We start from the raw sequence: 127683 nt of genomic DNA on the forward strand, positions 1-127683 counted from the left end.
TAGCAGACATTTACTCAACAAATTTGTGTTATGTCATAATCTACACAGCGCACTGGGCACACAAGGATGAAACCACCCAGAGGATTTTTAGGGCAGTGAAAATCTGTATGATACTATAATGTTGGCTACACGGCATTATACATTTTTCCAAACCCATAGAAGGTACAAAACCAACAGTGAACCCTAATGTACACAGTGGACTCTGGGGGATAATGATGTGTCAATATGATTCATCACTGTTCTTTGAGAGGAAGATGGTAGAAAACTCCTATTGTGCCATTGCTGACATCACTCTGTCCAGACTCCTGCAGGGCCCATTCTCAGCGTCCCTCTACAGCAACCAATATTTGAGCATCCTCTCTTTTGGAGTGAGCCTAGGAAACTGCATTTTAAGCAAATATCCCCATTCACTCTGAAGTAAACAGTCCGTGAGCCACACTGTAAAAAATATTTCCAATACAAAGACTTCAGCTCAGACCTGTCTCTTCATTTTCATGTTTTTGTTTTTGTGATAGGACAGTAATTCCCGAATTGAAGACAAACACTGAATAACAAAACTATTCTTTATCCAAAATACATTAGGACATCCTGTCTTTGTTTAAGCCAAGTGTACATCCTCTGTCATGAACTATCATTGCTAAAGTAGAGTGGCCTCAATTAACTGAGAACATGCCAAAGCCATTATCAACAGTAAATTGCTGAAATTGTTAATATCATTGAGAATAGGAAAGAGAAATAAATGGACCTTCTCAGGCAAGGAATTATCAAGGGAGATGGTTTCCCTTGTCAGGCAAATAAAAGCTATTTCTTATGTCAAAAGAGGCTCGGTGAAGAACCGTTGAAGCCAAAGCTCACCAGTGACAACCAGAAATTAGCAGCACTAACCACTATATTCTGTCCTCCAGTTAGTGATAGGGTATAGAGTGGGTCTTAAAAATGTCGTCTCCAGACCAACAACATCAGAGCATCAGCATCACCTGGGACCCTGTTAGAAAAATGTAACTTCTTGGACCCCTCCCAGACCTATTGAGTGAGAAGCTTTGGGGATTGAGCTCAGCAATCTGCATTTTAATAACCTTTAAGAAGAACCTCCTGGTAAAGACAATAAGTGTTGGCAAGGATGCAGAGAATCGTAACTTTTGTACACTGATAGTGGAATGTGAAATAGTGCACACTATGGAAAACAGTATGGAGGTCATTCAAAAAATTAAAAGTACAACTACTATATGAGCCAATAATCCCACTTCTGGGTATTTATCCAAAAAAAATTGAAATCAGGATTTCAAAAAGATATCTATCGGCACTCCCATGTTCATTGTAGTATTATTCGTAAGAGCCAAGATGTGGAAACAACCTAAATGTCCATGGACAGATGAATGGATAAAGAAAATGTGGAACGGATTACTATTTAGTCTTTAAAGATAAGGAAATTAAGCAATACGCAATAACATGGATGAAACTTGAGGACACTATGCTAAGTGAAATAAGCCAGTCACAGAAGGACAAACACTGCATGATTCCACTTACACGAAGTATCTAAAGCAGTCAAAGTCATAGCAGCACAGAGTAGAAAGGTGGTTTCCAGGAGCTGGAGGAGGGGGAAATGGAAAAGTACTAATCAACAGGCACAAAGTTTCAGTCCAGCAAAATGCATAAGCTTTAGAGGTCTGTAGTACGACACGGTACCCACCTATAGTCAACAATGTATTATATTGTACACTTAAAATTTTGTTGAGAGTAGATCTCATGTTGTATTCTTACTAAAATAAAATAAAAATCTCCTGGTGACCCTGATGCAGGCTAAAGTGTGAGAACCTCTGGTGTAGAGAGAATCGGAGCCAGCTATTTCTGTATCAGGCAATGATTGAAAGTAAGAAAAGCTAAACGGGAGTAGTTACAGGAAAGGAGGTAAGAAGCACAAGGCAAAAGTCTCCAACACAAATGAGATTTACATTAAGGAATCTGGTTATTTTCGGAGAGCTGAATCAGATGCTCTAACCTTTTATAGCATCCTACTCTCACCTCTGGCCTATGTGTTCTTCCCGCTGGAAAAATCCTTTGGTTCAATTTAATTAGCATTACGGTTTAAAAAGTGTGTTCATACATTATCCCATGTGATCCTCATAGTAATCCATGCAATAGGCAGGGATTATTCCCATTTTACAAACGAGACAACTGAAACGGGTAGATTGAGAGATTTACATGAAATTACGCAACTATTAATTAGCAGAGCCAGAACCTGAATGCTAGACCTTTGCTCAGTCCCTAAAACACGCTGCTTTTCTGTTGACTAATTTTAGCTACTTTCAGGAAATTCCTCCTAAATGGTTTAGTGCAGAATTTCTCAACGTCCACACTATTGGCACTTTGGGCTGGTAGTACTTTGTGATGGGGGCCGCATTGTAAGACATTGCAGCACCTCGGCCTCTACCCACTAGATGGCAAGGGCACCCTTCCCCCAAGTTGTGACAACCAAAAATGTCTCCAGACATTGCCAGGGGTTTCCAGGAGATGGGGCCAAAATCACCCCTATTGAGAGCAACTGATTTAGTTTAACTAAACCTCCATCAGAATCATCCGGAGAGCTTCTTAAACGTCAGATGGCTGGGCCCCACCCCAGAGTTTCTGATTCCATAGGTCTGGCATGCCACCTGAGTATCTGCATCTCTAACAAGTTCCCAGGTGATGCTGATGCTGCAGGTTCGGGGACCACACTTTGAGACCCACACGGCTAAACCATTTGTAAAGTCATAAAGTATATTCCTAAAAAGTATGTCTGCTATTTAAAATATTTCATTACCAAAAAAAGTGAATAATCAAAACGGGCAAAGATTGCCTTGATCCAGCATGGCGGTTCTGTATACAACCTCATCCCACGTACCCAGGCTGAAGCTGAAGCTCAAATGAGGTTTCCATTATCCATAACGTGACCCTCGAATATTATTTAAAAGAAAACCACTCTTACGCTGCTAAGTGGAAAATCCCTCATGATGCTTACTTCCTACATCTCTTTATGAAATTTTAAAATTTATTAGACCTTCCAATCTCTCTTGTAGAACAGGAAAGATGACATTTTAGTTCTTTTTTTGCTTACCACAGGACTAGAGTTAACAGGCCAGATCAAGAGTTAAAATGAATTACATTCTCCCTCCCAGAAATATGGAAAAGGTCATATTTTATAATGAATTTCAAAGGCTCTCTCTCTGAGAGAGAGAGAAAAATCTTGAAGTCCTGGGTGTAGGACTTTTTGATAGATGTTGATATTCAGAAGCTAAAACAAATTCATTTCTGGGGATAAAAGATTCTATTTTGTTACTTCCTGGATTTTAAGAAACTATTAATACATTTCATTCAAGATGTACAAATTCTACCTTCTTAGTTTCTTTTTAAAATAAATTTTACCTTATTTTAAAGAGTTTTTGTTTTATAACAGATCCAATTTTAGAATTTTAAAGTAAGGTTTTTTGGGGGTTTTTTTGTTTTTTTTTTTGAGGAAGATTAGCCCTGAGCTAACTACTACCAGTCCTCCTCTTTTTGCTGAGGAAGCCTGGCCCTGAGCTAACATCCATGCCCATCTTCCTCTACTTTCTATATGGGACACCTACCACAGCATGGCTTGCCAAGCGGTGCCGTGTCTGCACCTGGGATCCAAACCGGCGAACCCCAGGGCCTCCGAGAAGCAGAATGCGCGCACTTAACCGCTGGCCCACCGGGCCGGCCCCAAAAGTAACTAAGATTTTTTTAAAGCAAGATTATTTTTCTTTAAAAGAATAAGTTGGCTTTTATTCCAAGATTTTAAAGTTTATAATGCTAAGGAAATTGTCCAGAGTAAATCCTTTTAAAGCAGTCAAGATCGGGCAAGGGGAAGTATCCGTATGATTGCGTCCCACGGCTGGTCTACACAGGCAGGCCCCAGCTCTGTCCAGCGTGTCAGCTTTCAGGGAGTGCGGACAAACAAAAGGTTTAAAAATAAAGCATTTCTCTGTCTTTGATGCTTAAAGTATGTTCCTGGACCAGCAGCATCAGCATCACCCAGGAGCCTGTTAGAAATGCAGAGTCTCAGCCCCGCCCAGACCTGCTTGAATCAGAATCTGCATTTTAACAAGATGCCCAGGGGATTCACATGCCCCACCCCCCACCCAGGGGATTAAAGTCTGAGAAGAGCTGCCGGGATGGAGCTGGAAATTCTGCAAAATAGAGTTATCAACTAGAAAAAAAAACTTGGAGAACAGGAAAGACCAGAATCAATGCTTTCTATAAATTAAAGAAAACCAGACCTAATGTTCAGCTTTAAGTTACATGAGAACCATTTCACTGAAAATATATCATATATATATAACTTTTCTGAATTTTTAGAAACCAAATAATTGATAGGAGGGTTCTGTAAATAAAAGAATGTTCCTTTTTCTTTTCATATGTACTCTTTTTTAATAAAAAATATAAAGGCTATAGGTAAGATTCAAAGTAGACAATATCATAGTTAAGATAATTCTAAAGATCTAATCTTATTTCAAACAAAATTTGCTTTAGAATTCAAATCTAAATTATTTCCTGGCTCAATTTTGTCTGAACTAAACAACTAATTGACTACACTCATTCAGGTAGGCAAACTGGCAATCTAATTTTCATTTCCTTGCTGAAATATTTTTTCACAAGTTTTTTTTCCTTCCTCTACACTTTATTTTTAAAATGATATTCAGTAGGTCAGTCACGTAGATTTCAAAACATTTTGAAGTTACTATGAGGATAATTGATGAAGAAATAGTTCCTTTATTTCTTCTACCTTAATAGAGGGGAAAAAAGTGATGTTTGTGTAATGAGACTAGAAATTATTCTGGGGCCGGCCCCGTGGCCAAATGGTTAAGTTCACGTACTCCACTTCTGCAGCCCAGGGTTTCGCCGGTTCGGATCCTGGGTGCGGACATGGCACCACTCATCAGGCCATGTTGAGGCGGCATCCCACATGCCACAAATAGAAGGACCCACAACTAAAAGTATACAACTATCTACTGGGGGAGATTTGGGGAGAAAAAGCAAAAAAAACACAGATTGGCAAGTTGTTAGCTCAGGTGCCAATCCTTAAAAAAAAGAAATTATTTTACTTTGATGGTGCTAATGGAAATACAACAAATACATTTCTGTTGCATATCTTCCTTTTTGGATCTAATTTAACATTTTAAAAAGTAAGCATTCACATTTTAACAACCAATAATTATCTAATTACAGTCTGTGTATTTTTAAATGATTGAAAGGGTAATGGCCCAGGACAAATGTCTTACAATTAATTGAATGTTTCATATGAAAAAATAGCAAAATGACTCAAGGTTAAAGTAAGGAAAATTTGCAAGATTTTTTCTTTTAAATAAACTCACTATGTATTTCATTTAACTAGGATATAAACGTAAAATGGATAATTCAATCAAATGTTTTACAGTTTATTTATTTGATAGAGCTATCTTTTCCATTCTGGGTAATAAACAAATTGATCTCAAGAATAAAAAAAAATTTCAGGCAAAATTTATTTTCAACACAATTCACAATTTCTCTTCTCCTTCAGAGTGTCCATCCCCAGATACTTAGTGATGCCAAGTGGCTACAGCAACCCTACCATCAGCTGGCTGACTCACCTGGGAGATCTGATATGCTGAGATGCCCCAGAGTGCAGGCTTCCCAACATAAGTGCATTTCCATGGCAGTCTTCCATGATCCACACTAAAGGAACTGCTTCAAGCCCCAGGTCCCCTGGCTCTTCCCTTGAGTAGTCCTGGGGCCACTGTCAGTGCAGACCTGAGCTTCAGACCACTTTGGAGAACCAAAGAGATTCCCGAACCCCTGCTGTTATGAGGCTCCCAATAACAGCATGACCAGTCTCACAACCATTATTTCCACACAAATAGTTCAACTGCTTCTTTTTCTCCTGATATGCTGTTGTAGAGGTCTCCCCTTATCCCCTCATCAATTGACCAATTGGTTTCCTTATGACTATTGTTTTGTCATAGAAAGTGATCTAATCCCCTGAAACTTATCATTCAGGAAAGGGAAACTGGAGACAATCATCAGAGTAACTCAAACAAATGATTCGGTTGTATCTGTCTGATAGGAAAGAAACCAGTCTTGGTGATTATTTGGTAACAAAATAAATAAGTAAAAAATCAGGGCATTGCAATACCCAAAGTGGATTTTATCATAAATTAGCCATTTGTGCCATCCATTCAACCTAAATTAAACAAATAATGCTTACTCTATATCTCCCCACAGCAGCTTGAATAGACTCAGACTCCATTGTCTGAATATTTGAGGGAAAATCATTTCAGTCTTAAACCATCTATACAATTCCCTTGCTTGTCTACTTCCCACTGGGACCGTAGAGCACCTGGGAGAGGCACTGCATCCCATCAGTCTCCTTTCCAACACTGGAATCCAACCAGAAGGAGCCAGCCACATCGTTAGCCCCTACTAAAGTGAAATACACATATTTCAGAGACAATCATGGAAATTTTTAAAAGGAAAACTCAGTTGAAAAAAGTACATCACACCGTCTTTATTTAGTTTCATCAATACAAATATTGAACGTCATGTGTCACAAACTGTGCTCATGATTGTGGACACAAAAATGAGTGAGGGATAGCCTTTGCCTTCAGATATTTCAGGCTCTAGTAGGAAAGCACCAATCATTGTAGATGTTGACTACAACTATACACAAAATGCCCAGTTGGCTTTAAGAGTAGAGTTGGAGGTCCCTAAAGTACTCTGGGCAGAGGGTGGTGAGGTAGGTTTGAGTAGAGAAGTGGGGAAAGATCTAGAAGATTAGTGGCATGCTATAGAAACTGTATAATTAGCCTTCAGGCTTCCACAGTAGTGATTATAAAGGGGTGTCATTTGTGTATTGACATGGCTAATTCATATTTTAAGGCGGCAAAGTACACGGAAAGTGATTTAAAGACAGCCTTGAACCTGAGGGGTGTTTAAACATATTAATTTTACCCTTTTAATATTTAAAGCCCAAGTCAGCCTTGTTCTGTGTCAAGCTTCTGTGTTTATGAACCTCCCAAGTCTGTTTGCGTTAAATGCCTCACTTTTGAAAAAGCTGAGACTCTCCTCCGTGTAAGTCTCTCACCCTCTAAGGACCTCCCTCCCTATACACATTGTTTCTCTACATTTCTCTGCTCCCTGAGGTTAATAATAATAAGCCAATGTGGAACCTTCACAAAACACTTTAAATTGCCCTAGAAATGAAAATCTCAATTATTGTGATTAAATAATCCTTGTACAGAAAAATGGAGAATAATTTGTGACTGCTAACAATTTAAGCAAAACAATATCCCAAAACTTGGTTTTCTTTTACATCTCTTCAATTCCCATTAATATTTCCTGGCATTTTAACCTTATTTTTCTGAGTAAAATGTAGCCACCTCCTTTGTCTCCTTTTATAATAAATAGAGCAACAAGGACCATAACAGCCTTAGGAAATAGTCCAAAGGGAGCAAGCCTTGGGAGAGAGGCAAATAAGACCAAAAGCAACAGGAGGAACAATTCTGGAAAAATTCACAAAGTAGAAAACTAAAACTTACCAAGTATAGGAGAGCTTTATGAGAGAATAAGTACTATTTTATCAACATGAGAATATAGAGTCCTATTGACATTCTAATGGAACTATAGTGATATATACATACACACACAAACACATTACATACATGCACTATAATATATATATACATAGATAACTATATATGTACATAGATAACTAAATATATATACATAGATAGCTATATATATATATACACAATGTACATTATATACATATGCTATACATAATATAATGTATATATCTCTATATATTTATATAGATATAAATCTATATATATATAATATATCATATACATATAGTGTATTATATATCATATAATATATAGTATAATGTAGTATATATAATATACACACCATACATATACATTATATACACACACGTGCTATTTATAATATATATACACACTATACATAATGTTTGTGTGTATATGTATATAATGTATATGTACATGTGTATATGTATATATAATATATAAGGATATCACTATCAAGTCACTTACAGTTGCACAGCGAAAATTTTACAGATTTTTTAATTGACAGTGGGGTTCTTTTATGCAATGGCTATCAAAGCTTTGTGACTACAGTAATAAGATATTGCTTCAATAAGCTCTTGGGTATTTTTAAATCACCTTCTTACATGAAATTTTCTACAGTCTATCTCAATCCAAAGAATTTATTTAAACTTTTAGAAAATATGGTTGTCTTTTTCCATTAAAAAAACCTTGATTAAAAATTTGACCAGAAGTTGTGTACTTAGCTATTTGTAGATGTCTAAATAGAATATTTCGTTTCTGACACGTGGATGATATCCTGAGAAAAGCTTGAAGCAGTTTTAAGAGGCATTCAATGTGAAAAAGAAAATCAACTTCATAATGATCATTGTTGCCTGGCCAGCAGTCATTCCCACATTCTTCCTCCCCAATAGATGACCAAAGTAATTCCTATGCATGCCCTCCCCGGGGAGCCAGAGGCCACAGGGGCTGCTGATTCCACCCCTATCCTAGGATGATGTCATTCTCTTTGCTAGCAATTGGCTCAGGATTCTGAGCTTTGGGGAACTGGGGAGAAGTCTGCAGCAACCATCATGCCACCAGTCTGGTGATGAAGCCAACACCAAGGATTTCAGAGCCACTGACCCAAACCCTGAAAGCCACCTTGCCTCTGGATGTTCTGCTATGGTCAGATCACACATTTCTGTGTTGTCTGAGTCGCGATTTCTGTTACTTGAAGCTGAGAGAGTCCTAAAAGATACAGAAATTATTAGGGTTTCATTTAAATTAAGTTCAAACTATTCTGTTTCATTAAATGTTTTTGTTTTCTAAATAAGGGATTTTGTAGGTTAAACTACTATCTTAAGCCATTAATAAAGAGATATTAGGGAGGTGCTATATACTAAATGTTTTTATTCCGCCAAAATTCATATGTTGAGACCCAGTCCCAATGTGATGGTTTTAGGAGGTGGGGTCTGTGGGAAGTAATTAGGTCACGAGGGTGGAGCCCTCAAGAATGGGCTTATTGCCCTTATGAAAGAGACCCCAGAGAGCTCCCTTGCCACTTCTGCCGTGTGAGGAGGACACAGCAAAAAGACATCCATCTATAAACCAGGAAGTGGGCCCTCACCAGACACGAAATCTGCTGGCAACTTGATCTTAGATTTCCCAGCCTCCAAAACTATGAGAAAATAAATGTTTGTCGTTTACACCACCCAGTCTAGGGTATTTTGTCACAACAGTCTGAACGGATTGAGACAGGAGCGTACAGCTTCCCCAAAATAATTTGTAACTTTTCTATTGATCCAGAAGTTTAAAATGTTCTATTTTCATAATTAATGCAAGGAGAAAAGAAGAAAGCCCAAAGTGACAGTTGGAAAACCTTCTACAGTTGCAGGTTATTCGAGTTCCTGAAAAGAGAGATCTAAATGGAATTTTAATGTCTTAAACCCTATTCTGAATGCATGGCAGGGAGAAGGCCACGCAGTGAACTCAGTGGATGCTCCTCCACTGCCTGTATTTGAACATTTAGTGAAAACCGCCTCTACACTAGACAGGCTTACCTACTTTTACGTGTGTTGCAATCTTAAGCCAATACCTGTCGGGTAAGAATAATTATGCCCATCTTGTAGATGAGGAAAGTGAAGCTTGGTGGGATCTAATAACCTGGATAAGTACACAGAGAGTAAGCAATACAGCCAGCGGCCTCATGCTCAAGCCCTGCCCTTGATCACCAGACTGTCCCTCCTGAGGTGGATAATAATAAAAGATGTTTTTAATAGTTACTATTGTCCCATTGCTACTAATAGAAATTCCCACAAATGTAGGCTTAAAATAGCACACGTTGATTAGATTACATTCTGGAGGCCAGAAGTCTAAAGTCAGTTTCACTGAACTGAAATCAAGGTGTCAGTAGGACTGATTCCTTCTGGAGATTTCCAGGGGAAATTGTCTTTTCCAGTTTCCAGAGGCTGCCTGAGTTCCTTGGCTCATGGACCCTTCCTCATCAGAGTGTACCATTCCCATCTCTGCTTCTGTGGTCACATCACTGTCTGTCTGACTCTGACTCTCCCTTCAACCATTTCATAAGAACCCTATGATTTCTACATAGAAAAATAGACACAATCTCATACATTGTTGATGGGAATCCAAACGGCATGACCCCTATGGGGGGAAATTTGCAATATTTCTATAATTGCAAGGGTACTTTCACTTTAAACCAGCAATCCCATGGCTGGTAATTTATATCCTGCACACTTACCAAACAGCACATGTACAACAAGATTATTCATTACTGCATTGTTTATGATAATAAAAGATCAGAAGCAACTCAAGCGTTCCTTATTAGAGGGTTGCTTAAACCAAGAGTTCTCAACCAGGGGTAATCTATTTTTGGTTGTCACAATTGGGGAGAGGATGCTCCTGGCATCTAGAAAATAAAATCAGGGATGCTGCTAAGCATTCTACTTTGCAAAGGACAATCTCAACAACTAAAAATTATCCTACCCAAAATTTCAATAGTGCCAAGGGTGAGAAATCCTGGGTTAAACATTCATACACATAAGGAATATTATGCAGCCATTTAAAAAATAGGATAAAAACATTCTCTATGTACAGGAAAAAAAAGATTTGTAGAGTACATTAAGCAGAAATAACAAGGTCAGAATGGTTTATTTACTAACTTTTCATAAGAAAAGAAAGAAGATAAGAAAAAATATATATGTGTGTATTTGCTTATGTCTACATAAAGAAACACTAAAAGGACACATGGAATTAATGACGATGATTACCAATTGGAGATTGATTAGACTTGGAGGAGGGATGGGGGAAGACAAAAGTAGGAGCTGCATTGCTCAACGTAAATCTCAAAATATTGTTTTAATTTGGAACCACGTATCTCTATTACCTAATCAAAACAATACATAAAGACTTAGGACACAAAGATTAAAAAAAGACATGTGAGGTCCTTGACAATAAAGGAATTATATCTTATTTATCTTTGTGTCCTAATTATCTGGCATTATGCCTTCTCTAAAATGGACACAAATATCCATGAAAGAGCTTAATTCAGTTCAAGCCAATGGCTTTCACACTATCAAGTACCCACTTAAATACATTCATAGTACTGGGCTAGTTAAAAAACAAATGAAAAGTATAACTTGTAGCCTTTGACCTCACGGAGGTTACAGTCAGATATGGAAACAAATACACAAAACACTTAAAAAACAATCCAATCCTTTAGATGACTTAATGGGGAAAAAGATGAATTTTTCACTGTAGATTTTCAGGAATGAAAGTGAGCTAAATTAAGCTGTGAGCCAATTTATCAACTGCTTCTTTCATTGAACATGCAAATTTGTCCTCTGTTAATTTACAAAAACATCTGACTTTGATTCATAGGTTTACTATTTTCATTAATGGAATGAAGCATAGAATTAATACAGTGACATCATAACAAACTGCAATAGAGAAGACAAAACAAATAAGCCGACGCTGATTCACATGAAATTTAACATCTCATCTGGGAAAAATGGCGTTAAGTACTGAGGGATTGCTGCCCCCAAGAGGTTAATCAAAAAACTCCAAAATATAGAAAGGATGACTCATTTAACTCCAAGAGCCAAGCAACTGAGAAGGGAAAACATGGAATGGAGCCTGGTTTTATAAGGGAGTGAGACCCAAGCCCACTAATTCTAGAAGGGAAAAGGGAGAGAATGCTGTCTGGGGCTTCTAAGAGCGGAGAAGCCTTTGTCGCAAAGAGAAGGGAGTGAATTCTTGCTCATTGTGTCCAATGAGCATCGGGAGGGCTTTTGTGGGGGAGACATATTAACTTCTCAGAGTTCACATTTTTATTGTTTCTATCTCATCTTTATCCATAGATGCTAATTGTTAAAAACCATTAAACATACCTAAAGGGCTTTGTGCTTATTCCAATTACTTGGAAAAAACTGTGAGGTCTTGTTCTACTCATCAGAAGGCCAGAGGGGAGAACTCCCATCAGAACCAACTGTTGAATGCAGTGGAAATGAAAGCCTGCTGACCAGCCCGCTCTGCACCACAGAACTCTTCGTAAAGTGACAGGCAGAAGGAAGAGAGTCTGGGGCCCAGAGGAGTCCAGTCAGTGTCTTATCTAACAAAAGACCATAAAGGGACCCTCCCAAGCATGTTACTCCCTAAACCCTTTGGATCTTTTTCATGACCTTAAGTCCCTGCCTCATCAGAAATTTTGCCAAGCCAAGGGGAACTCAGTTGCTTTCCGGTAATCTGGAATTTAAGTTCCCAAATTCTGCTGCCCAAACTAGGAGGGATATACTCAAAGTAAATCAAAGTGGAATTCATACGTGAACATTTATCTATGGCTGTATGTATTGTTGTACAGGTACACTGTAGGTGAAATAAACACATGGGAGGTATGGTTCCTCTGAAAAACATTTAAAATTACTGACTTACAGAATTTTTTTAAGAAGCAAGATAGCCCAGCAGAAAGGCTTTAGACTTTGAAGTCAAAGAGACAATATTTCAGTTATTATTCTGCCCCATATTGGCTGTCAGTTCACTTCTCTGAACCTCAGTTTCCTCGTCATAAAAATATGCATACTACTTACCTTGGAGCGTTGCTGAAGGGTTAAGAAATGACATATGTTAAGAACACATAAACACTATATGCTCAACAAATGGTAGCTATTATTATACAATCATGATCAACCTGTATTATAAAAATTATGATGTAGGATCAAATTTAATTGATATGTCAAAATATGTAGTACAGACACTGAAGGACTAAAGGCCATTAGGAAGGGGAGATCAATGTTGGCAGGAAAATTGAGTGGACTTTATGAATAAATGAGATGAAACCTGATCAAAACTATGTAGCTCATTTGAAAAAATGTCATTACCGCCTTGAAATATTTGCAGAGATCAAAGATTAAAACATATAATGTGCACTCAGACTTGGTTAAATATTAGACCGTCACGATAGACTTGTTAATCATATCAAGAAGATCACTTTACTTATGAGATTATACCTTCTAAATATGGCCATGATGATATAAGTCTACATAATTCTGAAGATAGTACTCTATTTTAAAACAGATGTATGATTATGGGTAAGACTCCATTCCTATTCAATTAAAGGCTATATAGTAGTTTCCTGGGGCTGCTGTAACAAATTACCACAAAATTAGTGGCTTAAAATAAAAGAAATGTATTTTCTCGCATCTCTGAGGGCCGGAAGTCTAAAATCAAGAGATCAGGAGGCAACACATCCTCCAAAGACTCTAGAGGAGCATTGGTTCTTGCATATTCTGGTTTCTAGTGGTTGCCAGCACTCCTTAGCTTTAGCTGCCTAACTCGCATGTCTTTCTCTGTCTTCACATGGCATGCCCCCTGTGTCTGTGTCGGATCTCCGTCTGTTTTCTCTTATAAAGACACCAACTATTTGATTTAGGGCCCACTCTAAATCCAGGATGACCTCATCCTGAGATCCTTTTTTGGTTTGTTTGTTTGTTTTTTGAGGAAGATTAGCCCTGAGCTAACTACTGTCAATCCTCCTCTTTTTGCTGAGGAAGCCTGGCCCTGAGCTAACATCCATGCCCATCTTCCTCTACTTTATACATGGGACGCCTACCACAGCATGGCTTTTGCCAAGCAGTGCCATGTCCACACCTGGGATCCAAACCAGCGAACCCCAGACTGCTGAGAAGCGGAACATGCGAACTTAACCACTCCGCCACCGGGCCAGCCCCATGAGATCCTTAACTAAGTTGCATTTACAAAGGTCATTTTCTAAGTAAGGTCAAATTCAAGTTCACAGATGCCAGGGGTTAGTACTTGGACCTATCTTTTAGGGGGACACTGTTCAATCCTCTACAGGCCATTTCTAGTGAACACGGCATATTGCTTTTATTGACATACATCCTCGTAAAACATTGAGTAGTTTATTTTTCAGAAGTCTCTAAACAATAGCAAACTATTATCTGTGTAGGATTCAGAAACACCTAGTATCAACTAGACCTTCTAATGTTCAGTGAAAAAAGCACGTGTAAACACAGGTAGGGAGGAGGAGGGCGCAACAGAGGCAGCGAGCGCTGGAGATAACCTTCATCAGCACGACCAAATGTAGGTGGAATTTGTGCTTAGAGATCACATCCCTGCCAACTTGGGAGCTTTGTTACGTATGACTGACCCTAGTGGTTTACCTATGGCTCTTTCTGCCTGCCCTGACACCGCCGCCCATAATCTCACAGCGTGGGCTCTGGTCACGCTGAATCCTTTGCCTTTCCCAGACTATAGCAATGCTCTCTTAGTTCATGCTCCTCCAGACAAACTATGTGCCATCCAAGCTCAGGACTGTATCCTAACTTACAACATCCACCAGCCTAGCCCAGTGCCAAGCAAACCACATCTACTCCTACAAGGTGTCTTCTTTCACTCAAAAGCTAGAGGGAGGGGCTGGTCAGACTGACTGTGACAGGAGAGCTGAAATATCAGAGTTGCAAAAGCAGAGCAAAGCCAAGGAAGGGAGCAGGGATGGAATCAATGGCAAACAGATGGGTGCCTATGACGAAGAGATGAGGATGGGATCCAAGAAATCCAGAAGCGATGTGAACTGATTTTAAGGCAGATGAATAGGTGGTAAAGATGGAGCCAAGACAGTCAGAAGCAACAGCTGAGGACTCTCTAGGGAAAAAGCCCAAAATGAGTTTAAGAAAAAATGTAGCATTTTTAAATGAATAGCTTAGAACTCACTGGTTCTTAACATTGTTGTTTGGTCCTAACTTCATCTTCATCTGATGGAAGGGACCAACAGAGAATACAGAGTTGATATGTTCTTGCTTTTACTTAGTTATTAAATTTTTTCCTCACTGCATGAGGAACTTAGCAAGGATGGTATGTATAGTGGTGTATATGATGCAGATATCCACGCGAAACAGACACCGTGTCTTCAGCTCAGTCTTCCTGAGCCTCATAGTGATATTCACAATATCTTACACAGTTATTGAGAAAAAAAGTAAAGGATACAATTTATGGAAATGTCTAACATAGTATTAGACTTATAGCTGGGCTTCAATCAATGTTAATTTTTTTTCTTCTTGGTTTACAGTAGAAGTTCAAATTATTAAATATGAATAAAAAGTTAAAAATCAGAACCAAAGAAATTTTAATTTGGAAAAGAATTTTAAGACCGGGGGAAAGCTGAATACAGATTTGGAAGCCATAAATGTTGTGGTGGACACGGCGATGTGCCACCACCATCTCATTTCAATGCGGAACCTGTAGCCCAGCTGCTGGCGGTGCTGTCACAGGCAGCCTCCAGGTGTCAGCCCCCTCCCGGAGCAGTTATCACCATAGGCAACAGGGCAAGTTCAGGGGGGATGTACTGGAAATCAGAGAGAATAGCTATAATAAAAGAGTGACAACCAACAAGAGCTGTGGCCTTTGGCAGAGGGATAAAGCTAACTCACAGAAAGGGTGAAGCTATGGAAATAGATACCCCTGCTTTCCTCTCCTCTCTTCATCCCATCCCTGCCAGGCCTCCCATTGGCCAAAAACTAAGAAGAAAGGGAGTGCAGTGACAATAAAAATCAGTTTCCTGGAGCACAGAGAAGGGCGAAGAAGAATGGAAAGTGGATCTGGAGGAGTAAATGGAAAATATCCAGTGCACGTTGATTTCTCAGTTTAAAAGCAATCTTTCTCTTCTGTACCCTTACATCCCCCAACCCTGCAAAATGGCTGTAAGGGTAAAGAGCTAGTTTGAACAAGCAGCATGGGTTCCCTCTTTCTTCCAGCAGGAAGGGCTATTTCTGAGTTCATCTTTCCATAGTTCTACTGGCCTTTTTCCCCCATGTCCCCCAAAGTCACCAGGTTCTGAGCAACTTGTTTCCTCACATAACTCCTATGACAGCTGGCACCCAAATCCAGACTGCCTGGCTCCCAGGAGTGTTCCTCATTGACACAGTCGCTGTCACTTTCATCCCATAAGACAGAAAATCCCTAGCACGATGGTCTTTCCACTGAACCTCAACCCATATTGTGTGTCCAATGTACTCTGGTACATCTCTCTTGGGATAATGAGAGAAATAATAATGGGAGACTCATGACTTCTCTTCTTGATGACTCTGCCTTGTTTCCCTTTCTCTTATAAGGCCTGTGCCGTAGGAAGAGGCATAATTCATTCTGAGCCCTGTCGTATGACACTGACACTCAATGTGGAACACCATATGGCCTAAGAGTAAATAATAGAAAAATAGCCACCTTGTATTTTGTATAGCCACCTCACTGTAGATTTCAAAAAGAAAGTAGGTAGGTCCTCTCCTTAATCTCTGAACTTCAGTGATGTGCATAAAGCAAGTACAAAGGGTAGTGACCATGGCTCCTTACAAAATAAAATTTTGTGACAGATGTGCAAAGGAAATTTAGAATATTCATTTCCATAATTCTCAACTATGTATTTTAAAATTGTAAAATACATTTGCATGTCATAATTGACATGAAAACAAATCCCATTCAATATAGCAAAGATCTTTTTAGCATCTCTTATTCACTGTGACTTTTGGTAAGAATAAGAGAAACAGAAAAATAGAGCTTAGAGTTCAGTTAAAATAAAATTGGGATCATACAGAAAGAACTAACAAAAGGAACTGACTTCCTGCCTAGATGCGTGACTCAACGGAATGATCCTCCTCCTGTAGTCAAAATCCATGATATGTCTTTCACACACATCTCTGTCTTTTTGGGAGCTGCTCTGCTCCATCAACCCAGCTGGAGTGGCAGCTCCATGTTCTCATTGACTCCACCCCTCTGATCGTAGCTGATTCATACAAGGATGAGTTTGTGAGCTAAGGTGGTCCAATGGGATTTCCTTGGGATTTTTTACTATCTGACCCAGAAGTCCAAATTAGCCATCCCTCTCAGACATTAAAATCCAAAAGATTTTGGGGCCGGCCTGGTGGCGCAGTGGTTAAGTTTGCACATTCCGATTCTTGGCGGCCCGGGGTTCACCCGTTCGGATCCCGGGTGCGGACATGGCACTGCTTGGTACGTCATGCTGTGGTAGGTGTCCCACGTATACAGCAGAGGAAGATGGTCACGGCTGTTAGCTCAGGGCCAGTCTTCCTCAGCAAAACGAGGAGGATTGGCAGATGTTAGCTCAGGGCTAATCTTCCTCAAAAAAAAAAAAAAAAAAAAAACCAAAAGACTTTGACTTGATACTGGAGAGAGCCAAAGACTAGTCTTTATCTAGTGGCTGAAACCATGAGACATAAAGCTCAAGTCAGTGGCCAAGTGTCCCATCAAGTGCAGGAAGTGTATGAAATAAGAGAGAATGAAGCCAACATACTGAGTAAAGCAGAGTCAAGAACTGGAAAAAAGGCCCCTGATGGCATTTGTGTCCCTGGTTCAGTCAGTCCTCAGACTCTGCTGCATCTCTTCTCTTCCAGAGTTTTGTATAGTCAACACTTCTTTAGACTCCCCTGGGGCCTGCAGTTCTCAACTAATCAACAGAAGGCCACCGCATCTTTAATCTAATAGATTTCCTCAGTAACTCAGAGTCTTGTTGTGCCCATTTCAGGGAACAGAGGCATTTCCTGGGAATGTTAACGTCCTTGTGACATCCCCAAGGTGGCTGGGGAAATAGGAATCGTTGAGGACACCACAAGTTGCAGAGGTTGTCTGTGCTCTAGTGCAGCGCCAGCAGACACGTTAACCTGTCTCTTCTGGTTTCTCCCCCACAGACTCCAGTCACTGCTTCCCTCCCCTTGACACACTCTCCCTCCCCAACAGAGAACATTCTGCTTCTCATCTGGGGCTCTTCCTTTACAGCTACAAATGGTCCCCACATCTCCATTCTGATAAGTATGATGCTCATCCTGGTATGGAGGGAATGTAGCTTCCCAGTGAGGGACGATCATAACTGGCCCAAATCTAGCAGAAACACCGAAAGTCCATGAAATCACTTACCACATTATGCAATGTAAGTCACAGTTCTATGTCAATGAGTATTTTCTCAGAAGAGCAAACAAACAAAAATAGAGGATTGCCAGTGCTCTCTTGGAGAGAGACTTTCCACCACCAATGTATCTATTTTTCCAACAATATTATTTTAGCCACCATTTACAACCAGGATGTCACCAGTTACTAGCTCATGTACCCTCTTTTTGTCACCTAGAATGGCTCTCATCTAGCACTAAACTCCAGCATCATTATTACAGGTTAGGAGCAAATTCTCGTCTATCACCAAAGCATTAAAAGCGACCTATTAATGTTCCCTTATCATAACAGTGTTTCATATTCTAACTAAATAAGTGAATTAGTTAATTTATGAAGACCTGAAGAGCTTGAACCATTCTCCATTGCTTAGAAGTAAAATTTCAGCTTATTTTTGAAAACCAACTATGAAAATCCTCCTTCTGGGATCAATTTTGTTAGACGGCATATTTTTGGCTTAGGGTAGGAGGTGATTTTTCTGCTAAAATAATATATCCACGTGTCCTCATAATTTTTATCTCAGGAGTAAATTTTTTCGAATGTTTAGTTAAGAAACTCTCCTCTCTGATCACTTTACATTATAATTTTAAAAATTGCTATTTTTAGTTGGCAAAAAACACGTCCTCACCTTTGCATTCAGGTTCAATGCAATGTGTAAAGTCACGGGATCCTCCAGAAATAGATTATAAATGTGAAATATCTCACTAAAAAGAGAAGTAAGAAATGCCTAGTTTGAAGTGTACACTGTTCCAATAAACTGATTTAATGCCAAATTGAAGACATTTTTAGCATGTTTTTCCAACTGAGACCAAACAGATGCCTTCCCACTTGAGGGGGTCTCACAGGGAACTGTCTAAGCAGTTGCCACATATGTATGTTCAACAGAATTCAGCATGAACAATTGGGAAATTTCAGTCTGGTAGGACATTTATATTAGATTGTTTCCTTAGGTATATTTATGCTTAGAAATACATGGCTGGCTTGTTTTCTCAGAATTTCCATTTCCCCAGACAGAATGGTGGGCAGCAAAGATGGCATCAATAACACAAGCCCTAGAAATCATTAGTCATAAATATTTTGGAAGTATCTATTGTGCTCAAGGCACTTTGCTCAGAAAATCTAAGAGTCTGTTATATCAAAGACTTCTTGCAACACACAGTAGCTCTTACTACAGTGCATGGCTTTGCCTAACAGCCAAGAAGAGCCTTTACTGTGTATGACATCTGCCATAGAAGGCATGCTCCCGGGCTTGGGAGCTTTCCTCGATCCTCAACTAAGGAGGCTATACTTCCTGGAGAACTGGGTGAAATGGTCCAACTTAGGGGAGAGAGAGGGCAATCCCTCAGCAATGAAGGGTTATAAAAAATGGAAGAGACATAGGAACTATGGAAGACAGTCTACAAAGGAGCATGTGCAAAAGTTGCACATGCAAATCTCATTGCGTGGTGGTCCTTCTGTGGTTCAAGGACTATTCCATTCCAGCTGTTCCTGACACTGAGCGCCTCCCCTCTGCTCAGTGCGTGGACCACACTGCAGCCTTCTGATGACGGCCTCACATCCAGTGCAATCACCCCCAGGCAGCGTCATACTTGTTAAATTCTGGGATGAAAATAAAGTTGCTCTATTTCCTACTTTCATAACTTCTCTCCCACCTCTCACCCCCTCCAACCTATGTACCAGCTTCACAAGTGTCTGAGTGTCTTATTTTTTAAAGGAAAAAAAGTCCCTGCAAATAACACTTTTCCAGCCTACTTACTGTATCAGAAGAAAGTACCTCCTCCAATCTTCACCCCCATTGAGGCATGGAGCTAATTTCTCCAGAAATATTACACATTCCTTTTTCCTTGACAGTCATGCAAAAGAATCACTATACACATATGGTATTTTTTTTCAATCTAAAGATATTGAATAGTATTCATAGTAGGGAACTGTTCCTGTCTACTGCATGGATGCCTCTATTCCACGAGATCCTACCATTGGGGATCTTAAGATGGCGTATGGGAAGCCTTTTCTAAATTGAACCCCTTATTGGAATTACATTTGCAGGAGACTTTTAAATGCCAAATTTGTGGCATATTTGTTGATTGGCAGAATGAGTACAAATGTAAGTAGTAACTTTTGAGAACATTTTAAGTAGGTTAACATAGAAATTAAGTTAAGGCAAATCCCACGGCTGGCTGCAAAGTGGAATTAGAGTACAGGTGTAGATATCAAAATTGGTTATTTCTCTGATGCTGTCTTTGGCTGATAAGAGAGAAAGGATCCCGAAAGGAATCTGCTGGGGAAAGGATTGGGGAGAGAAGGGGGGCAAGACAAGATGACATTGCTACAGACAGGGCCAGAGACCAGGACGCAACAGCCAGAGGTGGAGATGGAAACCAACCAACAGAAGCCACGATGGCCTGGGAGTCCCGGGAGAACTCAGCAAAGAACCACAGGTGGGATGGTTCACTTCACTCGTGAAGAAATTGTGGATCACATAATTTGCACCATTTATTGGTAGGAAATAGTGAAGAAAATACTGGAAAAGGTAATATTTGAGGATAACAATGCAACGTGGGGAAACCAGATTTGCAATTACAGAAAAGGAATCCAATTTAATGGCATGGAGCAACAAACCAGAGTCACCTGGAAGCCCAGGGAATACTCAATAGTTCATTCTTAGGATAAAGTTTATAGAGAAATTTTATTTTAAGAAGAAACACAATTATATTAAATATAGCTCTTTGTTTTACAGTAAATTAGAGTTTAGCACAAAATCTCTCCTCCTGTATAAATGCTTTATTTAGCTGAACAAATCAAATTGTAGTTATCCTCAGTTTAAAAATACAGAGCTCACAGATTTTTCAAAAGGTTCAGGGAAATCATAGTGAGTTCAAAAGCCTAAACCTGTTAATACTTTCCCCTCACTCCTATTTTATCATGCTATGCTGTGCTGTAGATATTTCTAGAGAGTTTCAAAGAAAGTCTCCTTAAGTCTCTCTGTTATTCATTTTTAATAGCCACGTGAATTCAGGTCATCGAAATGGTTAAAGGAAGGCAAATAAGGAGCTGGGGTTTCTTTTCTTTTTACTTGACATATAACATTGTGTAAGTTTAAGGTACACACCGTTTGATGTGATACACTTATATCCTGCACAGTGATTACTACCCGTTAGCCAACACCTGCATCACGTCACATAATTACCATTCCTTTATTTGTAGTAAGAACATTTAAGATCTACTTTCTTAGCAACTTTCAAGTATATAATACAGTATTATTGACTATACTCAAGGAACTCATTTTTCTTAAGCTGGGAAGCTATAAGTTGAGAGTAATGAAGATTGATCAACCTTAGCAGGAGAAAACTCCTACATACCTTGAAATACTTTTTTGTAGGAGATAAATAATGCAGCTGACTGATGATCTCCCAAATATAGCAGGTGAAGCGGAGATGTCCATAGGCTCTTCCTTGTTTCGGACGGCTCAGATCCCAGTTCTTAGAGGGAAATTGATATTTACCAGTCATCAGATCTGGTCCATCAAATCTCCTTTCAGTTTTGGTGACTGACAGACATCCAGACAACATGAACAGCTTTTACAAATGAATATCTAAATATGTGGGTGTGATGTAAGAGCTTTGCTTGCCCTCAGATTTAGAGAAGGAATAAAAAGGAAGCAATCAAATCAATTTCTTAGTATTCACATATCAATTCAAGACTAGATTTTAGTTTGTGTGCCTCAGATGAGATCAACAGGCACTTTGCTTTATTTTCTGATGAGAAACTTAGCAACTTTGGAAACCAAACAAAAGTGCCAGTTAACTCTCTTAGGTGCTGATTTTTATCTCGGAAAAGACCCCTGTATTATTTTCCATGATTAAAAATTAGTATACGTTTCTTGCTTAAAAGTATCACAATATGACAAAGGAGTTCACGCATCCAGACGTTAATATAGTAAGCTATTAGTAGGTCTGGCTGTAGGAAGGTTTTGCTTTATGTACATTTTGAAAGGTTGAATAAATGAGAGTAAATAGTGCACCTATGGTCACTGAATTGGAGACATTTAGATGGGAAGTTCTCCACGTGAGAGCCTCAGTTCACCTTGTCTTCCTCCTTTGTGAGGTTTGTCTCAATCAGATTGCCACTTTTGTGTTAACCAGGAGGTGAGGATTTTCTTATCCTTATCCTGAGGCGGGATCCAAGAAGCAGTAGTGGAAAAGTCCCTGAACTTTATACATCGGAGGGAATTCGCGAGTTTTTCTGAACAGAGACACTAACTCCTGTCGACAAGCTTCTCTGAGTGAGAAAGCGAACGCTGGAGCTGGGGAACAGGACATATCCACCCTAATCAAAATTGCAGTAAGTAAATCTTTACTATGGAATCTGAACAGTTGTGCTGCATACAAGTTACCGTAACGCATTATTTTTACCAAAATAAAAAAGGGAGGAGCTTTTGTAAAAACCTGGGTATGCCGACAGCAGCTGTCTCAAATTTTCACTTCATACTTAAAAAGGGAAAAAGGTGAGGGGGCGAGGTTTAAGAACTATCTCTTTAGATGAACTCAAATGCTACGTTCAAATGCTTATATGAAAGCTTAGCAGGTACCCTAGTGGCCCTGAGCGACCCATCTTGGGCGGTTCCTGACCTATTTACACTCCAGGGTTTGAGAGACAGAGAGAGAGAGATCAGTTCCGCTGAATCTTTCTAAAGGAGAATCGGTCAATCAGAAGCAAAGAAACATTCCAAGTTTAGATACACTATTGATTTGTTTATACGCTTGGCATAACTTCTTAGTTCTTTTTTCTTTGTGTTTCGTGCATCCTGTACGCTTTTTAATCCTCTAGCACCTATCAGGCCAGCATCTTTAGGGGGTAGTCTGCTGAGATTGATTTCCCACGGTTCACTGAAGCATCCCCTGGAGCAAAATCACAGTTTACCAAGCAGGGGTGGGATGAATCTAACAAGCTAGCTTGTAAAGGCAAACTCCAACCAGAAGGTGGCACTATTGCAAAACCAGTGCTGAGTGAAAAACCTAAATGCAATGCTTTTGATATAGGTACATCTTCTAGGATTTACTCACACGCACACACAAATAGATAGTGAATCAAAGTTTATATGGTTAAAAGAATTGAGAAACTTTTCCTCTCGTTAAGGGTAATTATAATGAAATTATAATTGAAAACTGAACACAGATTTGAAGTTTGCGACCACAACAGCATGCTTTCCTACGATATGTAATTTGCAGTTTACTTTCCACTGCAGCCAATTTTCTGCTGTAAATATTACAACCATTTAAGCAAAGCAGCAAATGCTTTTACATCCCTCACCATGTGCCAGAAATAGTTCCAAGCATCTTACACAAAATCAACTAATCTTTAGACTGGACCGCTGGTGAAACCACTCTTCTTCAGAGGACTTGAGTGAGGACCCTCTCTGGCTGTTTTTACCCAGTGCTCCACTCTCTGCTGACCTACATTCTAGCATCTGAAAATGAGCTTGGTCCATTAGGCTTGAAATGCTCTCAAAAACCTGGCCGCCAAGGTTATTTGGGGAAGTCACCTAATTAGAATCCACTTTCTTACATGTTCATTTCTTGCAAATTCACGACCATTTATTTCCCAGAAGTTCAGGTTTTCAGAACTCAAATCTGAAAATTTTTCATGCATTTTGACTAAGAACCTTAAAAATGTTCACGGACTTTGAGAAATTCCCCAAAAGTCCTGGGAATTTTTCTAAGGAAGTAATCACAGACGCAATCAAGATTTTGGTTTTGTAAGGTTTGTTATAGCATTGCTTATAAAAGCAAACCTTAGAAGCAATTTAAATGTTCAAAAATTGGGAATGGTTCCAAAAGTTTGGGTATATTCATTGAACTACGTACAAATCTGTTTGTACATAAGTTTTAAACTCTGAAAATGTGAACACTATGATGTTAAACGGAAAGTTCATATATGAAATTCTAAATACTGAAGAAGTCTAATTTTAATTTTGGTCATTGGCCTCTATTTCAGCACAGTGAAATAAGAATGCTTTTAATTATAATCAAAATCACAATGAGCTATCACTTCATGTCTGTTACGATGGCTATTATTAAAAAAAAAAAGATAAGTGTTGGCAAGGATGTGGAGAAATTACAACCCTTGTAGAGTCTTGATGGGAATGTCAAATGGTGTAGCTGCTATGGGAACAGTATAGAGGTCATGCAAGAAATTAAAAATAGAACTATCATATGCTCCCGCAATCCCACTTCTAAATATATATCCACAAGAATTGAAATCAGGATCTCAGAGAGATATCTGCCCTCTCACGTTCACTGCAGCATTATTCATAATAGCCAAGATACGGAAATAACCCAAATGTCCATCAACAGATGAGTGGAAAAAGAAAATGTAGCATATACATACAATGATATATTATTCAGCCTGAAAAAAGAAGGAAATTCTATCATTTTCATCAACATGGATGGACCTGGAAGATATTATGCTAAGGGAAATAAATCAGTCACAGAAGGACAGATATTGCCTAAGTCTTCTTATATGAGGCATCTAAAATAGTCAAAGGTATAGAAGTAGACAATAGAATGGTGGTTGCCGGGGGATGGGGGGAGGAGGACATGAGGCGTTGTTGTTCAGTGGGTATAAAGTTACAGTTAGACAAGATGAGTAAGTTCCAGAGATCTACTGTACAACACAGTGCCTACAGTTAATAATAAAGTACTGTGTACTCATAAATTTGTTAAGAGGGTAGATCTCATGTTAAATGTTCTTACCACACACACACACAAAGGATACAAGGAAACTTTGGGAGGTGATGGATATGTTTATTTCCTGGATTGTAGTGATGGTAACATAAGTGTATACGTATGTCCAAACTCACTAAATTATATACATAATGTGCAGTTTTTTGAATACCAATTATACCTCATAAGAATTTAAGGTATTAGATACTCAATATAACTCATACAAGTGGTGTAATACCAGCCAGAGAGGGAATACAAAGATCCGCTCTTTTTTTTATTGAGGTATAATTGACATATAACATTATATTAGTTTCAGGTGTATAAATAATGATTTGATATTTATATATACTGCAAAATGATCACCACAATATGTCTAGTTAACATCTGTCAACATACATATTTACAAAATTTTTTCTTGTTATGAGAATTTTTAAGATCTACTCTCTCAGCAACTTCAAATATGTAATACAGTATTTTTTTAAAAATTTTTTAAGGTATACTTTTTGGTGAGCAAGACTGGCCCTGAGCTAATATCTGCTGTCAGTCTTCCCCTCTTTTTTTCTCTCCAAGGCCCCAGTACATAGTTGTATATCTTAGTCGTAAGTTTGTCTAGCTCTTCTATGTGGGATGCCACCACAGCGTGTCTTGACAAGTGGTGTGTAGGTTTGCACTCAGGATCCGAACTGGCAAACGCTGGGTCTCCAAAGTGGAGCACACGACCCACTATGCCACCGGGCAGGCCCCTATAATACGGTGCTATTAACAATAGTCACCATGCTGTACATTACATTCCTGTGACTTGTTTATTTTGTAACTGGAAATTTGTACCACAAGGATCTACTCTTAATTATTTGGTTAGGGAATGCCATTATTCCGTGAGTATTTTTTATTGTGAGAATATCATTTCTATTCCTAGTAAATTCTGTTGAAATTGAATTAAGCATATTCTATTGAGGAATAGAACAAGGATAAAATATATTTTACCAGTTTTTCACTTGGCCATCTATCCTCAAATAACCAATTTTTGGAGGAATTTGTGTAGTTAATCCTTAGAGTTTGGTAGAGGTAATGGACATTCTAAAATTTTTATATGGTTCTTTAAATATCTCGTATCCATAATTTGTTTGGCAATCAAAATTTTTGGTGGGATATATATTCTCAGTGAGCACAGTTACTTAACTTTTCTTCATGTGAGTTATCCTGCTATTAATTTCACTGACTGAGATTTTCTAAATGAGTTTTGTCCTAACCATATTGCTGATTGGTTAAATATTCCAGGTTATTTAAGTACTATTCTACCATTCAGCAGAATCCAATTTTCCCTTTGGCTACTGTGACATTGTTTTTCACTTCTTTCTTTACATTATTAATCAGTTTGCAAATTTAAGGGTGGACATATTTAATTCTTTCCATTTATGTCAATTTTCTTCTTGGAATAAGAAACATTGTCTTCAAGGGTCATTTCACCTGCAACTCAAAATTTTGCTATTTGAATTAAGTTGAAATTCTTATGATAAGCTTTATGCCTCTTTACTTATTTCTTCCTATGCTGTTTCTTGACTAACCGTGCTATTCACTATGCTTATGTTACAAGAAATTCTATCTCCAGCATGATTTTCCATTCCAGTAAACCTTTTTAGTCTAATTCAGAGTAATGTGAATGTGAATGGGTAGAACTGACACTTATTAAGCACCTTCTACATACCAGATTCTGTCTCATACCGCTCTCTTGACTAAAATATGACTACCATATTGTGAGGGAGGCAAGGCAATCACATCCTTACAAATGAAGAAATGAGACTCAGAAGATAAGGTAACTTAACCAAAGTTCCACAGCCAGTAAGCAGCAGACAGAATTTACACTAGGGCTATCTGAATTTAAGTTTTTTCAGTAAAACGTGTTGCTTTTCTATACTATTCACTGTAATTTTTTTCTTTTTACTGGTTTGTGGGTAAACAATTACTGCTTTCTAAATGACCAAAATAAATTAAAATGAAATTAGAAATTGAGAAAAAGTGGAATGGATAGAATTTAATTCAAACTGAGAGTCTTATGGAGTAAATTCAGGAGTTCCTCAGCCAGAAATTCAGAGGAACGAACAGTGAGTCCAGGATCTCTGGAGGTTGTTCAGAGCAGCTTCAGTTTGTTCTTAGAGTTGCTTCACAAAGAAAGAATCTTCTAGTGGCTGAGACAAAAGAAAAGAAGACTACTCTGCCTGGCTGAATAGTGTATTAAATTCACAGCCCTGGATTCCTCATACTGTATGACACTAAACATAAAAGTGAAGTTTCCTGAGAATAGGGATCATCTTTCTCTGCCTGATGGAACACTTGGCCCATGGTAGACACTCTGTCAATATTTGTTGAAAGGCCAGGGCTGGCCCTGTGGCCAAGTCGTTGAGTTTGCTCTGCTTCAGCGTGGTTAAGTTTGGCTGCCCAGGGTTTCACTAGTTTGGATCCTGGGTGCAGACTTAGCACCACTCATCAAGCCATGCTGAGGCGGCATCCCACATAGCAGAGCCAAAAGAACCTACAACTAGAATATACAACTAGGTACTGGGCGCCTTTGGGGAGAAGAAGAAGGAAAAAAAAAATATTGGCAACAGATGTTAGCTCAGGTGCCAACCTTTAAAAAAAACAAAACCAAAATTGAAAGGTCTGACACTGTGAACAGCTCTAAATGAGATGTTTAGGATGTCCCATTATGGGTGATAATAGAGAAAACTAGGGGTCTAGATTTCAATTCCAACTTTGTTGCTAATAATAACTACCATTTGCTGAACAGTTACCATGTACTGAGTAAAGTGCTCTTGCCTTATGTGCAGCCTCTTACTCAGGGTAAAGCATTTTCTGTGGACAGCTGGACTATCCGGTTAGAGGAGAATAACATTGGCAGTGGTGGCACATTCTCTTCTCTATGAACTCTAAGCATCAAATAAGTATGATATGACCCCTGTAGCTTTGAAACCATTGCCATTACAAAAGCCATCCCTTTGTCACCCAGCCTATGGTATTTTGTTAATAGCATCCTGAACAGACTAAGACAAAGTTCCTTTTGACAACAACATAACCTAGCCCATCATGCTAGAGCAGTCTACTGTATAATCCACACAAAACATCCTGTTGGCTTGGACAAAAGAGTTAGCAGTGGAGGTAATGAGAAATTGTCAGCTTCTGGGTGTATTTTGAAGACAGAGTCAACATGTTTTGCTAATGAATTGGATGCACGATAAAAGAGTGAGGAGACAGGGAAGATTTCAAGAGTTTTGGTCTCAGCAACTAGAAGCATGAAGTTTCCAATAACTGAGAAGGGGATCACTGGAAGAAGAAGGTTTGGAGAAGATCAGCAATTATGCTTCAGAGCATGTGAAGTTTGATATTCCTATTAGATAACCAAGTCAATATCAGAATTGGATACCAAACAGACAGATGGAATTTAGGAGAGAAAGCCAGGTTGGCAATTCAAATTTTGGAATCTTCAGCAGGTAGACAACACTGAAAGTCATGCAAGAAGTTCTCATCATCAAAGGAGGTAAGTGTAGATAGAAGAGAGAAGTTCGAGGACTGGGTCCCAGGGCAAGTGCCAGTTCAGAGGTCCGGAGAAAGGGAGGAACCAGCAAAGAAGACTGAAGCCCTGAAACAGGAAAACAAGAAGGAGAAAACCAAACAAAGTTCTTGCTTTGAAATGAAACAAAGAAAGTCTATCAGAGGAAGCAGCATTCAGCTAGGTCAAATATGGCTGATAATTGTCTAGTAAAAAGATGAGAATCAACTTTCCCATTTACCAGTGTGGAGGTCCTTGAATGAGCAGTTTCAAAGGTAGGTAAAAAACCCTACTCCAGGTGGATTCTTAAAAAAATGGGAGGAATTGAGAGAGAGTGATGTCAGCATCAAGGCAGAGAGAGCTGTTCCCTTAGTATCTCTCCCCTAAGATACAACAATAAAAGGACATTCATTAACCAGCAGAGGACATCACACAACACAATGGACATCTGAGAGACCCCACAGCCATGTATCTGAAGGTAGGGGTACTGGATCACCCAGGAAGCAGTGGGAGGAGGGAAGCAGATCTCCCCCTCCCCAGGGGCAGCAATCTAGGGTGTGGGACCTCTTGTAGCAGCCAGCATGCAGCTCTGAGAGGACACAAGGGAAAAGACAGCCCTCAGTGGGAATGCTTCTGCTCTCGGAGTTTCTTCCCAGCCCATGGGAATGCTCCACACAGAGGCAGCTCAGTCAGTGTGGGGGCGCACCCACCAAGATGAGCAGCCCAGGTGGGCCACCATTAAATGCAGAGAGGGAGCGTAGGTGGGAAAGAAAGAGCTCCCTCTCCCCAATCTTGCCTGGCACATGAGCTCAGCTGGTCAGCCAGGACAGGGCATCCCTGCCAGAATGCCTGCACCTTTGTGCATGAAGCAGCAGCTGCCAGACTCTGAGAGCCTATCGGCACAACTCCCAATGGATAGGTACAATGCCAGGGGACATGGCAGGCTCAAAAAACACAGCTCCTGCCCTCCAAGTGGTGGCAGGTGGAACCTGCAACCAGATACTACCACTATGCTCTGGCAAAGGTCCATCCTGTCAAACAGCATGAAGAAATACATTAACACTCCAGACCAGGAGGAACATGACAGGTGCCCAGAAATCAACCCTGAAGTTACAGAAATTTACAATTGAAATGACAGAGCATTCAAAATAGCTATAATAAAGAAATTCAATGAGTTACAAGCCAACTCAGAAAGACAGTTCAATGAACTCAGGAATGAAATTAATGAGAAGAGGGAATTCTTCACAAAAGAGATTGAAACTATAAAACAAACATCCAAACAGAAATGCTGGAGATGAAGAAAACAATGAATGAGACAAAAAAACTATCTAGAAGCCTTAAAAAACAGAGCTGACATTATGGCAGGCAGAATTAGTAATTTAGAAGATAGTAATATAGAAATGCTTCAGGTAGAGGAAGAAAGAGAACTAAGACTAAAAAGAAATGAAGAAATTCTCTGAGAAATATCCAACTCAATTAGGAAATGAAACATGAGGATTATAGGTATTTCAGAGGGAGGAGAGAGAAAGGAGCAGAGAGCTTGGTCGAAGAAATAATAGTTGCAAACTTCCCAGAACTTCTCCCCCACAAACCTGGGGAAGAAGCTGGAATTATAGGTAAATGAAGCTAATAGAACTCCTAATTACATCAGTGTAAAAAGACCTTCTCCAAGGCATATATTAATAAAACTGGCAAAAATCAATGACAAAGAAAAAATATTAAGGGCAGCAAGGGAGAAGAAATTAACCTACAAGGGAACCCCTGTGAGGCTTTCAGCATATTTCTCACCAGAAACCTTATAGGCTAGGAGAGAGTGGAATGATAGATTCAAAATTCTGAAAGACAAAAACCCTCAGCCAAGAATACTCTATCCAGTGAAACTATCCTTCAGATACAATGGAGAAATAAAAAACTTTCCCAGATAAACAAAAGCTGAGGAGTATATCACCACAAGACATCCCCTTGGGAGATGATCAAGAAGGTCCTCATACCTGAAATAAAAAAAAGAAAAGGTTTAAAAAGCCTTGAGAAAGGATACAGATAAGCAGACAAAATCAGAAAATTGCAGCTCTCTATCAGAACAGGTTAGCAAAAAATTATAACATTAAAGATAAAGGGAAGGAAAGCATCAAAAATAACTATAATCAGTTCATTTTAATCACAAACTCACAACACAAAACAGAATAACTTGTAACAACAATAACTTAGGCAGGGAAGAGGAAAGGGATGGAACGTGCTTAGGCTAAGGAGAGAAGAGGCTATCAGAAAATGGACTATCTCATCTACAAGATCTTTTATATAAACCTCATGGTAACCATTAAACAAAAAATCAGAACAGAGACACAAATGATAAATAAAGAGAAAACTGAGGGACTGGCCCCATGGCCAAGTGGTTAAGTTCACTTGCTCTGCTTTGGCAGCCCAGGGTTTCACCAGTTCAGATCCTTGGCATGGACCTAGCATTGCTCATCAAGCCATGCTGAAGCAGTGTCCCACACAGCAGAACCAGAAGGACCTACAACTAGAATATACAACCATGTCCTGTGGGGCTTTGGGGAGAAGAAGAGAAAGAAAATTGGCAACAATGTTAGCTCAGTTACCAATCTTTAAAAAAAAAAGTCAAGTAACTTTAAGAAAAAAAAAAGAGAGAGAAAACCATCAAAGAAAATCACCGAACTGTACCGGCAGTCAGAAATACACATGATAAGAAACAAGGGAAATACAGAACAACCAGCAAACAAGAGGTAAAATGGCATTATTAAGCCCTCATATGTTAACAATCACTCTAACTGTAAATGGATTGAATTCTCAAATCAAAAGATACAGTGTGGCTGGATGGTTTAAAAACAAGACCCAACAATATGCTGCCTCCAGGAAACATGTCTCAGCTCTAAAACAAACATGACCTCAGAGTGAAGGGATGGAAAATGATACTCCAAGTAAATGGCAAACAAAAGAAAGCAAGTGTTGCCATACTTGTATCAGACAAAGTAGACTTCAAGATAAAAAAGACTATGAGAGACAAAGAGAGGCAGTATATAATGATAAAAGGGACATTCCACCAAGCAGACATAACACTTATAAATATATATGCACCCAACACAGGAGCACCAAAGTGCATAAAGCAACTATTAACAGACCTAAAGGGAGAAATTAACAGCAACACGAAAATAATAGGGGCCCTCAACACCCAACTTACACCAAAGGACAGATCATCCAGACAGAAAGTCAACTAGGAAATAGTGAAATTAAATGAAAAACTAGGCCAGATGGACTTACTGGATATATATAGAACACTCTATCCAAAAACAGCAGAATACCAATTCTTCTCAAGTGCCCATGGAACATTCTCGAAGATAGACCATATTATGGGAAACAAGGTAAGCCTCAGTAAATTTAAGAAGATTGAATAATATCAAGCATGTTTTCTGACCATAATGCTATGAAACTAAAAATCAACTACAAGAGAAAAGCTGGGAAAGTGACAAATACATGGAGACTAAACAACATACTCCTGAAAAACAAATGAATCAATGAAGAAATTAAAGGAGAAATCAGAAAATATCTGGAGACAAATGAAAATGAAAATACACCATACCAACTCATATGGGATGTAGCAAAATCATCATAAGAGGGAAATTCATAGCAATATAGGCCCACCTCAACAAATAAGAAAAATCTCAAATAAGTAATCTTAAACTAAACCTAACAGAATTAGTAAAAGAACAAACAAAGCCCAAAGCCAGCAGAAGGAGGGAAATAATAAAAATTAGAGCAGAAATAAATCAAATAGAAACTAAAAAAACAGAAAGGATCAATGAAACTAAGAGCTGATTCTTTGAGAATATAAACAAAATTGACAAACCCTTAGCCAAACTCAGTAAGAAAAAAGAGAGAAGGCGCTAATAAATAAAATTAGAAATGAGCAAGGAGAACTTACAATAGATATCACAGAAATACAAAAGATTATAATAGAATACTATGAAGAACTAAATGCCAACAAATTGGACAATCTAGAATAAATGGATAAAATTCTTAGACTCAAACACATTCGCAAAACTGAATCAAGAAGAAATAGAGAATCCAGAAGAGAATCTGAATAGACAAATCACAATTAAAGAGATGGAAATAGTAATCAAAAACCTCCCAAAAATTAAAGTCTAGTACCAGACAGCTTCTCTGAAGAATTCTACCAAACACTCAAAGAAGATTTAATACCTATCCTTCTCAAACTATTGCAAAAAATTGAAGAAGATGGAAAATTTCCTAACTCAATCTATGAGGCCAACATCATGGTAATCCCAAAACCAGACAAAGTTAACACAAAGAAAGGAAATTACAGGCCAATGTTGCTGATGAACATAGATGCAAAAATCCTCAAAAAAATATTGGCAAACCAAATACAGCAATACATTAAAAGGATCATACACCATGATCAAGTGGGATTTATACAAGGGACTCAGGGATGGTTCAGCATCCACAAATCAATCAATGTGATACACCACATTAACAAAATGAGGAATAACAATCGTGCTTATCTCAGTAGATGCAGAGAAAGCATTTGACAAGATTCAACATCCATTTATGACCAAAAAAACTCTCAATAAAATGGGCGTAGAAGGAAAGTACCTCAATATAATCAAGGCCATATATGACAAACTCACAGGCAACATCATACTCAATGGTGAAAAACTAAAAGCCACGCCTCTGAGAACAGGAACAAGACAACAGTCGCCACTCTTACTCTACATAGTACTGGAGGTTTTGGCCAGAGTAATTAGGCAAGAAAAATAAATAAAAGCTATCCAGATTGGCAAGGAAGAAGTGAAACACTCGCTGTTTGTAGATGACATGATTCTATATATGGAAAACCCTAAAGAATCCATGAGAAAACTGTTAGAAATAATGAACAAGTACAGCAAAGTTGCAAGGTATAAAATCAACTTGCAAAAATCAGTTGCATTTCTATACTCTAATAATGAACTAACAGAAAGAGAACTCAAGAAGACAATCTTGTTTACAATTGCAAGAAAAAGAATAAAATATCTTGGAATAAAGAGGTGAAAGACCTATGCACTGAAAACTATAAGACATTATTGAAAGAAATCAATGATGATACAAAGAAATGGAAAGATATTCCATGCACGTTGATTGGAAGAATAAACATAGTTAAAATGCCCATATTATCCAAAGCAATCTACAGATTCAATGCAATCCAAATCAGAATCCCAACGACATTCTTCATGGAAATAGGACAAAGAACCTAAAATTTGCATGGAGCAACAAAAGATCCTGAATAGCTAAAGCAATCTTGAGAAAAAATAACAAAGCTGGAGGCATCACAATTCCAGACTTCAAAATATGCTACAAAGCTATAATAATCAAAACGGCATAGTACTGGTACAAAAACAGACACACAGATCAATGGAACCAAATTGAAAGCCCAGAAATAAAACCACACATCTATAGACAGCTAATCTGCGACAAAGGAGCTAAGAACATACAGTGGAGAAAGGAAAGTCTCTTCAATAAACAGTGTTGGGAAAACTGGACAGCCAAGAGCAAAAGAATGAAAGTACACCATCATCTTTTGCCATACACAAAAATGAACTCAGAATGGATTAAAGGCTTAAAGGTAAGGCATGAAACCATGAAACTCCTAGAAGAAAATATAGGCAGAACACTCTTTGATGTCAGTCTTAGAAACATCTTTTCAAATACCATGTCTACTCAGGCAAGGGGAACAAAAGAAAAAATAAACAAATGGGACTACATCAGACTAAAAAGCTTCTGCAAGGCAAAAGAAACTTGGAACAAAATGAAAAGTCAACTCACCAACTGGGAGAAAATATTTGCAAATCATATATCCAACAAGGGGTTAATCTCCAAAATACATAAAGAATTCATGCAACTCAACAACAAAAAAACAAACAAGCTGATCAAAAGATGGGCAGAGGATATGAACACACATTTTTCCAAAGAAGATATACAAATGGCCAACGGGCACATGAAAAGATGTTCAACATCACTAATTTTAGGGAAATGCAAATCAAAACTACATTTAGATAGCATCTCATACCTGTCAAAATGGCTATAATTACCAAGACAAAAAACAACAAATGTTGGAGAGGATGTGGAGAAAAAGGAACCTTCATACACTGCTGGTGGGAATGCAAACTGGTGTAGCCACTATGGAAAACAGTATGGAGAGTTCTCAAAAAATTCAAAAATCAAAATACCATACAACCCAGCTATTCCACTACTTGGGTGGAATACTTCGATATTTATCCAAATAACTTGAAATCAACGATTCAAAGAGCACCCTTACACACCCCTATGTTCATTGCAGCATTATTCACAATAGCCAAGACATGGAAGCAACCCAAGTGCCTGTCGACTGATGAATGGATAAAGAAGATGTGCTATACATATATACAATGGAATACTACTCAGCCATAAAAAAAGACAAAATCATCCCATTTGCAACAACATGAATGGACCTTGAGGGTATTATGTTAAGTGAAATAAGCCAGACAGAGAAAGACAAACACCGCATGATTTCACTCATATGTAGAAGATAAACAAACACATGGATAAAGATAACAGATTAGTGGTTACTAGAGGGGAAGGGGGTTGGGGGCTGGGCATAAGGGGTAAAGGGGTACATATATATGGTGGCTGACAAATAATAATGTATACCTGAAATTTCACAATGTTATAAACTATTATGACATCAATAAAAATAATTTTTAAAACTGCAGCAGAAAACAAAATGGGAGAAATTAAATTGGAGACAAGAAATAGAGAAAAGTGGCAAAGCTTAAAATTGTGTCCATGGCAAAGGACATATCTACGGGGTGCAGCTCCCATAACACAGAGCAGGCAGAGAAGGGTGGATTTGAACCTGAGAGGCAGTACGTTGATAACTGGCACACTACCCAGTGGAATAAAAAATCTTAAACAAACTTTTCAGTGTTAATTCCCTGCACTGCAGAGATGTCTTAGAACCACAGCAAATCAGTACAGTTGAGCACAGTTCCCCAAACTTCTTCCTCATGAGAAGAATCACTTGGATCTTTGTTAAAAATGCAGATTCTCATGGACCTCCCCTAAAGGTGCTGATTCAGTAGGTCTGAGGCAGAACACCTGTAATCTGTATTTTTAACAAGAATGCGGGATAATTCAGATCAAGACTTAAGAGAATTCTCACTTTGTCACCCCAAATGCTACCACCCCGGTGTATGTGGCTGTGTGTGCAAATGCACACAGAGTGATTTTTATCATTTGTCCTCCATTTGTCATTCTTTTATTAAAGGAAAAAAGAATATTTCCGTAAGATTGGAGACATATTTTGTTAAAAAAAACTAAATTCTGGAAAGAGTAAAAACTTATCTCTCTATATTATGTTTCGCAGGCTGTGGGGTAAATTGTTTGATCTATTCACCTCAAGGAAACAGGCTTATAAGGTCTCTTTACCATATGCCTTAAATTGACTTTTAAAACAATTTCTTGAAACTAAATAATCCTTTAAAAAAAGGAAGTTTCCTACTTTGTCTAAGCCTTAACTTTAGGTATTGAGGTGCCAAATGATATGACCAGCCCAGTGCATTTGGTCTCTACTACATACCGGCTATGCTATAATAATAGCAATTATTTATGGCCCCTGTGGAAGTTACTTGCCCTTATTTGACACTGTTAAAACACTCCGATTTGTGACTGAGGACACTGAGGTCTTATTAAATGTCCTGAAGCCAATTAATGGCAGAACTAGTCCTGGAAGGCAAGATACTTCAACTTCTAAGTGCTTTTACTAGCATATTCTCTGCCTCTCTTGTTCAACGCAGGATACTCTGGGTCATCATTAGGATTCACCTATAACTAGAATCTTAAGCATAACATGTTTGTCTGGCACTGCAAGTTTGGGCAGATGAATGGGACTTATAAAATCCCACTCAGGTGCTGCAGGTGATGACAGACACAGTTAGGCAGATGCAGGCCTGCACCCATCGAGAGACCCAGAACTCTGAGGTACCTCCTGAAGTGAACCAATAGAGGGTAGGAACCACCCTTGAACAATTCCCGCATTGCACCACTTAGTTCGTGTCTGTCAACACAAGCATGATTTACTTTCATAGAATTCAGTGGGAGGATGTTTTTGCTAACTACCATGTATCAGGAATTGGGGCGAAACAAAATAAGTACCATACGCTCTGTTCTAGTTAAAGCTCTTTTGATTAAGTAAGAGAAAATTCCACAGAATATCAAGCAAGAATGGTTTATATAAGATATGGGGGAATCACAAATCAACCCCAAAAGCTCAGCGGTTTGGGCTTTTCTGAGAATAGAACGGTCAAGTTGTTCTGGATTAAAGCGGGCTCTTAGGTCCCCAGCAGCGGGCCCTGGGAATCCAGCTTTCAAGAGCCTCGCTCTAATGCTCCACTGCACACTGCCTGCCCACCTGCTTCTTTCATCCTCCTCAGGTCAGGAGTCCACGCCTTGTCCCATCATCAACAGCTGGAAAGGAGGTGGGTTACATCCCGGCTGCCCACTGAGCGGGGACTGTGGGCTGAATCCCTCCAGGTATGGGAGGGAGACTAATAGAAGCTAGACTTAGAAATCTGACTTATCAGAACTAAAGTAAATGAAGATTCTTATGGACTGAGAGGTTTATGTTTTGGAAACAACGGTATGAGCAAGGAAGTACCCATTTCCAACTTCACAAACAAGAGATTTTAAAACAAGCTCACATGGTTAAATAAATGATGGTACAACCAAAGAAATAAATAGCATGCAGGTATTAAAAATTCTACTTACTAATACTCATCAGGAAAAAGAGTAAAGTAAAAAAACGAGGTGCAGGACAGTGCAGTATATTACCTTTGTGTAAAAAAGGAGAGAGGAATTATACATATATACACACATACATGTGCACGTGTGTGTACATATATATATATACATAGAGAGAGAACCGTAGCGTACATATACAAATACACACACATGCGTGTATATACACACATATACACACACACACATGTTCTTTTTACATGTACAACATTTCTGGAAGGATGTACAATTCAAAGAAGTCTAGAGATTTTTACACACTTCCAGATGAGATGTTTCTATGTACCTATGGTAATAGAAAGTATAATGTTACTCTATTTTCCTATTATTTTTCTTTTGTCACCTATAAGAACACTAAAGAAATAAAGCTGGAGAGACTATGCAATCAGTAATAACCAAATAGTGTGCAAACTTGAAGGTTAAAATAAATTAGGCTAATGCACAAAGATTTGAGAACTTATTCTGTGTTTGTGAGAAACAATTGGCCATTTTAGAACACAATTCTTTACTCAAGGAGGACACAGTGTAGCTCAACTATTTATTGAGCACATACATGCTGGGTGGTATGGAGTAGACAGAACTGTCAGAGCTTAGCAGTCACAAGCTGCCCCTTCTCTTTCTAAACCACAAGATGTATGTATTTCTAGCTCCTCTCAGGCGACCTGGAGTATTTGCTGTCCTGTTTCTCCCCCTAGGTGGTCACTCAGGAGTAGATGCCCCTCACCGTCCATCCAGCAGTTCATACAAGGATACTGACCATGGAGGAGGAGAACATTTCTGTTCTGGATGTCACATTACCAATCTTTCACCAGAGTGAAACATACTGAACATCAAAGGCGTTGTAGTAGTAATTAAGACTATTCAAATATCCTGGTTATTGTTCCCTGGGACACATGACAGAACTGTGTTTCTCTGCCCCCTTGAAGGTGGGCACGCCCCTGGGACTTGCTGCAGGCAATGAATTGTGTGAGCAGAAGTGATGGAAGCTCTACGAGCCGGTGCATGCTTCCCCACGTTCTCATTTCCCTGCAGTTGTGACCAGCAACATTTCAGATAGTGCCTGCTCCTTCAACCCAGATTCAGGAATGAGAAGAACTTGGAGTAGAGCCTCCAGCTGACCTGGAATGGAGATGAAGCATGAGGGAAAAATGTCTTTTATATCACTGAAATTTGGGCTTGCATGTTGCCATAGTGTAGCCTGGACTATTCTGATTGACAATCGGGTTCTAAGAAGTTCTCTACAGAAAATTCAGTGAATGTAGCTGGAGAAGGCTATGGAGAGGGGCGCAGAATTGGGCCTTGTGCCGGTGACTGAGCTCCCTCATCTGTTTGTGCTCTGCACAGAGGGAAGCCTCACCGCCTACGCCCTCCCCACCCGCTTCCCAGGACATACCATCCCGCCTGCACAAATCAATCCCAATCCGCCTCAGGCTTTTTATCCTTCTCTAAGTCTACAGGATCCAATGTCCTCTGGAAGTCAATGGATTTACTGTTCTGCCCAGTTTCTACTGATTCTGCAGAGGGAAGTTGTGGCCCTCTGGTCCCAATGGCAGCTGGTCAGAGCTGTCAGGAAGGGAGAAAGGGCAGCTCTAGTCCCATAGATGAGAGGAAAATGGTGAGAGACTTTCACTATGGCTTGTGGCTTCTTCACCTCCACCAAATACCTGAAATTAAACACATCTCACCATTTCAGGCATTAATTTCCTTCAAAGGCACCTATCTTTCCTATATAAGAAATTCCTATTTCTCCTATTTATATAACTGACTCAATTTCTTCTCAAATGACAACCCCAGCTTTATTATGCTAAGAGCACATGTCCCCTCTCTGCCCCGGGGGACATTTAAAAAACTTTCTTCTATTAACTGACAATAAAATGCACCATTTTGAAATTGATTCGCATTTCCCCCTCTCTAACTACAAAGAAAGGGAGCTCCTCTCTTTCCCATGCAAACCAGGAAACTGAAGTCCAGAGAAGTTCATTGTCTTGTCTAAAATGGCAAGCCAAGACAGAGTGAGGACTAAATCTCAGATCTCCAGATTCCTAAAGACAGCTCTCATCTAGCTCCCAACACAGACTTCTACACGGGCTTAGACGCAAGGCCTCCTGACATTGCCCATGGCCGTCACAGTTTTAATTTTTCAGGATTTTTCCCACTTCCCTTGTAATTCTGTATAGCTGTCTGGCCTCTCATTAGCAAACTCTCTCAAAACAAAGAATGTATCAGTGATGTTTCTCATACATACTAATTCTGGATGTTCATACAGCTCATATATACTAGTTTATAGATATACTGATGAGCAAGGATTGGCTCAGAACCCAAGGGATAAGTGGAAACTTAGCTATGAAAAGATAATAGAGGGACCCTGGATGGGATATTTATTAGGTAAATTTGCCCAAAAGTGATAGATTTTTAAAAATATGTTTATTTATTTTTTTTAGGAAGATTAGCCCCGATCAAACATCCACCACCAATCCTCCTCTTTTTGCTGAGGAAGACTGGACCTGGAAACTGAGTGCTGCTCAAATCTTCTATAGATTTACTGATTTGTCTTTGGTCTGCAGGTTTTATCAGTTTTTAGGAAAGCATGATAAATTTCCATTACAATTGCAGATCTTTTTCCTCATTTAGTACTACCTACTTTTGCTTTACATATTTTGGTTCACATTAATTTAGAACCATTTTATTAATTATTATAAATATTTCATTATTAAATGCCAATTTTTAGCTCTATTAATGCTTTCTGCCCCAACATTTACTTTAAGATTGGTAAGCCTCTCCAGCTTTCCCTTGGTTAGAGTTTGTTTGCTGTATCTTCTTCTACTGTCTTCTCAGTGGTCACAAATATGCACCCTTGACTTATCAGAGTCTGAGCTTTTACTTTCATCCACTTTCCAGACAATGACATTTACTTAATTTTAATTCCATTTATCATCTCTCTCAATTATTTGCTATTACTGTTAGGTATTTTACTTCTAAATTTAATTCTAAATTTTAAAGCTCACAATACATTAATATTATGGTTGTTTCTGAAGTCAATATTAATGTAGATTTACCCACATATTTACATTTTCTTTGCTCTTCATTCTTTCTTGCATTTCCAACATTGCATCTGGATCATTTTTATTTTGCCTTGGAATTTCCTTTTTCCCTCTACTGGTGACACATTCTCTCACTTTTGTGTCTCTGTAAGTGTGTTTAAAACATCTTCATTCTTGAAGGATGCTTTTGTTACCCACAGAATTCTGGGTTGGCAATTATTTTCTTTCAGCACTATTTCACACTATTATGTGCCTAGATGTGAACTTCTTTTTATTTATACTGCATATAGGGGTCATAGGACTTCTTGTGTGTGTGTGTGTGTGTGTATACATATATATATAAATATAGCTTGATGCCTTTGATCACTTTTGGCAAATTCTCATAAATTACTTCTTCAAATATTTCTTCTACCCCATTCTCTCTCTCATTTCCTAAAAGCTTGTTGGAACTTCTATTAGTTCTTTGACTCTTTTCCTCTCTTCTGTGTTTTTATTCTTTTATCTCTGTAGGTATTTTCAAGTGTTTTCTTCCAACCTGCTTGCCAGCACAATAACTCTCCCTGTGGCTATATCAAATAAGCTATTAAATTCATTCACTGAGGTCTTGTTTTGTTTCTGTATTTCTAAGTTCTGGAATTTCTGTTTGGCTATTTTTCCAAATCTGCTGTAGTCTTTATTTTTACACTTAGTCGTTCGCTGCCAAAATTCTCTACCTTATCTTCTTAAATATAGTGAACATAGGTATTTTAAAGTATTTTGCTTCTGCCAGGCACCACTAGCAGAGTAAGTCTCAACCTTGGCTGCCCATTACAATAAAGTGAAGAGATATAAAGCATCCTAATGCCTTGGCTAAATCCCAGATTGATGAAATAAGAATCTCTGGAAATTTCTAGGCGCAGATAGCAATATTTTTAAAGTTCCCCAGGGGATTCCAACCAACAGCCAAAACTGAGAATCTTTGCCTTAGTCCAAGTTCAGAAATTAATATTACTTACAATGGGGCTGTCCTTGCAAGGGCTAGTCTCAGTCTACTTTCAATTCATTCCTTCTTCTAGGGTGCAGTACTTTGTGGTCTCAACCCAAAACATGCGAAGTTTACCGTGGCTGCCCTCTCCTGACAGGCCCTGGACTCAACTTCTGCACTGATAGCCCTGGAGGTCTGGGGGGAAAAAGACCTCTCAGCCTCTCCACTACATCTTTAAGAACTGGCAAATCCCCGAAAGGCAAAGCTGTCCCAAATGGTAGCATCAAGTCTCTGAGTTTGCATCTGCTCCAGAAATTCTTCACCACACTGTTAGCTCTCTACAAGAAGATATTTTTCAAGAAGATATTTATCCTTTTTTTTTGGTGAGGAAGATTGGCCCTGAGCTAACATCTGTTGCCAATCTTCATCTTTTTGCTTGAGGAAGATTGTCACTGAGGTAACATCTGTGCCAATCTTTCTCTATTTTGTATGTGGAATGCTGCCACAGCACGGCTTGATGAGCAGTGTGTAGGTCCGCACCCAGGATCTGAACCTTTTGAACTCCCAGCTGCTAAAGCAGAGTGTGCCAACTTAACCACTATGCCACTGGCCAGCCCCCAAGTGGATATATTTCTATGTTGTTCAGTTTTTCTCATTATTCTTACCAGGAGTCTTCGTCCAAATTGCCTAGTTTGTCATTTTATTACTGAAAGTTCAAGTACCTGGAACTTGGTGTTATATAGCTTAATTTGGTTTGAAGGTAGAAAGAATAGAAAGTGGGAGGATAGCAAGGATAACTTCAAGTATTCAGAGTCATAGAAGTCTTAAGGCTAAATGGATATATATGTATTTATATAAATTGGCAGAGTGGATATTTATCATGATTTGTTGGCATCTTTTGAAAAGCCTTCCTATGATTATAGAATTTCCCACATTATCCTGCCTGTCCATGTAAGAAGTCAGAACTTAATCTTCCTCCTTCACAGCTAGGCATAGACATGTCACTTAAGCTTTGCCAAATCCCCTCGCCCATCTGCCTTTGCCCTGTAAAAACGGCTAAGGAAGCAGTCGTATTTGGTAGGAATGGCAATGACGGCTTTTGCCTTTAGGGGGCAGCAGTGGTGAATGTTTAAGCATCTGGACCGCAGTTTCTTTGGTGTGAGCTATTTTAGTCCTGGTCCTTTGAGAAGCAGCAGACGCCAAGACTGGCTAAACAATCAAGGATTCTATAGGGAGAAATGCTTGTGCAAAGTGAAATAGTCAAGAGTCCACATAAGGCTGGGAGAGTCATCAGGCCGCGATGCAAGTCTGACCCTGAGTAAAGAAGAGAGAAACGAAGGTTGGATGGAAGCGTCCTAGATTACCATGCCGTCTAGGAAAGTCTTGGCAAGCCCCTTGCTCGGGAGTCCTCGAGTCTAAATCGGCTGTCAAAGGAGTTCCCCGTCTCGCAGGAACAGTTGGGCCCGGGCGTTCCTACTGCACTCAGTTATTGCCTAGTAGCCGCCCACGGGAGGAGGGGCCTCACTGCAAAAGCTGCGCAGGATTTCAAAGCCCAGCCCTTAGTTCACGCTGCTTTCACAGCCCCTACACAGATTTGGAAACTTGATTGAAAAATATTCTCTAAATAATATGGTGCTGCAATAGTTGCAAAAGAGGTGACTCACGGGAAGCTATTCAAAGCTGTTGCCTCTCACCGCCCCTCTGCGCTGGCCTCAAACCGGCCAGGTGATGGGAAAGCGGGGTGAGCATCAAGAACACCGGCTCTGCGCTTCCTGCTTTGAACAATGCTGTGTGGGAGGTTTCGTGAACCCGGCCTATTATTGTACCCCAGATAGGGTGACTGACGCCTTGGTCTAGTGACCCTGTTGTGTCCTCTCCTCCCTTTCCTCCTCCCATTCCTAAACCCTTGTTTTATTTATCTATATCGTCATTGTTTCTTCCAAGTATCCTCTACTTGTTTTCTTCCCACATCCAAAAGAACTGACAAGGTGTTTGCCCAGTTGCACAAACTGACTTAGCATTGAAAGGTTTCCCTTGGCTGAGACAGTCACTAAATCAAGGGAAGAAGAGATGTAAACACATAATGTGGAGAATACTATGACTTAAAGACAAAGAGTAAAGGACTTCATATTGACAAAGTGGTTTCAGGGCTTACATAAAATAGTGGTCTTCAAACCGGGGTACAAAGTCAGATAATTTCAACACAGTCAATTTCCAGACGCTCAAATGTCATTTCTACTCTTTTCTAAACTTATCTGCTTGACCACGTGCCTGTGGTGGAAGGACACACCTACTCTCCTCCGCTCCTATTTCGCAGCTAGGTCGTGCACTTCTCAGATAAAAAGGCATCTAATTATTGTGCACGTAGCTTCTAGGGCATCAAATAAAGGGACGATTTGAAATAGTCAGTAAAACCTTCTTTAACCAAAGTCCAATGACATGCATCTTTTTAAGTGCTGCATTTTCAATACAAATCTTTTTGTTCCGTAATTTCTAATCAAAATTTAAGATTTATTCATGTCGTTTTGATCAACTTTCCAGTCATTTAAAGATAACTTAATCCAAAAGAAAAACTTTACCACTTTGATTCCAGGAAAATTTTAAAAATTAAATATTAACATACATATTTTTGTTGCAGATGATCAATGATCAGTAAAACTTTCCATTATAAATGTAAACTACATTAGGATAAAATTCTGTGTAGAATGGAAATAAAATTTCAAGAAGAAATAGTGATGTAAAAGGTCTGACTGATTTTAAACGGAATATGTTCAAGTATTTTATAAATAGACAATGGTAGGTATCAGGGTAACATTCCACTAGCTATAATTAAATGAGTGATGTAAAAGTTTCATTAAAGAATGCCAATATTTATAATACGCCAGATACTAATCTTTTATATTTTCTTAAGCTTATGATGACAAATTTCAAATGTTATCTTAAAACTGTACAAGAGGATAATTTTTCTAAAACATTTTTATGGAATCTGTAAACAAAAAAAATTTTGAAGAACACTGTTACAGGAGTCTAATAAAATTAAAGCCCGCCACTTGGTTTCATAATGAACAGTTCATTCCGAACCCAATCATTGGATACTTTGGCAAGGGAGCACAATTGGCATGCTAGAAAATACTGGGAAAATACTGTGAGAACACAAATCCAGCTTTTTAACTAAGTGGTTTCGTGACCCACGGGAGTCAGTTAACCTGTCTACCTTTGTTTCTTCATCTGTAAAATGAAGTGATTGGACTAAGGTTCATTTGAAACTGGGAGCTATTCCATTCTGTCACTATAAGCTCTACATTGAGTATCTTCTGAGAGTTTGTCTTTCTCTTTTCTTCTCGTCAATTTGAAGTTCTTGTCTAGGGGTAACATAAACACAGTTGGGAATAGAAAGGAAAACAACTATTCTCCTTTTCCTCTCCACTAAAGGGAACAGGCTTCTCTAAGACTTATGACATGAATAAATGGCCAAGTAATCAATTAAAACCACTGCACAGCCATTATAGTAACATTTGAGACTTCACAGAGGATCTCTTAAATCCTGTGTATTGCAATCTGGTCGACATAGGACTTCCCTTTACATCAGGCATTCTTAACCTGGGGTCCATGAGAGAATCTGAGGGGTTCAAAACTTGTGTAGGAAAAAAAATACATCTTTATTTTCACTAACTTCTTAATTAAATGTTCCCTTCAATTAAGGATGTAGGCAATAACCAGACTAGTATTAGCAGTTAATGTTTGTTACTTTGTCACCAATAAAAATCAGGTACTATAATGTACAGCTGTTGCAGATATCTCAAAATATCATTTATGCTCTTCACTATTTTGAAATTATGGAAGCTGATTAGATTTAGTGCGAGCTCCTTTTAATACAAAAAGCACACATACTACTATATACACACAGAAATACAAAACTATTGCTATATAACAAAGTTGCTTTTAATATTTTGATAACCATATTTCAACATAATTTCCTTTATAATCATGTATTTCATTTTATGCGTTTAAAAGCATTGCTCTGAGAAGGGTTCCGTAAGCTTCACCAGATTGGCAAAGGGGTCTCTGGCACACACACAAAAAGACTAAGATTATCCTGGCATGAAATACAGACATCAAAATCACTAAAAGGCCACTAGTGCAGCATGCAGCAACTGATAGCCGCCACTGTAAATCTGAAAAACTGCAGCGTATGACTAGATAATTGAGCGGAGGCCCTCAAGGAGCAACCAGGAACTTCAATTTAAAGAAAAAAAACTTTTTCAGCAATCCGGGAAGCCAAGGGTAAGCAATGAGGATAGGAAGGGCCCACTTCAGGCTCATACTTTTTACTGGTTACAAGGCCGACTGAATCGTCAACAACCCACTTCCTGTTGACTGGAGCCCTGGCCCGTCCCAACCCTGTTCCTCTCCAGCCCCCATCAAAGGGGCACACTCGAGACCGGCAGGGGAACACAAACCCCACAGCATTGAATCAAAGAACGCTCTTTCGAAAATTTATGTCCGGGCGTTTCGCCAACATCCCACGACTCCTAGGCGGGTAGGGTGCGTGAGTCGGCCCCTTCCCTCGGGTCAGCTGGGGCTCCTGCAGCCGCGGACCGAAAAGTTTCGTCCACAACCTCATGTTAGGAAACCATCGCTTGCCAGCGGGGGTTGTTCCCGCTACTCCAGGTTGGCGGCCCATGCCTTCCCCGTCCCTCGGAGAGTTTCGGCCCGGGACACACTGACCCTTGGCTTGGAGGCCGGCTCTCTCCCGAAAAGCACAAGCGCGGGTCTCTTTAAGACCCCGGGTTCCCGAACCGAACCCTCGAGCAGTGTCTCAGACTCCGCCTCTTTCTCTGCGGCCCGGGCAACACTCCGGCTCGGCTCCTGAGAGCGGCGCCCAAGGCTTACGTAGCAGCACGCGATTGGCCGCCTCGCCATGGCGGGCCGGGATTGGCTGACGGCAGGCCCCGCCCCTCGCCCCCGCCCAGGCCCGCGGCCGCCGGGGTGTCCTCCCGCAGCTCGTCCGCGCGCAGCCTGGCAGTTTGCCTCTTCCTCGTCCTCCAGCCTGCGTCCATGGCCACCGCCGCGACTGAGGAGCCCTTCCCCTTCCACGGCCTGCTCCCGAAGAAAGAGACCGGGGCCGCCTCCTTCCTCTGTCGCTACCCGGAATATGACGGGCGAGGGGTGCTCATCGCCGTCCTGGACACGGGGGTCGACCCCGGGGCTCCGGGCATGCAGGTGCGGCAGCCGCTGAGGGCCCGGGCGCGGGGCGCGGGCGGCTGGCGGGCGGCCGGGGACACCGAAGGAACGCGGCTTCCGAGCCCTCAGGCCGAAGCCCGCTCTGTGGCCGAGCGGGAGCAGGGCACCGGGAGGCGGCGGAGGGCTGGGCGGGCGCGGGGCTCGTCTGGGCCGTGATCCCGGCCCAGACAAAGCGGCGTGCCTGGCGCGGCTGGCCGGGGCGCCTGGGTCCGCGTTTCGCCCGGGAAGCCCGTTCCTGCCCAGGCTCTGCCAGGCCTGGACCCTCGGGCGCTTTCCCTCCACACCGCCTTCCTCCGCAGGTCCCTCGTGTCTCGGGCACCGACCCGTGCCTGCTATTTTCAAATGAAGATTTTACAGTTTTTGGTATTTGTAGGGGGGGTGGGGTGGGGAGGAAATAGTGAGGGGACAAATGACCTATTAGGGCTTCATTTTTATGGCTGTCGTTCAAGAGATTTGGTTGGGGGAAGAATTCTTATATCTTTAAACACGAAAGCCGGGTTTCATGAAGATAACTCGGTCAACTTCCGGAATTGTTTCCTCTGGTAGTTTTATGCATTCTATTTTTAAACCGTCTTCTGCAGTGTACTTGTTTAGGGTCATTGAAACGCATGGCTTAGTCTTTGACATAAGAAGGACCCAATTTAGTTTTTTTGGCGAACTCTGCAGACTTTATTAAATTATGCTTCGGTATTTTTTTAGCCTCAAAGTATAAGACAACATACTTTACGATTTTTAAAAATTATTTAGTTTGCCTTAGGCACCTTTCAAATCATTTGGTCAGAAGGTAATACTGAAAGGTAATTTTTAAAAATCTCTCAAAGGTATTCCGCTTAAAATCTTCAAAGTTTGACTTTTGTAAATTTAGCCTTAGCCTTTTACTGAAATCCAGTAATAAAATTTCACCGTTGTTCAAGATCCATCTCCCAATGTCTAACCTGGCCAATCCTACTGTATGCTGATCTCTTCCTTGTATGAGTTCTTCATCTGTGTATCTTACCTGCCTTTCTATACTAAATGCTGAAGTTTAATAATTCTCTTCCTCTCCCCAAGCCTCTCCCTCTGGATTCCTTATTGTGCTCTCTAATGCTTGAGGTAGCATTTTGAAAGTTAGAGTGTAATGTGGGGGAGGAAGGGAACCAGTCTCCTGACTGTAGAATCTCTCGAAATCTTGCCGCCTCCTCTTCATTCTGCAACAGGACTCTGGAGTACAGCACCCCTTATGGTGGTCCTGCCAGGCAGCTGTGGTGAATCAAGAGGAGCTAGTGATGAGGTCCCTCCTGGTAGCTTAGTGGTACAGGTCTTGTATTAATAGCTCGGAAGACTTAGAACAGTGACAGCTATCACCTCATGGAGCCTTTATTACAGAGTAGTAATGGTTTCCGTTCTGTCGTGGTGTACGTTTACTTTTTATAGGGGTAAGTGGGAGGAGAACAGTAAGTGGTTCACTGGTTCTTTTGTCAGGATAATGAGAGGATCAGAAGAGTTTGGAGGAGTACTGTCTCAGTAAAAATGGTCTTGTGGAATTTCCCATATCTGCTTATCACGTTATTCCGTTACTTTCTGTAAAGTAACAGTAATTCTCATCCCACTGTGTTGCTATGAAAATTGATTGAGATCAGTTACATGTAACTTTTTAAAATGCTCAAGAAAAGTGTTAAATAGACACTAGTTTTTTAAAGCAGGCATGTTTAGTAGGAGTTTATGTTGCATCTTAAATCACTGGCTGAAGGATAAATATGAATATGCATTAGGTATTTGCATGTAACAACAAATGTTTGAGCAATAAAATATTGAAGCAAAATGAAAACAATTCTCGTAGCTGTAACTAGAGAGAGTGACCTAAACACAGCCAGCCAAAAGAAAATTCAGTAATGGTTTGCAAACATGAGTGAATTTTTAAGGTTTTTTTCCCCCCTTACCTTTAACAAATTTATTTTGTAGATCTATGCATACATTACCATAAGATTGTGGTGGTTAGAAATAAAAGGAAGGAAAGAATGAAATAGGAGGAAGAGGAGGCCGAACTGGACCTTTAGAAAGCCAGATGGGGTCTGAGTAGAGGACTAGAGGCACAAGTGGAAACTTTGAAGAACGCATTGGGTTGTCTCCTTCTTTGGTAACTGCCTTGGGCCCTATTCTCTTGTGACAGCTGTGTGGGTTTGTTAAAAGTGGAGGGTGGACAGCGTGAGAGGAGTAATAATTACATAAGTGATTAACTCTTTCCTCAGCAAATATTCAGGCACATGCCAGGTGCCTAATGTTGTATTAAAAGATGATGTAGTCCTGCAGACTGTCACTGTTACAGAGATTGATCAGGGGACCAGCCAGAGCTGGACCAGTCAGGCTTCACAGACCAGAGCTGGGGCTTGGACTGGACCTGGAAATAAATAGGCAGTAAGCCATGGGTCTCCCTGCCACCAGTCTTGCTTCACATTGATCCATCTGTCACATTGCCAAAGTTATTTTCCTTAAAAAAAAAAAAACCTTCCATTACAGCCTTGTTTAATATGAGACAAAACTATTTTAGCATCCCAGTTGCCTTTGCGTAAAAAATCCCAAAATTTGAACTTTGTATGGCCCTTCAGCATCCCCACTCCACCTCCTCATGTAGCCTTAGTTCTCTTCTCACTATTTCCTCTGTCCATATCCACTCCACCCCCACCCACCATTTGCCTGGTGCGTCTGCCTTCAACATTTCATTCTTTTCCACTCACCCAAATGATTCGGGTCTTTCCTCAACACCTGCCTTTGCACGTGGAGTTTATTCTGCCAGCAAGCTGCCTTCAATCACCTGTAAACTCCTGCTTAATCCTTTAAGTCCCAGCTGGGTCTTGACACCATTACCTTCTGGGATATCTACTGATTTAAGTTATCCCCCACCATGTATTGGTGTGTATGTCCCGGTTGTTGTGCGAGGACCTGGGGGTTCAATGGCGAAGAAGGCCCAACCCAGGCTAACAGTTCTTTTTTTTCCCCGCTTTGCTCTCATAGCAATTTGTTCATACCCCCTGTAGCACTTAAAATGTTTCATTTTAGTATTTCTGTTCACCTACATTTTTCCTGATTAAGTTAAAATTCCTTGAAAGCATATATCCAAATTTATTTTGTATAAAATGTGGTCACAATGTTAAATATTTTTGCTGAATGGAAAAAATGTATAGATGTGCATAATGTACATAATTTCCTCATAGAGAAAAAATGGTTTGGGGAAGGAGGTTACAAGTAGCCCTATAAAAATCTTTCTATTTTTACATTCACTAATATATAAAAGTTCACTAAGTATCACAGATATCTAATTGGTCGCTGATAGAGGGTACTATCAATTAATTTTACTTTTTCTTTCCTTTCCTTCAGTTACCTTCCCTGATTCTCCCAAGCTGGGTTTGTATTCTTCCATGCTTTCATAGATACTGTCCTTACCGTTAGTATTTATTGCATTATTTAGTATTTATACACTACAGTTATCTCTTTACTCGTCTCTCTTCCCAACTGGATTGTAAGCTTTCTGAAAGCAAAGCCTGTTTTATTCATTCATCGTTATGTTCTCAGAATGATAGTCATTTAACAGTGTTTATGAAATATCTACCTTTGCTTAAAAGAATAGTTCTGGTATCGTCCCTGAGATTTCAAGTTAAGTACTTATATCTTCCCTTTGTTTTGTTTAGGATAATTTGCTAACTTCCCTTCTTTTGTTCTGGTCCTCCACAAATGTTTAGTGGGTAGCTCCCAACCCTCACCAACTCCTCCACCATAACTGTTTCAGTAGAGACACAAAGTAACTTAGATTGCTGACCATGGGGGAGAACTGTGGGCAATTTTTGTTTTGTCCAGCCAGCATCGCCCGGTAAGCATTTCTCAGTCTCTCACCCAGTACGCAGGGCTTATTACCTTAGCTTTACTCATTGTAATTGTCCCTGCCTTCAGTCCCTCCCTGCATGTGATGCCTCCCCTCTTGAAAGGTGAGGGGTGTAGTTCTAATGGTAGCAGTTCAGTGTCCTCCTTTCCTTCTCTCAGAGTTCCATTCCACCATTCTCAGCTGGTTTGCATTTTTTAAAACCTCTCCTTCCTAACCCCAAATTCCCTCTTTTGTCTTATTATCTCCAGTGGAGTGGTTGCCTTTACCTAGTGCTGAAGTAAGAAGTGCATGGATAGAAAATTACACATAGAAGAATTTTTAACGAGAGGGAGAGAGAGATCCTAGTAATAAAGCTTGTGGCAATAGTAGACGGTAAATAAGCCACTAAATCTCATTAGGCTTTCTTCTTTGCTCACATACTGATAATGAGGCTTCTAATGAGAGGGATCTGTGTCTGACTTGTTAGTGATCTCTTGTGATTCTTGATCTCGATTCACTGAAGTTGCTCACTGAATGAGATGAAGATAATGGATCTGTGCTCTTAGCACTACGATGTCTCTTTCAAATTATGTACTTATTTGGAATACATTTACAAATAGATTATTTTCCTGTATTCTTAGTACATGATCTAGCTAGTTTTAACTAGGAGACTGTTAACGTCCTTTTAATTTTCATTTTTATCTTGGTAGATTTTCTTACATTTTCCTTCATTACTTTATTTTCATTTTATTTTATTCTTGAAGATACTTAGCCAGTCCCTTCAAAATCAGTATCTGATTTAAGTTTTACTATAATCTTATCAGGGTTTGGTATGATTTCCACTGTGATGTTTTTAAATTATGATTTTGAGCTTTCTGAGTATATTAGAATTACTTGTTCCTAGTGTAGACAGCCCCCAAGAAATAAACATGTACTTAAGAATTACCATACCTGAAAATAACAACTGTGCAGTGCCTGACAAAGCTGTCAGCCCTGGTCGTTTGATGGCAACGTGATGTGAGATTGGGGTCCACCAGCCACCCTCTTGCTTTTGCCTTCTAAAAAAAAATGTCTACCTGTGTTTCCTCCACACTGTGAGTTTCCCTCTCCTCCTTGCACGTTCACCTTAACTGCAGAGCTTTGAGGACACTGCAGTTGGCGTTGGGGACAAGGGCATGTGACTGGGAAGACTCAGAAGCAGACACTAAGCTTTATCTTAAAGAGTGAATTCTCCAGGTGGAAAAGGAGTCCGAAGGCTTTGTGCTCTTCTCACGCTGTTGGCATTTTTGCATTCCTATTTCTTTCTTGGGGTAGGGGGTCTGTGTCTCCGTGCCTGATTCCTCCTGGTAACTCAGTACATGTGTGCTGATTGCTACAAATTCCCTCTGCAAAGCTAGCCCAGAAATGATTTTTCCCCACAAAAGCAATAAGGAAATACGGTATTACTGTTAGCTGTAGCCGTCAGCATGGCCCAAATGAAAGTTTGTGGGCTGGCCAGAAACCGGACCTCAGGAAAGTCAGTCTTACTGCTACATAATTAGTGTCTGATCATTCGGTAGTTAAGTATGTATTGAGTACTTAACAGGCACTGCTGGGTTTGGGGTAATTTGGTGAATAAAATAGACACAGTCGCTGCCTTTACAGAGCTCATCTTTTCATAGTAGAAATAGGTACGGGGTCACCTAACTGTATAATTACAAATTCAGTTCTCTGACGGAAACGAGGTACAGTGAGACGATTAATCAGGGTTAGGATGGCCGCTTCTTAACAGAGGTCTTAAGGGAGGCCTCCTGAAGGGGTGCTGTTTTAATAGAAAACTGAAGGATGAGATTGGAACCCTTGTGGAACAACTGAAGGGACAGAGAAGTCCAAGAAAAAGGACCATGTGCAAAAAGTTGTGAGGCAGGAAAAAACGTGGCACGTTCCAGGAATTGAAAGGAGGCCAATGTGGTTAGAGCTGGGAGAGACTGGGAGTGGCCAGAGTCAGATCCGGCAAAGGCTTTTTATATCCAGTGCTGGGTGAATCCGCTGCAGGGTGTTAAGCGGAGGAGTGGCGTAATAACAGCTTGTTTTTCTGTTGATCTTGGTGTGGGGGCCAAGAATGGAGGCTGGGAGACCTGTACGGAAGTGTCCACATTATGAAAGCAAGAGATGGTGGTGCGCAGAGGATCAGGATACTGGGAGTCAAAATCAAGAGCAAATGGATTCGAACTCTGTTTTAAAGGTAGAATTAGGAGGACTTCCTGGCAGATTTGATGGGAGTAAACTGAAGAGTCAGGGAAGGGCTTTTAAGTTTCTGGCTTGAGCATCTGGGTGTGTGTTGATTTCCTGAGGCGGCAAAGCCTGCAGAGGAACAAGTTTGAGTGTTAAGTTTGAACTTTGGACTTAGTAAGTTTGAGTACTAGTGTGGCATCCAATAATGAAATGTTACTAAACGTTTTTCCCCTAAAGTTTTTCATTTGTCCAGCCCAAAGCTCCCCTTCTTCAGATCTTTTCTCAAATGTTACCTTCTCGGTGAGACCTTTGACCAGCCTAGTTACAGTTGAAAGCCCTGTACCACCTGTCTCCTTTCCCTGCTTAATTTTCCTCCATGGTAATGATCACCATCTGACATGTTATGTATTTCACTCATTTGTTTATTGCCTCCATATGACATAAGATCTCCAAGGTCAGGGATTTTTGTGTATCGATTATTGCTTAGCCCAGCACCTAAAGCAGAGTGTGGCCCATAGTAAATGCTCAGTAAGTATTTGTTCACTGAATATATGAAACCACTTGAAGGATTCTGTGGTGTTTTCCATGATTAAATTTTCTTGTTAGTATTTTTCAGGCTTTTGGTTTAAAACAATTCAATTCTCTTTTTAAAATGAATGCAGATTTTATAGAATATTTTACATTTGTGTACATATGCACACGTGCGGGTTGGTGTTGCTTTCTTTAAGGATAAAAAACTAAAATATCTAATTCATGTTTTAATTGTCTCTTAATTTTCAGGTTACAACTGATGGAAAACCAAAAATCATTGATATCATTGACACAACAGGAAGTGGTGATGTGAATACTGCCACAGTAGTAGAGCCAAAAGACGGGGAAATTATTGGTCTCTCAGGAAGAGTGCTTAAGGTTGGAGCTTTTATCTTTTTATTGAGTTTTTTCTTTTTTTTTTGTACTGTCACCTCAAAGCATCTAATCTTTTTAGCTTACATTTGGTGGTATGGTGAGTATTAGTTACCTGTTGCTGTATAACAAATTACCTCAGAACCTTGTGGTTTAAAACAACAAACATTTATTATCTCACAGTTTCTGTGAGGGCGGAATCGGGTTGTGACTTAGCTGGTGCCTCTCGTTCAGGGTCTCTCCTGAGCTTGCTAACTGTTGGCCAGCACTGTGGTTTCATCTGAAGGCTCAGAGTGAGTGGGAAAGAGTTGGGGTGGGGGAGTCTGTGGTTATGGGCAGGCTTGGTTCCTCCCCGCCCGGGTCTCTCCCACACCCTGCAGCTGTCTTCCCCAGGGTGAGCAATCCAAGAGAGCCTCCCCAGATGGAGGCCATGGTCTTTTTATAGATCAGTGTTAGCAGTGACAGCCCATCACTTCTGCCACGTTCTTTTCATTAGGAGGGAGTCTGTAAATCCCGCACACACTTATAGGGAGGAGGTTTTACAAGGGCGTGAATATCAGCAGGTCTGGATCATTAAGGGCCACGTTAGAAGTCATTGTTTTTGTTGTTTGATAGTGGGCTTAGAATTGGGATATCTTTTTCAGTATGGTTGCCAAATTCTAAAAATATTAAGTTTTGGATGACAAGGTGGGAAAAGTCATCAGATGTCAGTTTTGCCTTCATCTTTTTCTGTGCCTTCTGGGAAGTTAAATGTGAAATATGTGAGTATTAATATTTATGGACTTCGGTGGCTGGCTTTGTCTTATTCCACATAGTTGATAGAAAGGCTGGGGTAAGCTGACGTGAACAATGATTAGAAAACAAACATAAAGCAGTTCATGAGATATTAGCTAGTGAGTTTGTTAGATGGCAAGAATTTGATTATGATTCGGTACTCTTACCTTTAAAAACCAACAAGGAGGATTAGTTTGGAAGATAAATTTGTGATTATTTAGATTTCTAAAGAGTGGTATTTAACTATTTAACTCTTCTTATCTATAACTGTCTATGTGAATTATGTTTAAGCATTGTCTTTTGGATAAGATTGTCATGGCAGTATATTAGTTTTCTGTGCTGCATAACAAATTAACACAAATTTAGCAGCTTAAAACCACATAATCCTCCATTGATTATCTCACTGTTTCTATGGGTCAGGAGTCCAGGCAAGACTTTTTGTGGTTCTCTGCTCAGGGTCTCATAAGACTGCAATCAGGTATATTGATTTGAGACCATGGTCTCATCTGAGGCTCAGGATCATCTTCCAAGTTCATGTGGTTTTTGGGAGAATTCATTCCTTGCAGCTGTAGAATTCATAACACCTTGCTTTTTCAAGACCAGCAAGAGAATCTGTCTGACCTTGGGCATGGCACCAGTCTCTTTTTAAAGAGCTCACCTGATTAGGTCAGGCCCACCAGGGTAATCTCCCTTTTGATTAACTCAGTCACCTGATTAGGGACCTTAATTGCATCTGCAAAATCTCCTCAGCTTTGGAATATGCAATCACAGGAATGATATCTCATTATATTCAAAGGTCCTGCCTTTACTGAGGGGAGAGGACTTTACAAGGGCGTGGGTCATCTTAGAATCTACCTATCACAGGCAGATAGCAGACATTAATATCCAAGTTTTGCTTCCTTTTCCATGTGTTATGGACTGAATGTTTGTGTGACCCCAAAATTCATATTTTGAAGCCCTAACGCCCAATGTGAAGGTATTTGCAGATGGGAGCTTCGAGGGAGGATTAGGCTTAGATGAGGTCATGAGGCTGGGGCACTCATGATGGGATTAGCACCCTTGTAGGGGAGAACTTCCTTTCTATGTCTCTGCCTTTGAGGTCACAGTGAGAAAGCTGTGCCTGAAAGCCAGCAAGGGAGTCTCACCAGACTCCAGCCCTGATCATGTACTCCCACCTTCAGAACTGTGGGAAAATAAGTTTCTGTTGTTTAAACTGCCCAGTCTATGGTATTTTCTTATGGCAGGTCAAGATGACTAATACACCATGTGCTTTTTCTTCAAAAAAAAAAAAAGGATTGTGAACTGCAGGGCAGTGAGTTTCTGGGCACCTGAATTATTTTAGAGTTTTGCCTGTCTTCCCCTTGACTCACCCTTGTTATCTGGAGTAGGTTTCACAGAGAAATGTGAGGTTCCTGTGAGTTACAGTGCTCTGGGAAAGTGGAGAGCGCTCCTAGCAAGTCAGGCCGATTCACAATCTCATGGAGTGTTATCCTCGGTCATTTGTTTTTAAATGGTGGTACTAGCCCATGTTTTAGCTGAACCACATGCACTCCTGATGTCACTAGTGCTCGAAGGTAGACTCCTGTGGATCACATACATGGCTGTGGAATGAGAGCAGAAAATTAATAGAGTGCTGTTTATATCTTTTCTCAATCTGGTGACATATTTCTTTAGCTCTACTATTAGATATTCTCAGCCCATTAATATAGTGAGGGCTTTTAATTGTTAATAGTATTCAGCGTGTCTGTGTAGTTTAAAATACTTGTACAAAGCTTGTAGCAAGACAAGTTCAGTCCCCTATCGTGCTTGTCTTCCCTCCACCCCTAATTTCTGTTCCACCAGGGTTAAGTCTTTGATATATTATCTTCAGAGTTTTAAATAACATGCTCATACTTTTTGTTTCTTGAATTTTTTTTTTCTAGTGTTAGATTTTTGTCTGTAGAATTAATACTGGAAGAAGAGGGTTTAGCTCTCAGATCCTTCATGTCTGAGACGTTTTCTTATATTGTCTCTTGGGCTACTTCCTCCCACTGTTTTTGCTGTCTTTTATCTGGAACTCCTGTTAATTGGACCTTGGACCTCTTGAGTTGCTCCTCCAATTTTCTTATGTATTTATACCGTTTCTTCGTTGCTTTTGTTTGTGTTTTCCTTCCTGAGAGATTTCTAAGATTGTCTCAACATTTTCTTCTAACTCTTGTATTGAATTTTATTAAATTTTGCCTGTTATTTTTAATTGCAAAAGTCTGTTCGTATTCACTCAGAGCATATTTTTCTATCACGTCTACAACATTTTATCTGTGAGAGTATTGTCTTAAATTTTTTTCCTAGTTACGTCTTTGTTCTCTTCCTGCTCTTTGTACTCACCTTCCTACCATTCTCCTCCTGTCGTCTCTCCTTTTTTCTTCACCTACTGCTCCGTCCTCCCTCCTCCCCTTTCTTCCCCTCTTCCTCGTCTCCTCCCTCTGCTTCCTCTTCTTCCTGTGCTCTGCCTTTTGCTTGAGAGCTTTTCCTCAGCTATCTAGTCATCCCTGGCCGTCTCTTCTTTAGCAAAGCACATAAAAGGTGATTGAAGCTGCTTCTGCTTGTGCAGGGTGTTGCCATGTGGGTCTCACTGCAGGATAATGACACTGTCATGGAGGACCCCAAGATAGCAGTATACAGTATATTTTTTTTCCATTGAGATGCCCAGTTATCTCAAAGAGGACCCTAGCCTTTTTGGCCTGGGGTTTGTGGGGAAGAGTGAGAGATAAGCCTGGCTACCAGCATTCAGGGACTCACTCCTTGAAAGGTGCCTGGGGAGCTTTCTTAAGGACTCTCCACTACGTCTCCTCTCTCCCCTCTGCTGTGTAAACCTCTCCAGAAAGTTGACATCCCACCTTCTCTTGGGTTCAAGTTGGGGAAGTTGCCTGGTTGGTCAGCTTTGTGCAGGATGTGGGATGGGCAGCAGGAGTCTAATTGTTCCTCATACAAACTTTCCACCAGTCTTCTTGGTTCTAGCTCCCTTCTCCATCCATACAGAACATACCTATGCACATGTTCAAGTATGTGCAGGTGTTCAGGATTCTACAGGAGTTATTAAACAGAATAATGTTATTAGGCACTGGGATCCTGGCTAGTTGAATCTCTCAGAGTTCTTCAGTTTTCAGAAGGCAACACAGTAAAGTCTTCAAGTTTCTTTGACTTAACCATGCTTTAAAAATGAATTAAATATCTATATTCTGTTTCTCCTGCTTCCAAATAGCCCATAAACTGCTGATGGTTAATGTCTAATTCTTCTCCCTGTTTAAGATCTAGTTCTAGTTAAGTGCTTTGAACATTCCAGAAATCTCATTCTCTAAGGATGCTGGTCCTAGGCCTTCTTGAGAAACTGGTGGTCAGTTACTTATGTGTCATTTTACGTCTTCTCTTCCTGGGGGTTTGTGCGATTCGTGGGATTCAGCCGTGATGCTGCATATGGTGATGGTTTGCTCAGTCTCGTAGCTGTGCAGTAGCCATGGTGTGTATATACCACATTCTCTCCATTCTGCTCATCAACAGTTGAGTTGTTTCCAGTTTGGGACTGTCACTAACAATCCTTTAGAGAGCGTGCTTGTGCCCATATCCTGTGCACATGTGTCTAGATAGCCCCAGGATGTGTACCTAGGGGTGGAATTGCTGCGTCGTGGAGATGCTCCTTTACTAAGTGACGCCAAACAGTTTGTCCAGATGTTTGTACTAAAATGCATTTCCACTAGCAGTGTGTAAGTGCTTTAGCAGTTGCACTAGTACTTGGTGTTTTTAGGCTTTTTAATTTTTGCAAATATGCTAGGAATCTAAGTGTATCACATTATGGTTTTAGTTTGCATTTCTCTAATTACTGATCAGATTGAGCACCTTTTCATGTGTTGTTTAGACATTTGCATTTCCTCTTTGTGAAGTGCCTGTTCAAGTTATTTGCCCTTTTTTTTTTTTACGCTGAGTTGTCTGTTGTTTTCTTACTGATCCACAGAATTTGTTATAGGCTCTCTATGCCTGTCCTTTGAGTGCATGTGGTGTCTTCTCCCATTCTGCACTTATATTTTCACTTTCCAAACAATGTCATTTGATGAATAGAAGTTCTTAAGTTTGATGTAGTGTAGTATCAATCTTTGTTTCTTTGATTAGGGCTTTTCATGTCTTAAGAAATATTTTCTAACCCCAAGATTATGAAGATATTTGCCTATATTATTTTCTGAAAACTTTCACCATTTTTCTTTTCATTTTTCTATAATTCACCTGGAATTGATTTTATGCTTAGTTCAAAACAAGTGTCCTATATCTGTTTTTCCCATCTGAAGATCCAGTTGTCTCAACACCATGTATTAAAATTCTGTAATTTCCCCACTAATTTTTAGTGTCTTTTACTTTGCAACCTTCACAATGTGGTTTTTTTCTTTTTCCTTATTCTGATTTCCTTATTCTGATTTTAGCAGCATTTTGGAAGGGTGCACAGTGCTTCTTAAATTTTACCACTTTCAACTTGAAGTCATTTTTTTAAATCATCAATATTTAGCTTTGCATATTAAAAAATGGTTAAGTCTAGCCACAATGAATGACTTGGACAGATTTAGCACCCTAGATAGATGCAGTGACAGCTAAAGGAAAGTGTACATGTGAACTGGCAGTGCAGGAACCTGACAAATTGGAAATAGAATTTTCAGGCAGAAAAACTCTGGACAGGATTTTACCTCATGAAACATTAACACTTTTGATGACACTTGACTCATTAAGAAAATCTTTAATTTGTTAGCCATCTTTTCTTTGATAGAGTCAAGGAAATGAGGTGTAATTAGTAATTAAAGAGATTCTGTTTCTCGTATGAAAATCAGTCTTATTATATTGTAGTTCCATGTAATTAAAACTATTTTAAAGGGATCAACTTAAAATGGTCTAAATATAAAGCTTTGATTCTTAAAGAGACTAAAAATAACTTCATTTGTATAGAATATTCAAGTATGTAAAATGACATATTCCCTAATTGCCTCGTAGAGTAAAGTTAGCTTTACTTTAATTTGGTTAAGTTTGGAGAGCAGAACCATAATTATAAATAACTTTTATTTTCTGATTTTTTTAGTTTAAGTTTTGTAAATAACTAGTCTGCTTTTATTGTGAGAAATTACATTGTAGTGATTTGAGATAAACCCTTCAGATTTTGGTTTCATTTATAATTAAATATAAATTATGTCTATTGGATTGTTTCTATTATGTTACATATATCTTAAGTAATTGTGATTAAATATGTGTTAACAGTTGTTTATTTTGCAGTTATTTTAATTAGTTATTCCATTTAATCCTTTGGCATTTCGTAGCTTTTTATAATCTCTTTGTACAAAGAAATTACCACTAGCCTAGGGTTACAAAGCCACCTGTGTAGTGGGACACCTGATTAAATATTGTTTGAATTTGTCAGTTGGTGACTACCTACCTTTTTGTTGTTGCAACACTTCATTATTGTTGTTATGTCACAGGCTGTTGCAAGAATATTACAGTTACGAATCCCTGTTCTCTAAAGAAGGTTGATAAGTTTTGAATGAAAAGCACTGATTTGTATGCCAACATATTTGAAATTTCATATACTCCATAAATCTAATTGATTCAGAAATGATTACTGATATGCAGGCTTTTAAAAAGTGAGTAGATCTTTGAAGTCCTGTGAATGATTGTTTTCCTCTATTCAGTTGTGAGAAAATTTCATCCAGAGGTTTCCTGCCTGGGGAGTAAGTTGATGAGGGATGTGGGGATGAGTCAGTTAAAGATATTGCATGTGTGAGAAGTGATGAGTCAACCAGCTCTGAGTGGTTGATAGTTCAACGTCATAACTCATGCACATTTAAAAGCTGTTTTTAATGATCGTGGGTCCTGTGCTTACAAAGAATATGAATACTCCACATTTTCTTGATTGACATTTCAAGTTGGTTGATGTTCAGTACATTTTATTATTCATGAGAATCATAAGGTAGGGATTATTTTCTTCCTCTTGCACGTCAGGAAGTAGAAGCCTGTGGGTGCTACCTAGTTAGTGATAGAGTTTGGATTCACAGCCAGGTTTATCTGACTTTAAATCCCATATCCTTTACACTGGGTTTTTCTTTCCGTGATAGACTAGATTCCAGTTTTCTTTTCCACCTTCTTGTTGTTTGGGCAGGCAATATAATTTCTTTTTGCTTCTTTGCTTTCTCCATTTGTAAACTGGACGTACTCTTTACATCATTCTCTTAATTATAAGCTTAAGTATTATTTTTAAATACTTTGCGATAGTTGAAAAGACTTCTATGTTATATATAATTAACATGATCTTATAGGAGTTTTTTCTTAAGAACTCAAAGAGCTCTTTCTTAATATCTAAGCATTATCCCTGTTGTGTCATAGACAAGAGTGAAGTTCTTTTTCCTAACAGGAAATCTTAAGGGTAGAGAGGCTCTGTAACTTGTTTCCCCTCTTGCTGGGCAGTAGAATGGTGGAGCAGTAGGTGAGGTGTTGCTGATGCTTGGGAGCTAGAGATCTTCATGGTTTAATGGGGTAGCGCATGCTGAAAGCACTTTATAAACTATGAAGCATCGTATCAATGAAAGGCATTCCAGTTGAACCCTCTTATTTATGGATGAGAAAAAAGGAGCCAGAGAAATATTAAGTGGCAACTTAGAATATTAAAAATATTGCTCTAATATGTGAGCCTGCTCATCCAAGTTGAGCCATTGAGATAAAAGTAAGATATCTTTTTCCTTAGTAGTGTATCATTGGAATTGGGAAGCATTTAATGAGAGAATAATTCACTTCTTTCCTACAGATTCCTGCGAGTTGGATAAATCCCTCAGGCAGGTATCACATTGGCATAAAAAATGGCTATGACTTCTATCCAAAGGCTCTCAAGGAAAGGTTACAGGTAATGTACAGTCTAGTACAATCTAGTGAGATATAAAATCTCACTAACTCTTAATTATTTGGGGGGCTAAGGGTTTCAAATGATGACTGCTTGAAGAAAGATTCTGTTCAGTGGAATGTTCTTAATCTTCAGTACATGCATAAGCTTAGGGAATCTGTGAAAACCCTGAAATTATATTCAAATTTTTATGTTTTTATGTCTTTCTGGAAGATGGGGTATGCTTTCATTGGATTTTTGAAGGACTTTACCTCAAAAGGTTAAGGACAGTTAACTTGAAGTTCGTACTGCCTTGTTTATTCCTGTTCCTATAGTTTCTATGATAATTTGCCACATTTTTATTACTGTTTAACTAGCCTTCTTGCTTCCAGTTAGCCATCTTTAGTGTTAAGGAAAGGGTTACTCAGACCTAAAGCAGCTGAAGTATAGGAAACACAAGTCTGTCATTAGAGAATAAGAATTGTACACTGAGTGTTAAGGGACCTGCTTTAAAACAGCGGTATTCAGTAGACCTTTTTCAGTGATGACGGAAATGTTCAAAATGTTCAGTATCTATTCATTATACCACTAGTCACAGGTAGCCATTGAGAACTTGAAATGTGGTTGGTATGACTCAGTTACTGAAATCTTAATTTTATGTAATATTTTAAAGTTTAAGTTTAAATAACAACATGGGCTAGTGGCTACCATGTTTGACAGGGCTGCTGGAGAAGATTGCTAGAGCACTAGTAGCTGACACAGATTCAGGGTTTCAGCTGGAAAACAAGGTGTAATCCTTGAAAATGAGCCTGATGGGTCAGACCTGTGGGCCCTTCCATCTAATCGTAATATTGCTATTTGCTTCTCTAGGGCTCTATGAACCATAAGTTACTCAGTATATTACATACGTAATCTTACTTTTCAGATTCCAGTCATTCTGCCCCAAAAGCAAATGGATAAGTAATATAATAATGCACATAACGTTAATTGAATACTATTTTATTTTTAAAATTTCAAGCTGAAATACACATAGACAGGACAGCATTTTTATGCACTATACTAAATTTAATCAACTGTGTGGATAAGGTACAAAGTAATGCAAATATAGAGTGGTTGGGTTAAAGCAGACCTCCTCAGCTCAGTTGATTGTTTTACTAGAAAGGATTTCTTTAACTGGCAGACTCCCATTGGGAGGCACTATGGGTTAAAGACGCTGGAGATGAAGGTAAGTAACAATTTCAGTAACAAAGAACCCTATCAAGTCAAAGAGGCTGGAAAAAAATAAGCTAGAGAGGGAGGAAATTGAGGAAGCCTGCATGTCCATCAAAATGCAGCTACAATCTCGCTCCTGTCCTCTGCTTGCACTTGGCTGAGGGCATTGCCCAGTTCTGGAAGGGTGCGGAATACAGAACTTGCCTCTACTTAATGACTGGGAATTCAGTCACTTATCTGACATGGCATTATTCATTCTTAGAGAAGAGAAGGATTTAAATTGGGGCACATGATGTATAAAAATATGTTTGAATGTGCTGTGGTAAACTTATTCTTTTAAAACCTAGGTGCAGTGAATTACCTAATCAATAATTGTTCCATTGCTTTATCAACTTGATTATAAACGATTTTTTTTAAACCTTTGTGTAAGAATTATGGAGCATCACAGCTGATAAGAACTAAGTCCATATATAAATGACTGTCTGGGTTTACCCATATTTGTTTACCCAGTATTTGTCAACCTCATTGTAAGGTAATTTTTCTCTCTTTGCAGAAAGAACGGAAGGAAAAAATCTGGGACCCTGTTCACAGAGTGGCCCTTGCAGAAGCCTGTAGAAAACAGGAAGAATTTGATGTTGCCAACAATTGCCCTTCTCAAGTTGGTGCTAGTCGCTTTTATTTAAACATTACCATATAGTCCTATTACCATAGAGTCCTTAGAGAATTAATCAAGTGTTTTTTCACAAGTTTTAAGTTGTTTAATTTTACTAATTTTTCGTCTATTATTTATCCTGAAATCAATTTAGATATGTATGTATCAACTTTTAAAACCTTCGTAGTGAACATACAATACACATGTAAAAGTGCATAAATTCTAAGTCTGTAGTCATGATTTATCACCAAGTGAACTGTCCAATATAAGCAGCACCCAGACTCCCTCTCGCGCCTCTTCCTAAGCTTTGCTCCCTCCCTCCTGCCCAGAGGCCACCACCATCCTGACTTCTAACACTGTTGAATGATTTGGCCTGTTTTGAACTTTGTAAAATGGAAGCAGTGTATGTTCTTTCATGTGTGGCTGGTCTCACTCAGGTTGTGTTTGTGAGATTCGTACGTGTGTGGGATGCTGAAGTGGTTTGTTCACTTTTGTTGCAGTGTGATGGATGCACCACAGTTGATGTGTCCATTCTGCAGATTGATACTTTTTTTTCAATTTTGGCTATCACAAGAAATGCTATTTTGAAGATTCTTGCGGGTGTCTCTTGGTAGTTCATAAAGTGGTAGTATCAATTCCTATTTCCATAAGAAGTATATGAGAGCACCCATTGTTCTACATCCTTAAATAGCCATCAAACTTTTTAAAATCAATTTATAAAATGAAAATTACACCTTGGTTTATTATGAAAGAAATATGTGCTAGTTGCAGAAACTTTTGGACAGCACGGGTAATAAAGTAGCAAATGAAGGGCTCCACAAGGCCACCCGCAAGGATGATAACAGCTTGATGTGTATCTTTCTAGGTTTTTCTTTTATGTATGCGTCTACCTTTTCTTAATCAAAAATGGAATCGTTTTAGTGGTTCTCATCCCTGGCTGCATATTAAAGTCACTTGAAGAGCTTTAGAAACTGCCAGTGCTTGCGCCCTAGAGAGGAATTAAATTAAAACCTTTCAGGGAGGCAGGCATTTTTAAAAGTTCCCCAGGACTGCTGGTCTATATGTATCTCCATATGCGTATTTAATTTTTATTTCCTTAATCTGTGTACATCATCCTTTTTTAACAGCTGTATAATTGTCTATGAGATCAATATTTGTGTTTCAGCCTCTTATTAGACAGCTTAAATGTAGGATTTCAGGTGCTACCCATATACAGCTAACTTTATAAAAGAGGGATCTAGATTTAATTGTACATTTTATTTTATTTTGTGTATCAAACATGTCGATATAATTGTTTCTTTAAGGAGGAGTAAATGTTAAATATGTTGAATAAATAAAAAAGCATAATTTAAGATTTTTGGAACATGTGAAAATTAAATTTTTATTCAGGTTAATGTAGAGCAATCTAATGTAGTATGTAGTTAAACTAATACTTAGGTTGAAGAATGTGAAATTCTCATGTTTATAGATCAAATGGTTAAGTAGCAGCTTATATGTACATGGTCATGAATATAGTATGTATTTAATGTGGCAAATTCTAGAAGAGGTGATTCATGGTTTCTATTATTTATTCGGGTTCTTAAGAAACAGATTTGAAATGGAAACAATCCTGATATAAAAGACTGTAGATAACCTATTTTATGGCAATTTTAGAGCTACTTTTGGAAATGAGTTAGTCATGCACTACACAATGACCTTTTGGTCAACAATGGGCTGCATATATGATAGTGGTCCCATAAGATTAGTACCATACAGTCTAGGTGTGTAGCAGGCTCTGCCATCCAGGTTTGTGTAAGTACCCTCCATGATGTTCACACAATGATGAAATCACCTAACAGAGCGTTTCTCAGAACGTATTCCCTTTGTTAAGCAACACGTGACTGTATACAGATTAAAGATATGTGACCAACATATCTTGGCCAAATGATAGCACCAACGTGTAGCACAGTATCTTTCCCAAAGCAGGTGGAGTGAGAGTGACTGAATGAGAGATTGAGTAAAAGAAGTATTATTTTTTAAATGTTTACCATATTAATATTGGCTTCGTTAAATTGAACTACAAGTTGCATAGATATAACAAGAAAATTTTCTTACATTTTTCCAGGGTAAAAGGACTTTACTATTGAGTCACACTGTGTCTTTGGTTGTATGTTAATATAACTTTTAAAGAGTACAAAATGTGCTAATATTAATGTATTTTCTGATTGATTAGGCAAATAAACTAATCAAAGAGGAGCTTCAAAGTCAAGTGGAATTGCTAAATTCTTTTGAGAAAAAATACAGTGATCCTGGCCCTGTGTATGACTGCTTGGTATGGCATGATGGTGAAGCCTGGAGGTAAACTCGATGTATTTTATAGATCTTCACTTAAAAATCTTTTTATCTACTCTGAAGAACATTAAACCCTCAGAACTCTCCAGAGATTTGGTTCATGTGATATTAATATCACTAAGCAAAACTATTTGAGAGCCAAATTGGCTTTTGGGTAGTTTTGGACAAGCCGTTTGAACTTCAGTATTTTAGACACTAAACCTGACTCCTGTCTCTTTTAAAGAAGCTTATTTTGTTAACCAGATAGTAATCATTAGCCAGATATTAGCAGGTTGATCATTGTGTATGTAGAAATGCTCCTAATTGAAACTAGGCAATTTGGAAAGTAACTGCAAGAGAATGTTGCCAACATCTACTATAAACATTTTAAGGGCAAAGGTGGAAAGCTGGATGAAGATTTCTCAATAGAGATAAGGTAGCTAGGAAGAAAACAGACAGTATGATGCGGTGGGGAAGAGCTCAATCTTGGAAATGGAATCCTAGCTCAGAGACCTTGAACACTGAATGTAGAACTCTAAGCCTGTTTCTTCATCTATTAATTGGGAGAGTAATCATACCTATATAGAGGGTTTGTGAAAATTACATTTGATGTTTCTAGACATAGTAAGCACTCAGTAAATGTAAGTTATTACTCCTGCTTCTGCTACTACAAGTGGTGATTTATACTGAGCTATGTATCATGTACATTTTTCAGTTTTTTTCTTAGTGAATCGTACACTGTGTTTCTTAAGGTTGGCTAGTGTATGGAAATAGGGATATGTTTCTGCTATAGATAGTCACATGTGTGTTTTAGGGTACCTGCAGTAAACCAGAGAGACTGCTCCTTGAAACTTGAAATCAAGAATCATTTCCTAGTTTGTGTCCCTGCTCATAAACAAAGAATTGTTTCCTAAGATGTGGCAAATACAGAACATGATGACTTGATTTCTGTTCTCTGATTGTATCACAATGTACCATTCCTCAAGGAGGGCTTTCCTCCCATGGATGTGGGTACTAACTCATCTTTGATAATGAGTATATGAAATTTTCAATTGAATAAGAGATCCCTGCTTCATTTGGGACTAAAAATGTTAATATTTGCGTATAACATTATTTTAATCCAAATGATGTTAAATATTAATGCAGTTTTTGTGTGATTGTGGTATGTTGTTTGAGTGTGTGTGTGTATGCAGGTGCGCACACATTGTGAACATTTTTTCCAAAAGCTTTGCAGAAAGCTTTGATCACAGTAGTTGTGATATTAGAAAGGTGTTCAGGTGTATGGTTTAGTAAATGTTGGTACATCCACCAGGTGGTATAACATGAAACAGTCATTCACAGTGATAAGCCTTAGGTGGTTTTAGTGTGGGAGAGGAGGCAAAGTTAATGTGAAGAAATGCTAGATAAAAAACTGAGTATTTGCAGAAAATATGCTACACAAAGACTTAAGGAAATTCTAAAATACTGGCAGGGATTGGGTGGTGGGGTAACAGGTGGTTTCAATTAAAGTATTTCCTACAGATGCTGAAATTACTGCAGATTACTTTGTCCCATGGAAAAGGAGTTTGGGGTCAGCATGTCCAGGGTGCCAGTGTATGTTTCCAAAAGGTTTCCTTGATCTTTAAAGCAGTTGACAAAGCAAGGGATATACTGTAATAGTTTGTGGGCAGCTATTCTAAGGTATCTTTTAGAACTTTTGTGTTGGAAATAAAATTTAATCAAACGTTAGATGAACTAAAATCTGAAGTCACAAATAACGTTTTAGAAAATGTTATTATAATCAATGAAAAATATGACAGAATTATGCTTTCAGGTGCTACTAGAAGTAATTTCACTTTTTTTGCACAATACTGTATACCATATACGGCTCTGATTCCCCCACCCCATCTCAGAGTTAGATCCAGAATTTTTGAGGAGAATCTTTAAGATCCTCAGTTATCTCTGGTGAATCTAGGCACTATCTGCTGTATTCTTTCAGAAATGCCAGCCGTTTCTGAGGGCGGGTAAAATGACCTTAAGTGCCTTGTTTTGCTTTTGTTTTTACAAAGAGTGTCAAGTCTGTCTTCCCCCTGCCACAGTCCCACTAATTGTTGATCCCGCGTCTCTGTGCTTAGCAGGTAACCTCATAGAAGTATACTGTAGTATTTGTCAGGATGTATAGTACAAACTCAGTGTCACTCAATATGGAGCAAAAACTGATTGAGAGAAATAGTATTTACAGAAGATTACGTAAAGGAAAGACCATTAATTAGTTTCTTTTCAGTGGTTTTTGACCTTGTTATCTCAGGTTTCCTTTGAGATTCTGTTGAAAGCTGTGGATAAAAAAACCATAGAAAATTGGACAAAGAAATATATGAAAATGTCCAGGAATTTATAACTCAAAACCCGACATACACATGTACTCTGATCCTGTCTGTCAGCCTCTTCTCCATATTCTCTTTCTCTGTGTTTTAGCCACTATTCCTTGAACTAAGCCAACCAAACCTTCAGACGGTTGTAACCTTGCACCACATTCACATTTGCCCTCTGTGGTGTTATTTAGTGAAGTCAGTAATAATTTATTTATTAATATGGCATTTGACTTGTTGAGTCACTCCGTGTTGATGGTGGTTATAAGAAACTGATCTATGAAATGTGTCACTACATTTGCTGTGAGAATGTTGTTAAAGATGTTGATGCATTTCTTCTTTCATCATTTGGCAAATACTTGAGTACCTTCTCTGTACCAGGCCAATTGTAGGGAACATACTCTACAGTCCCTAGGCTCTGGAAGCAAGTATTGGAAACGTCTGAACCATCTAGGAAGCAGTAAGAAAGATTTCAATAAGGATCAGCACAAGTCAGCTAAACAGAGAGGGTAGGAAAAGGGGGTTGAAGAAAGGGGACCAATCCAGAGGATGCGGGAGGAACTGTTAGGAATTTAGAGCGTCTGGTGGGCTGGGTGAAAGAAGGGGAGGACTTCAGAGATGATTTCCAGGGTGTTTGCTGGCCAGTTAGTTATCTTTTGGAACCAAAAGTGCTACTCTCTGGCAAATATTGAGGATTTGATGGCGTACATTTTACCTGGTAACCTCAGTCCTGGTTCCATTTCATACGCTACTTGTTCTCTTTCTGCCTCACTTTTCCCCTAAGTGTTCAGTCTCCTATATCTTGCTGTGTTGTATGTCTTTCTTCGAAATGCCATAAATCATTTTAGGCACTTGTTGATTGAAGTATACATAAAAACAAACCAACAATTTCAGAGATCCTTCTTTCTAAATTGTCGTAGTTTGTTAATGAAATATATGCCTTAGTATTTATAGTAAGTATCTTATCTGTACTATACTAGTGGACTTCCGTTAATTCATTGTAGCAATTATGATTGACTGACTGAGCTTGTTAAAACACAGTTCTTATTTAGAAAATGTGCACACAGTATTGACCCTTAAATGATGTGCATTCTTTTTGTGACTTTTTTATTTTAGATTTATTTACTTTTAATCAGACTGTCTTCTAAAGTGTTTGGAATATGTATTTTATTTATTTATTGTTATTATTTTTTTAAAGATTGGCACCTGAGCTAACAGCTGTTGCCAATCTTCTTTTTTTTTTTTCTTCTTCTTCTTTTTCTCCCCAAATCCCCTCAGTACATAGTTGTATATTTTAGTTGTGGGTCCCTCCAGTTGTGGCATGTGGGACGCCACCTCAACGTAGCCCAACGAGCAGTGCCATGTCCAATCCCAGGATCCGAACCAGCGAACCCCGGCCACCAAAGCAGAGCGTGCGAACTTAACCACTCAGCCATGGGGCCAGCCCATGGAATATGTATTTTAAAAATTGAAAATTTAGACATGCTACTGAACAAACAATGGATTATTGAAGAAATTAAAGAAGAAATCAAATATTATCTGGAGACAAATGAAAATGAAAACACACCATACCAACTTATTTGGGACGCAGCAAAGGCAGTCCTAAGAGGGAAATTCATTGCAATACAGGCTCACCTCTATAAGCAAGAAAAATCTTACATGAACAACCTCAAACAACACCTAACAGAATTAGAAAAAGGAGAGCAAACTAAGTCCAAAGTCAGTAGAAGGAGGGAAATAATAAAAATTAAAGCAGAAATAAATGATATTGAAACAAAAAAGACAGTAGAAAGGATCAGTGAAACAAAGAGTTGGTTCTTCGAAAAAATTAACAAAATCAATAAACTCTTGGCCAGACTCACTAAGAAAAAAAGAGAGAAGTCTCAAATAAATAAAATTAGAAATGAGAGAGGAGAAATCACAACAGATATTGAAGAAATACAAAGGATCATAAGAGAATACTATGAAAAACTATATGTCAACAAATTGAACAACCTAGAAGAAATGGATAAATTCCTAGACTCATACAACCTCCCCAAACTGAATCAGGAAGAAATAGAGAATCTGAATAGACCAATCACAAGTAAAGAAATAGAAACAGTAATCAAAAACCTCCCCAAAAATAAGAGTCCAGGACCAGACGGCTTCTCTGGAGAATTCTACCAAACATTCAAAGAAGATTTAATACCTATCCTTCTCAAACTATTCCAGAAAATTGAGGAAGATGGAACACTCCCTAACACATTCTATGAAGCCAGCATCACCCTGATCCCCACACCTGACAAGGACAGCACAAAGAAGGAAAACTACAGGCCAATATCACTGATGAACATAGATGCAAAAATCCTCAACAAAATTCTGGCAAACCGAATAGAGCAATACATCAAAAAGATTATACACCATGATCAAGTGGGATTTATACCAGGGACACGGGGATGGTTCAACATGCGCAAGTCAATCAGCGTGATTCACTACATTAACAAATTGAGAAACAAAAACCACATGATCATCTCAATAGATGCAGAGAAAGCATTTGACAAGATCCAACATCCATTTATGATAGAAACCCTCAATAAAATAGGTATAGAAGGAAAATTCCTCAACATAATAAACGCCAAATATGACATACACACAGCCAACATCATAGTCAACAGATAAAAACTGAAACCCATCCCTCTCAGAACAGTAACAAGACAAGGGTGCCCACTTTCACCACTCTTATTCCACATAGTACTGGAGGTGTTGGCCAGAGAAATTCGGCAGGAAAAAGAAATAAAAGGAATCCAAATAGGCAATGAAGAAGTAAAACTCTCGCTGTTTGCAGATGACATGATCTTATATATAGAAAACCCCAAAGAATCCGTAGGAAAACTATTAGAAACAATCAACATCTACAGCAAAGTTGCAGCGTATAAAATCAACATACATAAATCAGTAGCATTTCTACACTAACAATGAACTAACAGAAAAAGATCTCAAAAACTCAATCCCATTCACAATCGCAACAAAAAGAGTAAAATACCTTGGGATAAATTTAACCAAGGAAGTGAAAGATCTATACAACGAAAACTACAAGACTTTCTTGGAAGAAGTCGATGACGACATAAAGAGATGGAAAGACATTCCATGCACATGGATTGGAAGAATAAAAATAGTTAAAATGTCCATACTTCCTAAAGCAATCTGCAGATTCAACGCTATCCCAATCAGAATCCCAATGACATTCTTTACAGAAATTGAACAAAGAATCCTAAAATTCATATGGGGCAACAAAAGACCCTGAATTGCTAAAGCAATCCTGAGAAAGAAGAACAAAGCTGGAGGCATCACAATCCCTGACTTCAAAGCATACTACAAAGCTACGGTAATCAAAACAGCATGGTACTGGTAGAAAAACAGGTGCACAGATCAATGGAACAGAATTCAAAGCCCCGAAATAAAACTACTTATCTATGGACAGCTAATCTTTGACTAAGGAGCTGAGGGCCTACAGTGGAGAAAAGAAAGTCTCTTCAACAAATGGTGCTGGGAAAACTGGACAGCCACATGTAAAAGAATGAAAATTGACTATTCTTTTTCACCATTCACTAAAATAAACTCAAAATGGATCAAAGACCTAAAGATTAGGCCTGAAACAATAAGTCTTCTAGAAGAGAATATAGGCAGTACACTCTTTGACATGAGTTTCAAAAGAATCATTTCGGACACCATAACCCCTCAGACGAGGGAAACAATAGAAAGAATAAACAAATGGGACTTCATCAGACTAAAGAACTTCTTCAAGGCAAGAGCAAACAGGACTGAAACAAAAAAACAGCCCACTAATTGGGAAAAAATATTTACAAGTTATTTATCCGACAAAGGGTTAATCTCCATAGTATATAAAGAACTCACACAGCTCAACAACAAAAAATCAAACAACCCAGTCAAAAAATGGGCAGGGGACATGAACAGACATTTCTCCAAAGAAGATATACGGATGGCCAATAGACACATGAAAAGATGCTCATCATCACTAGTCATCAGGGAAATGCAAATCAAAACTACACTAAGATATCACCTTACACCTGTTAGAATGGCAAAAATATCCAAAACCAAGAGTGACAAATGTTGGAGAGGCTGTGGAGAAAAAGGAACCCTCATACACTGTTGGTGAGAATGCAAACTGGTACAGCCATTATAGAAAACAGTATGGAGATTTCTCAAAAAGTTAAAAATAGAAATACCTATGACCCAGCCATCCCACTACTGGGTATCTATCCTAAGAACCTGAAATCAGCAATTCCCAAAGTCCCATGCACCCCTATGTTCATCGCAGCATTATTCACAATAGCCAAGTCATGGAACCAACCTAAGTGTCCAGCAACTGATGATCGGATAAAGAAGATATGGTGTGTGTACACACACACACACACACACACACACACAATGGAATACTACTCAGGCATAAAAAAGGATAAAGTCATCCCATTCACAACAACATGGATTGACCTTGAGGGTATTATGTTGAGTGAAATAAGCCAGACAGAGAAAGACGAACTCTGTATGACTCCATGCATAGGTGGTAGTTAACATATAGACAAAGAGAACTGATTGGTGGTTACCAGAGGAAAGGGGGGGAGGGTGGGGGGAGCACTAAGGGTGAAGTGGTGTACCTACAACATGACTAATAATAATGTACAACTGTAATTTCACAAGGTTGTTAACTATCATAATCTTAATAAAAAAAATTGAAGAGTTAGTAAAATGGGAAAAGAGCAGACAGGAAGACCACCATAAAACTCTGTAGAAAATGCCTTTCCTAAAAAATAAGCGTTTGCCTACGGCTGTTCTAATTATGGGACCAAGCCTCAGTATAGTTCATCTATCAAGGAGCTTACATAAGCTGTTAGATTCATGAAGGCAATTCTAGAAGCAGCAGCAGAAAGTAAGGCCTAGGCTGTGTGTCAGAATCATCCTAAGCTATTCTAAGGCTCTCAGCTAAGCTTTCTTAAGTGGTAGAAGATTTTCTGCTTGGAGTTTTGTGATGGACAGTTTATAAAGCCCTTTGTATATGGCTTTATTTAAGGGCTGGGTCCTGTAAGCTGTCTTAGCTAATCTTTACTGCTGACTCTATGAAACAGGAATCTAAACCAAGCAATTACTGTGTCTGCTGTGATAGAAATGGAAAGGGTAGTAAGAAGATAGCTGAGAAACAATATTACATGATTTTTAGAAAGATAAGAAAATAGATAAATTTCATTATCTACTTTTTATTGTCAATTTATAGAGCCTGCATTGATTCGAATGAAGACGGGGACTTGAGTAAATCTACTGTTTTGAGAAACTACAAAGAGGCCCAGGAATATGGCTCTTTTGGCACAGCTGAGATGTTGAATTACTCTGTTAATATATATGATGATGGAAACCTGCTCTCCATTGTGACCAGCGGAGGTATTGTGTTTCAGATTTGCCTACTAGAGATAAATTTATGAAGTGGTAAGATGATAAATTCCTACAGCCAACAGCAGCCTTATAGAGAATTTAGAAATCCCAACTGAAGAACTAGGTCTGGAATAATAGATGTGATTTGATTGCCTGGCACGATGTTGTTTTAAAGTCATAGCCATGTAGGATCCATTCCAAGAGTAGAAACATGGTCCACCCTCAGAAAATCCATCAACATAATTCATCTTATGCACAGTAATTTCACCTCCAGATATTAACCCTTGAGAAATTCACCTATGAATGCAGAGAGTCAGGTAAAAGGGTCCTTACCACACCATTCTGTGTAATTTCAAAAAAGTTGGAAACTATCTAAATACCCATCAACAAAAGGACAAGTTTCTGAAAAAATCACATTACTCATCCTGTGGAATATATTATATAGCAATCAAAATGAATAAATCTACATATGCCTGTATGCATAAATCTCAAATACATAAATTTTAATGAAAAAATACATCAGTAAAACATTTGTGTAAAATTCTTAAACATTCCAATTAATACTGTATAATGTTTATGGATATGTGTGTATATTTGGTAAAGAGATGGAAAGAAAGTGCACACCAGCCTCAGGGTGGTGGCTACTTCAGGGGAAGGAACAAGGAGAATGAGGTAGGGCAGCTAACTCCACCACCCCTTCCCCAACTTTATTAACGTGTAGCTGAAGTACAATAAACCGCACATACACACGCACAAAATTTGGTAAGGTTTGATACATGTCTATACCTAGGAAACCATCACCACAGTCAAGATAATGAACATAACCATCACCCCCAAAAGTTTGCTTGTCTTTTATAATCCAGCCCTTCTCCATCTGCATCCCCGGGAAGCCACTGAACTGCTTTCTGTCACTCTAGATTGCTTTGAATTTTCTAGAATTTTATGTAAGTAGAATAAAAAAATATTTTCCCCCTGCTTTATTTCAGCAAAATGGTTTGAAATTTGTCAATATTATTATTATAATAAGCTAGTTCCCTGTTGCTGGGGCATCTTTCATCATGTGGGTGCACTGAGGTGTAGTGATCCATTCACCTACTGATGGGCATTTGGATTGTTCCAACATTTGTGTGCAAGTCTCTGTGTGGAAATACGTTTTTATTTAATTTAGACTGATATCGAGGAGAACTGGTTGGGTATGATGGATATATGTTTAACTTTTTAAGAAACTCCCAAGCCGTTCTTCTTGGGCTTCTAAAAAGTGGCTGCACCCTTTTACCCTCCTGCCGTCAGCATCAGCCTCCAGGAGCTCCATATCCTCACCAATACGTGGGGTGGTCAGTCTGCTAAACTCTAGCCCCTGTAACTGGTAGGTAATGGTAACAAGGTATTTTTTGGGGGAGAAGATTACATTAAAATCCATTTCCTGTTTTTATTGGGAAAAATAAAAATGGAAGAAGTGGTAACAGTGGACCCATGTTCTTGCACGACAGCAGTTGTCTAGAGCACAGGAGTCAGCCTTGCAGCAGACCCAGCTGGAAGAGTCATGTGCTCTCGCTTCTGGAGTTCCAGCTACTCTGATGTCACCCAGACATGAAAGCCCAGTGTCGGTTGTCATTTATCATTGTACTTGTGTTATTGTTTATCTGACAGTGGTGGGACATTTCTCTGTAGCCATGTCTTTTAAGAAGTTTTTTCACTTAAAAAGAGTCTAGTGTTTTTGTTTTACTTTATGGATATATAACATATGTACAGAAAAATATACAAATCACAAATTGTACACACATTGAATTATCACAAAGTGGACACTTATCACAAAGTGGACACTTCTGTGTAACCACACCCAGGTCAAGAAATAAAATGCTATCTGAGCTGCTGCCATCATGCCTCTTTCTAACCACTTAACCTACCCCCCACTCCTCCCAGAGCTAACTGCTATCCTGATTTCTATCACCACATTAGTGTGAACCATCCGATATTGCTGTTTTTGTAGGGCAAAGATGATTGAATAGTGGTAATTTCACATAGTTCAACCTAATATAGTGTTTTCCCGGTTATATAGATAGAATTATTAAGTATATATCCTTTTGTGTGTGACTTCTTTAGATCAACCTTATTTTTGTGTGTTCATTACATAGTATGTGGAAATAGTGCATATTTATTGCTATATAATAATGAATTCTATGAATATGCTATGTATCCATTTACTATTGATGGATCTTGCGGTTGTTTCTAGTTTTTGAATTTTACAAACAATGCTGCCACAATCATTTTTGCACGTCTTTTAGTGTACATGTGCTTGCATTTCTGTTGAGTGTATAGCTACAAGTGCAATTGTTGGATCATAGGATATGTTTGTGCTCGGCTTTCCAAAATGCAGGTCTGCAGCCCCACCAGCAGTGTAAGTGCACATCCCTATCCACAGTTGCTGTTGTCAGCCTCAAAATTTTAGCAAGAGGTATCTCATGGCTTCAGTTTGCATTTCCCAGATGACTGATGAAGTTGAACATCTTTTCGTATATTTATTTGCCATTTCCTTATTATCCTCTTTTGTGAAATTCTTTTTCAAGTGTTTTGCCCCATTTTCCTTTTGGATTCTCTCTTTTCTTTTGGATTTGAAAGATTACGTTCTGGGTATAAGCTCTTTGTCATTTATATATATATTGCAATCACTTTCTCACTTTTTTTTTTTTTAAAGATTTTATTTTTTTTCCCTTTTTCTCCCCAAAGCCCCGCAGTACATAGTTGTATATTCTTCGTTGTGGGTCCTTCTAGTTGTGGCATGTGGGACGCTGCCTAAGCGTGGCTCGACGAGCAGTACCATGTCCGCGCCCAGGACCTGATCCAACGAAACACTGGGCCGCCTGCAGCAGAGTGCGAGAACTCAAGTACTCGGCCACAGGGCCAGCCCCTCTCACTTTTTGACTTGCATTTTCTCTCTGAATGAAGAGGATAGAATCCAGAGTAGCAGAATAGTGTATGTAATTCAAAGAGTTTCATTTTTTGTGAATTATTGATAAAAGACTTAAGATAATATACCATTAGATATTAAGATCAGAAAAATATATTTGTGTTTTTTATATAAATATATATATTTTATATATATATACTTTTTTTTGGTGAGGAAGATTAGCCCTAAGCTAACATCTGTTGCCAATCTTCCTCTTTTTTTCTTTCTTTCTTTTTTTTTTTCCTCCTGAAGCCCCAGCACATAGTCGTATATCCTAGTTGTAGGTCATTCTAGTCCTTCTACATGGGATGCCACCACAGCATGGCTTGATGAGCAGTGTGTAGGTCTGTGCCCAGGATCTGAACCAGTGAATCCTGGGCCACCAAAGCAGAACGTGTGAACTTAACTGCTGGGTCATGGGGCCAGCCTCGAGAGTGTATTTTTATTCAGTTATCTTTATCATGATTAATAATATGCAAATTGAATTGAATGGTTAAAAGTTTGGGTCTATGAGAATATTTTTCTCCCCTTTTTGTGTCTAGGGGCTCATGGAACACATGTAGCTAGTATAGCTGCTGGACATTTTCCAGAAGAACCTGAACGGAATGGTGTAGCTCCTGGTGCCCAAATTCTTTCAGTCAAGATTGGTGATACGAGACTAAGCACAATGGAGACAGGCACCGGCCTTATACGAGCTGTGAGTATTTGTGAACTGTTGACTCAGAAGATTAATGATTGATGATCTTGGGTATTTTTAGGCTTATAAAGTGCCCTTGGTTTACCAAGAATACATTGAACTGTATTTGGTGTACAGGACTTTGTTTTAAAAAGCAGAAGTGCTTAATTCATTTTAAACTATTTTTATTAAAAATTATTAGGATAAAGCTTTTTGATATGAAAATATTATTTATATTATACTTTTCATTTTAGTAAATCCCCTAGCAAGCTATTTTGAGATACTTTAAAAAAACTAAAAAAAGACCTCTTAGCCAGCTTGCTCCATCAGCCTAAGAATTTAACTAATATTCTATGTTTCATTTTAGCATATGGATTAGATTTTATTTACTTTAGTAATTTTAGAATTTCGTGAGGACCATTCCATTCCCTCTTCCTCTCCCTTCCCCAACTCCATTCTGGAAATGTGAGCTTCGTGTGTTATTGAGCATTTACTCTACTCTCCCTCCCCCTATCTTTTTTTGAATTTATCAACCATATGCCTAGAAGTAACTTATAAATTTGGATTTGAATTAGAATATTGTTGGTTACAAAACTATGGGATTCCATGCCTTTATTTTACTGGCTAATCTGTTTCTATAAATTGCTGCCTAAACTAGACTCTGTTCATCTTTTTAATAGATGATAGAAGTTATAAATCATAAGTGTGATCTTGTCAACTATAGCTATGGAGAAGCAACTCACTGGCCAAATTCAGGGTGAGTGTTCTTTGACACTTGTTAGCCATGGAAGCCTAGCTCATGAAGAGTATGAGATGTTTTTTATAACTGGATTCAATATCACGACTGAAAAAGAGTGCTTGCAGTGGTTAGATGACAACTGTGTGTCTCCTAGACCTCGAGCCCACATTCCCACGGTCAAATCTTTGATGTCGTTGTTCTCCCCTAGCCAGGTAGCCTGAAGCCTATCTGTCACTCTAATTCCTCTTCCCACAGCCTGAACTCTTTGAGGTGTACTTACCTGACAGGACTCTAGACTTGCAGAAACCCTGTCGTTCCCTTAAGTGATCCCACACCTGATCTGCCACTCTTTGCTGGAAACCCCCCTGACGTCACACTTAAATTTATGACCACAGGTCTCAGATGTTCACTCTGCATCGCCTTTGATCACACCGCATTTATCTTTTCATCCTATGTGACCATTTTACACCTTCTTTTCCCTCGGAGACCTTCAGAGACCCCGTTTCTTCCCTCAGCTGATGGCCACACCTTTCTTTTCCACTGATCCTAGAAGCGCTCAGAGGGGAAGTCTGTGCCCTTTCTGTGACCTGCTCTCACCCCGCTGTCTCACCTTTCCTTCTTGGGTGATAAAGGAGTGCCCAGGTCAGAAGTCTCTCGTGTGCTTGTGATCTAGTTCCCATTTCTTTTCTCCTTAGAGACTGCTCCAGCATCATCCCTCTCCTTTCCTGGATTATTATCATGACACAGACATCCTCTAGAATCTGCTAGCTTTAAAACAGATGAACCAAAAACCTCTTCCTTTCACACTGCCTTCACACACTTTTCCAGCAAAACTCACTGTTAGTTGTGTGTGTTCATGGTTTCTGAGTCTCCTCAGTTCATCCCGGTGTGTCTCACAGCCCAGCCCTCCTCCCAGTGTCGTCGGTGTCTTCCTGCTTTCTGGCTTGGCGTTGACCTCATGTTACCTCACCTCTTTTTTCTTCATAGTGGTAACTACTTGAAATTACCTTATTTAGAGTGTTTACTTCTTGATCATCTTGTCCCCACTCCCACCACCTAGCCATCATATATACCTATCATCCAGTTTCTGACACTCTTTAATAAAATCCTGTCAAAATGCAAATTTTACCAAGCCAGGCCATGTGGTTCGCTGTTCTCAGTAACTTAATTTTCTCAGGTAACTGGTTCTAGGTTTCTTGTGACACGTGCCCTTCCCACTCTTGTAACAAGCAGCCTGTCATCCTCAGTCATTTCATTCGTGAACATGATCTTGCCCTTTGTTCTCTTGCTTCAGTATCTTACTTACCTAAGTGTTATTTCTTTCTCTCCTTCTCTGACATTCATCCTTTTAAAGTCATCTTTCCCTAATATTCTTTCCTTCACACTTACAACTTTGGAGTGTCCTTTGCCCTATATGTTTTTTATATTGATTCCATTTTCTTCTTCATGGTCTAACTTCATCTCCTTCAGTTAATACCAGTACATTTTTCTTGCTTGCTCTCAAGCCAGATTTCATAGATTTTAAATCTTGAGTTCTCCCTGTTGCCTTATTTCTCCTTCACCTTTGCCACTAATCAGAAATAGATATAGGAATCCCCTGAGGAGTCTTTTCTGAATACGTTACTTTGCCACCTATTGCCTCATCCCCCAATGACTGCCAGTATTTCAGTATTTTCTTTCAGTCCTTTTGTAGTTTATTTTCCTACATATATTCAATTTTGTATCCAGCATTTGCCCCGCGTTTAATCTCACCTCATAACTCCTTCCCTACAGTACATCCGCACTAGGGCGTATCACTTGGAGTGGCTGTACGTTCCATGTTCTGCCAATGGTGGATGTGCTGAAATTTACTTAACCATACATTTGGACAATACTTTGGTGGTGTAGATACTTTGGGTATGGAAGCTAAACGTTTTAGTTTGAGAATGTTTTCTGCGTGATTCTGATGCACTCCTCCTTATTTATAGCCACTGTTTTTAGTTCTACTCCTTGGAACCCATGTTTTAGTTTAGTTTTTTATATAAGCCATATTTGAAAATATTTTCACAGTTATGATAATATATTTCTTGAAAAGTAGGACAATTTTATATGTTCAAAGGAATTTGATCTCTTTCAGGAGAATTTGTGAAGTAATTAGTGAAGCAGTGTGGAAGCACAATATAATTTATGTTTCAAGTGCCGGAAATAACGGTCCATGCCTGTCTACAGTCGGTTGTCCAGGTGGAACTACGTCAAGTGTAATAGGTTAGTTTTCCTGTTTTAGAAGTAGACTTGTTTAAAACAAGCAAACAGAAAAACTCAGTTAATCCAGTGTTAATTGTATCTGCTATATGCAAGGTACCGTGAACCCTTAAGTATACCCTCAGGAAACCGAAATCTAGTAGAGACCAGCTAATGTAGAGTTTACTCTAGTTTAAAGTAGGTGGGAGTCAGTGGTTTAATGAAAGTACAGCCGCAGTGCTGTGGGATTACAAAAGCGCAGTTACTTCTGATTTGAGAGTTTAAAGAAGGCTTTCTGGAAGGAGTGTGAGATGAGGATTTCAGTAGGTAGAAATGAGCAAGGGAAAGGCTTTCCAGACTGACTGAACAGCATAAATAAGGAGGCTTGCCTCACTCTCTATTTATAGCATAGACTATTTATAGTGGGTTTCCACCTTTAACTTCCCTTGGGACCTGCAGAAAGACTCAGGTGTAGCGGAAGATCCCTTCTTCGTGATGAGAAAGCAGTTAAAACACATTTGTTCCGTGAATGTGGCTTTTCTTATACTATTTGTTCTTTAGGCTATGATGCAATCAATAAGAATTATGGGAAATCAAAATTAGATGCAGTCGTAGGATGAAAATAATAAAATTAGCTTAATTATAGTATGTAGCTGCCAGCTTGTGCAAAAAAGCCCATAAAACCCATACCGTTTTTTTAATATGAGGCATGAATGAGGAGGATGAATTGAGAGAACAAGTATATAGTAAATGATGCTTAATGTAGTTTATTTATTTTGTTTATTAAGATTATGATAGTTTACAACCTTGTGAAATTTCTGTTGTACATTATTGTTAGTCATGTTGTGGGTACACCACTTCAGCCTTTGTGCCCTCCCCCCACTCCCCCTTTCCCCTGGTAACCACTGATCAGTTCTCTTTGTCTATGTGTTAACTTCCACCTATGAGTGGAGTCATACAGAGTTCGTCTTTCTCTGTCTGGCTTATTTCACTTAACATAATACCCTCAAGGTCCATCCATGTTGTTGTGAATGGGACGATTTTCTCCTTTTTTATGGCTGAGTAGTAGTCCTTTGTATATATATACACCATATCTTCTTTATCCAATTAGCAGTTGCTGGGCACTTAGTTTGGTTCCACATCTTGACTATTGTAAATAATGCTGCGATGAACATAGGGGTGCATGGGACTTTGGGAATTGCTGATTTCAGGTTCTTAGGATAGATACCCAATAGTGGGGTGGCTGGGTCATAAGGTATTTCTATGTTTAACTTTTTGAGAAATCTCCATACTGTTTTCCATAGTGGCTGCACCAGTTTGCATTCCCACCAACAGTGTATGAGGGCTCCTTTTTCTCCACAGCCTCTCCAACATTTGTCACTCTTGGTTTTGGATATTTTTGCCATTCTAACAGGTGTAAGGTGATATCTTAGTGTAGTTTTGATTTGCATTTCCCTGAAGATTAGTGGTGATGAGCATCTTTTCATGTGTCTATTGGCCATCCGTATATCTTCTTTGGAGAAATGTCTGTTCATGTCCCCTGCCCGTTTTTTGATTGGGTTGTTTGATTTTTTTTTGTTGTTGAGCTGTGTGAGTTCTTTATGTATTATGGAGATTAACCCTTTGTCGGATAAATAACTTGTAAATATTTTTTCCCAATTACTGGGCTGTTTTTTTGTTTCAATCCTGTTTTCCCTTGCCTTGAAGAAGCTCTTTAGTCTGATGAAGTCCCATTTGTTTATTCTTTCTATTGTTTCCCTCATCTGAGGAATTACTAACATAGTTTATTTTTAAGTGAGATCAGTATAAGGTTATACCTCCTCACATTTGTGATTGGATGCAGGACTATAGAAACTGTTTGGTCCCAAGCAGTATTTCTGATGTATGTATCAATAACTGCATAGATATATAGAGGGTACAGATGTTATTACAGGTTTACAGATATGGATGTTATAGATATATAATAACATTTGAGTGTGAAAGTTTAGAAACTAGTCCTTTTATAATTTTTTGTTTCAAAATAACAGTGATGTTAGATTTATAGGACATGCTTTTATTCATAGCTTCTAAATTTTAGTCAAGTATAGCTTACTGTATGTAATTTAAAACCTCTTGCTTAAGTAATTGTGTTAAATCATGGGTTCAGTGCCTACCCGTGATATATCCGTTGTGTATTCCAGTTCTTTAGATATTTTAGGTACACAAATTAAAATGAAACAGAAAATAGATCTGAAAGGTACCTAAGGATCAAAAAGTACGCTGCTCTGCTGCAATCTTAGTATTTGGTTATTTTCTTATCCCCAGATTGATTGAAATTTTAAACTAAATTTTGCAAAATTATTTCAGTTTTGTAGCAGCATTGTTTACCTAAATCCCTTTAATTCACACGTTTTACCCAGTTTTCTACTCTGAATATGTGTATGTTATAAAGAAGAATTAGGAGCTCGTGGACCTGGATCCTCGTGGACCTGGATCCTAAGTCTCGTCTCTGCCAGTCACATGTGTGTTTAGTACTTTTTTCCAGGCTCTCTAGACCATGTTTCCAAATTTCTAAAGTGCAGGAACTGAGTTTGATCTCTTTATTCTGTGTTTCAGAGTCTCTCTAATTAATCTGCATTTGCATATTTTTCTAGAAGATTGTGGCATGTTATGTCTTTGTTATTTGCTCATTATTACAGCCAAATATTTTTAAGGCGTGGGATACTGCCAACTTTCTGGGTAGAATTTTGGATATAATGGTCATTTAAAAATGAAGACAGTCAACTAAGTCCTTTATTTTTCTAAATTTGAAGTTATATTTTGTAGTTTAAAATACATTCCTCCTCTGTTTCTTTTACACATACAAGCACTTTTAGGCACATTATTATGTTTAATCCATATAATAATCCTGGTAGATTTTTTTATATCCAAAAGCAAGGTATGTAGTATAATGTCTGGGACACTGTAAACTTTCCTTGGTTATTAAGTTTTCTTATCTTTCCATTTTATGAGGGAGAACTGTGGTACAGGAAAATCAAGCAGTTCACTCAAGGTCACATAGCCCAGTGAATAGTGGATTAGAATTAGGATCCATTTTTGTGTCCTTTTGTTAATAATGAAATCCATCCCACAGGTGTTGGTGCCTATGTTTCTCCTGATATGATGGTTGCTGAGTATTCTCTGAGAGAGAAATTACCTGCAAATCAATACACGTGGTCTTCTAGAGGCCCCAGGTAGGTTGAGAGTAGTACATGGGACTATTAGAAACATTTGGTTAAATTTTACATGGTGGCAAAAGGCAGAGTTTCAGTAATTTTACTAGTTCTTTCTATTAATTTTTGCTTGTTCGGCATTTTCATTTTAACAGTCTCATGTCAGGGAAACAGATAATTAAGTAAAATACAGTTATGACATAACTATTCTGAGTGTTTATTCCTATGTCTGTGCCCATAATCTTTCACTGATAAGGATCTAAATAAAAAGTAAGGACTTGATTATCTTTAGAAAGTAGTGAAAGCCATTTGAAATAATTTTGATATTTGAAGTTTGGTGAAACTAAAGCCCTAAGAATAAGCTTTTGTAAAGCTTCCCAGTTATAGGCCTACATACCTGTGTTCACATTTTTGAAGCTATAACCTACTTCGAACAGTTTTTGGGAACAGTCCGTAGTAGGCAAGTTCTATTTGATAAATGAAGTTCATTTATTTTGGTTCCCTGAAATCCTCTGAACTATATTTATCTGATTCCAGGAACTGCTTATCTTTCTCAAGATAGAGAAAGAGGTATATTAAATCCTATTTTATATAATCCCTCATTATGCGTCAATGGGTACAGACACCTTCTGGAAAATAAAGCCTATTTTAATTCATCCCTTTACCTCTTTGGAGTTATTTTTTAAAGAGAGCAGACTCTGAATTCAGTTCAGCAAATACATTACTGCCTGCAGCAGGTCATGATCTGAGTTCACAATGGGCTTACAGAGGTGGGAGCCATCATTTCCGTTTGAATGGAACCCTTCAAGAAGGAGATGGTGTTGGAGTTGGCCTTGAAGGATGGATAGGATTTTGAGAGATGGAAGAAAGAAGTTCTATATGGCAAGAATATCATAAACTAAAGATGAACAGGTTTTGGTGTAAGGTTTTTGGGGGAAATAACTAGTAGTTGGGTTTTTCTGAAGCATAAAATAGATAAAAGGAAATATTGGAAGATAAGATTAGAGAACTTGATTGGGATCAGATCAAATCTGGTAATGCTAAATTTAACCTTGTGAGTTACGGGTATCTGTCTAGCCTTCTCTAGGTAATTTCTTCTTTAAAAAATAAACTTATTTCGATAGTTTATTCTTACTGTTTGCCACTGAAAACAATTAGGCTATGGATCTCCATGTAGATCAGCAAGCTTTGCCTGTATCATCACCACAGACTGCCCTCAACAGCCCAACTAACTGGCCTAAAACTCCACATCACTGAATAAGAGTGGCCAGGGGTGAGAGTCAAAGTGGGCAAAGGCTTTGTGTTTTATATTCAGTTAATGAAAGTATTATTAAACTTGTTAATTCTCGTCTAAGATTGATTTTGAAATGTTTTGTCTTATAGTCAGGATAAAAACAAAATACTGGGGAATGTTTAAGCCAGCCTTTCTCAGTCTTATTTGCATGTAGAACATTTAAAGAACTGTTTTAAGAAAACAAGGAGTTCCTGAATTATGAGGGAAGCTTGGATTAAAGCAGATACTGGTTCACAAGCCAGTCACTCTAAGAGTTGAGAGAATTTATTTCATGTTTACTATACTATAAATGGACTGTTATTGCAAATACATGGTTTGATTATTAGATTTAATTATTAGAAAGGGTAGGAAATATAAAACATTGGTTAATGATCACTGAACGGAGTATGTTGTGTAGCACCATTTGAAAAATCCTTTTTGTCAGGAAAGACTGCCAGACATAGAGAATTTACTTGACTTCCTGGTGTTTGCAGATATGGCATATTTCTTAAAGACAGATTACCAAATAATGTCTATGTAACATTTCAAATTTTTGTTACATACTGTCTTTTAGGTGAAAAATATTACTGACCTTTTTTTATTTTAAGGTAACTTTTTTTTTTAGTTCATCTGATCAAACCTCAAAATTATGAGATAGTTTCTGTTATTATCCTTTTTTTTAATTGAAGTATCATTGGTTTTTAGCATTATCTAAATGTCAGATGTACATCATTATATTTCAGCTTCTGTATAGACTTCATTGTGTTCACCACTGAAAGTCTAGTTGCCCTCTGGCACCATTCAAATGTGTCCCTTTACCCCTTTACTCACTTCCCCTCTGATAAGCACCAATCTGTCCTCTGTGTCTGTGTGTTTGTTGTTAAGGAAAATTTCATGTAATGTTTATATAAGGTTTTTTATAAGGAATTTGTAAGGTTTAAATAAGAAAAATTTTATTTTTTTATTTTAATAAAACTTATTTACATTTCATGGAACCCATTTTCGGAACACAGATTAAATAGTTTCTCATAAGCCACTTTAACAGACTATCTGGAAAATTAATAGAGAGCAATAGAAAGTAGTCAGAATTCGTGACTCTTGTAGTTTTTTTTTAAATTATAAGATACCAAATTCTCATTGTGAACATTGATAGGCAGTATAATTGGTGCAAAGAATACATGCAGATGACATTTGAACACTCTTTTAGTCATTCTCGTGTGCATAAACGGGAGAACACACTGTTCAGATATTTTTGTAACCTACTTTTGTCACTCGATGATACAGTATGAACATCTTTACAAGTCAACAGGTATTTACCTAATAGTTGTTTTAAGATATTCACTAAAGCGGGTGCCACCAGCCCATTTCAGGAGGAAGCTACTATTTGTATTGCATTGAGCTTCCTGTATAAAATTGTGGAACCAAATTACCCTAGTATTCCTTGCCAGGAATAAAAATAGTTCACTCATTGCGGGGAAGAATGGTAGAAGGGACCCAGCCTGTCTGGGGAGTTTATGGCCACTCTTCCGGGGAGGAGGAAGTGGTGCGCCATTGTGTTACTCCTGTAGTTGGGGCAGAGGGCAGTGTGTGTGTTTGGTGATGATGTGATGGTGAACTCTACGGGCTTTGACTCATTAGGTCCTGCCTTGCCAAAGCCCACAGCAAGGCAGTTCTGTGGGCTTGAGCCGTCCAGTACGGCAGCCACTAGTCACATGAGGTTAGTCTGAACTGAGATGTGCTGTAAGTGAAATGTACACTGGGTTTTCAAGACTTACCACAAAAAAGAATATAAGTTAACTCATTTTTTTTCTTATTAATTACATATTGATATTATATTTTGGATATGTTGGATTAAATAAAATAATATTAAAATTAATTTCACCAGTTTCTTGTTAACTGTTTTTTTAATGCGACTTTTAGAGAATTTAAAATGACATATGTCCCACATACTTCTATTGGACAGTGCTATATTAGACTTTAGACAAAGGCAAACCTTCTGTTATTACAAGAGAAAAGTACGTTCATCAAGGATTCTGAGCAGTGATGTTCATTTGTTTTCTCTCTATACATATACCTGATATCTTTCACATGTAAGCCCAGACACACACACACGTACACATTTTGTCCACTTGAAGGAAAAAAATTGCTGCATGATGGAGAAATAGCTGTGTTGTGTATTATTTCCCCGTTGATTCCAATGACTGCAAATAGTCCATGGTCTTGTACTGTAATTTATTTGACTAGTGGCCCTTTTCATGAATGCCCATGTGTATCCAATTTTCACCATCATAAGCAAACTTTAATGGCTTTTTGTTCAGTGCTGATGGAGCCCTTGGAGTGAGTATCAGTGCACCAGGAGGAGCCATTGCTTCTGTTCCTAACTGGACATTGAGAGGAACTCAGCTAATGAACGGGACGTCTATGTCTTCTCCCAATGCGTGTGGGGGCATCGCCCTGATACTTTCAGGTAAAGACGTGGCTTAGTGCTCTCCATGGTTTAACTTTACTACCACTTCTACATTTCCAGGAAGGTGATGGTAAGTTTTTGGGTTATTCTACATGTATTTCAATTACAGTTTAATTACTTTGCTTAATGAGATAGGAGTGGCGTTATAAAATGGATTTTAAATGTATCATTTTATAGTTCACTTTAGTCCTGGTTCTAAAATCTATGATGTATTTATAAACTTGGGTAAGTAAGAGTTAAGTATCCAGACAATTTTATGTTCATAGCATAAAATAGTCAGATAGTAGCCATAAAAAATAATAGAATGAATTTTTCTTACCTTAGTGCAGACAGATATTTTTGTTTTCCGGAGCTCTCATGGTGGTAAAATGTGGTAGAATTGGTGATGTCCTGGCTCAGAGTAAAGTGTGAGGAGGAGAATATTTATGTGATGATAATGATTTGAATGTGTATTCATTCAGTCAGCACATGTATTTATTGACTATTAATGACTATCTTGCATTATTTTAGCTCTGGGGCTAAATTGGTGAATAAAACATCAAAAATACTTGCCCATGTGGAGTTTATATTACCCTTGAGTGAGACAGACTATGAACAAACTAAAATAGTTTCTATTATATTAGAAGGTAGTCAGTATTGCTGTGGAGCACAATGAAGTGCAGAGGGAGGGAGGACTTGCTAGGGTGGTGTGCAGGAGGCTTACAGTGTTAAATAGGGTGGCATTGGTGCTGGCTAGGACTCAGAGTTAGGGCAACCAGGCTGTCGTGAAGATGCCACCTCAGAAGTGTCCCTATAATCAATCCCGGACTCTCCACCCTCATTTCTAGTGCTTTTCAAGTTCACAAGATACTTCAAGGTTGCTCATGCCTGCCGTCTTTTGGCCTTGCAAACTCCTGTGCATTCTGTAAGAGCTGACTCGTGTGTCTGTCCCTCTGATAGAGCTTCCCCTTCTTTTGGATTCTCACAGACAAAATTGGTCACTTTCTTGATTCGCTCTTAGAACATTATATTTCCCTGTTTGTTTTGCTTCTTTCTTAGAATATCGTAGGTGATTACATGTTTGATGAGCTCTGGCGAGGACAGGAATGCTATATTACTCATTTTTTATCTCTAACAATAGTCATTAATGTGAGATTTACGGATTGGCGCCTCTACATCCTTCCCATAGAACAGTCCTTCCCAGCCTGTCTGCTCCCTAGCGTCACCCAGGAAAGCGTTTAATCAGTATCAGTGCCTGGGACCCAGTCTCAGATGCTCATTTAATTGGTCTGTAGTGAGGCCTCAGCATCATTTTTGCTTAAGTTCCTCTGGTGGTTATAACATGCAGCTGGGTTGAAAACCACTGCCAGTGACCATATTGTTTGACCAGCAGTATTTGAAAGAAAATGTCACTCGAATGCCTTTAGGTATCTGCCTCCTGCGTGCATATTACCTCTGCATAGCCTGTGTTTGTGCCCTTGCTTAGTGGGCACGCAGTGGTTTTTGTTGAATGAAGTCTTTGTGTGATGCAAGCAGTTTGAGTCATATTGTTCTGTTTAAAAAAAAAAAATTTTTAAAGACTTAAAAATGAGTGTTGAAACACAAGACATTAAAACCAGAGAATGTACATGTTATTGCTCCTGGTGAGGGGAAAAGGTTTCAAGTAGTAAGCTTCTCTAATAGTACTTTCTTGTTTTCGTTTTTTGACTTTAGGTCTGAAAACTAATGATGTTAACTACACAGTTCATTCAGTCAGAAGAGCTCTAGAAAACACCGCGGTGAAGGCTGATAATATAGAAGTATTTGCCCAAGGACATGGTATTATTCAGGTATGGTTGTTTATATGAAAATGGGTTGTAAATCATTAAGATAATATCTTAGCTATTACTGGATAAAATTTCTAGTTATAGTGATGATTGAGTATATCTAATTCTAGATTATTTGGCCATAGTTGTCTCTGAACTATAAGCAGAGGATATGAAAAATTCTGTAGTTAAGACAAATTTGTTGGAGTAAGATAGAGAAATATAATAAATGTAGGACGTGCAGAGGATGGAAATTTAAAGCAAAAAGGTAGAGGGCAAAAACTGGTACATCATAATGGCGTATGGAAGAGTTCCTAACTTTGGTCACTTGGGAATAAGAGGGTAATAGAGAGTGGAGTGGAAGGTGAGTCCAGGGGTCAGACTGGTATTTTGTCTAAAAAGCTAGAATTGTCCTTTTGATTGGGGTTACCATGTAGTTTAGAGAAGTGAATGTGGAAACTGAGTTTTTGCTTGCACTTTGCCGTAATTGAAATCGGATTGGTAATTTGCAACACGACATTCTCTTGACCCAACCATTTGTATCTTACTGTTGTATTCTTTTAATTAGGTTGATAAAGCCTATGACTACCTCGTTCAGAATACATCATTTGCTAATAAGTTAGGTTTCACTGTTACTGTTGGAAATAACCGTGGCATCTACCTCCGAGATCCTGTTCAGGTGGCTGCACCTTCAGATCATGGTGTTGGCATTGAACCTGTATTTCCAGAAAATACGGGTAAGTAATAAATGGACAGTAAGCTCAAGTGCTCACATGTATGGTTCAAATGAATAGTATCATAATAGAGAAACACTGTTTGGGCTAATGTTCTAAAGAGAAAACATGAATTGACCATATTTCAAATCTTAGAAGATTTTAGGGGAAATCTGATGGTAATTAGGATCCCAATACAGTGGTAGTTCAGTTAGTATTGTGTCTATTGAGAAAAACAGTAAAATGGGCATTCAGTGACCCACAGTTTTATTAAATTGTGGATAATAGAACATCAAATTCCTGTTCTTTCCCACTTTTACTACTTGGATGTAACACTAAGCTTTGGGTTGGCAAGTGGGAAGTAGAAGCAGCCAAAGAGAGCCACAGCTCAGTGAGGTGTGAACAAAATAATCATCAGTGTCTACTTGGCAGTCATTTCCATAAAATGCTGTTATGAAAAATATCCACTGAAACTCCTTATTTTAAGGTTGTAGCAGTGTTGGATGTCAATGGATCACAAGCATACTAAAACTTAAGGAAACTTCTGTGACTGTTTTATGTAAGCTGTATTTTGGATGCCTATGCTTTGTGCATTTTACAACCAACCAAACTCATTTGCTAAATTTTCTTCAGAGAAGATAAAACTTTTTAAAATGGAAGAAAAGGAAAAAGTACTAATCTTTAATTTGTGGTCTTTTTTAATTCCAGAAAACTCTGAAAAAATATCCCTTCAGCTTCATTTAGCTTTAACTTCAAATTCGTCTTGGGTTCAGTGTCCCAGCCATTTGGAGCTCATGAATCAGTGTAGACACATAAACATACGTGTGGATCCCAGGGGCTTAAGAGAAGGCTTGCATTACACAGAGGTATTGGTGCACCTTTATCTCTACTTCTTTACTCTTTAAAATCTTTGAGTACTTTTTGTGGCAGTCCATTTCCCCATTAGTCTGAATTAGTCGAGGGTTGTCATCCATGTACTTGTTTAGGCTATTTGCCATTAATTACGTGACCTGACATCAGAAATTAATGTCAGCTTGTGCTTAGGTCCTTTAAATTTTACTATTAATTTCTTCTGTGAATATATTACACCTTTTTTTCTTTTTCTTCTCTCTCTTTTAAAAGTTTATTTACAGATACTGAAACTTAATATTCTTTTTCCAAGGTCTGTGGCTATGATATAGCATCACCTAATGCAGGTCCTCTGTTCAGAGTTCCAATTACTGCAGTTATAGCAGCAAAGTAAGTAACAAGTTACCAACAGCTTACTGTCAACCGTAATTTTTTAATGGCTATTTATGAAAATAGTGCAAACTTTCGAAGGATTAATAGGCCAGAACTAGATAATGGGATTTAGTTCTGCTCCTTCCTTTGAAGTTCAAGGTGGCACGTAGAGTCATGGTATTCCTTGTTCACTGTGAGAATAAGTGATGGCATCTGTCGTCTGCCCTACCCCTGCACCACACTGCTTTCCGCCAGCGTGGCAATGCCCCCCTACTTGCCTGACTCAGAGAACATTTTAGCCTTCATCTTGCCTGATCCCTCTGCAGTATTTGACGTGGCTTGGTCCCCTTCCACCCGCACCCCATTTTCCTTGCTTGTCTCTGGGATTACTGTTTTCTTCTGCTACTTCCACTTTTCCAGTCACCTACTATTTCCAGACTCTTCTCATTCCATCTTGTCTTCCACCCTGGAACCAAGGAACTCAGATTGGATCGTATTGTTTCCTGTATAAAATATATTGGTGGCACACTCAGGGATCATGCTCCTTAAGTGGCAAATAATGATCTTTCACAAGCTGCTGTTTCCTGTCGTTCCATCCACCCAGTTGCACATGGCTGTGAGCTCACTGCTGGTGACCCTGCAGGTTTCCTCAGGACGCCATGCATTTGCACAGCTGCTTCCTTTGCTTCAGTTCCCTGTCTCCTAACGTAATGACCAGACACGTTTCTAGTCATCCCCGAGTGAAGGGAGGCCCTTCTTGCTGCCTTGTGGCATTTTTTACATGCCTGCGGTACAGACTTTAGGCAGTATGTTGTCATTTCTAATTTAATTTACCCCATTTGACTGAGCCCACTGAAGACACAGGGACTGTATCTCACGCATTCCTATTGGAGCCCATTATACAGAATATACAAAAGAAAACAAATTGTTAGTAGGTGAAGGACAAAATTGGAATTATAAGAATACTGCAAATAATAAAAAGTTCTAAATTAGCAGTTTCTATTGAGTTAGTTACACTGGTAAGTATTAACTATGCAACAGGTCTCAACCCATAACAAACATAGGATGAAACTGAGGAGGTAAAAAGTGACATACACATGGAAGCATTGCAGAACAGTTAAATTCTCAGCCATATATTCCCTACAAGTCCAGGAGGAATTTAGACAAGGGATATGTAAGATTCAGGAACCACTGAGACACCCTCTCCTTCGGGAAGCTCTCCCTGGTCCCTTTGCATGAACCAGGTCCTCTTCAATCTCTTTTTCCCTACGCTTCCTGTCTACCCAGAGCTAGTTACGTTAAACGTCTCTAATGGTTTTTCTGTCCCCACTAGATTGTCTAGGACAAAGGAAAATATTTTATTCATTGTTGTGTTTGTGGCTCCTAACAATAGTGCCTCATATATAGTAGGCACTCATTAAATGTTTGACACACTGACTAGAATTTGTCCTTAGCTTATACTTAGGTTTCCATATGGATAATTATACATTTGACCTTTGGGTTTCATTGATTTCTTAGAAAAATGTTATGAAAGTAGTTTCTTCTTCTTTTTTTTTTTTAATTCTTGTAAGCAATTTTTTTTTAAGATTTTATTTTTTTCCTTTTTCTCCCCAAAGCCCCCCAGTACATAGTTTTGTATTCTTAGTTGTGAGTCCTTCTAGTTGTGGCATGTGGGACGCTGCCTCAGTGTGGTTTGATGAGCAGTGCCATGTCCGCCCCCAGGATTTGAACCAACAAAACACTGGGCCGCCTGCAGCGGAGCGCGCGAACTTAACCACTCGGCCACGGGGCCAGCCCCAGTAGTTTCTTGTTTACCATGTCCTTATGGTCGGGGAGCATTTCAAAACTTCAAAAGGGGTTTAATTTAATACCAGCGTCACAGCTGCAAGACAGTCTGACACAGAACATTACCTTTGATTTCCATATGTAGGACTCACTAGAGTCTAGACTGTGGTAGGTGGAAAATCCAGTGAATGTTGTACCATTTCTTTCACGGAAAAAGAGGGAGAGCTTTTTTATAGAGTGTGTGTGTCTTACGGACAAATTATAAAATAGACAAAAAGTAGAAAAAGCATCTATACTGGGCTATCCGGAATTTCTCTCTGCTAACATGTTGCAAAATTGAGATAATATTTTGCATACTGTTTTGTAACCAGCTTTTAAGTCCCTGTGTTTATTTCTAAGGGACTATTAAAATCTAGAGTGCCAGTAGGCTTATAATATAAACCTTTTTTATGAGAGTGTTACATTTAATCATTTATTTTTATTAATTTTCAGAGTAAGTGAATCATCACACTATGATCTAGCCTTTACAGATGTACATTTTAAACCTGGTCAGATTCGAAGGCATTTTATTGAGGTTCCTGAGGGTGCAACGTGGGCTGGTAAGTAAAATTAAAGTCTATCTTGACCACCTATCTTTATGCACATTCTGTCTCTGTTATGGTGATGACTACATAAAGCTTGTATATCGATAATACATACTGTTCTCATAGCAATACTGTATCTGGCACCCCATATTTGTGTTAGGTTCAAAACTTTTTTAAGATCTAGTACTACTATTTTGCATTGGCTCATACATCAAATCATCTAGGCTATCTTAAGATGTTTTAATATTTAAGATTTTAGTTTAGAATGTTGCCTTACCTGTTAATGATTAGAGTCAGAGTCACAGTGTTGAACGACTCCAGGCTGCCGTCCACATAGAGCCCTTGGAAGTCGTCTAACCTTAGGCTCTGACAAAATATGCGCTAACAATATTAAAGAATAAAAATCTATAATTAATTAATATTGAATCTGATATTTGTTTAATGGTAAATGTCATTAATTATAATGCCCTAATTATGGTTTGTTTAGGTTGGCATTGAAAATAATTAGTTTTTTTAATAAGAATTTGTTGGATGATCCAGAATGGAAATACCTCAGAGCATTTAGCAGTCTTGAATTAGAGTTGTACTACAGGGGTGGAGGAAATGGGGAGACATTGGTCAGAGGATGCGAACTTTCAGTTGTAGGGTGAATCAGTTTGAGGGAGCTTGATGTCCAGCATGGTGACTGTAGTTAGTGATACTGTATTGTGTGATTGAAATTTGCTAAAAGAGTAGACTTTAAGTGTTCTCACCATGAAAAAAGAAATGGTAACTATGTGAAGTGATGGATATGTTAACTAGCCTTACTGTGGTAGTCATTTCACCATGTATACATGTTTCAAATCATCATGTTGTACACCTTAAACTTACACAGTGTTGTTGGTTATTTCTCAATAAAGCTGGGGGGGAATGAGTCAAAGCAAAAAAACAAAAGAAAGGTACTGCAGATGATTCCTGTTTCAAATAATTGGAAATACTGTCATCACACTAGATTTTGTATTCTTAACCATTGATTAGGTTCACAGAGCCTGTGTCCACTTGACCTTGCGTTAGTTACCTGTGTCACGGTAGCTGTTCTTTAGACAGGTTGCCAATCTTGCTTCGCAGTGATTTGGGCTTCCCTCCAGCTGTGCCTCAGAATAAAGCTGAGCATTTGTAGTTCTGATGGTCAGACTTTCTAGAAGCAAAACAAGGCACAAATAAATCAAGAGGGAGTGACTAAGAAAAGTTATCAGTGAGATTGAATAAATAGATACTAATGGCATGATAACAAATAGAGGTTTCTAAAATTAAAATCCTCTTTACTTTATCAGGAATTGATTGGTTTCCAGCTAAAACAAGAGGAAAGGTTGAACTTAGCAACAGAGGAGAGAGGGATTTTAAAAGGTACCTGATTAGGATAATTTTCTGTCCATCTGTGGACAGCTTGCTGCTCCGTGGTGTTTACAGCATAGTGATTGTTCATTTTAATACTGATTTCTGTATTTTTCATAGCTAAATCTTCTACCTCTTCAGTTTTATTAATATTCTGTTGATACTTTGTTTTTAAGGAATATGCAGATTTCATTTGAATATACTATTTTATTCTTGATATATTATTCCCTAACAAATAGGCATTATTAAAACCATTTTATAGCCATTTTAAATCTTACAAGTTTAAAATTTTCTTCTTCGTTTCTTATTTTAGAAGTTACAGTGTGCTCATGTTCTTCTGAGGTGTCCGCCAAATTTGTTCTTCACGCAGTACAGCTTGTGAAGCAAAGAGCATATCGAAGTCATGAATTCTATAAGTTTTGTTCCCTTCCAGAAAAAGGAACACTGACCGAGGCTTTTCCTGTCTTGGTAAGTTTTAATTAATAGTTTAAAATCCTAAAACGATTTCTTTTCATCTTTGGTATGGACTGAGACTATTTGAATTTAATTTTATAGTTTGTATTCAGAGCATATTGGGGCTTTGTGTTCTGTTAATGCTGAATAAATGAAGATACATAGTCTAATTAGGATACTTGAGACCGAGTTGGAGGTAGATATTAACCTTCTTTTAACTCTTTAGTAATTGTCAAAGAAAAATGCTACTGTGCTAGATTCTGACACCTAGCAGTGTCGACCCTGATTGAGATAGTTTCCTCATATACAGTAGATTATTTCCTTATTTAAGACTTTTCTACATGTCACTTAGGTTATTTTATTAATGCCCTATTGTTAAGAATCCATGAGGTTAATTTGCTTTATTGGTGAAACTGCTACTGCTGCTTCCTACTTAAATTACGTCAAGTATGGCAGTCTCCATTCTTACTAGTAGTGTTAGAAAGACCAGTCCTTCCTCCATGGAAGGTGAATGTACTGATGTTCTTCTTAAACTTGCTATACTGTATTTTTAGTTGGTTATATGATCTTTCCTGTATCTCTTATGTTTCTGATTACTTTCACTTATGTTCATGTATGTGGCAGTGTCACATGACGCCTCTTTAAACTTTCTAATGTGCTGAGTAATAGAACACTTAATTTAAAACTCAGTGCTAGAGACAGTTTTTGTTTTTAATTTTTTTAATAGGAAGAGGTAAGTGACCATAATTTCATTTTGCTTTGGTTGCCAGGCAGCTCTGAGCCTGAAACTCAACTGTGGCTGTTGAATATGCCTTAGAAAGCTGTCAATACCCTTTTTCTTGTCATTACTCTTAATAATTTTTCCTTTCGTCCCAGGTTTTTATTCTAGTTTGTTTTCACTGTTTTTTATTGTATGTGCTTTCAAAGCTGCCTCAGATCTTTTATGACAAGCAGTGTAGGATTATGAGTAAATAACTTTGTGGATTTACATGTCTGCATTCTATCTATGCAGTTGTGATTTGTGCAGCTCCAAACATAGCTGATAAAAGTTCCTTGGATTTTCTTGCTGTACCAATAGAAAAGTTTGAAAGCATAGAATTGCTTTCAAACACCTACCATTTGTATGCTATAATTCAAAGGAAATTGAGAAAAGGGATTTACGCGTTTATAATTTATTTTTATTTTTCTTTGCAGGGTGGGAAAGCAATTGAATTTTGCATTGCTCGTTGGTGGGCAAGTCTTAGTGATGTCAATATTGATTATACCATTTCTTTCCATGGGATAGTGTGCACTGCTCCTCAGTTAAACATTGTGAGTTCCACATTTTCATCATTTTTAATATCAATCATTTGTGTTATTGAAAAATAGTCTCACTGGTTGGATTTAAACTTTAATAGGGAAATTACTTGTGTTTCTGAAAATAACGGTAGTATTTGTTCGTGGGTGCTTATAAACTTTGCATTAGACATTTATTTTAGTCTCAATATTGTTTAAAGATACAGTTATTTGCAATAAAGTTTGAGAAACTAATTTGATAAATATCCTTTGTAGCATGCATCGGAAGGAATCAACCGATTTGATGTTCAGTCCTCCTTGAAATATGAAGATCTGGCTCCGTGCATAACTTTGAAGAGCTGGGTTCAAACACTACGGTATCCTTGAATGTTTTAGGGCTACAGATGTTGAGTACTGATGTGGTGTGTGCACGGGATCTCCTACACTCTTTGAAAAGAGTCATTATTTTAAATCCGTCTGAATGCTAGAGATGAAAATTAAGTTTATGACTTTCCAGCCTAGGAATCCTGGCAGGTCTTTGAGAGGCAGCCCCAGCAGCAGCGTCTAGCCTTAAATAACATGTATGTAAAGCTGTTATTGTGGCACCTGGCGGGACCCATCCTGTGGCAAATGAGCACTATCTGCAGTCAAAACCTGTCCTTCAACACTGTTAGCAATTGTCACCCTAGTATTGGGATCCGATTATATTTATTGTTGACATTTGAAAATGTTTTTATCATGAAAAGATTACCTTTGTAATATGGCAAAGTTTAAACTGTGTGTGTCGCTGTGGTTCAGTCAGTAAAGAATTATGTAAGCTAGTGATTTAAATGTTATAAAATATACTGAAAAGGACCGTGTTTAGGAATGCTCATTGTCACTTCTGATGATATATTATAGATTTTGTTGATTATAGATTTATCTCATTAAATGAACTCAAATCAGTTATGCAATTGTCTAATTACAGCCCACTGAGTGCAAAAACAAAACCTTTAGGATCAAGAGATGTTTTGCCAAATAATCGTCAACTTTATGAGATGATCCTGACATATAACTTTCATCAAGTAAGTGTGTGTATAATAAAGTATACCCTTACAATGAACTTTTTTGTTTATGACTGATAAAATCAAAAATGGGGAGGATGATGTATTCAGTGTCTGTGTATGAAATGGGATCGAGTGATTAACACTAGTTAATTTGAAATTATTCTTTGGGAAATTATGGTTTGTAATGATCTAAGTACCATTCAGGTCTGAAGTCACTAATTCTAATTTACTGGTGACCTGGCCTTGGAGCCTTAGTGTTTGTAATCAGTGATGCCTATTCATTGGTACCTGTCCAGTATCTCCTGTCCGGTGGTTAGGTGTCTCGTCTGTGCCAGATGCCTTCTGATTATGGTGGTGGGCCTGATTGCTTTCTGGGAAGCAGACGTCAGAGAGTGAGGCGTCACAATAACTCCTCAGTTGAATGAATGGTGAAGGTAGTTATGAGACTAGTGTAAATGTTGGATCAAAGAGTTCATGTAACATCAGTAAGATTTCAGTAAAACTCTTACTGAGGCATAATATGGATTTGGTTTTAATGTTCAGATGATTGATTTCAGTGAATTGTCAAATTTCAATTTTTTTAAGTAATTAGAGGTCCTTGAAGAATATATATTGCTTTATTAATGAATACAAATAGCTAGGTTTGTATTTTTAAAAGTTTGTAAAGAGAAGTACCTTTTATTAGTACCAAAATACTGGATGGTTCTGCATTTTTAAAATTGGTTACCACAAGAAAATATTTTTAGTACTTGTAATGTAAAAATCTCATCACCATTAGAAATCATATAAACCATGTCAAGTATTCATTCTTTTTTTCTTTATAGCCCAAGAGTGGGGAAGTAACTCCAAGCTGCCCGCTACTTTGTGAATTATTATATGAATCAGAATTTGACAGCCAACTGTGGATCATATTTGACCAGAATAAAAGACAGATGGGTTCAGGTGATGCCTATCCACATCAGGTATAAAATTGGCAGTGATTGTTAAAATTAACGAAAGCTGTTTCCTGAACTAATGAATCCCTGATTTCTTGTTATGGTATTATTTGTTGTTTTTTTAATGTCAGAGTTTTGCATTTGGTACTTTGGCACACCCTTAGAAGCTCACTTGTCTGTTTTGGAACAGTCTGTGACAACTTTTCAGCCATGTAGTTCAGCTGAAACAAGTTTTGGGGTTGAGGAGGGTGGGGATGACACTTGCACATACTGGCCAGCATACCTTTTTATTTTTAGAATTTCTCCTTCCTTCCCACTGCTTCCACCCATCTGAAGGTTGGAAACGGATCATCTTAGTTATGTGAGCACCTTGAAATAATCCCTGGTCTGAACTGGATAAAGAGCACTACAACAGTGCCAAGTGTTTTCAGTTTATCAGAACTTTCAAATTTGTTTCTTCATTGGACAACTGCATATTGAACACTTAGTGTATGCCAAGCACCATGCTTGGCACTATTGTATTGAAGGAGAAAGATCTTTTTTTAAATTTTTTTTTTTTTAAAGATTGGCACCTGAGCTAACATCTATTGCCAATCTTTTTTTTCTTCTTCTCCCCAAAGTCCCCAGTACATAGTTGTATATTCTAGTTATAGCTCCCTCTGGTTGTGTTATGTGGGATGCCGCCTCAGCATGGCTTGATGGGCGGTGCCATGTTCCACCCAGGATCCAAACTGGCGAAACCCTGGGCCACCAAAGCAGAGCGGACAAACTTAACCACTTGGCCATGGGGCCAGCCCCAAAAGAAAAATCTTTTAATTGTAATTTATAGAAATTTTATCTCTAATTGAAATATTGTTACAAAGAAATATGAGGTGTTTCCTATAATATTTATAATTTTATGCTAAATAATAAAAATAATTTATACAGGTTTTTTTCAATTAGTCATTCAAGGTATGATTTCCCTTTTTTCCTTTGTCAAAGCAAGCCCCAGTCACATCTCCTCAGTACAGACTGGATTTTTGCAGTGATCGCTAAAATCTTCTAAAATTTAGCATTTAAAATCTCCCCAGAAGAAACTGCTGCTGCAGAATCATCGAGATGAAGCTTAGTGGATTTATACTCCTCCATCGCTCTTGGCTCCCTATTTTTCCTGTCTGCCATGAAGAAGTGTGGCATTTCAGTTACAATATAAAGATTAGCAGTCACATGTATACACACACGTGTGTATATTTGTCTTGACTTTATATTTAGCGCCTAAATTTTGCTGATTTTTGGTGGTGGTTTATACGTTTCTGAAGATCTATGGACTAGAAAATTACTGCTTTTATCAGTCTTGAGCAGACCCTGATTTTTTAGTGACCTTTTGTGGAAAGAATGAGGGCTTGGGAATCAGACCTGCCTTCAGCCCCCTCGTCCTTTACTCTGTGTGTGACCTTGGACAGTTCACCTGATGTCCCTGCTCCTGCTTACTCACCTGCGCAGTCAGGACTGTCTGTGTGTATGTAAATAAATGTGCCGTAACTGGCAGTGTTCCTCACACGATGTAAGTGCTCTGTAAGTAGTCACTATTTCTTATTTATCCTCTTACTGTAATTTCCATTTACTTGGCTAAACTTTACTTTTCCCAAATGTTGCTTTTCTTTTTTAGTATTCTCTGAAGCTGGAGAAAGGAGATTATACAATTCGACTACAGATTCGTCATGAGCAAATCAGTGATTTGGAACGTCTCAAAGATCTTCCATTTATTGTGTCTCATAGGTTGTCTAATACCTTGAGCTTAGATATTCATGAAAATCATAGCCTTGCACTTCTAGGAAAGAAGAAATCAAGTAATTTGACATTACCACCCAAGTATAATCAGCCATTCTTTGTTACTTCCTTACCTGATGATAAGTAAGTGATAAGGTTGATTACTCTTAATGCCCATCTTATACCTCTGGTCTTTTAATGCTAGTAGTTCGTTATGTTAGGCTAAATTTATAGTATGTTGTCATTTACCATTGGAGACTGAGATTAATCCTCCCTTGATTTTTGAAATTTTAGTTATGGGAATTACTTTAAATGCAGTTGTTTTGATGTTTTTACCCCTACATTATCTTTGTGAAACTTTCTTTTTTTGTTCTTTTTTTTCTCTTTTGAATCTTCTTATTAGAATACCCAAAGGAGCAGGGCCAGGATGCTACCTTGCAGGATCCTTAACGTTGTCAAAGACTGAACTTGGAAAGAAAGCTGTAAGTATTAGGTTTTTTACACTGAAATTACCTATTCTAAAATTTCCATTTCTTTAAAGATGGGAATTAATTCCATATTTCAGATTGAGTAAAAGGGAAGCTATTCCTGGAAAAAATTTAATACTTTTTTCCCAAGTTACTGGTAAAGATCAATTAATATTCAGTTGTATTTTTAAATATTTGGGGGGGAAGGTCTGGTAGCATAATGGTTAAGTTCGTGCACTCCGCTTCACTGGCCCAGGGTTTGCAGGTTCAGATCCTGGGCACAGACTTAGCACGACTCATCAAACCATGCATGCTGTGGCAGCATCCCACATAAAATAGATGAAGATTGGTACAAATGTTAGCTCAGCAACAATCTTCCTCAAGCAAAAAGAGGAAGATTGGCAACAGACATTAGCGTAGGGCCAGTCTTCCTCACAAGGAAGGAAAAAAACCTGAATGAATGAATAAATAAATTAATTAAATATTTGATATTCTTTTTCCCAAGCCTGAGTACTTCGGCCCTGAATCTGTCCTACCTTGCGTGACTAGTATACGTGAACTTCCTATGAAATGTGTGCATCCAAAGCCCTCTTATCTTAAGTGAATGGAATGTTTAAAATTAGAGCGTTTTGTAGAATTTTAGCCAATGTAATATTACGGATATAGGAATAAATCATATCTTCTTGGGTTACTTCTAAAAACCAGTCAGAATAATTATTACTAATGAACAGTATTTTTCACACTTGTACAGGCCTTTTTCATTGTTGGAATTTTGTGTTAATTACGTAATTACAAGATTTCTTTTGGCATTGCATTTTATTTTGTAGTCTCAGTTATGCTTTTTGTTAAAAACTTGTTTCTGGTTGTTACATTTTAGAGATAAATGTTACAGTTTTATAAGTACCTGTTGTGGATTTCCATGTGTTTTCATTACAAATTTTTTATGAGAATAGTGTTTGTGTAGACTTAGCACCTTTTGCCATAAAGTAATCTGAGCTCAGTTCCTTAAAAGTTGTCTTTCTTACAGTTGTTATTTCTCTTTTGCTTTAGTTCTTAGACACTTAAGTAGGTCTAACACCTAATGCTAGAATCTGTAAATGCTGTTATCAGAATGAATAGATCACATACATCTAAACAAGTATACTTATTGCTTGCCACTACTGAAGCAAAGGTCGTTTATTCACTGTCACAGAAGCATAACTTTGGAATTTTGTGTTTGGAAAAAGTTGTTCCCTGACATCTCTTGTCTCATTTCAGTCTATACTATTTATTTCTATATACTTTAATATAATTTGAAGTGAGTCGCTAGTTAGTGAAACTGGAATTCATAGCTGCACTGATTTAACAAGTCCTTGTAGTCTTTATTTGTAGGTTTCATTTCCCAGGCAGCCTGCTGCTTCTGCTGTGGGGCTTCAGCCATGAGGTTCTCACCCAGATAGCTCTTGAAGTGCCCACTTCCTTGTGATGAGTATGACAGAAGAGCATTGTTACTAAAAGTATGCTTTTAGAAATTTAGAGATGGTTATTACTTCCTGGCTGCATTCTTTCGGAGGCAGTTGTAAAAAATTAAATTATAAACACGTGGGATTAACTATAGTTATTACTTACCAGAGTAGATTGTCTTGAGAGAACAAAAACCTAAAGGTGTCTGGTTAATGATGATTCCTGGTGCGTTGTTCACATCCTCTTACCTCCCTGGTTTTGCATTTCCTGTGGTTTGGGTAGTTGGGAAGATTCCTGTTCACTGTACTCTCCCTGACTTTCACAGTCACTTTGAAGGGTGCTTTTCTGTGAATGCATGGGCATGTGTGATTGTTGTGATGTCCCTGAAAATAAGACTCTGGACCATCAGCTAAACTGAATGTTTTCAAAACTGTTTTGATGATTAATGGCTTTTGCTCTACTAAATTTTTGAAGTAAAATGTTGAAAAACATTTGCCCTTAGGAATAATAAATTTAAGATATTTGAGTGCATTTTTATTTAAAAAAATGAAAGTGGCAATGTTGCTTTCTTTAAAAGCCTGCCATTGTGACCATAGACCTGACCCCTCTAAGGACTGTGACACACACAGCTGGAACGTAACCTGGAAGAAACTTAGACAGAGGAGGTGTCTCCATCCTGTGTAGATTATGCGTGTTTTCTTACAGAATGTCGTTCTAACTCCCAGGGGCAGTCTGCAGCAAAACGACAAGGAAAGTTTAAAAAGGTACTGATTGTCAGTTCTTAACAAAGATATCGTAAAGCCTTATTTGCATATTAGTTAAACTTTTTTTCTGTCACTATTATAAATCTTTCCCTTAGTTTCCTTTCTTTAAGTTCTGCAGCATAGTGCTCTTAGCTTATCAATGTTGACATTCTACTTTCTTAATAAGGTTTTTTTTAATACCATAAATTGCTGAAAGACCCCTGGCTTACATGTGTATAGAAAAAATTTTAATGTTCTTCATTTCTTACTACAGATATGATACTAAGTAATAATATTTGAAATTTTGCATATCTAAAATCCTGTAGAGAGATGAATGTGATTTTGTTAAGTCTAAAAACATTCTTTAATTGGATGATTTGATTAATAAGATATTATTAAAGTATTTGAAGTGAAGTTTATTCCCTGCTCTTGCATCTTCTTAATTCTGGAAGGGCAGATACAGAGCAATGGACATAGTAGGAATGGAAATCAGGACTGCTGACTAAAAGCTGAAACTCACCCTCTAAGAGCACAAGCAGATTTTAAGACCATAACTAGTAAGTGATTTGATCGGCTTCCAGCACTTTATTAGACAATCTCCAGTTGACTACTAGAGCCAAATTTAACTCAAAACAGAAAAATTCTACTTCAGGTGTACGTTAGAGAAAGGGATATATTATTCGATGAGGTCTCTGGGGAAGACCTACTGAGGTCGTTGAGCATCTTAGTGATTTCTTGCATTCGAGCAGGAAGCACTGCAGTGGGAGGATTAATATCTTAAGGTATAATCAAAAGGTAACTCTATTTCTTAATTCATTCTGGTGTAAAACTGAGGATCACCATTTTATAATAGGTAAATTCCTTATTAAATAAAAGCTTCTGAAATGTCAGTATTTCTATGTAATGGTAAACACTTTGTTCAAACCAAATACCCCACTAGGAATCACATTTCCAGATGAAGGCATATCTGCTTCTCTGTAGAGCAGTGTTTCTCATCTGAGCATTTTGACCCATTTAGGGGCCAGGTAAATTCACCTACTGAAACATAACCAGCAGTAAAATGGAAACAATAAAATAGGAAATTTGAATTCATCAGACTCATAAAACTATGATTTCATTTTATGTGTAGATTGTTTATCTTTGGGTCATAGTGAAAACAGCTTGAAAGCTGCTGCTTTAGAGAATGAGGAAAAGGTAGTCTAGGAGCCCATTAAAAGTAGAAGGCGCCTGGGGCCAGCCCGGTTGCATAGTGGTTAGGGTCACCTGCTCTGCTTCAGGGTTTGCCGGTTTGGGTCCTGAGTGCGGACATATGCACCACTTATCCAGCCATGCTGTGACAGGTGTCCCACATATAAAGTAGAGGAAGCTGGGCACAGATATTAGCTCAGGGCTAATCTTCCTCAAAAAAAAAAGAAATGTAGAAGGTGCATATCATAAAGACATAGCCAGTTTTTTTCTTCCTAGTGTATATTTTGGTTGATCTTTTGGGAGTTTTGGTGGATTTTGTTTGGACTAGGTCGTGTGAGATAGAAAACTATCAAATTAACGGCACGGTTATTATTGCTTGATGGTTAGTCAAGCTGTGTGTAAAGAGCCTGGCAGCTAGAGTTACCTCTTCCCACTTGTCCCTGCCTTCAGTGCAAGTACACATGATGCTCTTGTTTTAAAAATAATCATTATTATAGTTTTATAGTCACATTACCAAAAAAAAATTATATATGTATAAACTTTATTGTCTGAACAAAATAACAGCTTGCTTTTTGTGCGTAATCCTTGATGGATTTGTTCTCTGGATTTCAGTGACTTTTTATTTGAAAATGTGTGTATTACCTTTTCTTAAGCTCATTGTATATGAAAGTTACTTTTAACAGATCATAAACAGCATTCAAATTAGATATTAATCCCTAAAATAGCTATTTTCATTTGTGTAGAGGTATTGAACCAAAATGTCAAAAGTGGTGTGTTATCTTGCCCAAAGAATAGTTATGGGTTTGGCAGATCAGTTTGACTTTCTAATATAACATTGTTCAGTTCACACACTGTTGAAATACTCTATGAATAACTAGAATAATCTGTAAAAAAAGGAAAAACAAAACTTCCTGCTAAGTATCTACTGTAGAGGGTTTTAGCACTTCTGCTATAAAGAGTCTCCTTGACTATTTTTTTAAATCGTAATCAAGATTTCTGAAGATTTAATGGTACAAAGTCATTTCTATTAAACTGACTGTATGCTAAGCCCTTGAGAAGTGAGTTGTAAAAACACTTATTGACAAAAAGAACAGATGACCATGATAAGGCAAATTTAAAATAACTCCATTTTTTTTTTTGATCAGTAACCGAAACTACCACATTCATAATTTTTAGTAATAAAAATTCTTGTCTGGAAATATTTTATAGGATTATTTAGCATTTATAATTGCTAATTTGATATATTTAATATATAAAATGCTGATTACAAAACCTTGGTTTTTTTCCCTAAGGTCACTCATCATAAACTTTGTCTCTTTTGTGCTTTTAGTAATAGTTTGTGTTTGCTCTTTTACAGGGTTTCTTTCTATTTATAGATCTTAGTTAAAGTTAATTGTTAATCATAAATTAAGTTTAATAGATTGCTCATTTTAAGTTAAATTCTATTTTCTCTCTTTAGTATTAAAACATAATAGCAAATGCCTTACCTCTGAGCTTCAGAGAAGGAATTGCCTTGCACACAGAGGTTTCCCACCCTGAAGTGTCAGTGTCATCCACCTCCCTAGTTGAGTGAGGAGGACGGAACTAAAGAAGGCTCATGTTAGGGGAGAATGTGTGTGAACTGCCAAGGTTCCTCATCCGGGCAGGTATCATTCACATTCTAGTGTACTGGCCAGTAAAGAAGTGTGATTGCAAGGAGAATAGAACTGTATTAACAGAGAGTAAGTGTTGGAGGCCATTTATACCTTTCATTCTTAGGTATGTTGTCTGTGCTTATACAGATGACACTGAAGCAGTCTGTTTCCCGAAGAACTTGGCAAATTATCAAGTCAGATTTTGCAGACACTTTAACTTGGCTTTGCCCAGGGCAGTACCCACCCAGGAGAGTGAACCTCAAGAAGGGGAGGAGGGTGGGTGGCAGGGTCGGGAGGGAGCGAGCCCAAGCTCGGTACCTTTTCCTTTACCCGTCTCACACTTCACAGAACACCTTTGCTGGCAGGCACTGGCTCTCTGACCTGAGAGAGAGTGGCACTGAAATGGCTAAAAAGTGATTTGTGTGGTTGTTTCACATTAGTGGTTTTCTGTGCCTTAAATGAGTCATATTGAAATACTTATTGTTTTCTGTTGGAATACTATTAAAACCACTACGACAGTAGTTCCTTCTACTTACTATTTTAATTATACCCCATATGAAGTTGAATTGTGAAAATGGGTGTACTTGTATAGTATTTACACCTGAAAATCCTATTTTGGGGAAGCTGGGGGCTTGCAATACTATTTTTGACTCAACCTGTGTAAATTTTCTGAAATTACTATGGTTAGGCAGTAAAAGTCTTTTTGGTAACAGTTTGTTCTGATTTTAGAGACTTTGTTAGTTAAAACAAACATAAGGTTTTAACTGAGCAGCATTAAAAATGTAAACCAGGGGCCGGCCCGGTGGCGCAGCGGTTAAGTTTGCACGTTCCACTTCTTGGTGGCCCGGGGTTTACCAGTTTGGATCCCGGGTGGGGACATGGCACTGCTCATCAAGCCATGCTGTGGTAGGCATCCCATGTATAAAGTAGAGGAAGATGGGCAAAGATGTTAGCTCAGGGCCAGTCTTCCTCAGCAAAAAGAGGAGGATTGGCAGTAGTTAGCTCAGGGCTAATCTTCCTCAAAAAGAAAAATTTTTGAAAAATTGACTTAATAAATAATGATTTGATTAAAGGAACCTAGTTATTGTGCCAAAAATGAATCTAGCAAGTATAACATATGATTTCATTTCCCAAATAATGCATTACTTTTCATAGGTAAAGACTTACATGCTGCAATCAAGTAGCTAGAAATAGATGTAATTAGATATAAATTACACACTTATCTGCTCTCATCAAAGCAAAATTTCTCAAAAGAACTATCTGTACTTGTTTACTTCCCGTTCTCTCTTCATCTCTTTCTTAGCCTTTTCCCCCCCGACTGTCCAGTGAAACTGCTCTGGTCATGCTGATCAGCAGCCACTGCTGCCACGTTTTACACTTGTTTCCTTCTCCCGTCTGCCACCACCTCTGAGCTACAGTGGTCAGTCAGTCACTCCCTCTCTCTTCACGCTGGCCTTCCCTCAGGGCCGCCATGACCTGCGATTCTCTCTGGTTTGTCTCTCCCTCACAGAGCATCTAGATAGTAGGATGCTTTGGACCAAGTCCTGGGCTTACTCTTTCCCGTCTCCCATCCATGCCTGGTCTTACTCATCCCTTCCTTTTAAACACCATCTGCAAACACTGTTGGTTCTGCCTTCACAGAATTCAGAAGGAAATTCACTTGTTTCCTTCCTTTTCTGCAGCCTGTTCTTTAGTCCCATGCGGTGCTGGGACACCCAGGTTTCTTCCTACCTGTCTTCCTCCTTTTCTACTTTTGTCCTCTATCATCCATTCTCCAGATAGTATCCGGAGTTGTTAAAAACAAACCAAAGTTTTTAGCCATACAGGATCCAGAGTCATGAAACAGAAAGCAAATGTCTTTAATCCTGTCACTGCCTCACGTGCAACTCTTCTGGGAGGCTTCCTGTGGGGCAGAGAATCGACTCGACGTTCTTTCACCGCTGTCTCTCAGCCCTGCTTACTGTGCTTGCTGCCCCCTCGCTCTGCACACAGCTGTGCTTGCGGGTGTTCGCACGTGCTCGTCTTCTGCCTTCGTACACTCCCTCTTCTCATTGAGCCTCATTCATCTAGGTCATCTGGGTTCCTTTAAAGCAGCATTCCATAACCACTTTGTCTTCCCCACCCGACCCAATAGTCACTCTCTCCTCCTTTAGTCTGTTTTATTTTCTTCTTATCGTGTGTTGTTATCTGAAAATATTTCTTTACTTATGTGTTGTCTGTCTTCCGCCCCTGGAACATATGTTCCCAGAGGGCAGGAAAGTCTGCTTTGTTCCTCATCTCTTAGAGCGTTACCCGGCGCATGGCAGGGGCTCCGTAAGTCCTGTGGATTGAATAAAGAAATTTTTCTTTAAATTACTGAGAAGAGGATTTTTTAAATTCTTATTTCCTCCACTTCTCAGCTATAAAATGTGAAAGATCAATATACTTTAGTAACTAGTCTGTCAAGTAAAAAAAAACTAAGAATACTAAATACACTCAAATGGAGAAAAGTTTGTTCTTATCTCCTTTATTTTAAAGGAGATACTAGAAACATCGGTACTTTAAAGTTTGGGGGAAAATTAGTTGATCACAGATCGGGATTTTTGATGTATTGTGGCCCTTAGAATCTGGAATACGAAGTAGCCCAACTCAGGTGCAGCCCGTGTTATGTGATGCTCAGCTGTTGAAGATGATTTTAAAATACGTAAAATTAAGCATGTGAATCTGAGACTGTCTCTCCACCTTCACAGGATGTAATCCCTGTTCATTACTACCTAATATCTCCACCAACAAAGAGTAAGAATGGCAGTAAAGATAAAGAAAAAGATTCAGAAAAAGATAAAGATTTAAAAGAAGAGTTTACTGAAGCATTACGAGATCTTAAAATTCAATGGATGACAAAGTAAGCTTTTTTGATGGATTTTAAACCTCTACATGTTTACTTTTCTATTCCCAATTACCACAGTATTGTGTGTGTGTCCATAGGCTGTATTCACAAATGTTCACAGCAGATGCGAGGGTTACAGGTGCTTTTACATCTTCTTATAATTATATTTATTTTTAATTCCTTTTTGTGAGAAGGATTTTTTAAATATTATTTTAATTACGTTTTCTGATTTTCTCTTGGAAGAGGATTTTATTGGAAGGCATAAAGAAGAAAATAAAAATCACTTTTTGCCCACTTCCCAAATATAATCATTTGTCCTGTTGTTATGTCTCTGTATTTGTACGTGTAGCAGTGTGAATGATGTTATGTCCCAGTTTGCCAATTACTGTTTGATTATGAGCATTTCCTATGTCATTTAATAGTCCTTTAAAATGCCATTTTTAAGGACTATGCAGTATATGGTCCTGTGGCTGAAATAGAACCTATTTAAATTCAGTCATGTGTCTCATAATGATATTTCAGTCAAGGACGGACCACATATACTAACGGTGGTCCCATGAGATTAGTACCATACAGCCTAGGTGTGTAGTAGGCTACACCATCTAGGTTTGTATGAGTACACTCTGATGTGCACACAATGATGACATCGCCTAATGACGCATTTCTCAGAACGTATCACTGTCGTTGAGCAATGCGTGATTGTACTCTATTTGGCACATACGTTGATAGCTTTTCTCTATAATGCTGTAATGGACATTTTTATACATATAAGTTTTTTTTCTTAATTTCCATCAGACGGCATCTTAAAAGTAGAATTATTGAATCAGAAATATTAATTTTTAAAAGCTATCTTGATAGGTTTGCCAAATTCCTTTCTAGAGTGAATATAGCCATTTATACTCCACCCAGTAGAGTATGAGGGAGCCTGTTTCGCTCCCTGTACCTTTGCCAGCAATGAGCCAAATAATTAAAAATAAAGCCTTGCTACTGTAGGCGCAAAAAGAAAAGGCCATTGTTGCTGTCTTAAATTACATTTCTTTATTATTAAATTTGACCTTTTTTAATGTTCTTTCTTTCTTTGTATAGCTTCTGTCAGTTGAACATGTTCTTTACCCATTTTTCTATTGGGGTATCAGATCTTTCTTTTTACTTTTTCAACATAAAAGGTATTGTCGCAGATATTTTCCCCCAGTTATTCTTTGACTTTCAGCTTATTCTGTGTAGTCAAATCAATTGCTTTATCCATTTGTGTTATGCAGTATTTCTTTGGCCACTGATTTTCTGTAAGTCCTCATTAGCTGAATCTCTCTGCATCCTTGCAGTCATGAGGTCTCACAGAGAACACGTCATCTTATTGTGAAAGTAATTCCCAAGGATTAAACTGTTATAATGTCATCCACATTCAAACCCACCTTTCCACTTAAAACTAGGTCGTATCTGCCCCAGAAGTCAGAGTCTTTGTCTGGCTGATGGTAGAGTGTTATAAACAGTGGAAAATACAGAATCCTTCCAAATGAAATGGCAAAGATTGACTTCTGACACGACAGTATGAAGAGTGCCATGAACCCACTCCCCAGAAAACTAGTGAGAATTCTTTTTTAAAAACAACCTTCTAAAACCTCTGGAAATGATCCTAAGAGCATACAGCAAATGAAGAAACATCTGTTCAAGAGTATCTACAAAAATTCAGTAAGAAAAGTGAGAATCTGTGGCATTTGAGCCCAGACCATTCCCTCTTTGCACACTCGCAGCTCAGTGAAGCAGAGGCCTTACTCCAGGCTGCTTGCAGCTGCGAGCATGGGGCTCCCTTTGCCCGCAGCCCTTTCTCCCTGGAGGAGCAGGATGTCAGCAGGGCTCCTCCAGCCCCGCTGCTGTTGCTGAGGCTAAGTTCTGGGTGATTTACTCGAGGGATGGGGCTTCCTCCTTCTGCTCAGCCCCTACTTGTGAACTGGAGGGAGTGTCTTGGGTGTGGCGCTGCCGAGAACACTGAGGCCTGGTCATCCCCACTCGGCCTGGGAAGCAGTGGTTTCGTGCCAGGCGGGGCAAGCCAGGAAGACCTCAGGCTGTAGTCTGCACTCCTCTGTATCGTCAGGAAGAATGAATATAGTTTTATTCAGCTTTCCACCTGGGAACATGGAATCTCTCTTCATTCATTCAAAACTTCAGATTTTTCAGGAAAGTTTAAATTTTTCTTCTTATAGATCTCTTAGGCGTTTCTAATTCTTTTAATCTGTCTTGCTATTTGTGAATGTTTCCTTCCTCCTTTTTATAGATCTAGTCATAGGTGGTACATAGGAAAGCTATTGATGCTTGTTTTTATCTGACTATCTTATTGAACTCTTAATTGAAATAATTTTCAGTTTGATTTTTTTGGTTTTCTAGGTAAGTATATTTATGTTACCTGAAAATAATGATAATCTTTGTCAATAATTATATTTCGTGTTGATGCTTTATATTATTGACTGGAACTTCAAAACAATGTTAAATAATAGAAAAGACAAATTGTTCCTTTCTAAAAGAAATGGAATAATGAATGTTTCTCTCTTATATACATAGGCTGGATTCTAGTGACATTTATAATGAATTGAAAGAAACGTATCCTAATTATCTTCCTCTATATGTTGCTCGACTTCATCAGTTGGATGCTGAAAAGGTTGGATGTGTTCATTTTTTATTTGAGTATCCTATTTTGTTTCTAATATTAGATAAGGTTTATATTTTGAATAAGAGTGCAACCTTATATTTGTCTTCTGTTGTGGCCTGACTGAAAGCATGTTTCCTCAAATTGAATGTTCTGTTAAACTATTTTCATTAAGCTAACTACAGAAATTAGCCATTACTATGAATTCAGTTTAGGCGTCTTGCTCACATTTTTGGTCAGTAGGAGGAGGAGCAGATAAGAGGACCCTAAGCATTGCTTTTCTGACCATAACCTGAAGAGCAAGGAACCAAAGGCAGTGGTTCTGGCCAGTTGCAAATATAAATGCCTTCAGTAACAGAAGAACCCCTACTTTGCATTAACCTTGTTAATGATTCTCATTTTTAAGAATGAGCCCTAGTTCCAGAGTGTCTCTTACCAGGGACCAGCTCTCATTAGTAATCATGGCAGTAGGAAAATGTTAGCCATAATCAGTTAAAACTTACCATAATCAAGTAAAACTTAACAATCAGTTAAAACTTTTAGAGTTAACTAAAAGATGTTGAACTAGAACTAGAAATTATCTAAACTTTAACAAGAGAGAAGCAAATTGCTGAGAACACCATGGTAATCATAGTTGGACTCTGTTGAGTATATTCTTATTTACTCTTACCTTCTTGGGTTTTTTTGGTTGTTTTGTTTTGTTTTTTTGCTGGGAAAGATTAGCCCTGGGCTGACATCTGTTGCCAATCTTCCTCTTTTTTCTTTTTTTTTTTTTTTTGCTCGAGGAAGAGTAACCCTGAGCTAACATCTGTGCCGGTGGTCTTCCTCCACTTTATGTGTGGATTGCCACCACAGCATGGCTGACGAGTGGTGTAGGTCTGCATCTGGGATCTGAACCCACGAACCAGTGCTGCTGAGGCAGTTGGTGCTGAACTTAACCACTACACTGTGGGGCCAGCCCCTCATCTTTTCATTTTTAATTATAAATTAGAAAGAATTTGTTTCATCAGCTAGTGCTTTCTTTACTTCTGTTTTCATGTGATGTGGGATTGGAGCCAATCACGTTTCTAAAATGTTTTCTTAAGATATTCAGAAAAGGAGGTGCCTTTGTAGAAAACACCTTATTATATTTTTATGAACTTTGTATCTTGCTTACTCTCACTATTTAACACCACAGTGGGGAATGTAAATTAGGTGTTTTCCCATCTGAGCTCAGGTTTTCTAGAGACGCTGACAGTTAAAATATCCCACTATGAGACAGCGCAGAGCCCCTGGGCTGCAAGTAAATACATGGTCCCTCACACTGGACTTGTAACTCTCATGGTTGAGACAACAGAAAGGAAACTGCTTCAGTGTACTCATGGATACATCATTTTTTTCTTATTTCTTCCTTTTTTCCTCCCCAGGAACGAATGAAAAGACTTAATGAAATTGTTGAAGCCGCAAATGCTGTTATTTCTCATATAGATCAGACGGCCCTAGCCATTTATATTGCAATGAAGACTGACCCTAGGCCCGATGCAGCTACTATAAAAAAGTACCTAACCAGTAAATAATCTTTCTTGCATCTCATTTCTTAGTTACTTTTTTAAATTACTAAGAATATTCTTCTTTTCTGGTATTTGTTATATCCTTATAATTGGAATTATTGATATTTGCATATTCCATCCTTAGATATTTTGTAATAATTTTCTTCCTTTGTTTAAGATTGAGCAAAAGAAAAGTGGTTTGCCTTCTCTACCATCAGGTGCTACAGTCATGGAGAGATTTCAGTAGCTGTGATCAAGCAGTCCAGCCACTTAGGGGTTTGTGTGAACTGTATGTATGGAGAAGGCAAACACGTTATACCCTGTAAAATTAGTTTTTAAGCCATTTATTGGCCAATGGCATGAAAAAACCCAAGTTCAGTTTGTAATGCCTGAGAAATAAAATTAAATTAAAACCATTATCTGGCAACTTCAGTTTTCTGGAACTGGCTTTGCAGTACTACTTGAGGAGAAGGGGAGGGGCGCTTATGTTCACCTCAGCCAGTACCTCATGGTTCCCTCCACGTGAGAGAGTGGTTTCCACATGCTGGTGTATTGGTCCGGCCATCCCATGTGCTCTCCCCTCATCTCATGCTGACTCTCCCAGTATCAGCTTTTACTCTGTCGCTTGCATTTATTTTCACCCAAGGGGGGTCATTAACTTACAAGGGTAGAAATATTCTCTTATAGTTGTTATAATTAATAAACCAAAACTGTTCAGGCTGCCTGAAAGTACTGTAATTTCCCTTAAAGATCCCATCTGCTTCAGTCAGAGTATTTTTGCTATAGAAAATACTTGATTCTAAACTGCTAGAACGCTTGGCATTACATTGTTTATACAGTATCAGTATTAAATTATAGGTCTTAGGAATCGTACAAGCAGGAATTTTCAACCTGTTTATTCAGAATAGCTATTGGCTTTTATCACCACCCTTTTGCACTTTCCACAGTGTGAAACATTGCTATTTTGTTGTTAATAATAGTAATAGAGGAAAGTATAGCCACCATTTATGAAGTGCATATTATGTGCAAGGAATTATTTGGGGCATTTTCAAAACTGTTTCATTTAAATTTAATCTTCTAGATAACAGGCGAAGTGGAGACCTTTTTATCCCATGTTTATAGAAGAGGAAACTGAAGCTCAGAGAGGTTAAATGACTTGCCTAAGGTGACATGCCAGGAAGTGGGAAAGCCAGGATTCAAGCAGGGTCTGTCAAGCTATGCCCTTTCGTTTCTTGATAAGAAACTCCTTACATTTTTATCCCATCTTGAGAAGAGTAGCATGCCTCATTTTTTTCTCACAGAAAAAAGTAGAGCATCAGCTCCACTTTGCCTGTTCCCCTGGTCATTGCTTTCCTTCCTGTGCAGGGGTGAGGCGATGCCCTTCTCCAAGGCTGAGCTTTCTGTCCCAACACTGCGTCTTCTCCCCTGCGTTTCCTTCATAACTGCACTCCACTGACCAGTCGCTCCTTTCAGGCATCCTCACCTCAGCCTGTGGTCATATTCAAACACCTCCTGTCTCCTGAGGCCCCGGGCTTGTTGCGGGAGTAGTCTACACTGCCCTTCTACTTCCTTAATACCAGGTGATGCTAATCCTGTTACAAGAGGAATCTGGCCTTGATCACTGTTGATAACCTAATTGCCAAAAACAATGGCCCATTCCATCATCCTTGACCATGTGGCAGCATCTGCCATTAGCTGTGCCCTGTGCTTCTGGCATCTGTTATGTCTTACAGTTTGTGGAAATAATGTGGGTTCCTCAAATTCAGGTATATATGAAATAACTCGTGTGACTCATTTTGAAATTTCATTAAATATTAAGGTCAGTTTATCCCTGCTGATATTTTGGCCTGTCTTTTCTAAATTTTACCATCCGTAGAGAAAACTCTTAATTCTAGGTTCAGGTGAGCCCAAAGTACAAGATCAGTTGTGTTTTCACACGTATTAGTCTTTTTTCTCACTTTTTCATCTCAGACACTGATTCTCGCGGCTATCAAAAAACATAATAAAATAGGGTCTTGGCTTTAAGATTATAGCTGTAAAGAGTTTCAGATAATACTGGGATAAAACTAGAAAGGAGCCATAAAGCATTGTAAAAATGCTAAAAGTGAAGATAGGTTAAGTTTTTGGCAACATGGGGTCAGTTTGTCCCCCCTTGTAGTTACAGTGTTTGCCCCAGGCCTTGGAGCAGACCGAAGTGGGCTCAGGCGGCTGCGTAGAGCAGAGGAGCCTGTGCAGGCCTTAGAGGCTCGCAGGAGTCGTCTGTTTTCCTTGTAGGTGTATCTGCTGGCAGGTAGCTGCAGTTTAGGCGTTCACTTCTCATCTCCGTGCAAAACTGCTTTCACTTAAATCACTCATGTCAAAAGTTGTAAGATAGCCATTTTGTCATCTTAAAAATATTAACTTTTTTGTAGGGCATCTAATAATTAAGTTTTAGTTAAATTTAAGCTGCAGTTTACCCATTTAGGCCATTATATATGATTCAAGTTGCTTCCTAAAATATAGCTGTTACCCCCTTGATTGGTGCCTACCTAGATCTGATTCGGAGATGTTCAGTGAGCAAACACATAAACATGTTAAAAAAATGAACAAGACACTCTCTACTCTTAGAAAGCATATGCTCTAATACAAAAGATGAAATTGCAAGATAGGAGGTGATTAAGAGATGTAATGAATTGAATTTTAAATTTCGAAAGCCTATGGGAAGGAGAGCTGACTTTCTTTTGGGTGGAGAAAGCTTCATGGATTCGTAGGTATTAAATATGAGCAGATGAGTTGTAAGTTAGAAAAGGATAGGAAAGAAATAGTCCGGATATGTGGAATTTAGGTTATTGAATCAGAGAGTGCTAAAATAGAAAGAGATCTTACAGGTAATGTGACCTAGGACTGGCAAGTACAACACACCTGTGTCCCCCCCAGCTTGCCTTCTGAATTCTGCATCCATGCAGCCCTTCTCTGCGCAGCTAGGTCCAGTCAGGCAGGACTGCCGGGGGTGATGAAACTGGCCAAACCTGCTTGGCCAATCCAGTTCTGTTCCAGGGCCCCCATTCTCCCTCACAAAATGGGGTCAGTGCTTGTGCCTAACTCCTAGGGTTGCTGTAAAGCATAGATGAAGTACTGCTAAGACATCTCAGCTGCCGCCCCCCCCCCCAAAATGGGGAGCAGGGGAGCGCTCAGTAAATGAGAAGCTGTACAGATGCCCCAAACCTGTAAATCCATTTTTTCTGAAGTCCAAAGTAACCAGGAAGCCCCTAGACACATTTCTACTAGAAGAGATAAAAGTTGCTTCTTTTAAGCTTTGAAATTCTTTGCTGATGTACTCTTAGGCATCCTTTAGCCATAATTTCATCTACATCACAAATGTATTACGGTCGATAGCTTTGTTGTTGGGTTGTAACAAGTCGTTGCAACTTGTTTTAAGTTGTCACTTGTAACACCTTGTTGGGTGGTTTGGGGTTTTTTCCCCCCTCGTTTTGTTAATTATCTTTCATACTAGTTATTGTTGATTCTATAGTCCCAGCAGATTTCATATGTTGTTCATTTCACGCTGGGTCCTTCAGAATTCTTCTTAACTTTTGGACGGTTTGTCCCTCCCATATCTGAGTGCCTTAGGGTCATTTTCTCAACACTTGTAATCCTCATTGTCTTCACACATATCCAACAGGAGTCGGAGAAAATACCTCAAATAAGCAAGCATTCTAGAGACTAACACTGTTAGTCTACGCTCCCCTGGGGCATAGGTTATTATATTTCATTCAACGGTGATTTATTGAGTGTCGTCTGTGCCAGGCATTGTTCTGGGCACTTGGAATGCATCAGAAGAAAACAAAGATGCCTGCCCTGGAGCAAGGCAGTCTACGCTAGTGAGTGAGAGCACCGGGTGCACAGCCAGGCTGGCAAGCTGAGAATCCTGGATCTGCCACTTCCTAACTGCAGGATCCTGAACAAATCGCTGGATCTTTTTGTGCCTCAGCTTCCTCCTTTGCCAAATAGTGCCTTACTCGTAAAATTGTTTTGACTCTACTTGAGTTAATATGTTAAAAGGCTAGAACAGTTGCTGGCATATTCAGAGTATGTGTTATATTTGCTCTCTTTATACAGGAAAGTTATTGACTAAAAGAACTTTGGTGCATCTGTACATAGGCATAGACAAATATGTAATAATTGCTATTTGTAAGAAATTTAAACACTTAAAAGATATTGTTCTGATGAAGAGTTATGTAACTGACAGAATTTAGAACTAAATAATCTTTTAGTTCTATTGCTTATAGTATTCTGTTTTAACTGGATACCACCATCCTAACTCATTTAATGTATGTGTAATATTGTGGCTCATTTGCTGTTTATTAATAAGAAATCTTGTTTGATGTACAGTATAAATGTATATTTATGTACATGTAGGCTATACTATATTTCTGCATTCTAAGTCTCAGGCAAAAGAATGCATGAATTTAATTTCAGATAAGGCTGTACTTTTAAAGAAGTTTTGCTGATCTGTGAAATGCTTTTTGGTTTGGCATACAGTGACATGGACAAACAAAAATCCACCCTAGTAGATGCCCTTTGTAGAAAAGGCTGTGCCCTGGCCGACCATCTTCTTCACGCGCAGGATCAGGACGGGGCCGTGTCAAGTGATGCAGAGGGAAGGGAGGAAGAAGGAGAAAGTACTCTGGATTCTCTGGCGGAAACTTTTTGGGAAACTACAAAATGGACTGATCTTTTTGACAATAAGGTAACTTTCTGCCTCTGGTTTGCGCACAGTTCTTGGTGGTGACTTCGCGGATGCCTCTTGGGCCCCATTTGCCTGCTGTTTACTGATGCCCACTTGACCAGCCAGAAGGGGAATGGAGGCAATGGAAGGAGGCTAAGCTGGGCTCTGAGGAAGACAGTGCATCTAGCGAGACCTCATGTTTGGCTTACCTGTTTTAAAACCATTTTACCATTATTTTATCTGTCTGCAAAGCGGCTGTTTAGCCACACTAATTTGGAAAACAATTTGAGAATGTATGTAGTGGTCTGTTGTTTAAGCCAGTTATGTGTGAAGCTAAAATGAAGAACATCTAGAAGCTATCTCATGCCTCCCCATGTCTAGTTGTGTGTTAATTTGTCAGGAATGGAGAAGGAGGTATTCTGGTTAGTTTAGGTATTAGTTATTTTTCTCAAAACTCTTTAAATTCTAAATAATTATCATCTTGGTTTGTAGCTGATCAGTTTTAAAACCCAGTTTAGAAAAAGAAACATTGATGAACTTTTTGGATTTTGATTATGGAAACATCCCTTTTAGCTCTCTACCATAATTCTTACAGTAGAGATTGTATAACTACAAGTTTTTGTCAATCTTCCTTTCTTCTGGAGATAAAGGAAAAAAAAGTAAAAGTGGAATTCTCACTCAGCACAAACCATTGTTTTGTTTTAGTAGACGGATGCTTGTTTTCAGGATTAATTATGGTAATTTGTGGTAAAGAACCATGGGAGCGGGTGAGAAAACCTTCCTTTCTGGAAAGCGTCAGGTTTTCCAGCACAGTACAGTAGTGCGTGCGTAGAAGGAACTCAGTTTCATTCAGGACACTGAAGGAGTCAGTATTGCACCGAGGTTAAGAATTTGGACCTGACCTCAGCCCCCTGGAGTGTGAATCCTGCCTCTGCCACTTTCTCTGTGTGACCTGAGGCAAGTTACTGAATCTGGTGCCTCACTTTCTCGTCTGTTGAAGGAGGATAGTGACACTGCTACACTAGGCTTTTGTGAATGAGTGTTAAGTACGTGGGAGGGTCTCAACAACGTTTGCTGTTGTTGCTAACCAGAAGGCTCTCACATCTGCCGTGTACCAGACACTGAGGGCGCGGCTGGCAAAAGATGAGTAAGTACCTGGTCCAACAGCAAGTCGATAGACACTTGATGAACATCATGATAAAGTTGTTATAAATAGTTCTCTTTCTGCCGTAGTACTACAGTGTTGGGGCCATGCATTACATTACCTGTCTGTTTACTACGTTTCTAGCAACATTTGTCAAACATTTTTGCAGTTTGGCTCTCGAATACAAATAAATGTGCTATGATTCCCTTCTTTGAGGACATTCTCCACATTCTAAAAGTGAAGCCCCAAAATATAAATAAATGGTTCCAAGTATATCTGACAGATGCAATAATTAAAGATACAAAGCTTGTACAAAAGGAAGTAGTTGAAATTAACATGTTTATATAATCTAATGCTTTTTTTTATTTTTATCCTCTTGCAATTTTGATAAATTATAGTGACTTCATAGTTTTGTACTTCTATCTTAATTTGCAGTTTTGTAATCATTTATGTTAGCTTTGCTTTATTTTGCATAAAGAGGTGTTTTGGTATGGATTCTAACAGCTAGTGATTTATCATAATAATTTTCTTCCCCCCCAGTAAATTATCTGTTCTGTGGAATACCTAGTTCTTTTGAAGATTTAATTGTTTTAAAATTTTTTAAAACTTACTTGATGTAACATGTTCATCTTAAAACCTACATTTCTGTTGCAGCCTTAACTCTTTCATTATTAAAGCTATATGACTTAAAATGTAAATATTTCATAGGTAAGCTTTGTCTTGTTTTTTGTTATAGGTTTTGACATTTGCATACAAACATGCATTAGTAAATAAAATGTATGGGAGAGGCCTTAAATTTGCAACTAAACTTGTGGAAGAAAAGCCAACAAAAGAAAACTGGAAAAATTGTATTCAAGTAAGTGATATTTAAATTGTCACTGTTGAGTATCGTTTCAGTATTGCATAGCGACAAGATAGCTAAAAGGCCTTATGATAGTGGTGTAACGATACTGACTTTATCCTGACTGATTAGTACTCTAACGTAATGTGAACTATCAAATAAATGCATGAGACATGGTCAGTAAGCTATTTAAATTTTTAAAACATGTTTTACTCCTATCTAGGAAGCCTGTATTTAGCCTCAAATGTTTTTTAACAGACAAAAATGCATCATGTATTTTGTATAGTTAAAAGACAAAGTTTTCCTTTATGAAGGAAACAGGTAATTTAGTTTAAATACGTGTTGGCTCAATTCTAAAATGGTTGAACTATTATTAGAGTTTATATTTGATTTTAGTCTTCATTTGAGATGATAGACCATTTTGTTATTTTACCGAAGATTGTATTATATGCAGAGAAATTCTGTGGTTGAGCTTTCCATACAAGTTGCTTGTCAAGTGTAAAAACTTACTGAATTCAACGGAAATTATTTGGACCTCGCCCTGTCTTTGGACACACATAATTGGTTTAGGCCTAAAGGATGTCTGGAGCTTGGGGAATGTTGGTTGGGCCAAGTGCAGCCGAGGGATTCATCTCTGTATTTAAGGTATTCCTTGGATGTAAAACTAACCAGTAGGTTCCTGTGGAGAGTTTTTCTAATTAGTATAAACTGTAGGTTATCGTTACTCCTAGACCTTTTCTCTGTGCCTTCATCAGTCAGTCCATATCGTAAGGCGTTTTAAATTAGCGCCTTCAGATCTTTTAATGGGTTCAGAGAACTCTTTCAGGACCTAATTGTCAATATGTCTAGTGTGATTCTCATCACGTAGGCTGTAATCTGCCAGCTCTTATATTTGTGAACCAGTGATCCACCTAGACGTTCACATCAAGCGATGTTTTATAACTTGTCTCCTCTCTATTCTGCTCCCCTACTGCCTGATCTCCCTACCCAGCAGCCAAAAATGACGGCTTTAGTCACCTACCAGTGAATCTCCATCACATTTGAAGTGAAATGCAAACTCCTCAGTGCGGCCCACATGGCCCATGTTATCTGGCTCCTGCCCTGCTCTCCAGCCGCATCTCACATCACACCTCCCCTTGCGCTCTGCTTGTGCTGCGCCAAACCCCTCTCGGCCTGGCTGAAAGAGCGAGGCGCTTTCCCAGCAGAGGCCCTAACTGTTCCCCTGCATGGAAAGCTCTGTCCCACATTTACAGAGTAGGTTTTTTCTTGTCATTCCAATTTCAACTTAAATGTCACCTCCTCAGAGCTCTCTTTCTTGACCATCTCACTTCCTAGTCAAGTTCTATTTTTACTGCATACATGATATATATCAATTTTTTTACTTACTCGTCTATTTATTAATTTGCTTATTGTTTGGTTTTCCTGAGTAGAACATAAATTTCCATAAATGAAAGTGAAAAGTGAGTTTGTTCAGTGCTGTTTCCTTGATGCCTATAACAGTGTTGGACTTAGAGTAGGTGCTCAGAAAAAATGAATGAAAGGAGACCAGGCTGGTAGGAAGGAAGGAAGCAAGTGAGTTAAGTCAGAAGGAAAGTTGCAGGGGTGGTGATGACTGCCAGGCCAGGTGGGCTGGTAGGAAGGGTGAGTGGTAGGAAGGAAGGTGGCTGGGTGGGTTGATGGCGGGTTGGGGGGAAGGAAGATTTACATGCTACTACTGTATTATTACTAAATATTTAATTCAGAATTTACCCGAAAGATTGAGCTTGAAAAATCTGTTCTTTAATAATATATCCTTGTGTTTTGTTATAGCTGATGAAGCTGCTTGGATGGACCCATTGTGCGTCTTTTACTGAAAACTGGCTCCCCATCATGTATCCTCCTGATTATTGTGTATTCTAAAATAGGAACCAGGACTTTAAATTTTAAAAAAGAAAGTTTTATAGTGAATGGATATAAAAACAAATTTGTCGCATTTTTAGTCTAATGCATGTTTTCATCTGCTATCAAATACCAGTTATTAAAATGATGTGTATTTATCAGAGAATTCGCTGTGTGGCTTAATACATGTAAACCGAGACCTCTGACATCATGGTGTTTTCTTAATGCCTCACATTGCTGGCACCGGGCCATGCCCTGTCTGCCAGCACCAAGGACTTTCAGTTGGGTTGCAGCTATTACACGCATGATAGGTTTTAAACCATAACTTTTAACTGCAAGCCAGTAAAATTCTGTTTTTTATTTTATAAATGAACAGGGTTTTAACATGCTTGACTTTAATTTTTTCAATTGTATGAAGGCCTTAAAAAAGCTACATTAAGCGTAGCTGAAATTATTTATTGGACTAAAAAGTAACAGAACTTCATTTTCAGATTTTTTTTTGGCAAACGTTTACATTCAATTAAGGGGAAAAAAATGAAACCGGCACAAATAAATGGGTGGCAATTGCTGGAGCATAACTGCTTCAATAAATCTTCATTTTGGAGTTATTTCAGGCCAATCATTTTTAACATCCTCTTGACGTGCAGAGCATCAGAATGAACTTATTAATAATAGATGTATAAGTGCCAGACAGCTAAATCTTTATCAGGTATTGTAAAGATACACATATGGTATGTTTATTAAAGTTGAAATAATGTAAACACGTGAATAAATTGCAAAACCAAGATTACAGTACACCATATCACTCTGATACCTTAATTTTTTTATAAATAATAAAAGTGAATATTGAAGCTTCTTAAAGTTGGTCTTAATTTCTCATGAATAAAATTTGGGGTTAGAACAGAAATATTAAATCCATTGACAAAAAATTCAACATGAGATTATTTTATAGTGTTTCTTATAGGCTTGTAATTATTTAAATATATTTCCAATTCTAATTATGTGATTAACTTTTTTATATGTGTAACTTTTTATTGTTTCTATCTTTTTGGCTACTAGCTTCTCTCAACCTTCCTCCAAAACATAAACAGACACACATAGATGATATACAAAAGCTTCTACTCACTTGTAGCAAATGCATGTGTGTGTGTGTCTGTGTGTGTGTTTGTATGGTTTTTAAATCTTGTTCCCTTAGGATTTAATACTGCAAAAGACCTACCAGTAATCTTCTCTAGTCATTTATAACTGGTTTTTGGGTAACTAACCCCTTTATCTGATGAAAACGTTAGAGCCTTTATGGAGAAATACACATATGCATGTAAACATTTTGCACACAATTTCTGAGCCATGTGGAGTCTGAAGTCCGTGAACAGCCACATGCATGTTCCCTCACGAACACACGTCCTTTCACCTACACACACACAGGTCACCATATGTACAGTTTCAGTCCAATAAGGAAATTGAGAAGCTCAGGAAGGCTAGGGTGACTTCCTGAGGTCATACTGCTGACTGAGTGACTGATTGATTATTAAATATAGAACCTGTTTTACAACCCAGGTTTTGCCATTCCTGGCTAGTGCTGCTTGCTTGCACAGAGCTCAGGGTCAGCCCGAGGGGAGAGCTTGGGTCCTTCTCAGGTCTTTCCCGAGGATGTGCACAGCCCCACGACGTGTGTGGCCTTCTAGATCCCCAGGGATATGTCAGAGCCCCTACGGACATCTCATTCTCCAGCATTTTCTTTTAAGTTTTTTGATGAGTCCCAATTGTTATTCACCATCTCAGGCAGCCACAGAATTACAGAGTTGCCTGTGATTATCTAGACAAACACCCCGTGGGAAAAGGCTTCTTGGCCTGAGAGAGATCTGAGTCCTGTCAATTAAAGTCGGCCTCGCACTTGGGGTCTTCTTGGGAACAACCAGACAAGTCAGATGATGACAGTTCTCTGGGAGTGAGCTTTGAAGGAGTGCCCACCCTCTCCAGCCCCCTCCAGTGATCGCCAGACTGCTGGTTTTCAAGGCTGCCGTGGAGATGGGACAGGTCGGGGCAGGTTAAAACATCACGAAGTGCTCTCCTCTTACCGAGACTCAGCCATTTTACATGAGTGAACATGCCTCAGGTTGCTCCGTGCCTTTGGTTCATTTCCAGAGTTTTGAAAAAGTTGCTTCTGATTGTTTCTCCCCTTCTACCATGGCTTTAATGGAGGAGAGCATTTTCAGAGGTGCTTTCTCACTGAGGAATTGGTGCACCGTGTTCACTGATGTCACACTTTTTCTTTTTTTAGCACATGAATTTAGTATCCAATTTTAATGTAATCTTAGGGTTAGAAACTTGCTGGTAATACTTTTGTTTCAAAGTGCTACCTTCTGAGTTATGTCAAGATACAGTAAATTCTAGGATTCTTCAAATATGACTTATTTTTACATAAGGGCATCATCATTCCTAAGCTCCCTAATTTCCCACTTTATTCCTCAGGATTTGGGTTTTTCACTGTATTTTTTAATTTGAGGGAGAACTTAAGCCCATGGCGGGTTTTGGATATACTCTCTTTTTCGAGAAAAGTGTAGCATTCCAGGTGTAATAAGCAGCTGAGCTCTCCTGCCAGGCCAGGTCACAGCAGCCTGACAGTCTGGTGCTGCGAATTGGTGGGTTCACAGCCCTCCCTCACTGGTAGTGAAAAGCAGACAAAAGAGGTGTGTGTCTGCGGGGGGAGATAGTGACTAATGGAGGTTCAGGACAGCATGAAAATTTATAGGCAAGTGTTTTTTAAAAAGGCTCCCTAAAGTACTTGTGGTTTTCTTTTATAACAGGAACTTCTGTATCTGTAATTTTTACTTATCTCTTTCCATAGGGCTAAAGTCTCAGATAAAATTTTAGAATGATGATTATTAAGTTTGCTATGGAAATTAGAGATGCACCCACAGACTGGCAAAACCTGCTTTGAACTGAGATTCCTAGAAAGACCGGTTCCATCAGGGGACCCTAGGTAAGCGATGCTGTGAGCTGCGGGCACTTACACGAGGTGGCCTCATCAGCTTCTGCTTTCTGTCTGGATCACACTGTGCCCCCACGGGGACAGCTGGACCAAATGAGCTCCAGAAGATGTGCACAGTAGAATCGTTACTGTTTCTGTGTGATTAGATTAATGCAGGAGGTAAAATGGTGCTTTAAAAAGTCAGGGAGAGTTTTCCTGTTTCTGGTAACGGTGGCCAATGTTTGCACCACACCCACTGAAAACAAGGGAGTCAGCTAGGTGACAATCACTTCGTAAAGAACAGTAGAGATGGTTCAGGGTGTGTGCTCAGTCCTAGCCCCAGGGCCCTTTTCCAATGACAGGAGGCAGCTCCCAATTGTACTGATAGGAGTTTTGCCATCACGGGATTTCTCACTTCTCCCTTAGTAGGTGCTTCCCAGGATAACTTCCCTTTGCCCCGGAAGAGCATTGCCTGGTCCTCTCCTGAGGCACCATGAATCTCAAACCTCTCCTTCCAACTCTTGTCCCCTCCTCACCTCCCCACCAAATCTGATGATGAAATGTCCTGAGACCAGTTGGCTGGACTGCCCAGCCCCGTCTCTGCTCACTAATCCTGACTCAGGCACTGACAAGCCAAATCACTTGACCCCATGGTTTTCATCAAGAAAATTAAGGTGGTGTATGTCTGTTCCAAGTCAAAAATCATTTAATTTGAGTTAACTGAGTCTTTCTCTCAGCAGTGTTTCATTGTCTGTACTCTCAATGGCCCAGCATTAAACTGTATGTCTTTGTCTTTCCCTGTAGGATGTAAGTCAGAGCGGCATGCATAGAGAGATGGGAAGGAGGAATGCTTTTCATTCTCCCACTCTGAAAAAACTCGAGAGAATTTTCTAAGGAAGAAGAAAGTAAGAAATAAGCTCTAAGCTCTATTAGTCTGAGCGTAGTTAACAAGAAGAGAAAACTACATTAGTAATAATTGAAAAAGGACACTAGGAAAGAGAAGGAAGGTGTAACTACTGCCCTAACACAAGGGCTTGGGCTGTCCCACCAGGAGACGACAGGCCACACCCTATTCTGCGAAGGTGGTGTTTGCGTTTTATTTAGAACCCCTGCTTTTGTGAGAGGATTTCAAAGAATTAACAAACAAGTGTATGATTGATTCAAGTCATGTCCTCTTGAGGGTCAAACATGAGTGGCTACAGTTGCAGTATCAAGGCCAGATGCCACAGTTTTCACTATGCAGGTGGGCCTGCCTGCATTTCCAATCGTGTAAACCAAATTCATCCCAGAATCTGACCATGCCAGGTCATATCCAAAACGTGACTAGAATACAAAGCAATGGGAAATATCTTTCATTTTATGTATGATTTTAAAAGTTACTAACGTATGTCTCAGTGATTCTATGTGCCAAGCTACCTAAAACCCAGTGGTTTCCAACAACAATCATTGCTTTTCGCCCAGAGTGTAACTTGGGTGGAGTTTGATTTAAGCTGGGCTTGGCTTGGCTGGTTCCCAGCCCGAGTCACTGAAATGTACAATTTACAGGAAGAACAGACGCTAGAGGGACGTATGAAAGGATACCCTGGTGATGCAGTCAGCATAATGCAGCAGGCAGGAATGCTACAAGACCGGAGCCAACCCTCTGGCACAGCAGTTAAGTGTGCACATTCTGCTTCGGCGGCCTGGGGTCAGCCGGTTCAGATCCCGGGTGCAGACATGGCACCACTTGGCAAGCCATGCTGTGGTAGGCGTCCCACATATAAAGTAGAGGAAGATGGGCACGGATGTTAGCTCAGGGCCGGTCTTCCTCAGCAAAAAGAGGAGGATTGGCAGCAGATTCTGGCTCAGGGATAATCTTTCTCAAAAAAAAAATGCTACAAGACAGACAGCTCGGCTTCTTCAACAAGTTAAGTGGCAAGAGGAAAAAGCAAGATGGAAGGAGAACCTGTTGATTACAAGAATTGAGACATGCCGATCAATCATTTAATCAAACGTGGACCTTCTTTGAGTCCTGATTCAAACTCTAAAAATAAATTTCATGAAATTTATGAGACAATTGGAAATTGGAACACTGGATTTTTTAATATATGAATAATTTTAAATTTTTTAATATAAAAATTTTATATAAAATATATTTTAGATGTGATAATAGTATTATGGTTTTGTGTCTTATATAGATATGAACAGAATATACAGAAGGAAGGGTGTGTCTGTTGTTTGCTTTAAGTTAATATAGGAGCAGAGAGAGAGGTGGAAGTATCTGTGAAATGAGATTTGCCATGAGATGAAAATTCATATGGGGATGAGGATTCATCATACTTTCATCTACTTATTTAAACAGCATTATTGAGCTATAGTTGCCATACAATGAACTGCACATATTTAAATTTGTCTACTTTTTATATATATGTAAACTTTTCTATAGTAAAAGTTTAAAGACAAAGATTCTTTATAATGGCAATCAGTCCAGATTTCTAAAAGGGCAGGCCTCTATCCATTTAGAAAATGAGGGGCCGGCCCTGTGGCCAAGTGGTTAGGTTCATGCACTCCGCATCAGTGGCCTGGGCTGCAGACCTACACACCACCCATCAAACCATGCTGTGGTGGCGTCCCACATAGAACTAGAATGACATACAACTAGGATATGCAACTATGCACTGGGGCTTTGGGGAGGAAAAAAAAGAAAAGAAAAGAAGCATGGTCATTACATCCCTTTGTCCTGGGAGTGTGAAAGCGATCCATTGGTAAGTCTAGGAAGAAATTTAGGGGTCAGGTCCCATCGCTATAATTTTCTTAACAGATTTCTCTACGTCATGTCCTTCAAAGAGATTTGAAAGAGAATTTGCAAAACATTTGGGACAAACCATGAAATTTTTAAAAACTGCTTTATTTCATTTTAATTCACCAATTTTAAGTGTACAGTTCACTGTCTGCAGTGCAACCATCAATACAATCCAGTTTTGGAACATTTCCATTGGCTGTAAAAGTTCCCTCCTCCGAATTTGTAGTCAATCTCCACTCCCACCCTTAACCCCAGATGGCCAATGCTTTGCTTTCTATCTATACAAGTTTGACTTTTCTATACATTTCATATAAATGGAATCAGGCAACATGTAGTCTTATGTCTTCTTTCGCTTGGCGTAGTGTTCTTGAATTTCTCAGTTATTCGTTCCTTTTTATTTCTGAGCAATATTCCATTGTATGATGGACCACATTTTGTTTATCCATTCACAAGTTGATGGACATTTGGATTCTTTATATTTGAGGCTATTACGAATAATGCTGCTATGAATATTCATTTATAAGTCTTCTGTGTGGGCGTGTGTTTTCATTTATCTTGGGTAGATACATAAGAATGAAATTGCTGAGTTTCTTTTTAACATTTTAAGAAACCAGTAAGCTGTTAAGTGGTTGTACCATTTTACATTCCCACCAGCAATGTGTGAGAGGTGTGGATTTTACACCACCTCATCAACACTTGGTATTGTCACCTTTTTAACTTTGGCCATTCTAGTGGTTGTGTAAGAGTATCTCATTGTGGTTTTAATTTATATTCCCCTAATAAATAATGAGCTTATTAGATATTTGTATATCATCTTTGGTAAAGTTTCTATTTAAATTTTCAAAAGTTTTGCCCATTTTTTCTGTTGGGTTGTCTGTCTTCTTGTTGAGTTGTAAGAGTTTTTATATATTTTGGCTAAAAGTCTTTTATCAGATATATATTTTGCAAATATTTTCTTCCAGTGTGTTTCTTAATGATGTCTTTTGAAGGACAAAAGTTTTTTTTTCTCCCCAAATCCCCCCAGTACCTAGTTGTATATTGCAGTTGTGGGTCCTTCTAATTGTGGCATGTGGGATGCCGCCTCAGCATGGCCTCATGAGGGGTGCCATGTCCACACCCAGGATTCTAACCCATGAAACCCCAGCCCCAGAAGTGGAGCGCACAAACTTAACTGCTTGGCCATGGGGCCGGCCCCGAAGGGCAAAAGTTTTCAATTTTGATAAGGTCCAGTTTAACTTTCTTTTTCATTTATGGGTTGTGTTACTGGTGTCTTTATCTAAGATATCTTTGTCTAGCCCAAAGTAACACATTTTATCCTATGATTTTTCTAGAATTGTAACAGTATTTAAACACTCTTTAGGTGTATGATCCATTTCAGTTTAACTGTCACATATGGTAAGAAGGAAGGTTCAAGCTTCGTTGTCTTGTATATGGATAATCAGTTGTTGT

At 38.6% G+C, this 127683-nt stretch overlaps 1 protein-coding gene across 7 annotated transcripts; it reads left to right on the plus strand.

The window, feature by feature from the left end:
• The first annotated feature begins 45572 nt into the window (after positions 1–45572).
• On the plus strand, positions 45573–121342 carry TPP2 (tripeptidyl peptidase 2). 7 transcript variants are annotated; one of them, XR_011528244.1, is made up of 31 exons: positions 45573–46397; positions 53248–53376; positions 60950–61045; positions 62787–62891; positions 65098–65222; positions 72813–72976; positions 76457–76611; positions 77271–77347; positions 79446–79573; positions 82662–82761; positions 86332–86480; positions 88173–88288; positions 88833–89001; positions 89686–89843; positions 90140–90216; positions 92476–92582; positions 94255–94409; positions 95589–95705; positions 95946–96046; positions 96637–96733; positions 97540–97677; positions 99299–99543; positions 99803–99881; positions 102035–102073; positions 102505–102609; positions 107604–107755; positions 110297–110393; positions 111788–111929; positions 116432–116639; positions 118499–118618; positions 120413–121342. XR_011528244.1 is itself a non-coding variant. In XM_070579240.1 (30 exons), exons 1-30 carry the CDS (start codon positions 46233–46235, stop codon positions 120500–120502), a joined length of 3789 nt encoding a protein of 1262 aa, XP_070435341.1. In that variant the 5' UTR covers positions 45573–46232; the 3' UTR covers positions 120503–121342. The 7 variants fall into 7 exon arrangements, 2 of the variants coding, with proteins under 2 accessions (XP_070435341.1, XP_070435342.1); XR_011528243.1 differs by having other exon boundaries at positions 111788–111918; XR_011528240.1 differs by lacking the exon at positions 102505–102609.
• The last annotated feature ends 6341 nt before the right edge of the window (positions 121343–127683 follow it).

This window comes from Equus przewalskii, chromosome 16, assembly GCF_037783145.1.
Source record: "Equus przewalskii isolate Varuska chromosome 16, EquPr2, whole genome shotgun sequence".
Lineage (NCBI taxonomy): Eukaryota > Metazoa > Chordata > Mammalia > Perissodactyla > Equidae > Equus > Equus przewalskii.

What these genes read in the sequence shown, in the direction of transcription:
- TPP2 (XM_070579240.1), top strand. Translation starts at nt 46,233, where the DNA reads ATGGCCACCGCCGCGACTGAGGAGCCCTTCCCCTTCCACGGCCTGCTC. An exon ending in CTCCATTGTGACCAGCGGAG is followed by an intron (nt 72,977 to 76,456) that starts GTATTGTGTTTC and finishes TTTTGTGTCTAG; the next exon opens with GGGCTCATGGAACACATGTA. An exon ending in GCACCGGCCTTATACGAGCT is followed by an intron (nt 76,612 to 77,270) that starts GTGAGTATTTGT and finishes TCTTTTTAATAG; the next exon opens with ATGATAGAAGTTATAAATCA.